Source organism: Dipteris shenzhenensis, chromosome 15 (genome assembly GCF_047967505.1).
Source record: "Dipteris shenzhenensis isolate YYH24624 ecotype China chromosome 15, Dip_SZ_1.0, whole genome shotgun sequence".
Lineage (NCBI taxonomy): Eukaryota > Viridiplantae > Streptophyta > Polypodiopsida > Gleicheniales > Dipteridaceae > Dipteris > Dipteris shenzhenensis.
The window spans coordinates 47562902-47707080 of NC_141610.1; the positions used below are offsets into that span (position 1 = coordinate 47562902).

The 144179-nt window shown below is 43.4% G+C and overlaps 1 protein-coding gene and 1 pseudogene across 1 annotated transcript; one reads left to right on the top strand and one right to left on the bottom strand.

Moving 5' to 3' along the window:
• Positions 1 to 5410: 5410 nt before the first annotated feature.
• CJD1 (Chloroplast J-like domain 1) lies at positions 5411 to 116423 on the bottom strand. The gene is made up of 10 exons (XM_087386264.1): positions 116184 to 116423; positions 102111 to 102207; positions 101726 to 101830; positions 90278 to 90355; positions 70085 to 70140; positions 64893 to 64950; positions 25164 to 25289; positions 6652 to 6744; positions 6209 to 6280; positions 5411 to 5935 (listed from the first exon to the last, which is right to left on the bottom strand). The coding sequence occupies exons 1-10, from the start codon at positions 116339 to 116341 to the stop codon at positions 5873 to 5875; spliced, it is 906 nt and encodes a 301-aa protein (XP_087242390.1). The 5' UTR covers positions 116342 to 116423; the 3' UTR covers positions 5411 to 5872.
• Positions 19763 to 21941, top strand: LOC147893912 (uncharacterized; annotated as a pseudogene).
• Positions 116424 to 144179: the final 27756 nt, after the last annotated feature.

Here is a 144179-nt window from a genome sequence, read left to right on the forward strand (position 1 = left end):
AGCTCTGATACCATGACAAAATATGAAGAGAGGAGAGGAGAAGAGTGGAGATGAGGAGAGAGGGCATAGCTAGAGAGCACATGACAAATGACTAAGTGTATACTAGATTTAGTTAAAAATGTAGAATATATACAAATCCATTTAGGTTTAGAGTTAGGGCATCTAACCCTTTCCTTTATAGCACTCTATTGGGTTAGTGCTATGCACATATGATCACATGATGTTGCTATACAGATATGATCGCATGATGTTGAGCGTGAACTCTCAACAGATGTTTAGCTCCTCGGGAATCCATATCTCATATCTTTTGGAATTGCTCAGAGACACATAATTTCTTGAGTATTCTTCGCGACAGATTGAGATTGCAATTCTCTCGGGCTTTTTTTGGAAAGCAATTTTGGTTATTTGGGATATATCCCAAACAGCCAGATTTTGCTTTGTTCTTTAACTAGGTTCGCTACTGGGGAGTTTGGACTCTCTAAAAAGCTAGAAATCATAGTGTCTTTGGTGATCCGATATTTTCTACTTTTATATTTTTTTGTCGTTCTTTGCAGCAATCGCTCTTCGATTGTTTGCAAACTCACCACATAAATTAGGATGTATATTTGTCCTACATGGACATCTTTGCTTGATGTACTATTTTCTCTTACCAGTTTTTTTCTGGCTCGTTATATTGTAATATAAAGCAATCAAATATTTCACCCAAAAAAATGTGTGTGTGTGTGTTTAGATTAAAAAGTCCCATCAATAATTGAGCCATACAATTGATTCCATCGATTGGATAAAAGGTTAAAAAAGAGAAACATATAAGGAAAAAAAGTTTGAGACATCTAAGTTGAAAAATGCAACAACTAGAGTTTGCAAATATTTCGATCAAAATTAAGAAATTTTAATAATATTGAGTTTGATAAACATAATCTTGAAAAAAGAGGTCGAATCCTCAAGTAGTCCAGGTTCCAAGGTCGGGGTCCGCTTACCTACCACCATCCAAACAAACTAGGTGTTAGAACATCATAGTTACATTTGGGTAGATAGGCAATGCATGTTTTCCCCGGCTTATTATTGCTTTACCTAGGAATATAGACAACTATCTGGATTCTTAGATAATTAAAAAAAAATTAAGCCACAAGTAAAGTTTAAGTCACAAGTTGAGAATGAGTGAATGGGTGCATGGGTTGAGATGGGATTAGAGGAGATATGGGAGGATTAGTGGGCTTGGTGTGTGGGGTGGTTAAAAAGAGTGTAAAGGGGAGATTTCACGGGGATCAATGAAAGAATAATTCATAGTTAGGGAAGTGTGTGTATGTATGTGTGTGTGTGTGTGTGTAAAGAAATAAGTGTTTGTGTGTGTGAGATACATCTACTAATCAAAAAAAAAAATTTTGTGTGTGTGCGTGTGCACGCGTGTCATCCAATTCTTTCTCAAGCTCAGGCTTTGGAGCTGGAACTTCCCTTCAGTAAAAGAGAACTGTCAGATGCAGTTAAATCCTATGGTAAATGAAAATCTCCAGGACGGAATGAACTCACTATTGAATTATTTCTTGCTTTCTGGGATAGCCTCAAATCCCCTCTACTGAAAATGGCTAATTCATCTTGGAAAAATAAGCAAATGCCCCTGTCATGGAAAAAGGGTCTAGTAAAGCTCCTTCCTAAGAAGCATATTTCTGATTTTATTACTAATTGGAGACCAATCATGCTCATGCCAGTCAGTTACAAGATCATAGCTAAAATGCTTGTTGACCGTATCAAAGCGTATCTGCATAATGATGGGCTGCATCCTTCTCAATATGGCTTTGTTCCTCATAGGCATATCCTTGAGAATAGGGAGAGAGCAAAGTGTGAGTGCAAGAGCAGGAGTGTGAGAGAGCTGAAAACGATAGTTGCAATTAGATGAGTGTGTTGCAACTGAATAGAGTGATAGGTTTTGTGTAAGTGACAAAACCTTATCCTTCACTAACTGTAGTTAGTGAACTAACTATGGTTAGGGAAAAAAACCTCTAAGTGAGGGAAAAGTGCCCCTAACCTACTTATTACATTACATTGGTCACTGCTAAATTATAGCAATAATTCTAACAATATCATGGACAATATTACCAATGCTTATGTTGGGATTGAATATGCCAAGTACACACAGTAGAATGTTTTTCTCATATAGATTGACATTGCCAAAGCTTTTGACACAGTTCAATGGGAGTTCATCTCGCAAACAATAAGAGCCTTGGGCTTTGGAATAAAAATGCAGCACGTTATTTATTGGGTCTTCATGGATAGCAATACTGCTTGTATCCTTTCTGGAGAGATCTCTGAAGAATAGACTCTTAGTAGTTCGGTTTGTTAGAACTATCCCCTTAGTGCCTTATTGTATGCTATTGCTACTCATCCTATGCTGCAATACACTGATCATCTAGTGGCTACAAATTCTCTCCATGGTTTGGAACTATATGAAAATCGCAGCATGGTTGCTCAGGCCTATGCCGATGATTCTTTCCTTACTCCAAGGAATACTTCGCTTGATCTTTCGGCTTTGATGCAAGCCCTTTCAGTTTAAGGTTTGACAGCTAGCCTTCATGTTTGACAGCTAGCCTTCATGTTAACTTTCAAAAGTCTAAGCTACTCCCATTGCATCTTACAGACTGGCACAGTCTCTTATGACCAAGGGAGATCATCCCACCCACTCAGTTAGTTAGACACCTTGGTTATCTTTTGGGCTGGGGGGACTTACTCGTCGATAACAAATTGATTGGGTTCTAATCAAGCTCCAAAAAAAGCTTGAATATTGAAAATTGGCAACCTGGCTTTACATGTTTGCCTCTGAATAGTGCAGAATAGTGTAATCCATACTTGTGGCGTATCTTATTTACCTTTGATCATGTTCACTAAGGCAAATCTTGATTCCTTAATGTCTGTCATTAAGGAGGTCTTTTCGCGTTCCAAACATGGCAAAAAAAGTCTCAGACTGCTTTCGGTGCATCAAATTCGTTCCCCTAAGATGCAAGGAGGTTTGAATATCACTAATATCCAGGTGCACATCCTTACTCACAGGGAAAAAATGTTACTGCAATTTCTTAAAAATGATCAACCCTAGGCTCTCATGATTCAATCTCTGGTCACATATATCAGTACTCTTGCTTTGGGTCATTGGCAATCCACTGAGTGGGATCTCTTATTTGGATGCATTGATGACACTTTGCATGGCTGTCCTATGGTCTCCAACTTGCTTGTTAACTGAAAGCATATTTTGTCTCACCTGGAATGGCATGGTCAACAATCTTTGATAGGTTATTCTTTACGAGTTGAAAGCATTCACTGGTCTAAAGTTTTTAAACCTCCGCTTGCTTTACAAGAACCTCGTCGTTCTTACTTGATTTCTTTTAAAGGGATCAATATTATTACTGATGTTATTCATGATGATGGCTCTATGCTTCCCTTTTCTCTAACAACCACACAATATGGTTTGGGTTCTCATTATCGTACTTTGTAGTAGCAAATCACTTGTATGCTTTCGCCTTTGGTTTCGATTCACCCTTTAGAACTCCATCAGTAATTAGAGGATTGGACATTGACTTCCCTTGAGTCCTCCTCTCGTCCTTTGACGCTATCTCAGATTACTATGCCTGCATAATATAAAATCCTTTTGCCTTAACCCTAGGTTTCAAAAAGAGGTATTTCTCTTTGATGAATGCATCAGCCAACTAAGTGGTGGAGCAAAAGATTGCAGCAACTCTTGACATACAAGGTTTCACTTCGACAACATATTTTTTTATAGTGAGTGCTTCTGGGAATTTTCCCATTTGGACAGTTGCTGGCTCATAGACACATTTCTCCTTTATGCATCAGTGTCTAATTTCTCAAGAGACTGTGCCTCATTTATTCTAGCCTTGCCCGTCTTCTCGACAGTTTTTGGATTCTCTTCGACCGAGACTATGAGCATGATTCCCGATTGTTCTCTTTGGAAAATTTTCATGGCTCTTTGGTTTTCATCCACAATGATTGAAGTTTCATCTTTTCATTGTGTGGACTCGCTATTAGGCACTTCGGACTTCATGGATAGACCGCAATTGTAAAGCCTTTAGTGATCCCAATTTTTCTTTGTTTGCTTTCTTTAGGTGTTCTTTGCAGCAATCTTTGTTTGATTGCTTGCTAACTCGCCAAATAGATCAAGATGTATATTTGGCTTATACTGATATCTTCAGTTGATGTATTTTCTAGCATCTCTTTTTTGAGGTGACTATTCTTGTAATATAATCAATCAAAGCTTTCATTATTTAAAAAAAAGGGCATGTGTGTGTGATATATCTTGACATCTTCTCTTGATGTACTTAACCACATCCTGCTTTGTGATTGTGACTTTGTAATATAAAAGAAAAATCTTTTCACCCAAAAAGATATGTATGTGTGTGTGTGTGTGAGAGAGAGAGAGAGAGAGTTGGATACGCTACTCGACACTTTGGACTCTATGGATGAACAAAAATCATAGAGTCTTTGGTGATCCTACTTTTCCATCTTTCGTTTTTTTCAAATGATCTCTACAACAATCGTTTTATGATTGCTTTCATACTCATTTGATTGATCACGATGTATATATGGCTTATACTGAGATTTTCAGTTGAGTAGTAGTTACTCCGCTTTTGGAGTACCTATGAATGTAATTATTTCACAGCAATAAAATATTTCTTCTCACACAAAAAAAAGTGTGTGTGTGTGTGTGTGTGTGTGAGAGAGAGAGAGAGAGAGAGAGAATCTTTTGGCCTTGAGCCATCAAGACAATAGCATCGTGGTAATGAAGCCCATGTGTTGCAAATGGGTCATAGCTTCCGTTCTCCTCAGCCATCCTTCAGCATACATTGAAAGGTTCACCCAATCCATGGAAAATTTGGATATCTTCAATCCCATACTTGTGTGCAGGTGGTTATTTGTCTGAAGGTCAAAGAATCTCTCTCTCTCTCTCTCTCTCTCTCTCTCTCTCTCTCTCAAAATAAAGAAGAGTGTAACACCCGATGATGGTGGTTTTAGACTGGAGGAAGCTGAAGACCTTAATATTTTAGAGCTTTCTCCAACTAAAGGCTGCTGGAAGAACCTTGGGACATTCCTTTGATCCCGACAGCTCAGATTCCATAAGGCACGTAGTTGTTGTTCCATTGTCAGAGCCTTGGGTAATCCATCCGGACCTGGATTCAATTCTATAGTAGGCTGCAATGTATGAGCTATTATGATTGTCACCTCCCGTTGGTGACAGAGCTGTACAGTAACACACATGCACCCTACTGTGTGGACCCCTCAAAGGTCTAATCACTGGCAAAATGGAAAAAATACTACAGAATAATATAGTCTGTTAGTGTGGTTCCAATTCAATCATTGGATACTGCGGAGAAGCAACCAAGGCATGTGCATTCATCAAGTCCATGTCGTATTTATGACGTAACCAAAAACACATGCAAGTATTAAATTAGTCGAGTTCTCCGACATCTCTGATATTCACATAAACCAACCTTACACTTTTGAAGATTTGAAGAGCCTCAGCAGCCTTTTGTTTACAAGTTAACTTCTTACACACACTTTTGGACCCCATTCAAATTCATTTATGCAAGAATGAAATATTCGAATGTTTTCTGTCGTGTAAACAATAAAGCCTCAACTGATTCGGAAGGTCAAAACCAAATCATGGCTTTCTCAATCAAATCTCACAATATTCTTCCTCAGCTCAGCTACAAGCCAGTCCAGAACTGCAGAATAGTCTCTCCGAAACAGCTGCGCAGCAAGTAACTCTGCATGCCGCTTTCATCAATATGGAAACTCGCCTAGCTACAAGAAAACTTTTGGTAGTGGTAAATCTTGCCTCTGATCCAATCCCTCCGTTGTGGCAGGATAAACCCTATCGATAATATGATCCCATTAAGAACAGCAACACTGAAGACACAACAGTTATAACGAGTTCCTGCAGGCACATAGAAGAACACAGCAATTTTTACTTAAATCAGTGCTACTCACAACTAAAAATGCTGCCATAGTGCAGAATGTATTCAGCCTTGCAGCAGGTTCCCTTGAACACACGGGTATCACCCAACTGAATATGACAAACTTGACTATGTGAGCTGTTTAAGCCACATGATACATAGATTTTGTCTCCTCAAGCTTGTTCCTTAAAACAAAAACGTAAAATAAAAAGAAATAAAAATGTCAGGCAAGTGTACATTTGGAAGGCACTCACTTGGCTATTTATAAGGATTCGAGGGATCAGGAAACCTAAAAATTCAATTGCATTCAGAGCTCCAGTATATGCCTGCACAGTACAGCCATTCATGCCCAGATATCAGAAACAGACATACAACACCTCGACACACATGCCTGTGAAAATAATGGATATATACAACAATGAACCACACACCCCCAAAAGATACTGCACCATCTTGGTTTCAAAATACTGTGTCCACAAGTTCTTAAATAGGCTGATGATGAGGCTTCAATGTGTTCGGAACCAATCTCAGGACTTCTTGTTAAATTTAAGTATATGCCAAGAGCATAATGGACATGACACAAGCCTTGCCTTTCAAAATTCATCAGCTCAGACTGTCAAGCTTCATGATTGTTGAGACTTTAACAGTTACACAAATGCTAAGAAATAAATCTATTTGGCTGTAGGCGGCGGCTTACCAATGAAGCAACACCAACACAGCTGAATACCAGGCCCAGTGTTCGTAACAAACGTTTCCCACTTTTGTTTCTTTTTCCTGGGTTCTCTTCATCCTGGAACAAATGATATTCATTTCTTAAAAAAGTATGAAACTGCCTCTGTAAGGTGGGAAAGTCCAATCCACTTGAAACAACTCTTTTATAAAAACACCATCAGGTTTGCATTGTGGAACATTTAAAGAACCAAACTAAGTTAACTGATGCAAGGTCTCCAACTAAATACTTCTACAAACTTCAGCTCCAAGAATAGTACAGAGAATAAAATAAACAGTTTCAGGGTTATATCATGGAAAGCATAACTCTCTCCCCCCCCCTCTCTCTCTCTCTCTTTATCTTGATCTCAAACTCGATTTGACAGTGCCCCAACCCCATACAAGACGACACACCCACCTCATCCACATACTACCAGTACAGCTTTGATCATTCCCTTTCCCATGCAGTACGGATCACCATGGACCAGCTCAGGACCTCATCCCACAGATCCCAGGTTGAGGCAAAATGCAAAATTGCAGCCACACAACACCACAGGCTATGTAGATACTATCAGATCCAGGAGAGCTCTCTTCACCCATGGAACACAAATATGGAAGAGCCATTGATAACTCTAACCAAAGATACGCAAAACCCTACATACATGACTTTTGCCAACTCAGAGCACACTTGTGAGATCCACCATGGGATCTGGCCCCAAGCACCATGAGCTCATAGACGACTTCTTCACAAAAGATGGTCATTGGGTGGCATCATGACCGTGACCTTGATTTCCAAACATGCCACGTCAACAAGCCTCAAGCCCCACTAGCACTTGCCTCATTCGGGATACCATCATTACCACATCGTGATGTCACGCCGCCTCATGCCACCCACATCCACAGAGGAGTCAACCATGCCAAAAATAGATTTTGAATTTGTTCCAACAATAGTGAAACTCTCAATGGAGCTACTAATCGAGCATCCACACCCATACAAAAGCCAAAAACTGTATCCTACATAGTCATATAAAAAAGTAGTCATCTACAACATCACCATCATCAGCAAAGTGAACTGTCATCATAATGCAAAGTGAAATGTGCTCCAAGGTCAATGTGGTCCCCTCCCTCATCAAGAGCAAGGGAGGGATCGATAGCATGAAATCAGATATGGAATGCTGCCAGTTCCCTGTGGATGAAATCCTGTACTATCTCTTGGTCACGGCTCTACGCCTAACAAGGGCGACAATCACCCCTGCCGGTCCACTTTGAACATGGAGGGAATATCATGAAGTGTGATTTGTGCATCAACTCTCTGCCTGCACTGCCATGTCACTGGTGTCTGGGTCCCGATCACGCCTAGTGTAGGGGGGTTGGGGGGGGGGGGGTCTATATGGTCCAGCTGGAAGAACTCCATGATCATGCTCTGAGAAGAGTCCACCAGGGTATGCTCCTCCTGTCTCTAAGATTGGAGTAGGCGCTCACGATGCCTAACTAGCTCATAAATGAATGCGGCCAGGCACCTTTGATCTAGAAAAGAGAGAAATCGGAATAACAGCCCGGAGCTATCTAAATAGGCTATAACAATGTCCTTTGATCTCATAGTAAACAAGGCGTCTGAAGATGAAATGCTTCTCCGACTCAACCTCCTGTAGGTTGCACAAAGTGCATATACGCCTCTCCCTCGGTATACCCTCTCCCCGACCACTCTCAATGCGGAGTCTATGTGAAGAGACCCAACAAAACCGTCCCATGGAGATCCTTCGTGAATGGGGCAAGTGAATCCGTGTATACCCTTGTGGGTCAATAAATCCCTCATCCAAGATATGTAGGCAATGCTCTTGCTGAGCTTCATTGGGAGCTCATTCGGTTCCAACCATGTCCGGAATGTGTGTAGCTGTAGAAGATCCTCACGTATGACCTAGTTGACCTCATGATACCGGCGTGGGGAAAATGGCGCATCAATACTGTATTGGAAGGGAGGAAGTCTATCCATATGTAACCCTAGTCGCTCAAACCATCTCACTGTGCACACAAACCAGCATTTCTAGTCCCCTACCTCCAATAACGCCATGGAGGAGGAAAATGCTAACCACGCTAATCTGTTGTGTCCAAAGGTGTGATCTCTGTATGCCCTGACTCGATAGAAGTAGGTAATGACCTGAAATGTTGCATCGAATTGCAGTGGTGAAGATCCAAACTCAGCCTGAATGATCTGGTGTTGATGGCTTACGGTGAATCACCCATGATAGCATAAGAACCTGTAGCCGCTTCATACGAGCACACTCAGTATCAGACAAGTCCGGCCCCCAACAAGGGCACTACTAATAACTCCAAGAAAGTAAAATAACTCCAAGGGTGAGGAGCAATTCCATCTACATCATGTGTCATCTGTTAGTCATGAATAGCCTAAGCTCCTTCGGGGGTGTGAGGAGAGTGGCTTTAGGAGCCCTAGTGTCTCTAATCGAGATTTGTTTCTGGGGTCCTTGGCTCCTCGATGAGGGAGATACACCTATGGACGACATGTGGCAGCTTAGCGTTGGAATACAATAATAATGGTACCACAAATAGGGAGGGTGTGTGCAAGGCCTATGTTATGTCTCCTAATGTCTTAAACTGAAGGTCACATCTTGACGTCTCCAGTCACATCTTCTCTTGTGAAGAAGTTAGTAATTCAAGCTATTTGAGGACTGTGTCCTATGGGTGGCCTCATGATTGTGGATCTAAATAGGGTGACCTCATGTATCGGTAATTCTAGCGCATCTAACCAAGATAGTCAATGAATTTGTTCATTTCCTCATAGCTGTGAGTGAAAAGATAGTGATATCTTCCCCGTATCTTATAATATACAGCATCTCACATCAAGACACACTCCTTTGTCTCTATCCCTTGTGTATCATAGAAAGTGCACACTCTCATGTCTCTACAATGTTGTGTGGCTGCAGTTTTGCATTTGGCCTTGATTTGCGGTCTATGGGATGCGAACCTGAGCTAGACCATGTATTGTGTGGGATATTATGGATTGCGTGGAGGCAATGCAGGAGAAAAAACGAAGCAAGGGAGCAAAACCGAGATGTATACTATGAATGCAGCAACACACAAGTGCAAGAGAGTACAACTGAAGTGATGGGACATCACTATGAAGGCTAGGCCTAAAGGCCTAGCCAGGTCAACCAATGGAGCAAATTTCTTATAAGGAGGGCCATCATCGATATTGAAGATTCATTACCTTGGTTTTACCTAGGCTGGCGACCTTCATATCGGTACTCTCATAAAAAGTTAGAAGAGCTATCAAATGCATTTGAAGTCCCTCCGTTGTGTCCACCATGTCACTACTACAGAGCAAGATGGATATGAGAGTTTGGGTTAGGGTCGACCTACAGCCACCCCATGTGTCCACAAAAGAAGCTAGCTCAACAATGTACATGCCGAAGAGAATATGAGATAAAGAGCACTTGTATTTCATCCCAATGTGTGTGGCTCACCTCATACCAATGTATTTCATCCCAACGTGTGTATTTCCTCTAATTTCATAGTCCCTATGTGTTGCGCACTCTGCCTCTAACTCTCTCATGCAAAGCCATGACCGCCCAACTAACGTAATGTGCAGTCGACCATAAATCTTGTCCAACAAGTGGTCAACCATAATAATCTGACAATTGCTTGCATCCATGGGGTTTTTGAATGGATATGATAGTGTTTGTAGAAAACATTTGTATAAGGTTTCATTGAAGAGCTTGGCGAGGATTGTAGCAAGGACTCTCAACCAATGGGTCATGAGGTTCTACTTGATGGTCCTTTTTATCCTTAGCCTTTGTTTTCTACAATTTCGATAGGGCCCACCAAATACAAAGATCAGGGAGACCACACGCAACAAGCTAGCTAATGGGAAGGCTCCAAGCACACAAGGGCTAGTGGCAGAAATGCTAACATTTGGAGGAGGAAAGACAAAGAAAATGCTTATCAAGCTTATGAATATGGCTCTAGCGGATGGGTTCCCCTCAAAATGGCAGTTTAGTAGGATTGTACTGATGATCCACAAAGGGGGGTGATAGCAATTTGGCAAAGAATTATTGGACCAACATGGTGAGCAACCTAATGGAAAAGCTATATGGCACTATCTTGGAGCCAAAAATCAGTAAATGGGCTCAGGATAGGGAGTTAGGGCACCATCCCAAGCACGGTTTCTCCCAAACACTCGACAGTTGATCATTTGGCTGCCATAAGGGCTGCAACAAAAGAAGCGAAGCATAAGAAAGAAGCTATCTATTGTTGCTTTCTAGATTTCAAGAAAGCCTTTGATACAGTTCCACATAAGAAGCTATGGGAAAGACTAGAAAAGCTTCAAGTCCTCAACAACTCAGAGAGACTACATACCGACTTTATGATAAAGTTCTAGCAGAGTTAGCACAACCACTAGAGATGGTTCCTGCTCCAAGGGGAAAGCTATAACATAGGGGTTAAGTAGTAACATAGGGGTTAAGCAAGGCTAGCGCTCTCATCAACTCTTTTTGGCCTCTTTATCGATGACTTGGAAGAGTGGATGAGAATACACAGCGAGAATGTTCAGATAGCAAAACATGCTCTGCTAATGCTTATCTATGCAGATGATCTGGTATTCTTTGCAAAGACCAAGGACAACTTGCAAGCACACTTGGATGCACTGAGGGAGTTCTGCAGACACTCCGGAATGCAGGTCAATATAGATAAGACAAAAGTAATAGTGATTGGGACTCCTAATAAATAGGTTGATGTCACCTTTGAAGGAGAGCCCCTGGAAACAATGAACACATACAAATATTTAGGACTGGAATTCACAGACAACTACAAATGGAATGCATGGGTAGAGAGGAGGATTTTGGGAGGATTGAAATCTTTATATAGCTTCCAAAATAAATGTAGGAAGGCACACCTATGGAATTTGGAAATGAGAAAGTTTATATAACTATGTTTGTGCAAATAGTAATCCTTTATGGATGCCTAGCTCAAGCACATGGACTCTCTAGGATCTACAAGGAAAGAAAAGAAACTTTACATAAACGTTTCCTAATAGGGGAGTCGGGGGTTAAGGCATAGACACCATATACTATCCTACTGGCTGAAACATGTATGATAGCTCTAGAAGGGGAAGCATTATTTCAATTCATGGCATAACTTCAACAAAGTTGAGAAGATGTACGCCACTAGGATACCACAAAAGGCGATGGAAGCCATGCAAATCACGGGTTGGCACAGAGAGGAAATGAAGTGGATGGAATCATGGGGTATAACAGCAACTGATATACCAGAAGTTGCATGTGAAATTAGGCAGATAGTGACAACAAAAATGCTACAAAAACCATGACAAAACTTGGGGCCAAAAATGTAGTTCCACCAACAGGAAATTAACTCAATGGACAGCTATGGAATGTAGAAATACCTCACGGAAGACATATCATTATTTAAAAGGCGTTCCTTGATTGGTTTTGGTGACTGGGGTAGAGCCATTTCTCTTTCTTGTAGTTCTTTTTTGATGATTATAGCCAATAAGTGTGGAATTTTACATTTTTGGCCTAAAGAACCATCTAGTTTCTTTGTAAAGAAGATGACTAAGTGCTGGACCTAGTCTTGTTTTAGCTTCTTACTCAACAAAACAAATATGCAGAGTGGAAGGGATTGATTCTTGCCACACTTAACCCCCAGGATTGTGGATGGGAATTGTGCTGCTTCCTTGAGGCGATGGTCAAGGATTGTGCGAAGCAATATGCCATCTCTATGGATCAGTGTGCCCTTGGTGAAGAGAGAATATACTTCGATATGCCCTATGGAGGTACTCGTAAGATGTAGAGCGCCTACGCACACATCAAAGAAGGTTATGGAGCAAAAAAACTAATAAGGTACTTGAAAGAGGTATTGGGACACCGTAACAAGGTCTTGGGACTAGCACACAAGCTAGCCCAACAAGTACTCACTACCTAGCAAGTTTGTTGATAGCGATCGCCAATGCCATAGATCCTGAAGGGTCTCATTAATACAATTATATCATATCATCTAGATGACTAGGAGAGAGTAGAGCAGACACATGGTATGCACGGATATCCACATGGCTTACCAGGAACGGTATCCAAATGGACAAGCTCCCTCTTTTCAGGTGAGCCTGAATGCACCCCCTGAGTCGATCATGCAAGATGAGATCAACTGTATCATACGGTTAGATCTCCTTCATCTTCATATGTCTCAGACGTGGGGACCAGGGAGGGAGGGGGAGGCACGCCAAGTCCCAGTTCTACCGGGACCACTTCCTAAGAGTATCGAAGGAGAGTTTCATGATCAAACCCTAGCATGTTGAGGACAGAGGAGTCTCACGTGCACTAAGGATTGCCATTGGACACATGCACATTTCATCCCATGAGTTGAGGATTGAGACGAGAAGAGCAAGGAGAGCAGCAGGCATAGCCAGAGAGCAGCGGATATGTATACTTTGCACACTAGGAGTGACTGAGACAGAGGAGTGTAGGCCATCTTCTCCCGATTGTATTGATGCCCTCTGGGCCCTAGTATGTGCCATGTAGCTTTAGTTATTGGCACTTAGGTCACCTAGTACTTTTAGTGTCTTATGACACCTAGTATTAGTGGTACCACTAGGACACTAGGTCCTAGGGTTCTCTTTTATAGCACTTTGTACTTTCATTTTCATTCTACTAGTTGATGTGATGGCTTCCATTTTTTGCTCCACTCTTGTGCATCCTTTTGCTTCGATGAGCCTACAGTGGTATCAGAGCACTTCCTTCTCGGACCTGCTCCCTACTCCTAGCTTCCTGCTTCCAGCTCCAACTCCTCCACTTCAGCTCCATCATCAAGCTCAGCTACCTAACGTCCCGCACAGCTCCGACGCAACCCCCTGGCCTGTTGTCCGTATGATTCCGTACAGCACGTCAACTGCCCCCTCCCCAAAAAAAATCATGTTCGTATGATTCCGTACGGCCGTCCGTGCAATTTTTTGGTGACATTTCGGGCTTTTGCATTCGGGCTACGATTATGCTGGTAGATTGCAGATTTGCAGACAATTTGGGGCTTTCCTGAATTTGCCCCTTTTTTGGCTCAGTTTTGCTCTACAAATTGGGGCTTTTGGGTCTATTGCAGGCAGATTGCACAAAACTTTGAGATTTGCAGCGAATTTGGCAAGAAATTGCAAGCCATTTGATCACATTTGCAAATTACAGCTTATTTTGGGGCTTTTTCAGATTTGGACAGCTAGTCCTATTTTTTGCAGTTGCAAGCCTTGAGGCCATCTTTTGCGTCACTTTGTTAGTGTTTTTTGACTTGTCCCCATTTGCAATGGCTGGCAACAATCATGATTTATTTGGCATTCTTCGTGAAGATGATAAGTTGGATGGCACCAACTATCCGATGTGGTCTTACCACTTCTTGCAGATAGTTGTTTCATTCCTTAGCTAATGCACCTCGAGGAGGGACTGTCACATGTGCTAATAATGCTTCCTATGCTGTAAAAGGAATTGGAGATGTGCAGCTCATATCCATTTCAAGCCATCCTATCACTTTGACAAATGTTCTTTTTGTGCTTGGAATTTAAGTCAACTTGATTACAATTTCAGCAATTGCCACTTCAAGTTTCAAAGTGATATTTGATGGATACAGATGCTTAGTATATGATCTTCGTGATGACAATGCCATAGTTCTCACTGGCACTTTGCAAAAGGGGCTTTATCACCTTGATCATCACTCAGCTGCACTTTCTATTGAAGCATTTGCTATTTCAGATTCACAGCTTGCTGAAACTCATCTTTGGCATGACAGAATGGGTCATCTCAATTTCTCACTGGCACTTTGCAAAAGGGGCTTTATCACCTTGATCATCACTCAGCTGCACTTTCTATTGAAGCATTTGCTATTTCAGATTCACAGCTTGCTGAAACTCATCTTTGGCATGAGAGAATGGGTCATCTCAATTATAGAGCTCTTGCCAAGTTACATTCACAGGGCATGGCAAATGATGTACCTCAAACTCACACAGTTTCCAAACATGTGTGTAAGGGTTATCTTTTGGGTAAGATGCATCAGTTTCCTTTTCAAAAGAATTGTCCAAAATTCTCACAAAGAAAATTGCAGCTAGTGCATAGTGATGTATGTGACCCAATGAGGTTAACTGCCATTGGGGGGTACAAATAATTGTCGATTCTTTGTCATTCCCAAACTTCGGAGTTTCTACTCCACAAGTTTCTCAACGTCATTGGATGTTAGCCTTATTGGACTTTGACTTTTCATTCTTTGCTTTGCACTTTTCCCTTTTGGTTTTCTTCTCCGTTTTCTTCTTTTTCTTTCACTTGTTTTTCTTGTTTTCATCATCTGAATCACTATCGGAATTATCGTCAATTGAATCGAAATCTACCTTTCTATGTCGTCCATACTGATATTTTGCTCAGGCTATTGAGCTCTGTAGAGTTATCAGTTTATCAGCTTATCAGTTTAGCAGGTATAAATTTAGCAGTCTTAGCAATCAGCAAGGGCCTTAGTGCACCCTTTGCTCCAGCCCACTGTGGCTTGTATGAGATCATACTTTTCGTGTACGTTGTACCTTGTCCCATAGGCCCGTGAGGTCTTCCAAGGACGTTAATACATCTCTCTCTCTCTCTCTCTCTCTCTCTCTCTCACCGAGTTCAGAGATCCAGGTGACCACGTCCCCCTCCACCACCACAGCATGAGACCACCAAACAGACGCAGATCAAGACATTTTTACCGCTCATAGGCGTGCCATCACGGTGCCAGGGTTCGGATTCTGATCCCCAGCCCCAATCTCAGCCTACCTCAGATAGCACGTGATATATCTTACACTTGATTTTGCTTGAGCTACTAGGCTATTGAGCTCCTTTAAATTTATTTTCTGCATAGTACTCAGCAAGGGCCTCAGTGCGCCCTTTGCTCCAGCCCTTTGTGGTTTCTATGAGTTTTTTCCCTTTTTAGTGTGTTTTGCACATTGTCCCATAGGCCCACGAGGCTTTTTGCGGGCATTAATCTCTCTCTCTCTCTCTCTCTCTCTCTCTCTCTCTCTCTCTGTGGATTGCCATTGGCCAATTCCGTGTTTCATCGCATCGACTCCGTATCGAGAGTGGATGAGCACAGGGGATCCCAAAGAGAGTCGTATCTGCACACTATGTGATCAGCATGAGGTCGATTCACAGAAGCACTTCGTCTTCCATTCCATTCTACTATGAGATTCATGGAGAATACCACTGGGTCTTCAAAGACAGCTTCGGGCCCCTTTCCAGACTTCTCTCATACCCAGACCAGAGGTGCCTCGCTGCTTTCATTTATGAGGTCGTCCAACATAGAGAGTGTCTCATCAGATCACAGAGACAGGGATGGGAGGCCTTATCAAACCCATCTCAGAGTGTGATCACGGAGTTCTTCCAGCCACAGCACACTATCCCCCTGATCAGAGATAGCAAGCGAGACAGAGAACGCGAGATCGAGATGCAACACACTCAACAAAGGACATATACATATATCACGCTCGCTGACATCTCATCTATGTTTAGACCTGGGATACAGTCGACCGGGGTTACTGTGGCGCTAGTCAGGCGTAGAGCTGCTACCAAGAGATCACCACGACCGACTACACTTCCAGACAGTAGACAACGATCTATCACGGGTTTTTTGCCTGCACAACCTACTCCGTCACCGGGCCTACTTTGACATTTCATGCCACGTGTGTGAGGTATAGATTTGATTATGGTGACAATGATGATCATGACATTGACTATGTCCTACATAGTTCTCTAGCATGGGTTAGGATGCTCATTTAGTAGCTCCACCCTTTTGCTCATTATATCAGGTTTTCTATCAATCTCATAGACCCATCGGTCCTTAGTAGACTTTAATATACTCTCTCTTTCTATATGTGTGTGTGTGTGTGTGTGTGTGTGTGTGTGTGTGTCTGTGTGGGGGGGGGACCAATGAGATGAAGCCACATAATGAACTCAAGATGGTAGTGTGGAACTGTAATGGCACACTCTGGTCTGACCCAAGAGGATTCTCGGAGACATACACTGGGAGAGACATGATCTTTTACACCGAGACACATGAGAGCCCAGCGAGAGGACTGCCCACTGTGGCAGGATATACATGGGAGTCAGCCCACCGGAAGGAAATCAAGGGAAACAGTGGAGTGCATGGCTCCGGAGGAGGGGCCATCCTCTTCAGATCACATTTGAGACACCTCATTTCAGTGGTTCGGAGAGAGGAAAACGCGCGACATATGTGGGTCTGTGTCCAGACACCTAATGCCCAACCAATCTACATGGTAGTGTGCTACTTTCCACCAGACACATCACCTTATGCACACGCAGTCACTACGAAGGGACACAGCCCATATGAGACGATACATGATGATCTCATTGAGTCCTCCAAACTAGGAGACAACCTCCTTCTTGGTGACTTCAATGCATGCACAGGTGACAGGCAAGTGGGCCTACTTGCCTTCTCGTCAAACTCTGTCATAGTACCAGAACTAGACTCTGCAAAGCTTTAGACAGTGAGACACTCAGCAGATGCATCACACGTGACGGGATACGTCCGACATCTAGTTGACCTAGGGGCTATCTATGACCTGATCATATATAATGGCCTACAGAGATGGCCATTATCTGGTGGGTTCACTTGTTTCCCACATGGCGGAGGTACTAGTACAGTGGATTACATACTCGGTCCCCTATCCTTCACCTCACGGGTACACGACTTCGTTGTGCCTCATCCCCCGCTAGGTGCTGACCACTCATACCTATCCTTCAGTATCTCCACCACTACGCCACTCACATGGAGAGCCCCCCCCACTCCCACTTGTGTACAGGTCCACTTTGACCAGACCCTTGACCCTGTTTACGTGAGCCATTTGGCACAGGAGCTCCCAGGTTTACTACTTGGGGACGAGGTAGACCTCACCCATGCATCAAACACCCTTGCCACAGTGGTCATGGACGCAGCTATCAGATCTTTCCCTACGACTCGGGCCTGGGCGCATTTCAATGGGAAAGATGCCTCAAAACCCCTGGTATGATGATGAGTGCAGAGAGATGAGAGCTCACCTCACACGTGAGCAAGCCCTTGGCCACTTGACACAACCTGAGGCACAAAGGATCTCACAAAGCGGCGGACTCTCCTCACCCATAGGATGGACGAGGTGATTAGTTCATTCAGAGGAGGGGATCCTATCATTGGATGGGGGTTCCTATTGGAGAGGAAGCCGTCTATCCCCATCACAGCCCCGGCTGTTTGGCACACATATACATGCTCTCTCTATGATGTTCTGACGCAGGCACCACCTGATATGTCTGCTATGCCCAGAGCCGCCATTTGTCACTTGTTCACTGCACAGAATGTGCAGGCAGCACTCCGTCGGCTACATAAACGGAGAGCACAGGATCATGAGGGGCTAGGGACGGAGCATTTCGCACACGGGCATGAGGTTTTGGCCCCAATCCTAGCACAGATGTTCAACCGCGCCATATGCCACGGCTTTCCACCCTCTTGGAGCACTACCACCATCGTCCCAATACACAAGGCAGGTGACCCCATGGACACTAGTAATTATCGCACTCTCATGATTGGCCACACTCTGGCCAAGATCTATGGATCTGTGCTAGAGAGAGAGAGATCAACAATCACACAGAGGCACATGGGCAGCGTGCCCAAGGACCGGAAGGATTTCGGAGACAGCATTCCACCCTGGACCACATCTTCACACTAAGGGCTATCATTGAGGAGGCGAGGTCGAGGCATCAGAAAGCCTATGCCTGCTTTGTAGACTTTCGGAAGGCTTTCGATATTGTCGCATGATCCCGCATGATGAGCAAACTCTAGGAGATGCAGATCCCAGAGGTTCTAATTTGGGGGGTGATGAGCCTATATGAGTCGATCAGAGGATGAACTCGCACCCCAGGACGCCTATCAGGCTGGGTGGAGAGCATGATTTGGGTGAAACAGGGATGCCCACTCTCACCGACTCTCTTCAGCCTCTACATTGATGAGATCACATCCTTCATAGACCGCCTGGGAGGCGAGGGGTCACCACTGGCTGATTTGTTGGTACCGATACTACTATATGCGGATGACATAGTCCTCTTGTCGTCCTTAGGAGAGGGTTTACAGAGACATCTGGAGGCCCTCGAGGAGTTCTGCACAGAGAGAGATCTAACAATTAACCTTGGGAAGACCAAGGTTATGATCTTCAACACCTCATACCCAATGCTCCATCGACATAGCTTCACTTACCGAGGTCAACCAATAGAGATTGTGCAGTCCTACCACAGTTACGCTGAAACGCGTTTCAGAGCCTAGCCACGCCTGAAACGCCGTTTCAGAGACGAGGCGCGTTTCAGCAACCTGAAACGCCGCGTTTCAGACAACAGATGCTGCCAGGTCTCCAACGTCCTGCGAGATGCGCCGCCAGCCCCGTTTTCTGCCTTTCTGCCTCCGATTTTTGCCTCCTTCCACTCCTTCAACCTCATAGTTCATACTCTCTCCAGAGTCCATCCATCCTCAAGGTTTAGGGGCCCTCCTTCAGCCCCATTCACTCCTTTCCTCTCCTTTCTCTCTTGCAGCCTGCTTCAGCCCTCCATCATCATCTTCTCCCCTCCAGCCCTCCTTCAGCCCTCCTTCAGCCCCCTCTTTCAGCCCTCTCTTTCAGCCTTCTGTTCCCTCCTCTTTCAGGCCCCACTTTCAAGTTTCAGGCTTCAGCCCTCTCTTTCAAGTTTCAACCCTTGGCTCTCTTTGCAGTTTCAGCCCCCCTTTCAAGCAACAAGCTTCCAAAGTTCCATGGCTTCAAGACACCCTACCCCTGAGTCTCATTTGGAGGTAGAATTCACCCAATCAGATTTTTGGTGGTGTCAAGTCGATCTCCTGGGTGGCTACGACTCCAAGAAAGGAGGCACTCGCAAGTTCATGTGCAAGCGTTGTGGATTGAAAAGAGGTGGGATTCCTGATAGGGTGAAGGCCCATCTTCTTGGCATCAAGGGAGAGGGGATTACAATATGCACTGAAATATCCGAGGAAGAGAAAGCAAGGTTGGCACGAGAGGTCGAGGCTAGGACTATTGCATCCACTGGTGGAGGAGCTACTTCAGGTGCTCATATGGCTACTGCAAAAAGGAGTCCTCTTCCCTCTGCTGCTGCTACTACAATTTCATCTTCTGGGAGTGCACATGTTCTTGGAGCTACAGGTTCTACTCCTATTGCATCTCCTTCACCTCTCCCACCTACACGAAGGCAAAGCACTCTTTATACTGCATGGCATCCACAAAGGAAGGCACAGGTAGATGCAGCCGTGGCCCGTTTCTTTTACTCGAATGGGATTAGTTTCAATGTGGCACGGTCTGCTTATTTCAAGGAGATGGTGACTGAAATTACAGCCTTTGGGCCCACATACACCCCTTCCAGTTTTGATGCATTGAGGGGAAAGCTTCTAGAGGATGAGGTGAAGGCAGTTAACGAGGCCATTCAGCCTGTTAAGGAGAAATGGCATAAGTATGGGGTCACTTTGGTAGCAGATGGCTGGAGTGATGTACGTAGTCGATCACTAGAGGGTATTTTGGCATATTGCAGAGGATCTTCTTTGTACATACACTCCATAGAGTGCGGAGTACAACAAAAAACAGCAAATGTTTTGATGCAGATGTGGGCAGATGCAGTGGAGTATGTGGGCCCGTCTAATGTTGTGCAGTTGGTTTCAGATGGTGAAAATACCAATAGGGCTGCAGGTGCATTATTGGAACAAAGGTACCCCATATTCAATGGAGTTCTTGTGTTGCCCATTGTTTGAATAATTTGTTGAAAGACATTGGCAAATTACCTTGGGTAGAAATTATAATTGATAATGCAAGAGAGATAGTTGGGTTCATTACACGCCATCATTTTTCTCTCTCTTTGTATCGCACCTATGCAAGGAAGGAGCTTTTGAAGTATGCAGAGACAAGGTTTGCATACAATTATGTGATGCTTCGCAGACTCATTGAAATGAGACCTGCTCTTAAGCAGGTTGTGGCAAGCCCACAGTGGGATGCATGGCCCACTTCAAAGCAGGCTCTTGGGATATTGGTGTACGATTTGTGCATAGGCAGCGATGACTTTTGGGCTGATGCATCACACTTGTATGACTTGTGTAAGCCGATTGTCTTGTTGCTAAAAAAGGTTGATGGAGACATGCCTTTTATTGGCAAGGTATATGAGGGGATGGATCGCATGATAGAAAATATCAGAGTGTTAGAGAAAGATCCCCACAGGTTGAAAGAGCTGGAGGAGTTGGCTGTGACTAGGTGGAATCAGTACTACTCTCCCATTCATGCGGTTGCATTTGTGTTGGACCCAGAGTTTCAACACAAGGCAACTGCACAACAAAGTGATGCAGAGGTGGTCCGTGGTTGGAACCTCACTCTTCAGAAGATGGTGCAAATGCCAGAGGCTCGCCGGACAGTGAAGGACCAGCTCGCCAATTACCGCAATAAGGAGGGCATATTTGGATGGCCAGATGCCCAGCATGACAGGTAATCCTAACTCATTTAAATTCTTAAATTTTACTATTTAATGATTCATAATTTTCAGATTTCATGAGCTTTGCCATATATCTGAATTTTATGATCTTTCAAATTTCAGATTTCGAGTTGGGTCTGTTACATGGTGGGAGGATTATGGAGCTGATTCCCCACAGCTGCAAGCGCTTGCCATTCGGATTCTCAGCCAGGGTTGTAGCTCCTCCTCTTGTGAGCGCATGTGGAGCAGCTTTGCCCACATCCATACAAAGAAGAGGAACCGTCTCAAAGCACACAAGGCGAACGATCTTGTCTTTGTTAATGCAAACTTGCGTTTGCTTAACGGGATGAGACAAGAGTACACTCATGACAAGTTCATTGGTTTTCATAAGCCTGATGACACCCTCACTGATGATGATGAGGAGGGGGAGGATGATGACGACGACGACGACGACGATGAGGAGATGGCAGTGGAGGAGGAGGAGGAGGAGGAGGACTCTTGAGCAGCTGAGCTATCTAGATTCGAAAATCTACATTATGGATTTTGATCATATCATCAGTGATGTAGCGGTTGGCCTTAAGGCTTAGAGCCTAGGCTTTTGGGAATCTGAATTTTGTACTTTTGACTCTTGAGTCTTGAGTCTTGACTCTTGACAATGAGACATAATAATATATGAATCATATATTATATTGCCTTTGGCATTTTGTAACTTGTCAATCTTCAGCTTTTCTCATTGATTCAGATTTGTCATTTATATTTGTAATATGTATTATGTATTGCTCACTGCTAAGTTAACTTCTAAGCTCCAAGTTCTAAGTTATAATTTGTAACTTGTTCTAACTTCTAACTTCTAAGTTCTAACTTCTAAGTGACATTGTGCCATGTGGTAAGTATTATGCACTATATTTTAACTTTTAAGTTACAGGTAGGCTGTAGGCTGTAGCATTCTAAATGTGTGTGTTCTCATCTCCAAACTCCCTTTTCTAAACCTCCCTTGCTGACGTGGCGTTTCCCCGTTTCAGCCCTCCCAGAAATCCCGAAACGTTTCCGTTTCCGTTTCCGTTCCCCGTTTCCCCGTTTCCGTTTCCCCTAACTATGAGTCCTACACATACTTGGGTACAATTTTCACTGGGCCAGCTTTCACGATGATCCATGCAGCTTGAGCGCGCCTCACACGAGGATATGGTGCTCTAGCCCGACTACAGTGACAGTGTTTCCAGGCGCACTTCTAGGACCCACCAACGAAGTGCTGGCTTTTCGACCAACTGCCATGTATGTAACACCGTTCTGGGGGTGTCTACCTCATGAGGGGCTACCGAGACTGGCATTGGAATCCTCTATCCGACTAGCAGAGAGTGGGTTTGATACAGCATGGTATGCACGCGTCTTTGCTTGGTTCGCCAGTCATGGCATTCAAATGGACAAGCTCCCTCCTTTTCAGCATAGGATGGATCACCCCCTGAGCTGATTCTGCGAGATGAGATTAACCGCATCATATTGTTAGACCTCCTCCAGCTTCACACACTTCGGACTTAGGGAGGGGGGACCATGAGTTCCCCACCAAGACCCAACTCTACTATGACCATTTCTTGAGAGTATCGGAGGATGGCCTCATCATCAAACCCTAGTATCTTGAGCACATAGGAGTCTCACATGCACTGAGGAATGCCATTGGAGAGATTCGAGTCTCCTTTCATCAGCTGAGGATTGAGGCAAGGAGAGCAGTAGGCATACCCAGAGAGCAGCAAACTTGTATGCTATGCACGATGGGTCATGTCGAGACCGAGGAGCACTTTCTTTGTATGTGTCCCGCCTGCTACGAGATTCGAGGCTGCTACCATTGCCTTTTTTAGGAGGGACATGGGTTTGGCCCACTCTCATGACTGATCCACTTCCAAGATCAGATCTGTATTGGGCTCTACTTGATCAAGATGTGGACACAAAGAGACACTACTACGACGGATCAGAGAGCAGCAGGATGCGACCACCACATCACAGGACACTGAGGTGGACCGAGCGCAGAGGCAGGTCACCGACTTCTATGCATTTAAGTCAGCTCCAGGGCACTCAGGAGTAGAGGAGAAGCTAGCTAACATGAGAGATAGATGGGTTAGTAGAGGGAGTCGACACGACACCACTATTGGACGAGGGTCATGGGAGTCTCACATGCGACATGAGACCAGAGCACACAATTGAGGTTCGACCTATCTCAACACTTCTAAGAGGCGACCGACAGAGACGCCGCATTACACTTGACATAGCCCATTGGATCTAGAGATGAGGACACCACGCCCCCCACCATAGCGCCAGACAGCTCGACAGATGCAGATACATGAGCTCTTTGTGTCACACCAGAGAGCTATCACGGAGCCTGGATACATGGACCCAAATCATGTTCTTGGAGCACTAGCCCTGAGCGCCTGACATGCCTCACTCATGTTACACACTATTTGGCTTTTCTGGCCTGACTTGATATGATGTACTACATTAGTATTTTAGTTTATGTGTTTTCTAGTACTGAGCGAGGACCTTAGCGAGCCCTTCACTCCAGCCGACTGTGGCTTGTATGAGTTTATTTTGTACCCGCACTTTGTCCCATAGGCCCGCGACGCCTCCCGCGGACGTTAATACATCTCTCTCTCTCTCTCTCTCTCTCTCTCTCTCTCTCTCTCTCTCTCGCTCGCTCACAGGTGTCATGTTTACTATGAGATCCGAGGGTGTTTCTACTGCCTCTTCAGAGATAGTTATGGGGTTTTGGCCCGTTTCCTCTCCTACCCAGACCAGCGGTGTTTGGCTGGTTTCATTCATGAGGTGCTTAGACACTGTGAGAGGATACTCTGAGCACGAGACGGAAGCAGACTTCTTCCTCGACTGATACCTCTCAGAGCTCTATCACAGAGTTCTTTCAGCCAGATCACATAGACCCCCACGAGACGAGACCTCGACATGACCGTGACAAGACGCCTGTGATCCGACAGCTCAGACAGAGGGTTGACACACAGCTCATACTTGGGAACATCCCCTCCTTGTTTAGGGTCAGAGCCCGACCAACGGGGGTCACAGTAGCCTTGGTTAGACGCAAACCTACGACCAAGAGACGTACCAAGACTGCACCCTTGAGGAGCCGACAACGCTCTATTGCTAACCTCATGCCTCCACTGCCTCATCCATCCTGAAGTCTTGCTACTGATGATTATGATGATGATGATTATGGTGACGTTGATGATGATGATGATGATGCTGAGATTGATACATAGTCGACTATCGACATGACTATGTTGTATTATGTTGTACCTAGGGCTTAGTACTACCATTTTGCATTTTTTGCCTTCTACATTGGTGTGGATGCTCATTTAGTAGCTCAACTACCATAGCTCATTGTATCAGGTTTTTCACACTCTCATAGACCCATCAGTCTTCCGAAGGCTTTAATGAACTCTCTGTGTGTGTGTGTGTGTGTGTGTGTGTGTGAAGTGTTTGGACAGGGTTTTGATTTATTTTTTGTATGGGTGCGCTATTGGACACTATGGACTTTATGGATGGACAGAAATCATAGAGTCTTTGGTGATCCACTTTTTTCATCTTTTCTTTTTTTCAAACGATCTCTGCAACAATCTTTTTATGATTGTCTTCAGACTCGTTTGATTGATCAGGATGTATATACAGCTTATGCTGAGATCTTCAGTTGAGTAGTAGTTACTTCGTCTTTTTTGAAGTAACTATGAATGTAATTTTTCTACATCAATAAAAGATTTCTTCCCACAAAAAAAAAAAAAAAAAAAGTGTGTGTGTGTGTGTGTCCGCGCGCGCGCACGCGTGAGCACACATGCATGCACAAGTGTGCGAGAATTGAAAAGATTGGGGGGGTGGGGAGGAGATGCTGGGAATATATCTAGAGACAAGTACTCCATGCCAATTTTGATGTCTCGCTTGAAACAAAAGCGTATAACAACTAGCAACCAAAGCTTTGAAGAGGAAAAAATACGCTTGATACTGAAGGCTCAGGTGGTTCAAAGGCTTTCAGCTTGTCGAATATACGCCAGATGAAGCCAAATATTAGAAACTGCAAAGGCTTCCAATCAGCTGATTGTGCATATATAATCCAAGCTCCCTGTAAAGAGAGTGAGCCAAAAAGTAAATCAGGAACTCTTGGCTTTTTGTTAAAATGCCAGCAGAGAAATAGAAAATACAAATAAAACACAAATCAGTACCGCATGTGCAACTCAAAAAAGTGATTAGTATCTTGAGAGGAATACACTTTACAGTAGAAAATGAGCACCCACTCCTGGCCTTGTTAATCAAAAACTGCAATGTGAGATAGTAGAGGAAGAGGTGGATAAAATAGTCGGATGTTACTTTATCAATATATGCATAGACAAGCAAAGCGTTGTCTAAAAGCGAGCCAAAAAGAAGCCTTTTTGTTTGTGTTTTCATGGAGTAGACTTCTATTACATATGAAAGAAACAGCCAAGAACGCAGAAATACATCATACAGAGCATGAACATCGAGTATGTTTGCAGCAAGAAATGATGCCAGAGTTTCCTTTCTGAAGCGAGAGCTCTCATATGCATATGGATGAAGGAGATTCCATGAATTCACACCTCACAAAGCTTCAGGAATTGAGGGAGCAACTGCTAAATATTGATGAAGTCATTCCGGATTCAGAGATGATTACCCATCTTGGTTTCCACACCTCGCTGAATTTATCATTGAGGGGGGGAAGCAATCCTCTCTCCTTTCATGAGTTGGTAGGACTTTTGTTGCAGGAGGAGCAGACACGAAGAAAAATGGCAACCCAAGCTGGCGAGCATGCCATGCTTTCCAAGTTTAAGCCCAAGGGAAAAGGGCATCAAAAGCAACATGCCAATCAGCCCGCACATCAGCATAAAGCTGATGGCACAGATTTCAAAATTTCAGATGTTCTCTATGTGCCAGGCATAAAGAAGAATTTGCTTTCAGTGTCCTCTCTTGATAGAGAAGGATTTCAGCTTGTATTCGATGATGCTATGTGCAGTCAAAGACAAAGAGAATGACTATGCTTTGATGTTGTCTGGCACTTTGTATCGGGGTATTTTCCAGCTTGATTTATATGAAAAAAGATCCAATCTTGCATTACCAATGAGCACTCCCACTGCTGCTGTGATGCAGAATGCGGAGTTATGGCATGCCAAGTATGGGCACATGTCTTACGTATATACACTGTTAACGCCTAACTTTCTCTGTAAATCACGGGCATAGGCACACACACTTTCCTCCCAGCAAACTCATCAGAGTCTAAAAATTTACGTGAAAGCTCCTGCTTGCAAAGTTCCACCGAGCCCCAATTCCCTAGATGGATCTAGTATGCCACATGTCTTCATTCCAGGATACCTCCTAAATGCATCATTTAGCCCTCTCTTGGGATATCATTGAAATCATCTGCCCCTTGGCACATTTAATGCATTTAGATCCCTTAGCCTTAGATCCATCTAGTCTTGTGCCATGTCACCCTCACCAAAGACCTTGACCTTGGTTCCTTTTTGATCATTTACATGAAACTCAAACAAATATAATACAAACATTGATCCTTTTTAAAAAAATGTCGACTGGCCCTTCCGAGGTCATGTTGCCTCAACTTAAGCATAACATTCCTTCCCTCTTCAGGCATCAGCATCCTCGATGATAAAGTTTGGGAACACTCTCTGTAACTGGTATATGAATTCCCAGGTAGCTTCTGATAGAGGTAAACCATGCCATGCAACCAACACCGTGCGTATCTTCCGATTGCGTACTTGCATTGTTCCTCGGTCCAAGATTCTTGTTGATTTACGTCTTGCATTATCCTCTATCTCCTGAAATAAAACAACACCCTCAATTAGTGAGTCACCTGTATGCAAGAATTTCTTTAAACAAGAAACATGAAACACTAGGTACACCTTACAACTCTGTGGTAATTCTAATTTATAGGCTACCTTGCCTATTCTTTTTAGAATTAGCCACAGTCCACAATATCAAGGTGATAACTTAGCACACTCTGTTGTAGTCAAAGACTTAGAGTGTGAAGAAACTAATACCGTGAAACTCATATTGCATAATGCGTGACAACGCATCAGCAACTTTATTATCCTTCCCCCTTCGGTACCGAATCGTCAAGTTAAACTCCTGCATGAGTTCTGCCCACCTAGCTTGGTGGCCTCTCAAGTCAGGTTGCTTACAAAAATGTTTCAGAGTATCATGATCAACATCAACATAAAACTCTGACCCATATAAAGAATGTCTCCATGTTTTCAGAGCATGGACAACAGCATACAACTCTAATTCATGAGTTGGCCAATTTCATTGAGAGGGAGAAAGCTTCTTGCTTTCAAAGCCTACTGGCCTTTCCTCTTGGAGGAGAACCGCTCCTACCGCAATGCCACTTGCATCGGTTTCAAGGAAAAACGATTTTTGGGAATCAACTATTTTTAACACCGGACCTGAGACCACAGCTTATTTATGGTGTTAAAACTCTCCTGTTGATTCTGTCCCCATATAAAAGATACTTTATCTGAGGTCAGATCAATCAATGGCAAAATACTATTTCGGAATATCCTTTAATATGCCTTCGATAAAATTGGGCAAATCCCAAGAATGATCGCAAAGCAGTCAAACTCTAAGGAATAGGCCAAGTCAGTATCGCAGCCACTTTCTTTGGATCCATTTTTACCCCCTCAGGAGTAATAATGAATCCTAAATATTCAAGTCTTACCATACACAGTACAGTTTTCTTTTTATTTACATAAAGACTGGCTTTCCTTAAAGTCTTAAACACTAGTGTTCGTGATGCTCAGCAATACTTTTGTTGAACACAAGAATATCGTCAATAAAATGTACTACAAACTTTCGGATATACAGACGTAGTAAATCGTTCATAAGCATCACCAATGTAGCTGGAGCATTGGTAAGTCCAAACGGCATTACCAAAAACTCATAATGTCTAAACCTGCTTCTAAAAGCGGTTTTATGCACATCCTCGGCTCTAATACAGATCTGATGGTAGCCACATTTAAGATCTATCTTACTGAAAATTACGGCCCCATATAACGCATCTAGCAAATCATCGATCCGAGCCATCGGATACTTGTGCTTAATAGTGATATTATTCAATGCTTTGTAATCTATACAGAGGCAAAAAGTATCATCTTTCTTTTTTTTTAATATCACCGGCGAAGCAAAAGGTGAGAAACTGGGAGGTCTATTTATAGGTTCTGCCCCCGAGATTAGTTCAATCTCATGCTGAACATTCCGCTCTGGAGGTAACTCATCCCTAAAACAATCAGATAACTCCTTTGCTATTTAATCAGCCAACTTGACCATCTCTCCATTTTGAATAACATTAGTGCTAACCGAAGGACCATCAATCGACTCTACCGATGCTGTATAAAGAAATAAAAACTCTTCTTGCGCTTTTCGAACTTCCATTACAGAAACCAACGGTCCTTAAGGTATATCTTTTTCACCTCGTAAGACATACAGCACATCATTCATCTTCAATTGATAAATGTGCTTTTTCCAATCTATGGCTGGATTCTTCCTAGAATGCCAAGCCTTACCCAGGGCTCTGTCTGCGTGAGCAAGCTTTGTTATTTCAAAATCAAGCTTCTCAGCATAGTCCTGAATTCGAAGTTCCAACTAGGTAACCCTTTGGTCCCATACTTCAGTTGAACTTCCGTCTGCCATTCTAACTATATATGCATAGTCAGATGGGCTAGTCTTTAATTTCAGCCTCTTTACAAGCTTGGAGTTAATTACATTGTGCGTTGACGCAAAGTCAAGCAACACAATGAAGTCATGATTAGCTACTTGCCCCTTCATCTTAATTAACTCCGTATCGTTAAAGGCTGTATACTCCGTTGCTGCGGGCTTTGATAGGACATTATCAGGTGCACTAGTTACTAGCTTAGCAACAGACACACATAACAAAACAGGTACTGACCTTTGAGAAGATCCCGCTAGCTGAATCTGCGTCTATTCTGCTCTGGGACTTCCTCCATTCCCACGTCGCATTCTGAGATCACCATCTTAGCCATCCGACGATCCTTGTTTCGTGGACAATCTTTCCACTAATGAGGCTGAAGGCATCCAAAACACAAGCCTTCTCTCCTCGCTTTTTCTCTTTGCTCGGGGTTCAAAGAAGACTTCGACCAAGCCCGAGCTGCCATTGGTGTTACTTTTCTTTTCATTCCAATGGTGGTACTTGGTTTAGGAGTCTCAACTAGCTTCGCCTGCTTGGCTTGACCACTAGGCTGTGAGGCACTCCCTTTGCTAATCCACTTCTTCTTAAACCCAGTTTTCTTAGGGTACTCATACCGAGTCCCAACCTGCACAAACTCACTTGGTCTATTCCCTTTGGCATCTTCATAGTTCAAGGCTATGGCAATTGCTTCATCTAGCGTGTTTGCATACTTAGCCTGAACTTCCATCTTGATCCGATCATTCAATCCGAAGATAAAATCTTTTACCTGGATTGACTGAGATAGGGGTTCATAAACTTTCATTACACTTTCTCTGAACTTATCAATGTATTCCGCCACTAATAAATTTCTCTGACGAAGGTTTTGATACTGATCCCAAGCTCGGGATGCTTCGTCAGGAGGTATTCTAAATTCTTTTTTAAAACCCTCTCAACTAGTGGATGCCACTCCATCGCCAATCCACCTTTCTGCTGTTTTATCCACCACCTATCCGCTGCCTCATTAAAGATATGGGTGGCCTCGCAGATTTTCTTCATATCATTCTTGATTTCACAAATGGCAAAGGCCTCATCCCATTTGTGTAACCAGGTCTCTATGATATCGGAACTATAATTAGACATTCGACCAGAATACTTTTCTGGCCTATAATTGGCAATATTAGGCACCTTAGCCCTCCTAGGCTCGATCCTATGAACACTAGATTCAGGCTCCATTGGGCTTTACCTTTCTCTTCACGAGATGGTCTGGTAGACATACTATGAACCATTTTCCTGAGCTTAGATTGCCCTACATTTGCTTGTAACTGTTGCGCTAAAATCTGTTGCAAGGCATCTTCCAATAATGCAATTCTACTAGATAGTGTATGGCTTGCTGGACACGACACTTGCGGGGTTGGCCGGACACCCGATTCTACGGGATCCACCCTAGAAGCTTCTTCTTCTATTTCTATTTAGGTCAATGGAATTATTGTTGTTCTTTTTTTGTTTAAAATAAATAAAACACCGCCTAAAATTATATTTACAAACTGCATTTTTTTCCCCTAAAAAAGAGACTTCTATTAAGAAAGAAAGACACTCCCTAGAGCAAGCTCTGAGTGAAAATACAACATCATGAAATCATGAGGATAAATAAAACCCCCTCAAAGTGAGGTGGAAAACAACCAAGGCTGAGGCTGAAAGTGCCACCTCAACCCTGTACGAGTCTCAGAGAAGAAACAAGAATCCTTCCATTCGCTGAAGAAAGAAGCCCTGCTAACTGAGGCTGCACGGGAGTCTCCCTGTATTATGATCCATACGGCCATCAAAGTATGTAGGGTGTCTGTCCAGATACTAGCCAAAGTGTGCGAGGGATGAACCTGAGCACCCTTCATAGCCTCTGTGCATCTGGCTCTCCAGATATGCCAGGATGCTATGCTCGCTAAAATCTCCCAAGAAGTATCCACAAAGGCATGTACATCTATAAAAGGAAGGTGTGGTACCACATCCAACGAACAGGACACAATCTGATGACGTCGAACCAAAATGGCCCGAGAGGAGTCAAGTCTCTCATAGAATACCTGAGGCCCTGTAAGAGAGAGCCAAGCCACTGAGCCCCATGTCATAAAGAATGGGGAGTGGGCAAAGTGACCGAAAATCCTGGCTACCCCCATCCAAATCATTCTCGCTTGTCTGCAATCCCATAAACAATGCTGAATAGTTTCCGAAGCAGAGAGGCAACGAGGGCAAGTAGGGTCGGCTCTGAACCTGGATCTCCAAAGGTTCACTGCAATCCCACCATGGATAGAAAGCCAAAAGAAGAGAGTGATCTTTCTATTCCTGTGGGATTTCCAGAGTCTCCTCCAGAAGCACCTCTGCAGATCCGCAGTGATATCAAATGTCTCCCAATGAGGAACTCTGGAAGGTCTCCAATCTCTACTGCTGAGCTGAAATCTCCTGCAATTATAAACCGTGTAACAAAAGAAGGGGATGCTCTTCTCTCGATGCCCTGCGTCAATCCACTCCCACTCTCCACGGTCCCACTGCAAATACCTGATGGAAACTCCCCCGTAGAGCCAAAGCCTCCATGACCCGATGGAGAGTAGCCGGGGGTCTGGGTTCGAGGAACCACTCTAAATCTGATCCCTGCATCAAAAGACCTACAACCCTGATAGGCTGAAAAGCAGACTCAAGCAAGATGTCCCCTGTGGATCTGAGCAATCTGCCACCATCCTGCATAGTAAAAACTAATGCATCCTCTTCTGCATCTCGAAAGGCCAAAACCTGAAGCGGAACACCGCCTCTCGTAAAAGTACTTTCCCAAGTAGAGCAAGTGAGTGGCATATCATCAGTCTATCCCCTCCTCTGGAAGGGCTACCTCAATCTGCAAGATCCTCCCTGCACTCCCTCTGAGATGTCCTGTCAACTGAGACTTGGTCTCCTCTGGAAGCCTGCAGAAAGCTTTCCAAGACCCCAAAGACGATGCAGGTCCCCTCTCCCACCTGGACCACTGCATGTAGAGTGAGGCACCAAGTGGTCTGCCATGATCATCTAAAATACTGTCATTCCACATGATGGGTTGCCTATCAATCTCTTCATGAGAGGAAGGAGGAATCCTCCGAAGAGTGCTCCTAAAACTGGCCCATGCTTGCAGAATGGCAACCATGAGAGGGGACGAAGGTGATCTGAGGTGTGCTGTGTTGAAGATCCACCTAATACTACTCATCCAGTCTCCTTCGGAAGAAAGTGTGCACCTCTGTATGTTGCTAATAAGGAAGGCCTTCCACAGTTCCTACCCTGGCATAAGTCCCCGTACTACCATCTTGCATAGTAAAGCTCTGCACTGTAAATCTGGATCAATAATATTGAGACCCCCTTCCTATGTAGGGAGAATGAGGGTCTCCCAAGCCACCCTGGCTAAGGTATCTGCTGTGCCATGAAGTCCACTCTAAAGAAAATTTCTAATCGGTCTCCTGAGTTGAGTGATGCAGTCCCTAGAATAGCACCAGCAAGAACAAACAAACCAAGCCGTGGCCAAGAGGGCCTAGTTGACCACAACTCTAGAGGCAAGATCCAGTTGCGCTGAGCTCCAAAAAGGGAGCTTTCTCTTGATGCTCTCCAACACGGAAGCAAATTGCTACGTGGAAGAGAGATCCAAGCTGACCTGGCAGCCCAAATACCTGACAAGCACACCCCTCTGAACCCAAGTGAATCCTATGTCAAGCCCCCAAACTGGAGTGTCCTCATCACTGATCCAAAAGCCATTGGATTTATGCCAATTTATCTATGCCCCTACCGCCAAGCAAAATAAATCCAATAAGTGCCGGAATACTTCAAGAATTATACAAGTGACAGTGCACCAATAGCAATGCCAAGACCACTTAGAGAATCTCAAGTTTAAGAAATTAATAGCATTGGAGAAACTCCAATCTATGAGGGACCGGCAAAAACACACACAATAAACCTCGCCCTTAAAGGGGAGGAAGAAAAACTGGTTTTCATTGAGAAACAGCTTCGTCAAGAAGATAAAACCAAACTCAAAGCACTCCTAATGGAATACCGTGATTGCCTAGCATGGTCATAAAAAGAGATGAAAGGAATTTCACCAGAAGTGGCAGTACACACGATACCTATAAAGGAAGGTGCTCACCCTAAGGTATGTGGACCTTATCGCACAAATCCTAAATATGGCACCATGGTTTATAACGAGCTGGAAAAACTCCTAGATGCCGGATTCATCTACGAGATAGAGCACACTGATTGGGTTTCACCCATCGTCATTGTGCCTAAACGCAACAAGAAGCTTAGAATATGCATAAACTTAAAAAATGTGAATGCCGCCACAATTAGGAATCACTATCCCCTACCCTTAACAAAAACAGTGTTGGAAAAAGTGACAGTTTCAGAAATATAAAGCTTCTTGGATGGTTTCAATGGCTATAACCAAGTACAAATTGCTCCTAAAGACCAAGCAAAAACAAACAAGACCACTTCAAATATCTTGAAGAAGTACTAATCAGATGCATGGAGTATGGCATCTCCCTAAATCCAACAAAATGTCAGTTCATGGTCACCCACGGAGTTGTTTTGGGACACATAGTCTCTCAACATGGGATTGCAACTGACATGGACAAAATCAAAAACATCATGGAATTGCCTACAAATTCCGGTCTTTATGGGAAATGCTGGCTATTATAGAAGATTTATATTACGGTATGCCATGATAGCTAGACCACGTTACAAATTATTAGTAGGGTTCTTATGGACCGAAGAGTGCAACCAAGCCTTTGAGCTTTTAAAGTGGCGCCTAATCACAGCACCCATCCTTAATCTCCCAATTGGGATATTAATTTTCATGTATATACTGATGGATCCAAGTATGCAATTGGGAGTGTGCTTTGTCAACCTGGTGAACATAAGAAAGACTACCTCTTCTACTTCGCCAGTCAACAACTCAATGATGCAGAGATCAACTATATAACCACAAAAAGAGAAGCCCTAGCAATGGTGTATAGTATAAAGAAATTTTGACACTATCTACTGGCAAATGATTTTGTCTTCTACACCGACCATCAAGCATTGCTTTATCTTGTGAACCATCCGTATACCACAGGAAGAATAACCAGATGGCTCCTCTTGCTTCAAGAATTCAACTTCAAAATAGTGGTCCGCAAAGGTGCCCAACACTACATTGCTGATCACATGTCTCGAGTCAAGTCGAGAGAAGAAGCCACTAGAGTAGAAGACGAGTCACCAGATGACACTATTTCAAATCGATGTTGTTCCAGAATGGTGTGGAGATATCATTGAGTACTTGATGGCAAGAAGACCACCCCCTGAAATGAAAGCAATAGATGCCATAAAATTAATTCTAAAGACTGCACCCTATCAACTCATTGCAAGACAACTGTGTAAGATGGGCAAGGATCAGATATTCAGACGATGTGTAATGCCTCATGAGATCATGCCAATCTTGAGTGAAGTCCATGAAGGCATTGCAGGAGGACACTTCCAAGGGGAAGCCACAGCAAGAAAAGTTCTCCTCGTAAGCTATTGTTAGCCAATATTATGAGCAGATGCCTATGAATATGTAAAAGGCTGTGATGTATGTAAACAGACTACTAAACCACAACACAAAGACTTCAATCCCCTAACAATAGTTGTTGCACAAAAACCATTTTAAAAATGGAGGATTGACTATGTAGGTCCCATACATCCAGTAGCAAAAGGAACATAGGCACGCTAAATCATTGTGGCCATTGATTACTTTACAAAATGGGACTGAAGCTAAAGCAGTCAAAAAGACAGATGCTAGAAGCACAGCAAGATTCTTATACAAAAATGTGATTACCTGATTCAGATGCCCCATTGAAATTGTGTCAGATAGAGGCACATATTTTGTCAATGAGGTAATCCAAGAACTCTTGTCTGGCTTCATGATAATCCATAGAAAAAGCACACCCTACTATCCCCAAGGGAATGAACAGGCCGAATCCACCAATAAAATAATATGCATTATTCTCACCAAGGTAGTAGAACCACAACATTCTGATTGGGCAGAGAAACTGAATGCAGCTTTAGGGGCATACAAAACCACATTCAAGGTTAGTACAGGGAACACACCTTTTCAATTAGTGTACAGCCTTGAAGCTGTGGTCCCACTCGAATTTATAATACAAAGTCTACGTATAGCAGTACAGGAACGCATGGGAGACTATGAATCCTTGAAAGACAGGCTCTATCAGTTGGAGAAACATATAGAGACAAGACTAGTCGCCTATCATGCCATGACAACATAAAAACGCAGAAGAAAGGCATGGTTTGACACAAATCTGACAGCTAAAGACATCAAGAAAGGCAACTTAGTCCTGTTATACAATGCCAAGGGAAAACTGAAGTATCTAGGTCAAGGATCCTACCGAGTACGAAAGATGAATCCCATCGGAGCTGTGCTACTAGAAACATTAGACGGAGTCCAATTCAACACAACAATAAACGAGAGCCAACTGAAGCGCTACTACATCAACACGCAAGCCATCCCCGACAAAAACAAAGATTTAAAAAACCAAGTCTTCCTTAGTTAGAATTAGATTATATCACGAGCACTCACTTGCATATGTACATCTTCACACATATAGGTAGCATCAATCGATTTTACCTAGGGCTCAGAAGTTATGAGTGAGTTCTAGCTGCCCTATGAAAATCCCAGCAAAAAAATAAAAAGCATATAGTTAGTCCCTACCTAACTACTAGGTCACGTGCACTCATACGCTTTTGCTTAGACACATAGATGATTGCATGAATAATTGTACCACACACTTTCATTCCACACTCTCAAAGCATGTATGAAAATAAGATCTCTCTCTCTCTCTCACACTCACAGAAAGGTCATACCGGCATGTCAATCAATCTAATGATTAATGGTACACTACATGTACATGGATGCAGGTTCAGAAAAGATGCCGCCACTAAAGAGAATGTGCAGAAAGAGTTGTTGGAGATAAGTGCACACTAAGTGTACTATTTCCTAGTCTACATTTGTCTAAGTCTAAGTCTAAGTCTAGTCTTTATGTCTTGAGTGTGTGCCATGTGGCACTTCTACAATTATCCCATAAGCACTCTTGCTTTATGTCTTGTACTTTGGCCCATATATTCAATGGGTCACATCATTCTAATCTATCAGTCTAGCTTGTGTCTTGTCTACACTCTTCTCAAGGTATTTCTTGTCTTTTAGTCTTGTCATTTCATTTCCATTTCCAGTTTCTAGTTCTAGTTCTTTTTCCATATTCCAACATGGTATCAGAGCTAGATTGATCCCTCTTCTCTCCCCTCAGTCTGCTGTAGCCATAGCTGCCTCTTCTCAGATTTCTCCCCCGCTCAGCTGGTCGCCATCTTCATCTTCTGCCCGTCTTCTCCACGCTGCTGCCGCTGTAGATCTGCCCGCCATCTCTCTTCCAGATCTGCGCGCCAGATCTGCACGCCATTGCGCTGCCAGATCTGCTGCGCAGTTCCACTCTCTACCAGATCTGCACGTCAGATCTGCGCAGATCTGGCGCTGCTGTAGCTCCCGCTCCTACTGTCGCTCCTGCACCTGCATCAACAAACGAACATTTCGAGTACAGTCAAGACTGTCCGTACAGTCCGTACGACTGTACGGAATCCGCACCTCTCCAGCTGCTGTTCGCGATCTGCGCCATCTGTTCGTGACTGCCTTGGAGCTCGCGCTGCCTGCACCTCCTGGACCGCGCTTCTTTTTGCGCCTCTACCTCTGCCTTGGGATTAAGGTACTGTGCATTTCCTCTTTCAGTTTGCTCAGCATCAGTTTGCTCAGCAGTTCCTTTTTTGCTGGTTCCTCCTGCTTCGATGGGCTGTCATATGCTATGGCCTTGACAAAGTGGTGAGAGAACCGGCTTCTTGCATCTCTCCTTTCATTTATTTTTGCAATATTGTAAGGGAATAGACACTGCCCTTGCATCTTAGCAAGAGGTAAGACCTTCCCACATGGCATCTTCCTCTCATTCTCTCATCTCTATCGACAAATTCAATGGGTCCAACTTTCATATTTGGCAAATCAAAATTAAGTGCCATCTTATGAAAGAAGGTCTTTGGGACATTGTTCACCGTGCTGCTCCCGAAGAGTCCGACATTGAGCAAGTCGTCACTTATGTTCCCAATGCCAAAAACGACAAAGCCTATGCTATCATCTTGCTCGGTCTTGGAGATGATTACATTCATCACATCTCCGACATACAGTCTGCTCCTCAAGCATGGATCACTCTGGATACTCTTTTTGGAGCCTGATCTAAAAACTCTAAAATTGCACTTATGATCTCATTCTTTGATCTACATATGCAGGAAGGAGCTACTATAGCCTCTCATGTTAATTATCTTCGCAGTCTTATGGTTCAGCTTGCGTCAGTTAAGTCTCCCATCTCCGAAGATATTGCTATTGCTGTGCTTCTCAAAAGCTTACCTGACTCCTATGATACTCTTGTCACTACCTTCAAGTATCATAATAATCCTTCTCTTGAGGGTATCATCAATGCTCTCCAAGAGGAAGAAAGAGCTCAACAACGAAAGATAACTGACACTGCATTTTTAGCAAAGAAAGGAAGTTCTAAGGTAAGAAAGCCTTGCACCCATTGTGGCAAAACTAATCATGTGGAGAAGGACTGTTTCAAGGCTCATCCATGCACCATTTGTGGCCGTGATAATCACCGAGAGAGGGACTGCTACTCAAAACCCTCTACATCAGCCCCTGCATCTACCTCAGCCCATATTGCTGCAACATCTCCATCAGCAGATCCTGCTGTTCCTTCCTCATATGATGAGAAGTGGGCTTTCTGATTACTTCTATTTCTTGTCTACCACCTTGACCACCGATGATGTAGGTCAAGGGGTTCTAGTGTCTTGGTCTTTCTGTTTGACTACAGTCAGTCTTCTGTCTATCTAGTCTTGTCTATCTGTCTATTTGTCTATCAATCTAACTGTGTTTTAGATCCATCTTGTCCCTACCCTTGTGGACCCATATGAGGATATCACTTGAGGAGGGGTGTCTCAAGATCTTTTGTCTGTCATGTTTTCTATCTTGTCTCTCAGTCTATCACTCTTTATGTTTGTCTTCTAGTCTTGTCTTTCTGTCTTACTCCTAGTGTCCACTTAAGGAGGGTGTTGGAGATAAGTGCACACTAAGTGTACTATTTCCTAGTCTACATTTGTCTAAGTCTAAGTCTAAGTCTAGTCTTTATGTCTTGAGTGTGTGCCATGTGGCACTTCTACAATTATCCCATAAGCACTCTTGCTTTATGTCTTGTACTTTGGCCCATATATTCAATGGGTCACATCATTCTAATCTATCAGTCTAGCTTGTGTCTTGTCTACACTCTTCTCAAGGTATTTCTTGTCTTTTAGTCTTGTCATTTCATTTCCATTTCCAGTTTCTAGTTCTAGTTCTTTTTTCATATTCCAACAAGAGTCCACTACCTCAACCACGAGACCCCCTCCAGAGTTCGCAACCATCTACATCCTCTTAACCACAGAGACCACAGGCATTTGTGGCCAAAGCTCCGAAGAAAATTCAGTGCATGACCAAGCAGAACAAATGTCACTCCAGTCACAATCGGCCTACACAGCCATTGACAGGGCCCAATCATTAGAACTTGTCTCGCCACCCACATCGACTTATGCTCTTTCTCAGGAAGCAACATCTTACTTAGAGCAACGAGGTCTAGGCAGTTTGCATGAGAGCCTCAAATCCTTGGAGGACAGTCCTACCCTGACCACATACATCAAGGACTTTCTCCATTCTTACTACTCCAGCAATGCAAAGGTTGGCAAGTACGGTAATCACTGTACAGCAGAGCCCACTCAACATTATCCTCGACACTACAGTCATTCAAAGGGCTTTCTCACTGCCAAAACAAGATGGCAAATACCCTAAACAGCCCGTTGATGCAAAGTTTATCAAAGTACAGTCTCTTCTCACCAAGGGCACACTGATCCATAGAGACGGCATATTGCTTCGCACAATCCTTGACCATCGCCTCAAGGAAGCAGCACAATTTCTATCCACAATCCTGGGAGTTAACTGCCGCAAAAATCGCTCCTTTCCACTCCGCACATTTGTTTTGCTGAGTAGGAAGCTAAAACAAGACTGAGTCCCGTACTTCATCCGGTTCCAGAGTTTAGAACGAGGATCCAAGGTTCAAGATAGAGTACATGGTGGAGAACTCGTCTCCCTCATAGATCATGGACGTTAAGGGTTGAGGAACTAAGGGTTTAGTGGGAGCAGAGGGGTGGGAGAGGAAGAAGGTATAAGAGCATGGGAGAAAGAAGAGAGAGGAGGAGGAGGAGGAGGAGGAGAAGGAGGAGAAGAAAGGAGGAGGAGAAGGAGGAGAAGGAGGAGGAGGAGGAGGAGAAGGAGGAGAGGGAGAGGATGGGTTGCAAGCTTGAAGGAGAAGGGAGAAGGGAGAAGGAGTTGCAAGGTTAGGACATGCTTTTGGATGTGGAGTGCAAGGAAGCATGGACACTTGAGACAATTGCTTGGAATACCAAAGTAGAACTCAACACAATGTCCCGAAGGGTACGAGCTTCGTTCCATTATGGGATATTTATACAAGTTGGAGAGCTTCTCTCTCTGCATGTAGGGGTTGTAACACATTTTCTTTCTACATGTAGAAGTTGTAACACATTCTCTTTCTACATGTAGAAGTTGTATATAGAAGTTGTAACACATTCTATTTCTATATGTAGAACTCGCACATAGAAGTTGTAACACATTCTCTTTCTACATGTAGAACTCGCATATAGAACTTGTATGTAAAAGTCGTATGTAGAACTCGCATGTACAAGTCGTATGTAGAACTTGCATGTAGGAGTTATATATAAAACTTGCATGAAAAACATGCAAATTGGATTTCTAAGAGGGATTATTTCTAGCCTTATGCAAGTACAAGCGGAGCTTTGCCGCTACTCTACACACACATTCTGTTCTACCTAAGTCAATGTTGGCACAGCATCAACATACTCCCGAATCCATTTTATTACCCATCCTCGGGTTATGGTTGATTGCGAGCACGTACCTGGGTTGCCATGCTTTTAGTCTAGTGGCTATGGAACATTTGTGTGGTTTCCAAGTAGATCTTGCTATAAAGCCTTAGCACCATACAATTTTTGTGTGATTTCCAAGTAGCCTGTATCCACCATTTGCTCGAACAGAGATATGTGGCATGCTTCTAAGAAGATCACTCTTTGATAGAGTCGGCTTGTAATCTGAGCATCGACCGTTTCATTGGGATTAAAGCTGAGTGGAGGCAAATGGGAATCAAGGTAACATGGGACCTCCAAAATGAATTCCAATGTTTTATAGAATATAGCACTTTGGCGAAGGAAGCGATCAATGTTGTCGTGCATTATTTGCTCATGCTGCTGAAGTGCTCGGACCATTGTGCCTTGGATATTCCATTCTACACCAGAGTATGGTTCGATCATTGGCCAATTAATGGTTCGATCTTCAACCAAAGTGTATATGTTGCCTTCCCATCTTTTACGCCATGAAACTGCATAGAACTTGGGATGGGTTCTGAGACATGGAGGTGCTCGTAAGTACTCCTTTAAGAAGATTACATCAAAGAGCTTGGGACGGCGCCAATCAGGTTGTGGATCCAACTTGCTAATCCAACCTTCACTAATTTGACGCTGACAAAGGTTGGTGGGAAAGTTGTCCATGTTAGATATCAATGCTCCACTCTCGTGTAACTATGTGGGAACCGGCTAACTCTACTTGTAAGCCCCCCATATAAGGAGAAGGCATTTGAGTAGCTCGGTTATCCAGTAGGTCCTAGTTTGGACACCAGATGGGGACCATGTGTGGCCTGATGGCTGGACGACTTCAGATAGAGTTGGCACACCGCCAACTAAGCTACATGCAAGTGCGGGAAGGCATCCCTTGACTAACCGCACTGAGGGTAGATAGAGCATTTTTCGGGGCAGCCCACTCTCGGGTTGCGGGACACGTTTGGAGCCTCAGATGATCCAGGATGGCTCTGGACCGAACGGAGTCCGTAGGTTAGTTGCTCTATTTTGTGCACCAGTTCTATCGTATGGTCAGTGGCCTATTTCGAGACCAACCCCTAGTCGACCGTTTTGGGCGGACTAGGTCGGTCACCCAATTGAGCCTAACCGACTACGACTGGTGGCTATATAAGAGCAAGCCCGTGAAGCCCATTTCATCACTGGCTACAGCAACCCTGATTCCTTAGCATCCAGCCTCCGTCTTCTATTGTTTCCAGCACGCCATCGAAGCTTCTTTCACAGGAGCGCACGGTTGGAAGGCAGCGCCATCTATTGTATCAGTTCTACAGTAATCAAATTTTTGATTCTCCGTACTATCTTGTTTTCTCTCTTGCGTTCCAGATCCTGTTATCTATTGAGCACAGACGTTGTATTATTTTCTTACATGGTATCAGAGCCTGAACTCTAGCAACAAGATTTGGTAGAGTGTTTCTATTTGCGAGCAGATTGTGAGAGATGGCCCAGCGCGCAAGACTGCGAATCCCACCGTTGGGCGACAGCGAAAAGTTGGATGGCTCTAACTACCCACTCTGGAAGTTCAAGATGAAGACCATCCTAAGCGCATATGAGCTTTGGGACACTGCTACTGGGGTGGACATGAGGCCAGTTGCGAGACCGGATCCAGCCAATGCAAGACAACAGATAGTACCAACTGCGGATGAGATTCTCGCGTGAACAAGAAGAAATGCAGATGCGATGTGTTCTATTGTCTACAGTGTAAGTGATTCCGTCATGGCGTTAATTCAACATGTCACCACAGCGGAGGAGGCATGGACGGTCTTGAAAAATCAGTATGAGACCACGAATCAGACGCGAATTCAGAATCTGGAGACTCAACTCGCGAATGAGAAGTTGTCTGAGTTTGAAGCGGCAAAGAAGTTCATCACCAGGGTGAACAATCTGTGCGATTAGATGATTGCGATTGGCATCACCATCACCAGCGAGAATCTAGCACGAAAATGCATACGGATTCTCCCACCAAAGTACGACGGTCTTGTTACGGCGTTGAATACGCAGAACAAAAATCCACCCCTCAACTTTGAGGATTTCAACGCGATGCTTCTGGAGAAGGAGATGTGTCGAAAGACGAGGACTGGAGAAGATTCGGCTTTCTGGACTGGATCAAAGAAAGGTAAGGGTAAGGACTCTGGTAACCCATCTTCTTCTGATGATAAAAAGAGAAAGAAGAAGATCAAGTGCTTCTATTGCAACAAGGCAGGGCACAAGCAGAATGAGTGCCACAAGAAGATTGCAAATAAGAAGAACGGAGTGAAGAAAGAGTCTAGCAACAGCACGCAAGCAGTACCAATAGAGCTGTTCGTAGCAATTGAGGAGATTTGCACGGAGGCACTTCATGTACATGTGGATGAACCTTGGATCATTAACAGTGGTGCATCCCGCCACATGACCAGTCGAAAGGATTGGTATACCTCCCTACAGCCGGTAGGAAATGACATCATGGTAGCAGTTGGCAATGATGCAAAATGTCCAGCAAAAGAAAAAGGTACGATTGCTCTCAAGTCAGATGGAGTTGTAAAACAGTTGTCCAATGTTCTTTATGTGTCAGATATCAAGAGGAACTTGTTGTCCGTTTCTGCGATCACGGATTGGGACCTCAAAGTTCAATTCGATAAGAATGGTGCACAGATCCTGGATCTTCAAGGAAAGGTCGTTAGTAAAGGTACATGATGCAACAACATTTACGAACTCTCAGCTTTCAATGCTCGAGCGAATGTGAAGAACACTAAGTTGTGGCATGAGAGGTTTGGTCATCTAAACCTAAACCTTAGTTCTTTGAAGGAGATGCATAAAATTGGAATGATTGCAGACCTACCAGAAATTTCAGATCTACCCAATGTATGTGAAGCTTGCATGATGGGCAAGCAGCATCAGCAGCCCTTTCCTAAAGAGACCAGCAAGGCAAAGGCTCCTCTAGAGCTCGTTCACACGAACCTCTGCGGAAAGATGGAGACGGAAGCTTTGGGTGGTCCCTACTACTTCATGATGCTGATCGACGACCATAGTAGAAAGATATGGATATACTTCCTGAAGACGAAAGACGAGGCTTTCAGTAGGTTCAAGGAATGGCATGTAATGGTCGAGAAAGAATCGGGAAGGAAGGTGAAGAAGTTGAGATCAGACAGAGGTGGAGAGTTCACATCGACTGAATTCGAAAGTTACTGCAAAAGTCACGGGATCAAGAGGCAGAAACCCCCGCCACATACATCACAACAAAATGGAGTAGCAGAACGCAAGATGCGCGTCATCTGCGAAATGGACCGGATTATGATGAAAGGGAAAGATTTGCCAAAGACTTTCTGGGCTGAAGCATGTAACACTGCAGTTTACATCCTCAATCGTAGCTACATGAAGGCTGTGAACGGGATGACTCCACTGCAAGCCTTTTCTGGTAAGAAACCTTCAACTGCACATTTCAAAGTTTTTGGATGTGACTGTTTTGTACATGTCATTGATGCTACTAGGACCAAATGGGAATCGAAGAGCCGGAAGTATATTTTCTTGGGCTATAGCGAAGAGGCGAAGGGTTACCATCTCTATAATCCTGTTACCAAGAAGGTAATTGTAAGTCACGATGTGGTCTTCTCAGAACAGCTGCATCAACTAGAGGATGATGCTTCCTTCCCAGACAACCAAGACCAGGATATCCATCCAGTACCGCCACCAACAACGGACCGAACTCCCCCAATGGTACTTGGGAGGATTCAAGACAAAGAAGATGAAGAAGAGCTTGCAGAACCACAACGACAACGGCCATTCCCAAAGTGGGTAAAGCAGCTTTTGGACGGCAGAGAACCTCCAACCATTGAGGAGGAACCATCCGAACACCGCCGGTCCAAGAGATTAGAGAAGCAAAGAAGGACACAAGAACACTTGGTCAACTATGCTTTGATGATAGAAGTGATCCGTGCTGATGAACCCAAGTGTCTTGAAGAGGCACATGGCGATGATAGATGGATGGAGGCTATGCAATCGGAGTATGACTCCATAATGAAGAACAACAATTGGGACCTTGTCGATCGACCACGAAAATGCAAGGTAATCGAAACTAAGTGGGTGTACAAGACTAAGTACAAGTCCAACGGCACGTTGGATAAGCACAAGGCTCGGCTCGTGGCAAAAGGATTTTCACAGGTACATGGTTTTGATTATCAAGATACTTTTGCTCCCAAAGCTCGACTAACCACAATTCGCAGTGTTTCGGCTTTAGCTACCCAGGGAAGTTGGCCCGTATTTCAGATGGATGTGAAATCTGCCTTTCTGAATGGAGATCTCAAGGAGGAGGTATACGTGGAACAACCACCAAGTTTTGAGATCCCCGGTTCAGAAGGTAAAGTCTGCAAACTGAAGAAGGCACTTTACGGGCTGAAACAGGCCCCACGAGCGTGGTACCAGCGAATTGATGCCTACTTTCTGCAAAATGGGTTCAGGAGGAGCCCATCTGATGCAAATTTGTATATCTTCAGAGAAGGCGGCAGGTGTATGATTGTGGTCCTTTATGTGGACGACCCTGTCATAACACCAAACCATGAAGAGAAGATCTCGCAGACGAAGCATTTGCTAGGAAGAGAGTTTGAAATGACAGACCTCCGACTGATGCATTTCTGTTTAGGGATTGAAGTTTGACAGGAGCCAAAATACATCTTCATTTCACAACTGAAGTATGCTGGAGAGATACTGAAGACATTTAGCAAGGTTGAGTGCAAGACAGTTGGTACCCCTATGGAGGTTGACGCGAAGCTCTCAAACGAGGATTCATCACCATTGGTGGACGAAGCGAAGTACAGAAGGCTTATGGGCAGCTTGATCTACCTGTGCAACACACGGCCGGACATCAGTTTTGCGACTCGTGTACTAAGCAGGTTTTCCAATAAGCCCCGGGAGAATCATTGGAGGACAGGGATGCGGGTGCTGAAATACATCAAAGGCACACTTGATTATGGCATCACCTATACCAAGGGCAACATCTTGACCGGATTCTGTGACTCGGATTGGGCAGGAGACGTGGACAACAGGAGATCAGTGACAGGGTACTGTTTCTCACTTGGATCTGGAGTTGTGTCATGGGTCAGCAAGAAGCAACCCACAGTTGCTCTTTCTTCTACCGAGGCCGAGTACAAATCTACATGCTTTGCTTCTTGCGAGGCAGTGTGGTTGAGGAGGATTTAGAGGGACATGGGTGCAGTGCAGAACATGTGACAATTAGAGTTGCATGGCGATTGCAAAGAACCCGGTGTTCCACGCTCGCACCAAACACATTGAGATCCAATATCACTTTGTACGCGAGCTCATCATGGATGGAGAGATCGACTTCGTGTACTGTCCGACTACAGAGAATGCTGCGAACATCTTCATGAAGGCTCCAAGAAGAGACTTGCTGGAGAGGCATCTTCATCGACTTAGCATTGGGCCGAAAAAGTAAGTTCACTTGCGGGTGGACATTGAGGGGGGTTGTTAGATATCAATGCTCCACTCTCGTGTAACTACGCGAGAACCAGCTAACTCTACTTGTAAGCCCCCCATATGAGGAGAAGACATTTGAGTAGCTCGGTTATCCGGTAGGTCCTGGTTTGGACACCAGATGGGGGCCATGTGTGGCCTGATGGCTGGACGGCTTCAGATAGAGTTGGCACACCGCCAACTAGGCTACATGCAAGTGCGGGAAGGCATCCCTTGACTGACCGCACTGAGGGTAGACAGAGCATTTCTCGGGGCAGCCCACTCTCGGGTTGCGAGGCCCGTTTGGAGCCTCAGATGATCCCGGATGACTGTAGGTCGAACAGAGTCCGTAGGTTAGATACTCTATTTTGCGCACCGGTTCTATCGTATGATCGGTAGCCTATTTCGAGACCGACCCCCAGTCGACCGTTTTGGGTGGCCTGGATTGGTCACCCAATGGAGCCTAACCGACTACGACTGGTGGCTATATAAGAGCAAGCCCGTAAAGCCCATTTCATCACTGGCTACAGCAACCCTAATTCCTTAGCATCCAACCTTCGTCTTCTACTGTTTCCAGCACACCATCGAAGCTTCTTTCACAGGAGCGCACGGTTGGGAGGCAGCGCCATCTATTGTATCAGTTCTACAGTAATCAAATTTTAGATTCTCCGTACTAACTTGTTTTCACTCTTGCGTACGAGATCCTGTTATCTGTTGAGCACAGACGTTATATTATTTTCTTACAGTCTAGGGTCCATCCACCTCGAGTTTTCGTATCAGGATATTTGCTCCAAAATTCCGTGATGGGGTTACTGGGAAGTGCTATCTCATCAAAATCATACCCATCATTGGAACTTGGCATGGGCGTACGAATTGATATTCAAAATCAAATACTATGTCATTTTCTGCTCATGAAAGCACCAGAAGTATCAAGGTGATGACGGACAGGAAGAGAATCGGGAGACATTGGGGAGAAATATGGCAGAGTGATAGTTTCGAAACGGGGAGCAGAGGGGAGGCGGGAAAGAATTGGGCAAATGGTTTGAGCAGCTTGGTAATCCTCAAGGGAGGGAAAAAGGCTAGGTGTGAGGGGGTCGTAAGTTTATGACTATTAGGTTAGTTGAAAATGGTGAGAGCCATGAGCAAAGAGACGATGGAGGGAATAGATGTTAGGATGGAGCTCGGGGAAGGTTAAGAGGGTGGTAGCAGCAAGGCTAAGTGAGCTTATGATGTTGGCAAAAAGAGTGGTTAGATATGCAAAGTTGGATGTGAGATAGGCCTTCTCATCTTCCGACACTTCTTTTTGCTGGTGCGATGGGATGATCAGTTGCATGGGTGGGATGTCGGTTATGTCGTGCCTTGCAAATAATAGGGATGGCCTTTGTAGCAATGGCAACAAACCTGCAATAACCCTGATGGGAGGACTACCCATGAGGCAGACGTATGCAATGAAAGCATTCGTCCTGAGTGTTATAAACCTGGCATGTGTAGACAGGCAGAAGATCTCATCTTCAGACAAGTCTTGGCAAATTATGCGCAGGGTTTTAGTCCCGATGGAACGTTCCCAGTTGACTGTTGGATGAGCAGATATGATCCTAATTTGGAGTTGCTTCCATTGCATAAGCATGCGTGCGTTAAGGTGATCTTCCACTTGTAGAGCAGCCACAAGCTCTTGGTATACCACTGTTGTGCATTGTAGTAAGGTGTCATTGGTGTTGTCTTCCAATGCCTCATTGTTGTGCACTAGCAATTGGAGTTCAAGCTTGGAGATGATAATTTTTTGGGAGTGCATCTCATTCATTTTTTCTTTGTATTCATGGTAGATGGTTGTGTATGCCTCCTTAAGCTTTCTCATTTGCAAGGTGACCTTTACCTGTTGAGGAATGTCTTCAGTGGTATTGGACCACTGGTCCAAGACTTGTGTTTGTGAAGTGCTGGCCTCTTGAACAGTAGCAAGTTGGTCTTTTAAGATTCCGTATTCCCTTGTAAGCTCGTCAATGTCGAAGGCACGTACTGCCAAAGATTGTTTCATGTCTTCAAGCTTGTCTTTGCAATCTTGGAGCTCTTCTTCTTTGTGAATTAGAGTGAGTCGAGCTTATGCCACTACCTCCGTCTGTTGCACATATCCGGATGTCAAGGAGTTATAGTAGGTTTGTAGGATTGCCATTGCTTCTACTGCCGTAGTCAACTGTGTTTGACTTTGGTGAAGGTTGGATGTCACATCCCTTACGGCCTTCTCTTGAGCTAGGAGAGATTGGTTCATGCGCACTTCTACCACCTCCTCTTCATCTATCTGTGCCCGAAGTGCCTTAAACCTATCCAAACTGCTTTTCAATCTGATAATCACAAAAAGTGCCTAAACAGGCGTCACCATCAATTGAAAATAGCTAAGAACCAAGATTAATATATTTTCCCTATACTAGGGACATATCTGCAATCTCAAATAGCTCAAACACCGAGGACAAATAACTAGCATATACCACAACAAAACTTAAAAGGCATAGAAAGCTCCCTGGTCATATTTATACTGCATGAAGAGATCCACTTATCCCTACACGCCACTCCCAATCAGTATTTATCACCTGTCTTGTGACCACAAACATGCGGGACCACCTACCCTTTCCTCAAGCTCGCGCACCAAAAAGATCACCTGTGGGAGAACTTAGACGCCTAGACATTTCTTGACAATGAGTCTTTTTTTATCCAAAGAGTTTTATTGAGCTTGGGTAAAAGGCGACACAAAGTTTTCAGCGCATTTATAATTTCAACCTCAGCGCTACACACGCGAGGTAAGAGTTCCGAGCACCATTACTCGCATAACTACAACTCGGAGGAAATAAGTTCCCTGCTGACGACCAATGAGCAAAGCAGGATCGACGTCTACAAAGCTCCTTTCCACTAAACAAATGGACCTTGGTATCGAACTCCAAGCACCCTTTAAGTAGCACATGCAAGTCCCATGACGACACAATAGCCCTCTGCTAGCAGTCGTGAACTCCTGCTACCTCGCCTTCAAATCGTCAACAACTCATTAGATTCCCATCACAAAGCCCACGCACAGCCTTCGTCTTTGACTCCAATCCCATATGACTTTATGTGCATTTCTTCCTACCAAACCACAAGCTCATACCATTCGTTGACGATCTACACCCGCATGACAGACCAAGGCAAGCCCAACACAACACCTCAACCGTACTTTGCATTCTGAGCGAAGCGTCGCTCCAAACTCCCACAGCCTGATGCAATCCTGTGACCAACGCTCTGATACCAAAATCTTACGTATATAAACACGCCTAACTTTCTCTGTAAATCACGGGCATAGACACACACACTTTCCTCCCAACCAACCTCGGTGGTAGCAAACTCATCACAGTCTAAAAATTTACGTAAAAGCTCCTGCTTGCAAAGTTTCACTAAGCCCCAATTCCCTAGATGGATCTAGTATGCCACATGTCTTCATTGTAGGGTACCTCCTAAATGCATCATTTATCCCTCTCTTGGGATATCATTGAAATCATTTTCCCCTTGGCACATTTAATGCATTTAGACCCCTTAGCCTTAGATCCACCTAGTCTTGTGCCATGTCACCCTCACCAAAGACCTTGACCTTGATTCCTTTTTTATCATTTACATGAAGCTCAAACAAATATAATACAAACATTGATCCTTTAAAGAAAAATGTCGATTGACCCTTCAAAGGTCATGTTGCCTCAACTTGAGCGTAACAACATGAGCTATGGCAGCTTAATGACAATTCAGAAGCATGATATGGTTGATGCACTGCCTCCTTTAGAGTCACCTCCTCCTCATGCATGTGAGGCTTGCATCCTTGGCAAGATAAATAGATTTTCTTTCAAGAAGGATGGTGCAGTGAAAGCTACACGTAAATTACATCTTATTCATAGTGATGTCTGCGGTCCCATGAGGACACCTGCGTTTGGGGGTTATCTTTATTATGTTACATTCATAGATGACTTCACCAACTACACTTGGGTCTATGGTCTTAAAGCAAAATCAGATGTGTTTATGCATTTCAAACACTTTGTAGCTATGGTTGAGAATGAGACAGGACTCACGATGCAGACACTTCGCACAGATAGAGGGGGGGAGTATAGGTCTCATGAGTTTGAAATATTTTTGAAGGTGAAAGGCATCACGCATCAACTTACAATGAGGCTTACACCTCAACAAAATGACAAAGCTGAGCGCAAGAATCGCACTCTTATGGAAATGGATAAATGCATGCTTACCAGTAAAACGTTGCCTCAAGGGTTTTGGCTTGAAGGCCTCATGTGTGCCACCAATGTTTTGAATCAGGCTCCCACAAAGGCTTTGAAGACAATCACTCCCTATGAGGCATCGCATGGGAGAAAGCCTTCAGTGGATCACTCCAGAGTTTTTGGTTGTGTTGCATATGCCCACACGTGCCTATGGAGTTTCGACACAAGTTGCCAAATAAGGCACTTAAATGCATTTTTGTGGGGTATAGCTCACAAAGCAAAGGCTATCATCTCTACAATCCTGTTTCATGCAAGATTTTTGTGAGTAGAGATGTTATATTCTCTGAAAATTCAGCACATACACATGCTGAATTTCAGATTCCAACTACTTCAGATGATGTTTTTGAGGGGATGCTTCCTATAGCATTTGGTTCCCCCGCTGAGGTTCATGCTGAGAATCAGAATTTACAGCAACCTCCTACTGATCCACATGCTCCAATTCAGCCACAGGTTAAATTTGTACCTCCACAGGGTATGCATGAAGTTGTTATGCAAGAGATTCAAGAGATACACGCAGCCAAAACAGTCCCAAATTGGTTGCTACAGACTCTCAGGGAGAGCAAGCTTGAGGCCCCATTAACTGGTAGGACTCATAGTGCAGTAAGGCACGCAGGGGGGGCTCTTTCAGTTGAGACAGCTTATGCAGGGACTCTTCTTGAGGAAGAGGAGCCTGACTCTTTTGAAGAAGCAAAGGCTAATGTGCATTAAATGCATGCCATGCACAATGAGTTGCGGTCCATTAAGCAAAATCAGACTTGGGATGTTGTGGATTTACCACCAGGTAAGCATGCCATTGGTACCAAGTGGGTTTTCAAGGTGAAAAGGAAGCCAGATGGGTCTATTGACGGGTACAAGATAAGGCTGGTTGCCAAAGGCTATGCATAGAAGAAGGGCATAGATTATGAGGAGACTTTTGCTCCCACATTCCGGATGAATACCATACAGTCAGTTATTGCAATGGATGCAAATTTTGTTTGAATGTCCATCAATTGATTTCCTTAAAGGGAACTTGCAAGAAGAGGTTTATGTCAAACAACCTCCTGGATTTGAACTTTCTAGCAATGCACTTTAGGTTTGCAAGCTTAACAAAGCTTTATATGGGCTGAAACAAGCCCCACGTGCATGGTATGCCAAGATTGATGCATTCCTTTCAAGTAAGGGGTTACATAATAGTCTTACGGAAAGCACCCTCTACATCAAGAAGGATGGGGGGGATATTTTGTTCATCATTCTTTATGTAGATGACAAGCTGCTCATAGGGTTAAATGAGGATATAATTGCAAATTTTAAGGCTGAGTTGAAGGCTGAATTTGACATGACAGATTTGGGCATGTTAAATTTTTATTACAAGACAAGCATGGCATGGTTATGTCTCAATCCAAGTATGTGCAGAAGCTCTTGGATAGGTTCAACATGCTGTAGGAGAAATGGGGGAGAGACAAAGCTAAAACTGAAACTGGAATGAGAGCAAGACTAGAAGGAGACACAAAGCATAGAGATACCTTGAGATGAGTGTAGACAAGACACAAGATTGATACATTCATTGATGTGACACCCACAATATATAGGTGAGAAGTACAAGATAGAGTAGACTCACTGACTTATGGGACAATAATAGAGGTGCCACATGGCACTAGACTAGACTAGGAGAAGTACACCTAGTGTGCACTTATCTCCAACACCCTCCTTAAGTGGACACTAGAAGGAAGACAGAAAGATAAGACTATGACATGACAAAAGATAAGACCAAGACAGATAGACTAGACAAGGACTGAGAGACAAGCCAGAAGACAAGATAGACAAGATCCTGAGACACCCCTCCTCAAGTGATATCCTCATATGGGTCCACAAAGGTAGGGACAAGAGTGGATCATAGACAAAGAGAGAAAGAAAGACAATTAGCCAATAGAGAGGTCCCACAGAGAGAGAGACTATCAGATAGACATGAGAGAGTCTGACATATAGAAGATAGATGGGGACATAGACAGAGCATGCCAAGAGAATGTGGGTAGCTAATCCACAAAAGATAGGCATATAGACAAAAGACAGAGTGTCAGAGACATGTGACTATAAGATCACACAAGACACATGAGAGTGAAGAGAAGACTGACTGATAGTAGACAGACTCTACCTTGCAGACAATCCCTCCTCAAGGTCAACCCTCTTGCTAGAATGTGTGATGCAGGGGTGCCTCTTGGATAGGGACAAATGGAGGTCCTGAGAGTGACTGACTGAGATAGACAGAAGATGAGATGGGAAGGTCTTACCATTCCTGGCAATGTCTAATCCCGTACATGAGAGACAGATAGATGAAGGGAAGGTCTTACCACTTGCTGAAATGCAAGGGCAGTGTCTAATCCCATGAAAACTGAAAATTAAATTTTTATATTTTGAGTTTTTCGAAAGTAGAAGACTGAAAATTACATCTCGATATCCTGATTTGATTACTCCAGCTTGAGCAGGTCTTCCCTCCTTCAAAACCATATCTTTGACAGTCTATCCAGAGGGGTAAACCATGAATGCTGAAAGTAATCATGAAGCATGAAGAACTTGCTAGTCGTGAAAGTAAGTGGGCATTAGGGCCAGGCTGAGGATTGTTAAACGAAGAGCATCCATACCTTGAAATTTGCAGAACCAGGAGCAGCCTGATAAACTAAAGATGAAGGGGCTGTCCCATGTGAGAAAACAACAGCATAACATGATCCAATGAGGATTCAGAACCGTAGCAAAGTGTCAAGCTGATTCTGACCATAGGTGAGGTATATCCATGGAGTTGTGCAGCCATGAAGTGAGTGGACAAGTTGCTGGAATTGAGGCAACAAAAATCTGAATGTATGCGGGCTGCTTCATGAAGAAAGGGAGCAGCAAATGAAGGCGATGACAGGCTGACTGAAATCGCCCTGAGGATGCCATGAGATGAGGCCCAAAACTGACGACAAGCTGATGTAGAATGACGTGGAGCTGAAGCTTGAAAGCCATGAGCTAAAGATGAGATGTCATGAGGAATTGCGCCACACTTTGAAGCTGAATATGAGCTGCCATGAACTGAAGATAGTTGTCGCGGTGAAGTAGAGTAACCACGAGCTAAGAAACGTTGAGGAATGAGGTGAAGAGAGCTGAAGTAGAAGCAGAGAGCTGAGGCGAGTTGAAGCGGGTTGAAGTGAGCTGAAGCTTGAGGCAAGGATGAGGGGAGCCAAGATAAACCTGCTCTGATACCATGTAGGAGAAATGGGGGAGAGACAAAGCTAAAACTGAAACTGAAATGAGAGCAAGACTAGAAGGAGACACAAAGCATAGAGATACCTTGAGATGAGTGTAGACAACACACAAGATTGATACATTCATTGATGTGACACCCATAATATATAGGTGAGAAGTACAAGATAGAGTAGACTCACTGACTTATGGGACAATTATAGAGGTGCCACATGGCACTAGACTAGACTAGGAGGAGTACACCTAGTGTGCACTTATCTCCAACACATGCATGATTGTAAGCCTATTGCCACTCCCATGGAGCCAGGGCTGAAGCTTACTATGTATGATGTAGGTGAATCAATGGATGTCACACTTTACAGCCAGGCTGTTGGATGCCTCATCTACTTGTGCAATACACGACCCGATATTCAGTACGCAGTATCTCAGGTGAGCAAATATATGCACAGCCCAAAGGCAACACATTGGCAGGCTGTAAAACGCATCTTCCGATATTTGGCTTGATGTTTCCCCGGGGGGGTGACTTGCAGATGCATGCTTACAGTGATTCAGATTGGGCTAGAGACTATGATACCAGGCAGTCCACTAGTGGTAATTGTTTCTTTTTAGGCAAAGCTTGCATTTCTTGGCTGAGCAAGAAGCAATCTACAGTGGCTACTTCCTCATGTGAAGCTGAGTCCAGAGCAACTTTCACAACAACAATTGAGTGTGTTTGTAGGGTCCACCCTAGGTTTTTGTCTCTATGATGACAACTCTAGCTTTGTAGTTCATTCTTGTTGCTGCAAGGTCAATTCAGCTTCCTTCAGCTCCATTCAATTCCCTGTGGAGCTTCATGTTAAAGAATTTTTTGGTTGCAAAGATTCTATGGGGTTTTGTTACAAGTGAAGATGCCCGTTCAAGAGATGCAGCCATTGCTTTAGGTACAACTTGCTTCTGGTAATCATATTGATAGATAGTAGGCACAAGTGAGGCATTTTGTAGCATTTGCACCTGTTGCCCCTACTCACGATCAGAGAAGGTGGGATGCCAGAGATGCCCAGGCCTTGTTCATTGCCTTGTCTGTTAGAGTTTCCTCATCCCTCATAACCACTCCTCCAACCCTTCCAAGCAAGCTTGGGATACCTTGGAGAATATGTACCAAGCCAGGAATGAAAAGAGATTGACACAAAGGGAAGGCCTCTCTAAGCTGCTCCTCTCCCTGTGAGCTGCTGCCCCCCCCCCTCTCCCTCTCTCAACCTGCCCCCTCCCCCTAACTCTCCCTCCCCCTCACCCTCGCTGCCCGCCCTCTCCCTCCCCTTGCTTCTCCTCCTCTCCCTCTCCTTCGCCAGCCCCCTCTCCCTCCTCCCTCCCTTCCTCCTCCCCGCTCTCCCTCTCCCCCCCTGCCAGCCCTCCCGCCCCCTCCCTCTCCCTCCTCGCCCTCCCTCTCCCCACCCACTGCCCTCCCTCCCCCGCCCCCGCCCCCGCCCCCTCTCCCCCACCCGCTGCCCCCCTGCCCCCTCCCTCCCCCACCCTCCCTCTCCCGCTGCCCCCCCGCCCCCTCCTCCTTCCCCACCGCTTCCATCCCCTCCCCCCTCCCCCGCCCTCCCTCTCCCCCCCACTGCCCCCCCACCCCCTTCTCCTCCCCTGCCCCCTCTTTCCCCCCCCCTCCTTCCTCCCCTACCCCGCCCCCTCCATCCCCCGCCCCTTCCCCCACCCTTCCTCTACCCCCCCTGCCCCCTCCCTTCCTATCCTGCCCCCTCCCTCCCTCTCCCCCGCCCACCTTCTCCCTCCCCGCCTTCAGCCCCCGTCCTCCCTCCTAACCCGGCCCCTCCCTCCCTCCTAACCCCCCCCCTCCTTTCCTCCCCCTCCGCTTCTCCTCTCCATCCCTCCCCCTCTCTCCTACCCTCTCCTTTGCTCCTCCTTCCTACGCCCGTTTCAAGGCATCCTGGGCAGTAGTTTCACGGACCGAAGCTTTAATAGTGTTGGAATCGGCCTTTTCACTTCGATTGGCGAATGGATCCCCATTCAGACAATCTCTGTCCACTTCCACCGACCGCGAGAACCATCATTTTTTCAGAAGACGGGTTGCAACAGCTTAAGAAAGATGTGGAATTAGAGGGCTCCACATCACTTTTAACCCAAATCTTTCGGTCACATCCTTCCAAATCACAGGCTAGAGACTGGATGCTGGCAGCGTTACCAAGAGATCTCGCCCCACACCTCAGGGATATTCGACTTCTAGGACGTGGATTCTTCCAAGTGATTTTCGACTCCCACGAGTCCACAGCCCTTGTTCTCAAAGCTAATCCCTTGGCTTTGGGTTCGAGTAGGATTTTTATTTTTCTTTTGCCCTACACCTTGGGCTTCGATCCGGTCGAGGAGGACAGTCAGGTCACATCACTGTTCATCAGGTTTCCTGGTCTTTCTCAGGTTTACTATCGACTTCTTGCCACTATCGGAGCCACTTTCGGAGTCGTCACTGAGATTCCCCCCCTTTCTAGCATGCCTTCTTCCTCGCCAGAGGCAATCAGAGCGGACAGCGTGCCTCGAGTTAGGGTCATTGTCTCTAACCCTAACATCTCAGATGACCCATCATGATTCAGCGTCCAGATGGCTCTCTCTTTCGACAAAGAATCGAGATTGCAGGTAGACACGATCAGTGCAGGATTTGCAGGACCCTTGGGCACTTTGCTAGAGATTGCCCAAAGAAGAGAAAAAGACCCAAGAGGTCTTTTGGTGCGGCTCCTTCACGTACTACCCCGTCTGCACCTCCCCTGTGGCCTGCCCTGCTTCGCGCACCCCAGGTCCACCAGGGGCAGCAGGGTGCCCAAAGCCTGCAGCACTCCCAGTACCACGCTAGAGAGCGGTCAAAGTGACTCCTTTACCTCAGGAGGAGACCCTTGATCCGGTTCAGACAGATGCCATCCAGACTCCAGAGGTGGATATTGTTGCAGCCCCAGATACTACAATTCCACATCAGGAGGGGACTTTAGATGCACCAGTCCCAATCATTTTCGTTTCTGATCACGAGGGGGCTACCGATACTTCTCCCCCTCAAATTATTCATGCCACAGCTGAGGGAGTGTTTGCATAGATGAGGACTACAGATCCTTTTTCAGCCCAGCCACAGGCCTCCTCAGCTCCCAACTCCAGATCTGCTCATAGAGGCCTGGCAGGTCCTTCTCCTCCTTCCTCCACGAGTGTAGGTCTCCTTCACACCCCTCAACCAGACTTGCTTCTCAGAAACTGTTTCTCGATACTCGCTGATTCGGCAACTTTCATGGATGATGAGGATTTTGTGCCCTCCACCTTAGGGGTCCCGGTCATTGGCATTCCTTTTGACAGGACCTCCCCCTCAGCAAGTGTAGGGATCCTTTCACCTGTTGAGTTTCCTACCCTCAACAGGAGTGTTTCGACCCAGGGGAAGCTGGTCTCCTCTACTAAATCGCGTAAGCCTTTCCATCCAGCATCCTCCTGTCGATAAGGATAGTTAGTTGGATCATACAGGGCCTAGGCGAAGTTCCACACCGTCGCCGTAGGCAGCTGATCCAGAATCAACTTCATCCAGGTGTCATTGGAGGTGCTATTGATATCCTTTTTATCCAAGAACACAAGTTGGATGCCAGTGATTGCTCTAAGTCTGGCAAACTGCTTTCTGGTCATACTTTTTGGTCGCCTGTCTTGGGCACCAGGGGAGGCACTTGTATTTCAGTTTCGCAGTCGGTTCTCCCCTTGGTTGTTGGACACGGAGTCATTATTCCCTCTAGAGCTCAATGGATTATTCTCTTGATTAGAGAGTGTAACATTGGTTTCCTTAACCTGTATGCCTCCAACATTAGAGGGGAACGTGTCTTTATGTGGAAGGATCTGCTCTCCTTGGCCCTCATTGCAGATTCATGGGTTATTGGAGGTGACTTTAACATGGTTGAGTTACTGTCAGACAAAAAAGGGGATAGAGAAGGAGGACTTTACTCTTCGGAGAGAGCAGCTTCGGATGCCTTCCTTTTTCACTACTGTGGCAGAGATACTTTGTTGCACGATGCCCTGCAGGGTATTTGGCGGGGGAGTTCCCATTAAGTATTTGCAGTGGGACCCTGGAGAGTGGGAGTGGATTGATGCAGGGCATCCAGAGAAGAGCATTCCCTTCTTTCATTACACGGTCAGTAATGCCAAGAGATTTCAGCTCAGTAGTAGAGGTTGGAGACCTTCCAGAGTTCCTCATTGGGAGACATTTGATATCACTGCGGATCTGCAGAGGTGCTTTTGGAGGAGACTCTAGAAATCCCACAGGAATAGAAAGATCACTCTCTTCTTTTCGCTTTCTATCCATGGTGGGATTGCAGTGAACCTTTGGAGATCCAAGTTCAAAGCCGACCCTACTTGCCCTCATTGCCTCTCTGCTTCGGAGACTATTCAGCATTGTTTATGGGATTGCATACAGGCGAGGATGATTTGGACGGGGGTAGCCAGGATTTTCAATCACTTTGCCCACTCCCCATTCTTTATGACATGGGGCTCAGTGGCTTGGCTTTCTCTTACAGGGCCTCATGTATTCTATGAGAGACTCGACTCCTCTCGGGCCATTTTGGTTCGACATCATCAGATTGAGTCCTGTTCGTTGGATGTGGTACCACACCTTCCTTTTACAGATGTACATGCCTCTGTGGATACTTCTTGGGAGATTTTAGCGAGCATAGCATCCTGGCATATCTGGAGAGCCAGATGCACAGAGGCTATGAAGGGTACTCAGGTTCATCTCTCGCACACTTTGGCTAGTATCTGGACAAACACCGTACATACTTTGACGGACGTATGGATGAGTATACAGGGAGACTCCCATGCAGCCTCAGCTAGGAGGGCTTCTTTCTTCAGGGAATGGAAGGATTCTTCTTTTTCCTCTGAGACTCGTACAGGGTTGAGGTGGCACTTTCAGCCTCAGCCTTGGTTGTTTTCCACCTCACCTTGAGGGGGTTTTATTTATCCTCATGATTTCATGATGTTGTATTTCCGCTCAGAGCTTGCTCTAGGGAGTGTCTTTCTTACTTAATAGAAGTCTCTTTTTTGCAAAAAAAAAAGAAAAGAGCTTGACACGGCCAAGATGATCAAGGGTCAATTACTATCAGATCATTTGACTAGGATCACGGATCTTAGAGAATGAATGTTGAACATTGATGAAGTTACACCTAACAATCAGCTTCTATCTATAACTCTGAATTCTTGGCCAGAGACTTACTGACTTTTCATACTCCTCTGAATTTGTCCATGAGGGATAGTACAGTTCCACTTTTCAAGAACTTGTGTAGTTGTTATTGCAAGAAGAATAAACAAGGAAAAATATGTCTATTAATGTGCATGATGGCTATCATTTGTCTCACTTTCGTGGCTCGAGTTCCAAGAATACTTCGGCTTTTAAAAATAAAAAAAATGCAGGTCAGCCCAAGAAAAGGGTAAATGCCATTACTGCAAGAAGCATGGACACCACATCAATGAATGCAAAATAAGGTTGGAGAAAGAAAGGGAAAATAGGAAAGGTACAATGACAGTTTCAACTCAAATGCATCAAATGCAAACGAAGGTAGTGCTTCAGCAAACCTTGTCAGATTGTTGCTTTTGGTTTGTAATTATCACGCAAATACTTCCAAGAAGAATGTATTTGCAGATTTGCAGCCTGCTCTCGATGGCAAAAGATTGTCTTGTGCCAACAACTCTTCATATTTCATGAAAGGAGTTGGTAGGATTTTGTTGTCATCAGTTGATGGGACTGACTTACTTTCTATGTCTTGTATGTGCTACGGGTAAAGAAGAATTTTCTTTCTTTGTCCTGTATGTGCTAGAGATAAAGAAGAATTTACTTTTGGGAAAAGAGGTTTGGCTGTCATTTTTGAAGATGATGAGTGCAATGTCAGGGATAGAGAAAAGGCAACTATCAACTAGTCACTATAGGCACTTTGAATCAAGGTTTATACCAGCTAGACAAACAGACAGCAATCTGTCTAATGCATGTGGGCAATAGTGACTGCCAAAATGAAAAATGCAAAATTATGGTATGCAAGACTTGGCCATGTGAACTATGGCAGTTTGGAGTTGTTGCAAAGACATGGGAGGTACATAATATGCCTTCTTTTGAGACGACTCCTAGACATGTCTTCGAAGGTTACAAGTTGGAAAAAGTACATAAGAATGCCTTTCCTAGAGATGGATCCGTAAGAACTCAGAAAAAATTGCAGCTCATAACACAGTAATACGTGTCTTCCTATGGGACAAATTCGTTGGCACAACATCTATATTTTGTTACCCTCATAGATTATTTTTGCAGATTTTCATGGGTATATCCTTTATTGCTATGGCTGAGAATGAGCCTAGGGGCAAATACAGAAGGGGGAATACATGTCAGATGTCTTCACAAAAGTCTTGAAGGGAAGAGGGATTATGCAACAGTGTACAACCCCTTCTACACCTCAGCAAAATGGAGTTGCTAAGAGGAATAATAGGTCTCTGATGGAGATGGCCACATGCATGATCAAAGGAAAGAGGTTGCCACATAGATTTTGGTTGGAGGCAATAATATGCATAGCGCATGTTTTGAACGCCCCACCAAGGCCTTGAAAATTGTGACTCCCTTTGAGGCCTGGTATAGCAAAAGACCTAAGGCGAACTACCTGAAGGTGTTTGGCTATGTGGCCTATGCACATATGCCCAGTCAGTTCAGAAGCAAGCTAGATGATAAGGCAATTAAACACATTTTTGTTGGCTACAGCAATAAGAGCAAGGCTTATTGCTTGTACAATCCTCAGACAACAAGAATTTCTGTCAAAAGAGACGTGATTTTTGCAAAAAACCTCATATCAATTCATGACTGAATTTAATAAGCAGCTGCATACTGGCACTTATAATGTGTTTGAAGGGTTGCTTCCACTGGCAGTTGAAGGCTCTTCAAAGCATCAAAATATTCAGCCTGCACATGCTGATGCACAGCAGCCTTTGGATGCTCCAGATTAGGTCCAAGACCAGCCTACCACACATGAGGATGTGCAAGAGGGTGTCAGAGAAGACATGGCTGCTTCACAGGAAGCTAGAACGGTCCCTAGATGGCTATTACAAACTCTGCAGGACAGCAGACTTTCAGCTCCTCTCTCCAATAGAACAAGGGCTGGCTCAAGAGGGACAAGTGAAGGAAACTTTGTTGATTCGGCTTAAGTGAGTTCCTTGTGTGATACAGATGAACCGAGTAGTTTTGAGGATATTCAAGACAATGAGCATTGAATGAGGGCCATCCAATTAGATTCTAGAATTGGATTCTATTATGAAGAACAAAACATAAGAACTGTTGGATTTTCCCATAGGGAAGAAAGCTATTGGGACAAAGTGGGTATACAAGATCAAAAGAATATTTTATCATACCATTGATAGGGACAAGGCAAGGTTGCTTGCCAAGGGCTATTCTCGGCAAAAGGAGATAGATTATGATGAAACCTTTGCCCCCCTTCTACGATGGCCATCATCAGGTCTGGTGTTTCGTTGGCTGCTCATTTTTCTTGGAAGTACATCAGTTGAGCAGCCTTTCTTGATGGGAACTTGCAGGAAGAAGCCTATTGGTTTTCAGATGCCTAGTAAGGTACATAAAGTATGCAGACTCTAATGTAATTAGATAAAGGCATTCAGCTAATGCAATTAGATAAAGCCATTGTGTACAAACAGTCAAAATACATTCAAGGACTGTTACAAAGGTTCAATTTTCAGGACTGCAAGCCTATTTCAACTCACATAGAGCCAAGGTTGAGATTCTCCATGCATGATGCAGATGAACTTTTTGAGGCTGTTGTACATAGTCAAGTTGTTAGATGCCTAAGTTATCTCTGCAATACCCGTCCAGATATTCAGTTTAGTGTATCCCAGTTGAACTGGTATATGCACAGCCAAAGACACAGCATTGGTGTGCTGTAAAGTATGTTTTCAGATATTTGTAAGGAACTCAATCTCGTAGTTTGTTCTATGCCAGGGGGTGACTTTGACTTGTATGATTTCACTATTCAGATTGGGCTGGGGATTATGATACCAAGCATTCCACAAGTGAATAATGTTTATTGGAAGTTCAAGCATTTCTTAATTGAGCAAGAAACAATCCACTGTGGCAACATTATCTTGTGAAGCTGAGCATAGGGCAGCCTTCACAACTATAGTTGAATATGTCTGGCTCACTGATGGCAGATCTTCGTGGTAGTTTGCAGCCATCTTCTCCCATACTCACTGACAGTCAGAGAGCTATTGTAGTGGCACAAAATGTTGTGTTTCATGAGATCAATTATCATTGTGTTAGAGAAGGGTGCATGCAGTAGCAATCAGTTTGATCTACTTTCCTACACATCAGAACATTACAGATCTTTTCACCAAGGCCCTATCCAAAGAAAAGTTTGAAGCTTTCCGCACAAGTTTTGAGCTTAGTTCCATTTGGCGATTGAGATCACTCCTTTGTACACCAGTACATTGTCATTGTAGGTGTGTTGGAAATATTGTAATATTTAAGGCATTGTCCAATGTATTAGTTACTTAGGAGGGTTAGGGGCACTTTTTTTTTTTTAAACCAAAAAAAAAGTTTTTGTTATATTAGAATATCATCATCATCATGATAAATATTTACATGTATTAGTTAGTTAGGAGGGTTAGGGGCACTTTTTCCTTCTAAGGTTTTCTTCCTAACCCCCTTGGGGATTCAACTCTCGCTTCATATATAGTAGATAGCGGTAGAGATAGTAGTTAAGTAAGTTCTAACTCACCCTAGGGTATGGGATTCAACTCACCACTCAGATATAGTAGTTACTGGTGGAGTTAGTAGTTGAGCAAGTTTTACATGCCAAGTACGGGGGGAACCCGCTTGGGGATTCGACTCACCGCTTCAGATATAGTAGTTAGTGGTCGAGTTAGTAGTTGAGTGAGTTTTAACTCACCCTAGGCTCACCCTATGGTTTTAAGGGCTTTATCATGTTGATAGCCCGCTTGTATCTTGCAACTTCGATTCAGCTCAGCTCCACGTTTTACTTTCTCCATCTCCAAACCTCACAACACCCTACAAGAAGATCCAATCATGGTCTATCCTCTTAGAGATGCCAAGGCTAGTCCCGAAGTACACCCACAAGTTGAGCTTAACTACCAAGGAGAATTCTCATCCATCACCAAGATTGACCGAGATTTGATCCCCAAGTACTCAACGCAAGTCCAACAATTATTTGAAGATTACCAAACATCTCTGTGTGTGACTACACGAAGCTACAAGATGTCCCACCTAGCTCCCAAACACCATAGACTTCTTGTAGTGCTATGGGCCTACTACACATGCTACAAAGTCATCATGGACCATACGTTGTTTCAACTCATCTATGAATTAGAGGCAATTGCACCACCCAAGTTCATAGTACCGCGTTTGGAGGATGCAAGTGAGAATCACTTCGACAAGTCCGAGACGGATTCGACGCCCATTTGATCGGCTGTTGCAACACGACGAGCTTTGAGCTTGAGCAGCTTGATCCTAACAAATAATCCAATGCAGAAAAAAGGCATGCACAATGCCATATTGATTTGTTATTTGTGAATTAGAGGATTATATTGTGGATTTCTTCACCGATGAGTTTCAAACTATGCTGGGGATGGTTCCATTCCAATTAAGGATTGAGGGGGAGTGTCCGAATACAATGCTTTACAGGTGTGGTTATGTATAATGTAACCTATGTTGTGTGTATGCATATGGGTTGATACATGATACTGACTAATGCTAGTTATAGTTTTATATCCTTGATGGGGTTTATATATAAGCATCAAACATCGTGGATATATACATACATACATACATACACGAGAGAGCGAGAGAGATTTTATTCCTGTTTTTTGGAACATTTTGTGTCTTGATTTGCTTGTTTATTTTTGCTGAGTCACTTTCTTCAGTTCTTCTTTATTTATTGTTTTCTTTCTCTTTTGTTTATGTGACGTATTTTAGTAAGCACTGGGTTTCCTAAGAGCCTCCACGGGTCTTTAGAAACCCAGGATAGCTGCTTATGCTTGGGCACTGATGACAATATAAGTGTTTCTTTGCTTACTAAGTATGTCTTTTGTTTTTCAACAAAAATTTGTTACCTCTTTTTTCTTCTCTTTCCTTTTCTCTTTTATTTTCTGTGTAGATTTTTGGACTTTAGAACAACAAGAAATCTAAATTTGTAAAATTGGATATATTATAGTCTTACAAAGGTATGTATATATATATGTGTGTGTGTGTGTGTGTACATACATACATACATACATACAGATATACATACATATATATATGCATGTGTGTGTGTGTGTGTTGTTGTTTATGCAATGGGATTTTATTATGGGTTCAGTTGAAGGCAAGGTTGTTGGCTGCCCTCTAGTTTCCCATTTGTTGATGGATTGGAAACATATCCTCTCTCTCACTTGGAGTGGCATGGCAGGGATTCTTTACAAGGAAATTCTCTTCGGGCTGAGAGTATACATTGGTCCAAAGTTTTTGCTTCCCCTTTGGCTTTGCAGAAGCCTCAACGCTCATATTTTCTAACTTTTAAGGGAATCCAATTCTTTTCCCTTGGCTGCTGCAAAATTTGGTTTGGGCATGCATTATCGTTCCGTTTGGCACCTCATAACTTGTATGCTTCAGCCTTTTCAGCCCATCCCACCTTTTGAACTTCATGATCGTCTTCATGATTGGACTCTTTTATCTTCAGGGTTGTCATGCCGCCCTTTGAGGTTATCTCACATTACTGTCCCTTCTCTTTACAAAGTATTGTTGCCTCCGCCTTGGGCTTCTCACAAGGTGACTCAGATCGGCATATTGAAAGATTTCCCAAGTGGTGCAGGAAGAGATTGAGACAAATTTGGCGCTCTGAAGTTCCTCTCCATCAGCAGGTTTTCTTTTAGAGAATTTTATTTGGAGTTTTTCCCTCTAGGCAGCTTTTGGCTCATCGACGTATTGCTCCTCTCCATCAGCAGGTTTTCTTTTAGAGAATTTTATTTGGAGTTTTTCCCTCTGGACAGCTTTTGGCTCATCAACATATTGCTCCAACTACTTGCCGTCGTTGTTTGGCCTCACGAGAGACTATATCTCACATCTTCTAGCATTGTCCTCATTCCAGTGATTTCTTAAACTTCCTAGGGCAGCGTTTGCGAGCTTGTTTTCCTCGCGCTACTTTTGGAAGTTCTTTGGGATTTTTGGGATACACCCGCCTTAATAGGAGTTTGATCTGTTTTTTCTTTGGGTTCGCAACCGGACACTATGGACTCTATGGAAGGATCGTAATCATAAAGTCTTTGGTGATCCAGCTTTCTCCAAGTTTTCTTTTTTCTGGCACTCTTTGCAGCAATCCTTGTTTGATTTCTTGCACTAGCAATATATTGACTATGAGGTGTACTTATCATATAGTGAGATTTTCTCATGATGTAATTGTGCTGCCCTTTTTCGGGTTAGCTTCTCTATAATATAATCACTCATAGTTTTCACCCCCCAAGAAAAAGGTGTGTGTGTTGCTGTAATTGCATGCTTCCAGTTACCCCTTGACAACAAGCATGGTCGGGGAGACGCTCTCCATGAATCTTTTTCTTATGAGCTAATTGCATCCATGTATAATATTCATCCATATTTAGGTCCCTCTTACACATGCCCTTTTCTGAGGGGAGATTGTCTTGGCTCCACTACAGTAAATGTCATGATGAGACATCCGCATTACTATCATTCAACCAATTGTGGAGGGGATTAAATCTAAAAATTATCCTACAAGGAAGGAAGAAGACAATAAAAACAATGATATTATTAGAAATTCACAATCTTTAAGAACTCATTAAAATGATCAGAACATCTCACAAGATCAATTGGATTCATCAAGTATGAAGAAGAGTTTCTAGAGCTTGCCTTGTTTCAAAGTGCTCAAGTGCTACTATGAAAGGAAAGAAACGATAGGTAGAGCTAATAGTAGCAGCTCCTTTTGCATTCTAAACAAGTTTTACATGGTAAGAGACTCACAAATAAAGCCGAAATGGCGAGGTTGATAAGAATGTCGTTTTTACTCAAGGGTGCATACCTGCAAAACAATTTGCACATAAGACATCGAAGCATTAAAAAACCCTATCAAAAACCACATAGTGATACTTAAATTGTAGGTGCAAGTGTATATGCATACATGACATCATAGAAACAACCTCATAACACAAATTCAAAAACGAACCACCTTGCACAATGTGATTCACACATGCCAAGCTCCAACCTCATGATATCCACATCTTCCATGGACTCACTTCTCCACGTGATCTTGTAGTACGGATTAACCTAGCAAGTTCCTTCTTCCTCAAATAAGCCATAGACTACTAAACACTCACAGAGGCACACGACGTCAGGCTTTGGGACTGGTTGGGTTCTGAAGGCAGCATTCTACTCTTGCTCACAACTTCACTCTACGGGCTGTCATCGAGGAGGCGAGATCGAGATTATAGAAAGTTTATGCTTGCTTTGTAGATTTTTGGAAGGCCTTTGGCATAGACTTTACGAGATGCAAATTTTCGAAAGGCCTTTGGCACAGACTTTACGAAATGCAAACTCCAAGAGACATCATTTGATGGGTGATGAGTCTATATGAGTCAATTCAAAGGGAGAATGCGTGCCCCTCGAAGCCTGTCAGATTGGATTGAGTGCACGATCAAAGTGAAACAAGGATACCCCTTCTCACCAACACTCTTTGGGCTCTACATTGATGAGATCGCGACCTTCATTGATCACCTAGTAGGCGAGGTATTGTCGCTTGCTGATTTGACGATACATATACCATTGTACACGGATGACATAGTCTTCATATCCTCTTCAGCAATAGGACTACACATACATCTAGAGGCCCTAAAGGTGTTTTGCAAGGAGAGAGACTTATCAATCAAGACCAAGGTTATGATTTTTAACACCTCACACGAGTTCTTCGTGAACACAGCTTCACTTACCAATGGGAGCCGATGTAGATTGTGCGATCATACACTTATCTATGGGCAATCTTCACAGGACCCGTTTTCACGATGACTCATACAGCCAGGGCATAGCTTACACGGGGGCACAGAGCTATGGCCCTACTAGAGCGCCGATGCTTTCAAGTACACTTCCAAGACCACCCAACAAAGGGATGATTGTTTGATACACCAGTGAGGCCGAGATCCATATATACAGCACCCTTCTAGGGGAGTTCTCTCTCAACAACTGATTTGTGGAGATTTGAGAGGCTACAAGTGATTATGGGACCCAGGACGATTTGGAGTAAAGCCTCAGCTCCTCATCAAATAGAACTGGCAGAGTTCGTTGTGACACCACTCGAGATTGATGCCAACTTTCAGATAGTGACATATCTTCACCGGGTTCAAACTTTGCCAGTCTAGACAATTTGCCAGTCAGCACATTCAGATGGACCAACTCGCTTCCTTTCAACACAGCTTTGATGCCCCACCCCCGGGCTCCTACAAGATGAGATCAACTGTATGATATGATTGAATATACTCTTGCTCTATAGTCACAACTTAAGGAAGAAGATCCAATTCTACCGAGACCACTTTTTGAGGGTATTTAAGAATGGAGCAATCATTAGATCCCAATATCTAGAGGACAGGCGAGTCTCACATGCACTAAGGATTGCCATTGGACAGATGGGGGTCTCCTCCCATCCCATGTAACTCATAGGCTAAAGTATGAGCATGTTCAGAGGTTGATCCAAGCACTCTCATGGCTTGAGACTCAATATGACTCAAAGGCTCATGTCTTAGCATGGCTCCATAACCAGCTCATAGGTCTACGAATACACCAACATCCTGGAACTCGGCATGGAACTCACCAATATAGCCAATACATGGCTCCCACAATACATTCCCCTCCTGGCTCCAAAATAGGGTGATACGGAGCCACACACCATAGATAACAAAACATCATTTTAGGAGGACTATCCAAGGCTGAGAACCTTTATTGACTCCATAAATAAAATACTTCATTCATTTTATGCATAGCAAGGGTAGAGAACCCATAAAAGTTCCCCAAGTAGCTGTCTGCACAAATGTGCACATCTCCTAGTCGATGAAGTTCATGGCGAGAATGCTCCTCAAGATATGTCAATGTCGGCCATGGAAGCACCTACCAAGGGCTATTACTCCATGACTCTCAAAATGGTGGGTGGAGAGTCACCAAAGTCGGAATAGACCCTCAAATGTGAGAATTATGCTTTAGGAAGGTCTTAACACTGATATAGATCATTGTTAGTGTCTAAGTCCTTACACTAAGCTAGTAGACGTAAAATTAGAGTTTATTCACTTTTAGGGTTTCTCACAAAATTAGGGATTTCAAACATTTAGGGCTTTTCAGAATTTGTTGCAGGAAAGTGTCCTAGCAACACTCAGAAGCCCTCTAATTATGAAAGTCCCAAAACATACTGAGTATCCAAGCTGAAATTTCAAAACTCGACCTTTAGGTCAAAAAACACAGTGCTGACTGTTTTTCTTAGATTTCATCACTAGATTTGTTGTTCAAAGTGTCGTCCAGCAATAATAGAGGTGGGCGACTATAGAGATTAAGGCGACAGCTGAAAAACAACCTCGAACAAACCCTAAATCGTCATTAGCAGTGTGGCTGGTAGAGAGGCCACGAACTACAGATTCATCTATACAATAGTCGCCCAGTCTGTAGGAGTTACAATGAGCTGATTTCCAGTAATGAAGTGCCTCCAAACTTCCTCGAAATGCAACAACAGCCCACCAACTTGCCAAAAAAGGGATCTAGAGCAGTCGCCCTAGCTGGAACAGCAATTCAGAGTGAAGTTTTCACGATGAAGAGCTCCAAGACCAGCAGCTTCACCAATGGCTGCAGCTCCAAGATTGAATTTGTTGAAGAAGAGTAGCTCATGGAGAGGCTAAGGGTGAGAAGGGGATTGCCTTCCAAGAGGAAAGAGGGAGAGTACCTCCTCTTTCTTGGCCTCCCTCACCTCAATCCCTTGGAAGAGCAAGAGGGTAAAGGAAGGAGGGAAGAAGAAGAAAGAGAGGGAGGAGGAAGGATGGCTTGATTAGATTGAATGATTTCACAAGTGACAAGTACAAGCCTTTATAGGATAGGCATACACACTAGAGTGCACAAATGTATATGGGATGGCTCCCAATGGCACTCACATAAGACTCTACTAGAACTCCTAGTATAACACACTAGAACACACTCCACTTCATGTTCTAACAGACCAATCCCCAAACAACTTTTCCCATGAGAAAATTTTCCATTCTATAAGACCACGCGCTATAATTATCCTTGGTCTATTTTTCCCCCACTACTTGGGGTACTTGAGTGATCTCACCCATGCTTGATTAGCAATACTTGCTTCTAAATGCAACTTAGGAAGTCTCAAATCAACAGTGCTTTTCTGCTTTTTCTGAGCACACTCACTTTCAGTGAGATAAATGGCATCCAAATCTGAGAATTCGCCCTCTTTTCAAGTGCTTACAATTGCTTATATTTTAGGCATCAAAGCACATCAAATTTGTGCACTAAACAGTCCACTTTTGGGCATCAATTCAAGCATGTGTCAATGCACTTATGGCATTTCCCACTTTCTGTAATTGAGCGTATTTTGGCATCAAACGGCCACCAAATGCCTTCCACACTTGCTCTTGGAATGATTTGCCAAACTGAAATTTATCCCTCTCTGTTTGGCATCAAACACATCCAATTTCAAGCATACACACCCTCATCTGCATGCGGAGCATGGTCTCATCATCAAGCCCCAGTACCTCAAGGATAGGAGAGTCTCACATGCCTTGCGGATTGCTATCGGACAGATACGACTATTGTCCCACTAGTTGCGGGTTGAGGCACGAAGAGCAGCCGGCATACCTAGAGAGCAGCGGGTCTATAGAGTATGCACACTAGGGGAGGTCAAGACACAGGAGGATTTTCTATGTGTCTGTCCAGCCTACTATGAGATTCGAGGGCAATACCACTGTCTCTTTCAGGAGGGGCCCGGCTTCGGACCACTCACACAACCAATACATTTCCCAGCCCAAGTTTGCATTGGGCTCTACCTGATTGAGATGCGGAGACACAGAGATTCCCTTCTGTGGTAGGCCAAAGATTAGCTACAGTTGATGCCTTAGGACACCGAGCTAGACAAAGCGCAGACACGCATCACTGATTTTTATGCATCCGAGCTAGTACCAGATGAGATGGAGGGGGAGGAGCTCGAGGAGACGAGAGCACTATGGATCAGCAATGAGACCCGTCACCAAGATGTGGCTGGACAAGAGACATGAAGACCACACACGCCACGTGGGGTGACCATAGCACACACAATTAAGGTCCGGCCTATCTCGGATACATCGAGATCTAGGAGAACATGCCCCTCGCCACTGCAGGAGACAGCCTGGCAGAAATAGATACGTGAGCTCTTTGCATCACATCAGAGGGCCATCAGGGAGCCGGGTTATATACAACATGCACATATACTTGGAGCTCTGGTTCTGAGCAATACTTGATTGCTCTTTTCCTACTCTTTTTTACTAGTTTTTTGCATTTTTGGCACTGCCCACGTTGGCTTGTATGGGTTACATATATTTTGTACCTGGTCTCCATAGTAGGCGAGGAGTTTCGAAATGCCAAGTTTCGAAACGCGTTTCGGGGTTTCAGAAACGTTTCGAGGCAAACCCGAAATGTCTATAAAAACGTTTCGTGCATAATAGGGTATGCCAACCCAAACCCAATCAGGTTGGGTCGGTCAGTCTGCGGCCTACCCCATCTATATAGGGCACTTTGCCCTTGTATTGTATCATTAGGTGGTCCAGTTCTGCCATTGTTTGGAGTCCATTCTGAGGTGCAGTTCTACTTCAAATTGCAGTCATTCACGCCGATTTCAGCTTGTGTTTGGAGCCTTCCAGCATGTAGTTCCTACCTTGGGATTGTATCTTCAGGTTGTGGTTTTCCTCAGCAGTAAAGAGCATATTTTTTCCAGCACTTGTTCCTTGCAGTCCATTGCAGTTTGCTGTTTAGAACTTTCTCTCTCTAAACACAGTTTTCTCCCTCTAAACGCAGTCAAGCTTTTGGCTTTTACATAAATCATTAAAAGTAACTTAACCGCAAGCTGTATGAAGGGATAAACATTGCAAAGCTAATGTAAATGTGAGCAATAAATATTCTTGCTTCTTTAAGGTGAGTCCAACAACCTTGGTCCCCATGGGAAAAATGGTTGTTTATCAGCATACTTTATGTCTTTGGATACCTGGAAGAACAAAAATAACATGTGCACAATGCCACTAGTTAATAAAATATACAGAAAGAGCACAGACACATTGCTACTGACACCAGTATAAAACCAAACAAAATCATACTTAAACCAATATCATACAACATCATAAAAACTCAAGTGCAATGTTCTGCAGCTAAGCTCAACTCCCCCACGGTAGGTTCAGTACCTTCCCAAAGCTATCATGACAAACAGACCAAGTCAAAAAACATCTAATTCACTCTGATTTACCGGCTATGCCTCCCTCTTAAAAATCATGTTTGGCATTTACCCGATGAGTCACATTGCGCTTGCTGAATATATGATCCTCCACCTATAGAAAACATTTGTGTTGCTGAATTTCTTGCAAATTTCTAGGAATCTTGTAATTTTTCCCCAAATTTTGAGATCTCCACATTAATCATAGATCCTATCTTTCAAGATCGTTGACCCCAACCATAAGAATATGATGCAATGTCAGCTATCTAGGAGGCGCTAAAAAATGAAAGCTAGCTGCACACCCCCCCCTTCCCATATTTATTTATTTATTTATTTATTATTATTATTATAAATAATATTTCCTTCCCCAAGAAGGCTGCAGCATGCTACCCTATATGTTCCAATCCAAGATGCTGGCAACCGTCTCCCAAGCACTATCCTCCATGAAGTTCAAAGATTGTGGCTACTCATCACTCACCACGTCAACAAGAGAAACCATCTCTATGTGGGATGTGTGCCACCCCTCTAAGAGCTAGGCTACCATCCCACAAGTGAACACCTGCCTGATACTCCTCAAACATGCTATGATCTTGAGTCCCCTATGCCATTGAGCAGCTCCATAAGCAATGAGAGATTGCCTCTGATAACTTTTTTGAGCAACCGGCAATGCCTTTGAACTCTCTGAAGTCGGCTCACTGAACTAATAAATGTGAGGTTTCAAGGAATGTAATGATGTGAAACCGTATGTGAGTGTATGGACTGACTTCGAGTACATACTACTATGGAATTTCAAGCATGGCTTAGATTGACACCTTGGAGAGATTCAAAGCGTCCCCTCTATGGCAATCTCGTCTACTCTGATCAAGATCTATACCAACCATCGAGCGATGAAAGAACAACAAATAATTCCTTTTCTTTTGTTCTTTTTAAGTGCTGAGTCAGATGGGTCGATGAGGCTAAAAAGTGAGTGTAACCTGCATCTAAATGTGCACATGATGTGATGAGCATGTAGAGCATAAAAAATCAAGTGACTTTCCTTTTTGGAACGCCCTCAAATTCTTCCTAGATGAAGAGATACGCCTTGATCTAGGTGGAGGGACAAAAGGAGTGCAATGGTGCTCAATGATGATGCCCCAATCAACGTCAGTGTATCCACGCAACTGTATCTGAACCCTAGTCTCAAAAAATAGTCCATACTGCAATGTAAACTTTGCATACCTCAGTATGCATCTAGCTGCATCTAAATGCAGTTTTCTTGGAACCTGCATAAACTGACTTACCAAACCAATGAAGCTCAAATCTAACTTGGTAATAGTCATATAAATCAAACTTCCTACTATGTGTCTGTACATAGTAGGATCTTCCAGAAGCTCACATGCATCTGCGCTCAACTTCACATTCTACTCCAAAGGAACTGAAATAGGCTTACAGCCTGTCATCCCATATTTGGACAGCATGTCCAATCCATACTACCTCTGCAAGAGCCATATCCCACTTGTGGATCTAATCATCTCAATACCCAAGAAGTAACGCAACTCTCCCAAATCTTTCATCTCAAACTTCTGCCTCAATAGCATTTTCACATGAAAGATATCTTCATCACTATCACATGTGATGATCAAATCATCAACATAAATGACAAGCAACATAATATCTTTCTCTGTTTTTCTCACATAAAGTGAGAAATGTGCCTTGAAAATCTGAGAGCCAATAGTGACAAGATACTATCCTATCTTTTCAGACCATGCTCTGGGTGCTTGCTTCAAGCCATACAAGGCTTTCTTCAATCTACAAACAAACTCACGATGAACAGCATGAACATAACTTGATGGCTGCTCCATAAAGACCTCTTCTTGCAAATCACCATGCAAGAAAGCATTCTTTACATCCATCTGATGTAAAGGTCATCCCTTTGATGCAATCATAGCAATGACTGTTCTTACGGTTGCCATCCTTGCAACTAGACTGAATGTTTCTTCATAATCAATGCCATATATCTGTGCATACCCCTTCATAACTAATCTTGCCTTGTATCTGTTCACAGAACCATCTGTAACATTTGCTTCCAAGGCATCCATTTCTTCATCCATGACTTTCTCCCATTTTTCTTTTCCCATGGCTTGCTCAAAAGAAGTGGGTTTTGGTTCATGTATCACTTTGACCTGGTCTGCCTCTGCCAACATTTGAGTAGAAGACAGCTTCTTTTGAAGTTCCTCCTGAAGAAGATGCACCATCATTTTTCTGCTCTTCAGAAATACCTCTGCCTCTGCCTCTGCCAACATTTAAGTAGAAGACAACTTCTTTAAAAGTTCCTCTTGAAGAAGATGCACCATCATTTCTCTGCTCTTCAGAAATTAGAAGAGCAATCAACTCCTCAAAATCAAAAAAATTCTCACGGACGGCAATGGATGTCCGGAATTATGCATAATCCTTTCCTAGACCATTCAAGGTCACAGAAACTAAATCATAATCTTTCACTAGCGACCCAATAGAAGCAGGTGCATCTGCAATCTTCTTCATCTTCATGTGGTAGTCATTGATGCTCATATTTTCTCTCTGCACATTAATGCAACTCTTGCTGGAGCTGCATTTTTCTGGCTTGCGTATTTGTGCTATACATTTTTTTCAAAGTATCCCACGCCTCCTTCGGCGTGCTTGCATCCTGAACATACACAATCATAGAATCTGAAATACTAATAGACAGCCAGTACATAACTTTTCTAGCTCTCTCATGCCAACCTTTAAATGCCTACAACTCTTGTTGATTGAGAACATTAGGAATAACTGCTTCTTGTTCAGCTCTAGTAATGAACTCCCAATAGCCTTTTTCCTTAAAGAAATTCGTCATTCTAAACTTCCATGCTTGGAAGTTTTTCTTATCAAGCTTTTCAGTGACAATCTGTGAAAGAGCATCAGACGCCATTACAGAACACTGCAAAATATTCTGTCACTACAAAAAAACACAACTTCTGCCTCACAAGGGTAAATCTACAAAACTGACGAGACTAGTATTTGACCACACAGTCACTTCCTAGTGACGCTTATGCATCAACAGGCAATAAGAATGATTCTATCACTGTCAATATCTCTGCACACAGGCATATGATGTAATTTCTGCGATAACTTTTCACCGATCTGCAGAATAGTCGTCGCATAGCAAAAACATGACACTTTCCTAAGTGCCTACGAAAAACTTCCATGACTAAAACGGACCCCGAAATGGCCTCGAATCAAAAAATAATTTCACCAAGAGCTTCGCCCTTACCTGTAGCATATACTGTCATTTCGTCACATCGCAAAAGACGTCCCAATCTAAGACAGTGCACTCTTGCACTTTCCGACTGTGCTACCTACAGAGATTTGCTCCCAAACTCGAGAAAAGAAAAGCAACACTGATCCTCTTACTAGGACACCACGAAATTAGTTTGCTTTGTTGAGCTCCTTACCATGAACCGAGCTGTGATACCATGTGAAGAGAGTGGGAGAGAAGGAAGGAGTCTCACTTGCAGCTTTCTCACATACACAATGGGAGAATATACACAAAGGTGGAGGCTGAAAACAATTTTCCTCTTCTTAGTTGTGAAAGCAAAAGAACTCTAAGTATAAAAGAATAGGTGAACCCTATATGTGGATCTCAAACCAAACTCACCTAACTAAGGTGGCATACTAACTGAGCTACTAACTAGAGTACATAAAGATAGCTGTCATCCAACTATTATTCATGGGCGGTGTACCAACCGCATCTGCAGCTAACAAGTCGGTGACATAAATGCACAACGGTCACCCTAGCATATCACGAGTGGAGCTCAATATCTTAACATGGACATGGCTCAGGATACCTAAATATCTAGTGTCATGGTTGCACATGTTCGTCCCGTAGGATAGAGCAACCTAAGACTATAGAGTACAACAGATCCAGTTACAAAAGGTACTAAGTTTAAAGCTTGCCGAAAAGCCTCAAACTTAGGTCCAGGTAGAGCCTTCGTAAAAAGATCTACCAAGTTGTCTTCAATGGGAACATAAGACAACTCAATATCACCTACTCATAATCGCTCTCTAACATAGTAATAGTGAACCTCAATGTGCTTTGTGCGATTCTGCGAGCATGGAAAACTGGATTCCGTGCGACAACCAAAGCACTCTGACTATCAGTGAAGATGACGGTAAGAGCAGTATGACATGCACAAAGATCTGCAAGTAGCTTCCGAAGCCAAACACACTCCACTGTAGCTGTAAAAGCCGCTCTGTACTCAGCTTCACAACTAGAAGTAGCAATTGTACTCTGCTTCTTGTTAAACCAAGAAACACATGAAGTATCAAGCATAAAACAGTTGCCACTATGTGACACACCAATATCAAAACAACCAGCCCAATCACTATCAGTTAACCCATGCATGACAAGTGAAGTATCAGCCCCATAAAGAAGACCTAAATGCTGAGTGCCTTTAAGATATCTGAAAACACGCTTCACGGCATGCCAATGCTGCATAGATGGACTGTGCATATATCTGCTCAACTATGAGACAGCATACTGTAGAGCAGGTCTCGTATGGCACAGCTAAAACAAACAACCAACTGCCTACTGATAGAGAGATACATCACATGTACCGCTGCCATCCTCAGAGGAGAAAAGAAAAACAGTCTCTAATGGTGTGGATACTGGCTTGCAATCCTCAAACTGAAAACGCTGCAAAAGCTGTCCAATGTACTTGGATTGTGACATCAAAATGCCCCCCTCACTGCTAGCAAATTGAATGCCCACATAGTTGTGCAGGAGACCAAGATCAGACATAGCAAATGTCTGCTGCAAATCAACTTTAAAATCTGCAATTTGTTGAGCATGTGTCCCAGTTACAAGCATGTCATCCACACAAAGGACAAAAATAAGCAAATCTGTCCCGCGCTTGCGGATGTAAAGGGTAGCCTCTATAGGCCTGTTCTGAAAGCCCAGTGTGAGCAAATGAGAATGAATTCTCGAATACCAAGCCCAAGGTGCCTGCTTCAATCATAGAGGGCCTTTTTCCAACGGCATACCTTGCTTTTAGAACCTTCAACCTCAAAGCCAAGAGGTTTGGAAACATAGACCTTTTCCAGCAAATTCCCATGAAGGAAAGCTGTCTTAATATCAAGCTGATGTATCTGCCAATGAAAGTGGGCAGCAAAGGCAATAACAATGCGAATGGTAGTGATCATGGAAGTAGGAACAAAAGTCTCCTCAAAGTCAATGTCATGCTACTGAGCAAAGCCCTTAGCAACAAGACGCGCTTTCCGTTTGATCTTGTAAACCCACTTAGTTCCAATGGCATTCTTGCCATAAGGCAAATCACACAACTCCCAAGTGGCATTCTGATGGATGAATCAAATTCAGCTTGCATGGCCTTCATCCAACGATCATTCTGAAAGGCATCTTGATGACATAATGGCTCTTCATTGCATGCTGTAGCAACCAAAGCATAAGCAACAAAAGTAGCATGCTCTTTCCGGACAGCTGCTCTCATACGGGCTGGCGGAGGAGTGTCTTGTTTGCTATCTTTTAATGTGTCAAGGAACCAACAGGGTACCTTTTTAGGCTCCTGAATTTCTGCTCTTCCTAGTCAAGAGCCCGGTGAAAATGATCCTGATCAATGCTAGGCATATCAGGCTGAATTTCTGCATGCACATGGGGCTCTTTTGCACTAGAAGAACCAGATACTGCAAGACCAGACTCTTTCTTTTTCTTTTCAGATGCTATGCGCTTCCTGCATTCAGAAATATCATGCCCAGGTTTTCTGCAATAGTTACATCTCTTCTTCTTTTTGTTGTCCCCTGAAGAAGAGGCACCATGTGAATCATCAGCATGGGAATGAGAGGGCTTTCCAGCTGAAACCTTGCCTTTATCTTTGTGTTTATGATGGGCAGCAAATGCTTGATCACTAGCCATAGTAGCATTGCGATTCACACGACTTTGCTCCTCCTGAAGAAGAAGAGGCATCACCCCCTACAACCGATCTCAATGTAGTAGCAAAGCCTTGATATGAATCGGGCAACCCATCAAGGATCTTAGAAACCAGCTGAGAATCAAGCATCATCTCATCAATGTTGGCCAACTGCTCTTTCAAATCCTTCACATTAGTGAGATAGGCATCCATGTTATCACCCTCATCAAGCTTTAAATCTTTCAACTGCCTGTGGAGATAGGCAACCCTCGCCTCATTCCGCACCTGATAAAAAGATCCAAGCTCATCCCATGCTTGCTTAGCTGTCTTGCAAGACCGAATATGAGGGATAATAACCCGTTTCACTGAAAGAGCAATCAAGGCATGTGCTTTGGCATCACAACCATCCCACTAAATTTGCTCCTATGAAGGAGGCAAAGCACCTGGAGCAGGAGGTGCAGGAATCCTGGCTGTAGCAGTAGAACCATCACCTGAAGAAGCAGAGGCTGTAGGCGTAGCACCAGTAACAGTGCGTGTAGGCCTGGCCTCAGAACCTGAAACAATATGCCATAGATTCTTGGCAACCAAAACATGTCCCATCATGTATGACCACATGGGATAATTGGTGCCATCAAGCTTGTCATCGGTCCTAATCAGCCCAAACAAATCATCTTTGCTACCAGACATGGTGCTAAAATACAAGACAAATGCACCAACTGGCAAAGCAAATGAGAAAAAGGTACTGAAATTCTGACAAACCAAACAAAAGTATGGAATTTTTTGACAGATGTACGGATTTCCATACAATTTGTGACGTGTGTACGGATTTCCGTACAATTTCTAACACATGAACGGTTCTTTTTAATAGGTTCAAAATTCTGTACAAATGCTGTAAATGCTCGCATGTGGTTGTTTTGTGCTGCAACAAGCTGGAAAATGCACCGAAAAACAATTCTCTTCACAAGAGTTGCTCCAAAGTGCGGTCTTCTCACGACAAAATGAGGTTTTTCACGACAAAACTGCTTGGAAAGGTCTCAAACACTCGTGGGAGTGTGAAAGCCAGCAAGACCAGCAAGAATGAGAGCTCTAGAGGCTGCCAAACAGCTTGGGAAAGCTGTCAACGGCTGAGGGAATGGATTCTCGACCTGCTCTGATACCACTGTTGGGTGTTGGAAGCAATGGAAGCTCAAAAATGGAAGCACAATGGAGAAAAACGAGATGCTGTAATAGATTGCTGCAAAACTGAAGTGTGGAGGCTCAAGGGAGAGAAAACATAACAAAACCCTAGGGTTAACTGTCCTAACTGGACTAAGTGTCCTAACTGACCTAGATGGTACATAAACTAACTATACCAATAGTCCTAACTGACTATAACTAGGCCTACAAGGCTCATACCAAGGTATCAGTGGCATCTATGGATAGCTCATGAGATAGCCTACAAAAACCGTGGTACTAGGGAATGAAGAAGACCAAATGTGAACACAGATAGGTCAACTTCATCTATAATTCCAAACTCGCGTAGACCTAATCTCAAACCTGTTGTTGAGTGCCAATGAGACCCATAATGCAGCAAACCATTGTCCTATCTAAGAGTGTTCCTAGACCACGTGCTCGACTCGCTTTCTATCTTCTAGGGAAAGGGAGATTCATAAGGTAATGGGATTCAAGGAAGTTGTCATGTGAGCTGCTCTAGCCAAACCCAAAGGTCACTATCAAAATCCTCTTTCCTTACAAAACAAAGCTCACAACCTACTTGTAGGGGAAAGAGGAGGGGAGAAGGGGAGTAAAGAAAATACAATTAAAAAAAGAATAGAAAACAAGGTGGAATCACAACATGTGTGTACTTCATAACCAATCATGTGTGTGCAGACTAGCAAATAGACTATGCTCAAAAACAATATAGAAGCAACTCTTATATATTTCCGTCCGCGCACAAACTGGACAAGATACAATACCAAAAGGTCTCCTACTATATGCCTGGCACCTATAGATCTCTAACCCGCGTGCTCCACTAAGCGTATGTAGATTCTCTGTCCAAAGGGATCCCTTCCAATTTGCTGTCCTGAAACTCAGTCTAGGTGGGCAGCTCCTTCAGCTAAGTCAACAGCCCTTGAAGGTCTCCTTCACCTCGTAAGTATAGGCCCAAGGATGGCCCTATTGATGCTCCAACCTGCAGCAGCCAACCTGGTTGGCTGGCTCCAACAAGGGCCTATAAAAGGACAAGGGACCTTCCCCCTTCAGCCCTTTCACCTGCCTCTCCAACCCCCTTTGGCGTTGTCACAGTCTTTTCCTCGCTTTTTCAACCAGTGGCTCCTGCTCCGCCAACTCCAGTTCCACTTTCGAACACCAATCTGGTACACAAGTCCATCTTTGGTAGCGCCTAATGCCACCACCACCTTCAATCACGAACCTACCTCTGAACTTGAGCTCTTCAAGTACCAACATCCTCCAACTGTCTCCCTCATGATAGGTGAACAGCCTGAAGTCCTGGAGGCACCAAGCTCTCAAGGTCTGTTTTAACCCATCCTCCGTCTGGCTCAGTCTGCAACCAAACAACATATCCCAGACATCATATCCCAAGCACAAATCCAAATTACCTAGAACGTCAAGCTCCAACTGTGGTTCTATATTGTTGTCCCCCTCTAGGTCACAGCCATTGTCTAACCCTGACTCTTCAAATCCTGTCAAAGGATCCTCCTTTGCTTCAGTAACACCAGCCAAGCACCCAAATAACTCCAAGCACTCATCACTATCCATCATCTTCACAAAGGTTCCTGACTCCTCTTCTGACCAATCCTCAATGTCTAATATTCTGACAGTCAAACCGGGGTCCACATATATAATCTCAGCAATACTCGGCGTTGCCACCAAGAAAAGTTCTCCCACCGCCACTTGGGTTGTCTCTTGTGACTCTAAGCTAGCACCCTTCTTCTCCCGATCAGCCTTCTTCTTTTTGCAATCTTTCACAAAATGTCCTAGCTGATCGTAGTAGAAGCACTTCCTCTCTTTCTTTCTCTTCTTCTTGTTGTCTTCATCTTAAAAGTCCGCTCCATCGTTAGAATTGGGCTTGCCTTTGCCAGGCTTACCCTACCCTTGCCTTTGCTCCTGTCCTGAGCTATCAGGGCCTTGTCATCCTTATCTATACCGTAGTACAAGCTTCTTGCTACAATAGTAATGGAACTAGCTCCTCGAAAGTCACCGACCCTGCCCTATGCCCTGCAGTCATTGTAGTTACAAAACTACTATAGCTCTGGGGGAGCATTCCTAGCAACAGCCTTGCCAACCTAGTCATGCTTGTCCTTTGACCAACTGTTGCTAACTGATCCCGCACCACCACCTTCAGCTTGGTGATGTGTTCCTGTACCAATTCCCCTTCATCCATCCTCATGCCGTACAGCCCTACCCCAAGGTCCAAGATTCTCCCCTCACTGTCTAGCTCATACATATCCCTCAATGTCATCCAGGCCTCGAAAAAAGTATTCACCATCTGAATATGATGGCAGCACCATATTCGCTATCGTTCCCACAATCGCATTCCAGCTCTGCCATGCTCTCACTAAAATAGCATCCACTGGCATTATCACCACCATCGAGCATGATGTGGCTGCTAACTCAAGCATGAGAGACACAAGAGATTTACCTAACTATAGTACACTGCTTTATTTATACATTGTTGCCAAATCGGCATACAAAACTGTGCTGAGACCACTCCCCTAATTACGACATGTGGGAGATTGAACTATGCTGCAGAAATAGGAAACCAAACCTCGCACCTATGGTGGCTAGAAGCACTGCTGTAGGCTGGGAGCTGAGTCCTGAACTGAGGAAGCTGAGTGAGTGAAAAGTGGGGCTGAAGGCCCCTTATATAGGCTGAGAACCAGCCAACCTTGGGCCAGCACACCGACTAGCTGGTTGGTTTTGGCCGACCAGGCTGCTGGCCTATAAAACCAGGCCCTTTTGGGCCATTTCAGGCAGGCTAGACAGCCAGTTGTTACTGCCACCTGGGCTTGTAGGCCAGTTAGAATTTTTAGTCCACTTAAAACACCTAGCACATCTAGGTAGGACAATTGGTCCACCTAGGACCCAGGTGCACTTGGGCCATAATAGGTCCCTATCTTGTACACTCTCATTATCCACTTGCGAGTACACTCCACTGCTTTCAGTTTGGTGTCTACTCCCTTGCATTTCATCTTTCTTCCATTGTTCCCTGCATCCAACATTGGTATCAGAGCAGGATTTCCTGCTCCTACTTGCCTCCCCGAGCTCATTGCAGCTCAGTTTTAGTTCGTCTCCATCTGCAGCTGGTTCATCTGCTCAACCAACAACCCCGAATCGGTGCAGACTCGCGATAGTTCAGCGAATCTACTTGGTGCATACCCACCGCCATTGAATGAGCAGTTTTGCTGCTCCTATAGCTGGAAACAGCCACGACAAACAGTCAGGGCTGGTAAGTGCTTCCAAGCAGCCTTCCCAAGCAACCATTCAGCTGCATTTGCCGCAGCCAATTTTGTGGCCACTGCTACTGCTGTGCCAACATTTGCCACAACCTAGAGACAACTTGTGGGAACCTTTTCACTCAGTCCAACTACACTCTCGCGAATTTGACTCACTTGGAGAGCTCTTCTGCAATCGAACAGCTGCAAAAAGACACTCGCAATCTATTCCAGGCTCCTTTCGAGCAATTTTAAAACACTTCTAAACCTGTCCATACAGCCATACCAACTGTACGTATTTTTTCCAGCTCTTGCCTGTTGTACCACCCACACAGCTGTACAAATTACCTGATTACAACATACAACTGATTTACAGCTCTTTCTGCCAGTTTCAGCAGCAGCTAGCTTGGCATTGGGTTCACATATGCAGTTTGCAGTGACATTCGCAGTCTGGATTGGAACATTGTACAGACATTGGCTTATACAGCTGCATTTGAGGATTTTCTTGGATTTGCCCTCTTTTTCATTCAACTTCACTTCACAGATTTGGAGCTTTTGCTCAATTTGTTACTTGGACAAAGTTTTCCCTCATTTCCGCCAATTTTTGGGTCACATATAGGGCATTTGGCACTCCTGTTGTGCATTGGCCATTGTAAATTGGGCATTTCATTTACCGATACATTCGAGCAGATTTAAGCAAACATTTGCCTTTGGATTTGAGATTGTCTGAAATTTTGGTAGACAGACATTTGCAGATTTTTGCAGTCAGTCTATTTGCAAGCAGAGTTTGCAGGGCAGATTTGTGCATTTGGCTCAATGTTGAGCAGCCACATTCACACTTGCAAAAACTTTCCTGTCAATTTTTGGCCAGACATTTGCAGATTTGAAATCAATTTTTGAGCAGCAAGCTAATAGCTGTGATAATCTTGAGGCCTCGACATTTGCAAAGCAATTTTCTTTTTGGGGGATTTTTACAATGGCAAGCAATGATTTGCTTGGAATGCTTTCAGCAAAGGACAAGCTTGATGGCACCAACTATCACATATGGTCATCTGGTGCGCCACTTGGAATTTGGGGTATAGTTGCAGGAACACAGGTCAGACCTGCTTCTCAGGCACCTGTTGCTGTGTCTTGTAAGAGGTTCATAAGACCTGCAACGACAGCAAAGCCTGCATGGAATACTTTGGCTCATCTTACCAGATTCAGAATGAGGCTAGGGTTACCTTTTTGGCAGGCAGTTGGATAGTGTAAAGATTGGAAGAAGGGGACAAATGGATACCTATCTCACAAAAGTCAAGGACTTCAGAGAGTAGCTCATCAATGTTGATGACATTGTGCCTGATTCTCAATTGGTTCCCACAACATTGGATGGACTACCTGATTCTTATCAGAGCTTTGCTATACGACGTTGAGATTAGTGACCATGGGTAACCCCAACCACTACACCTTCGATCAACTTGTAGTTCTTGCAGAATGAGCGCAGCATCGCTAAGATAGGGCTGCCTCCATCAACACAGCCCAAGCCTTTGCCATGGATCACAAAGGCAAAAGAAAGGCGGGCAAGAATTTCAGCAAGCCCAAACCTCCTTCTGGTAATTCATCTTATTCTACCCCAACTGTTGGGCAAAAATAAAAAAGCATTACAACCACTGCAAGAAACCAGACATGACATCTCCAAGTGTCGAAAGCGCGTTGCTTAGGAGGAAAAGAAGCACCAGCAAAGCCTTGCAATGAAAAATGCCCCTACGTCCCATGGGCACAGCCATGAAGCAGCAGATGTGGCTCATCATGAGTGGGCATTTGTTGTCACTTGCCACTACCATCCGTCGGAGCATCATGCAGCTTTGTCAGTTTCAGATTTTGTGTCCAACTTGTATTTTGATAGTGGGGCTTCCAAGCACATTACATTGTTCAAAGAGTTATTTCAGTCCTTTGATGATGCACCCAAGAGGGGATTGTCATTTATCCCCAACAACGCATCTTATCTCGTGAGAGGGATTGGTCAAGTGCTAGTCAACTCAATTTCACAAGATACAGTTGCTCTTTTGGAAGTGCGATATGTTCCATGTATCAAAAAGAATCTCAGCTATTTCTACAAATGGCTTTAGAGTTATTTTTAGACGATTATCATGGTGCTGTGTATGAGAACTGGCATGATAACTGCATAGTACTTACTAGCACACTTCTCTAGAAGGCCGGATCACCTTGATGCCTATGAAAAAGGGGCTGTTATGGAAGCAAATTCAGTAGCTAAATCTGTAATTTAAGACACGTTTATGACATGATAGTTTGGGACATCTCAACTAGGGTAGTCTGATGAAAATGCATTCTAAGAACATGGTAGTGGACCTTCCACAAATGTTGCAATCTCCAAACATGTCTATGAGGGCTGCTTGTTGGGCAAAATGCATAGGTTCTCATTTCCAAAAGATGGGACTGTTGGTACATTCGGGAAGTTGCACTTAGTACATAGGGATGTATGAAGGCAGCATCGCTTGGGGGATACTCGTACTTTGTCACCTTTGTGGATGACTTTACCAGACACACTTGGGTTTGAGATCCAAGTCCGATGTCTGCTTCTTTCAAGCGTGTCCTTGCCATGGCGGAAAATGAGAGTGGAAATAAGCTCTGGATCCTCCACTGACAAGGGGGTTAAGTACATGTCATGTGCATTTCCTGATTTTTTAGCAGCACGGCCATTATAATTAGTGCATAGTACCATACACTACATAGCAAATGGAGTTGCAGACAAAAGAATCGGCATTGATAAGATGGCCACATGCATGCTTACGGGGAAGTCTTTGCCCAACAAGTTTAGCTTGGATGCAATTATGTGAGAGCATAGGGCATTGAAGACCATCACTCCTTGTGAAGCATGGACAGGTCCACCGTTATATGATGATAAGTCTTCATTGGTTAAGCATCCATTTATGGACAAGGATGGGGCTGGTTGTTGACATGCGGGTGTCTCATAGTGGCAACCGTTTCATGCTTGGATCTTCTTCATGCATTTCTTGGTTCAGCAAGAAGCAGTCTACAGATGCTACTTCTCGTAGTGAAGCTGAGTACAGGACAGCCTTCATATCTACTATAGAGTGTGTTTGGCTATGCAAGTTACTTACAGATCTTGATGTCAACCACGCATCTTCTACCATAATCTACACAAACAGCTAGAGTGCTTTGGCCGTTGCGTGTAATCTTGCCTTTCATGCATGTACCAAGCACATTGAGATACATGGCCACTATGTTCAAGAGCAACTGGAAGCTGGAGATATAGTTGTCCTACTTTCCCACGGAAGATAACTTAGTAGATATTTTCATGAAGGCTCTCCTGCAACCCAAGTTTGAGGCTTTTCGGCAAAAGCTTTACACTTGGTACCATTTGCCACATGGCTCTACTCTCCCGGTACTATCATAGGTTGCTATATCCATCACGAATCAACATGTGCAAACATGATTTACAAATACTTCAGTCATACCATGGAGGGGGGTTCATTGCCACTTTAGCTCTGGTAGGCCTTGTAGGCTAGTTAGGAATTTTAGTCCACTTAGGACACCTAGCATATCTAGCGAGGACACCTAGTCCACCTAGGATACCACGGTGCACTTGGGGTATATAGTCCCCTATCTTGTACTTTCTCATTCTCTAGTACACTCCATTGCTCTCAACTTCTTGTTTTCTTTCATTGTTCCCCGCATCCAACATATGTTGTCTGTGGACCCAACTTCAACGGACGACTAAGGAGAGACACGATGAGAATCGTCTAGCAGTGGCTCTAGATCTAGCGATGGTTGGTGTCAAGGAAGAAAATAAGTGATAGATCATCCAAGTCCCTCCTCCTTCCTCACCCTCTGACAAGTGCCACCCTTACTTCAGTGGTAAGGGTGGGGCAAGGTAAGGATGAAGGCAAAAGGATTCGCCAAGTAGGGAGCCAAGCAAAAAGCATAAGCTCTATAGTCTCCGTGATGTACCCCGCCATCTGACAAGTGCCATGTTCACTCCAGCGGTAAAGGTAGGGCAAGGCAAGGGTAAGGGTGGAAGGAGCGGTCAAGAACGAAGCCAAGTAGAAAGCATAAGCTCTTTTTTAGGGCACACTAACTTCGACCCTACTTGAGAATCATATACAACCATTGGCCCACCTATCACATTATCTCTTTTCCATATATCTAGATGAATCCAAGAACATGCCCAAAGTCAACCTCTAAAATCACAACAAATAGTGTGGTTTCAATCTCATGACAATCAAGGTGAAAACCAAAATCATGCATAGCAACAGAGACGAACTACTTTAACGTCCCTGGTCCCATTTATGGATTGACATGCCCTATGGGTGAAATGAATTTACATGGAATGTAGGACTTGCTGGATTTATCTAGCACATTATCTGTGCACCAATTTTTGTCCACACACATTGACACACGCTTCTTTTTTGTGAAAAGCAGTATGTCATTTATAAAAAATGTACATTCATAGTTGCCTGAGAATGGAGCAGCTACTACTCAACACTTACAACACTAATAAAACACTTCTAGCTGGGCCAGAGGAGCAACTCCAAGAGAATGCGCATTCAAGGAGTAACAAAAGAAATGATAAACATCCACCGAAGAGTGCCCATACAGTCGAATGTTACAGGCATGATATGAAGACCACAAAGCCCAAAAGCGACACCATCAAAAAAACTGAACATAGTCCGCGGCAAAGGAATACCTACCAATTAACCAAAATTGTCAGCCAAGAGAAAGGCTAGGAAACAAGCATGAGTATAAGCCCCCAATCCAAGAAGAAGGTCCCGAGCAGTAGGGCACGTCCAGAGAAGATGCATAACAATCCTTTGGGATGCGAATAGTTAGGGCAAGCTAAAGAGGCGATACCTTGGTAGCCAACAAGAACCTACTCGTACTACACCTAACTAAACAGCGCCACAAGAAAACCCTCTGCCTGAGAGGAAGCTTACAGCTCCAGAAACTGCCAAAAACCGTCTACCAAGCAAGAAACTTGTCAAGACGACAAAACTAATTTCCATGCTTTCCGATTGAATCTCCACTTCAATAGAGAAAGAGTAGTAAACAAGCGAGGGCAAGCTGAATAGGTTGCAACATAGTAGTGAGAATGCGCCAAATAGACCTATGATGCAAACCCAAACAAAACTCTCTCTTGACCTAAGGAAAAGACAATGTCGAGCCTCGATCATCCACTATAGAAATGCCCAAACGATGCACGAAATATGCCGTTCTAGGCTGAAGATGTGCTAAAACGGGAGCAGACATTTTCCAATAATCAATCTTGTGAAAGAGCTTTTGCAGAACCCAAAATCGTTGTTATGGCAAAGAGATGCCAACCAATGGGGTAGCCTAGATGACTCAAGAGGCAGTAAGAGGTCAAGCCATAAAGGCAATGCCAATCACACTGATGCAAGAGCAAGAGTTTGGATCACTTTGAGCCCAACTGCAAGACCGAACTAGTCAAGTGCCTGCATAAGTTACCGAATATCTGATTTTGAGTTTTTGAGGAAAAAGATGCATAAGCTTGGCTGACAAAAGGAACGCCTCCAAGAAACTCAATGCCATTCAAATGCTGCTGCGAAACCAAGGCACCTATATGCAGCAACAACAGATGAGTGGCGATGGCAAAAAGCAAAGCACCGGGAGGGCAAGCTTGATGAACAAAGCAGCCCAAGGTCCACAACGAAGAGAGGGCATCAAATAAAAGGCAACATGCCATGCCATCCTGCAATATCCACTTGCATTATCAAAACATCTTAATGCATATATTTGACATATTCAATGCCAATGTAAGCATTGGCAATGTTATCCATGATTTGTTCATGGGACACAAAACCATACTGCACATGGTGCAAGCCCATATACAAGAGATGGGAAATACGCAACACCAACATTTTAGAAATCAGCTTGTATACCACACCCATTAGTGTGATTGGCCACCAATCTGACAAACATTTGCATGTGGTTTTTTAAGGATCAATCGCAGCAAACCCTTTTTCCATAGTGAAGAACTCAATAGTGAGGCCATCCCAGCCCAGAGATTTGGACCGTCCCAATCTAGACAATGCTTCTTTATGCATGCACCTCATCCTAGGAAAGAATGGGATGAACATGGCAAAGATCTCTCTCTCAAGCATCAACCTGTGCTAGTAAGGAGGAGGGGCTGAAAATAATTTAGCATAGTAATGTTGGACCACACGATCAACCTGCTGCTTATTTGTTATCCACAAGTCATCGTGACATAGCATACGATGCAAGGAATGCATCCGCAGGGAAGTATGCAAGCTTTTGAAAAAAGCCTTCAACGAGCAACATCTATCCTACATGACTTTTTGACGGGACCGAAGATGCCATCTTCTCAACTTGCGTTCATCATTCTCAGCCAAACAACAAAGGGCAGCCTGAAAAGCAGATTGCTCACCAATAGACAAATGACAATGCTGTGCAGCAATTGTAAAATGCTGGCATGCCCAAAGAAAAATGGTCCCATGCCCAGTCCACATTGATCGAAGCATGCAATATAAGTCTATGAATGAGAACCTTGACCATAACTTTGAAGGCATGGTGCTTCAGATAAGAATTGTTGACCAATAAAAGCCTTTGTAGGGCAGCTGCACATCATGCATTGGAAGGCCGAAATACAAGGTCATATGTACCAGAAAGTGATATGACAGGCGCAAAAGTATAATAGAGAGCCATCTCACAAGTAAAATCATCAAATTGTGCCGCATGAAACATGTACCATCGATCCAATTGAGCCCAATACTAGGTGAATGTGCATTATGATGGAAAGTGTACCCAACAATAGCAGGCATGAGATGTTGCAATAAATCACAAGCATGCAAAGTATCAGACATATGTGTCCAAGCATCTTGTTCTCTTCGCAGCATCTGAGTTCGACATGAGTACTTCTATCCTCTCAAAGCTCAACCTAAATGGCCGTGCCATGCTGTGGCAGGCCATTATGCTCCTGATAGGCAGGAATAAGGCTGGGGGAAGAGGCAGGACTATCTGAATTCATGGTGGCTACCGTACGTGGTAGACATAGTAGATCAGCACAAACCAACACAGACCAAAGTCGACCACCCCCCAACCATCAACCGCTAAAGTGCCCTTTGGAGGAGGATGCATTCTCTGTCCAATTTCTATTGGCTATTGTCCTTGGCTTGAATACTTTTACAGGCGTCTGCCAATACGATGAAGAGGCTTTCTCCCCAACTGGCATTTTGTCCCCTGTCTTGGAAGGTGTCACAAGCACTTTGGCCTTGCCTTTTTCAGCAGTTGATGGAGCAGATGCATTCCCCAAGTCATGAGTATGTGGCCCAACCACAGGCCTTGCCATAGAAGCATGATTTGGGCATGAAGCTGCCACAGGAGGTTTCAATAAAGTTGTGGACACTCAGACTGCATGTGTCCAAATTTTCCGCATTCAAAACAAGAACCTATAAATTTACCATTCCAATCTGAAAAAAAAAACTATGGGGTGGCATTCCTGGCATATCAACCTGAAGAGCAACATGTAGAGAAGTGGGTATATGAGTGTCCCACAGCAGACAAAAGCAATTCACATTTCCAGGAGAGCGAGGTGGACAAACCATTTTCCCCAATGCTTCAGCCAGATAAGACAATGCAAGCCTGCAATAAGGAGGTAGGCCTACCACCTCAACCCATACAGCACATCTGTGACGAATAAGACTTTGATAGTCCTTAATGATCCATGGATAGACATACACCAACCAATTCTCAAAAAAGAGGGGGACTCTTACAATAGCTGTTGCTTATATTGAGCATCCGTGAAAATGAACTTATAGCATCCTCTATTTGCCTTATAACAGCCCTCAACAAAACATCCCTTAGGCAAGGATTTCAACCATTGTGCTACATCTCCTGCATCAGGCATACGTCCCGGAAAGAACAATACCACTGCTCTCTGAGCCGGGTGCAGACAAAACCTGACCCGGAACAAAGACCCATAACTCTGGTACAGGTTCATCTCCTCCAGCTTGATTTATTTCAGAAAACCTTTCTTGCAAAGTATCAGCAGATTGGCACCTTGTTTTGAGCTTTCTGCAACCAAAACCTGGTGGCACTTGGGGTTGCCCCTATTGTACTCAACAGCATCCATTTGAGGCAGGAAAAGACCCAACACACAGCCAAAGAAACCAGGGTTTTATGGACAGAGAGGCTTAAGAAAGAGCGTTTATGGACAGGTAAAACACAGGAGAAAACTAAGCTTATGGACAGGCCAAACAGCTAGGAAAACTAAGAGGAAAAAGGCGAACCAGCAGAGAGAGAGATTAGTTTAAAGCAGGAATACCCGAGGCTTCTGGACAGGAGAAAAGTGCAAGGGAGCTGCAAGTGGATAAAGCTAAGAGAGTAGTACCCAAACAGCAGGAAAGCCCACACACACACCCCCTCACTCACACACGAGTGGGCAGCAGGTAGGACATAGAAAAAGGCAGCAGAAGAGGTAGAGAGGGACTCGCAGCATGGGCAGCTTGCAGTAGAGACGGTCGCAACAGAACCCAGACCCCAAAAAAGGCTGGGGACAGTGAAACGAAGCACCAGCAAAGGGCGACTAGCAGACGCGACAAAAGAAGGTGATTCCAGGAGGAATGTAGACACACTCCCAAACTCTTCCTCTAAATGCAAAACGGATATTGTACTTCTAACATCATACTATCACCCAAAAGATTTAAAACAGAATACTTCATCGTGCATAGCATGGACTACCTACTCTGACATCCCTGCCGATATCATCAGTGCCAAATGGTGGGTGCAGTCTGTAGTATAAACATACTCTCCTATCCACAACTGCACACACACGAGTGTCCATTAATACAATAGTCTTATCCTCCAGAGGTGCAGGGCTGACTTGGTTGTGACAAAAGCTAGCATTAAAGGAGAAGGCCAAATAAAACTACTGCATATTCTCCTCATCCAAGCAACAACTGCCCAAAAAGACAAGTATTTCATTTTAGTGTCTCCCAAGTGGACATGTCTGATCTTCAAAAACTTAGAAAGATAGCTTGTAAAACAATGCACCACTAAATAGAAAACATTATAGCAATATCAGCAAGGTGCAACTTGGACTAAACTTAGGATGTGAAATTTGCAGTCCATGCTCATACTATCAGGGTACTCGTGACTAGGCCCACTCCAATACTTCTGCCTCTAGGAGACTCAGTGTATCTCCTACTCTCAGGTACTCTGGGACACTAAGGACGGCTGGTACCATGGCAGACAAAGTAAGCCCGAGAACCAATAAAAAATCTAGCACAGCATTAGCTCCTTAACTACACCAACTAATTGGCCAGCCTGGTCTTGACCATATCAGTGAGTGAAGTAAAGTTTAGATGTCTACGTATTCTTGTGACATGAATAGTGTATTAAAAAGAACCCATTTCAATTCAAAGAAAGGGATAAAAACTTCATACAGCATTAACAAGCCCTCCCTCTAAGAATCATTCATCCATTCACATGTTTTCATTCAACAAAAAAAACATAACATCGTCATTGCCTCACGCAAACCTATAGAAGAGACTTACTAAGCATGGCAATTACCTCAACAGAGCCAAAAGTGAGACCTTGCTTTCGATTAGCAAGCTGCACCATCATAATTTTGTCGTATGCTTTGTCAATCTATCACAAGCAACAAAATGCTTATCTCTCTATCTCTCTCTCTCTCTCTCCCCCCACACACACTTTTTTCTTTTTTAAGTGAAAACTTTGAATGCTTTATATTACAAGATAGCTATCCAGAAAAAAACTGGCAAGCCGAAATAATACATCAAGCGAAAATGTCCATGTAGGACAAATATACATCCTGATCTATGCACACAAACAAGCATAAGGTCATGCAGATGAGTCAACAATTTAAAGAATTTTAATGCTGTTCTCCTATATTGAAGAAGGGAAAGTTTGGTCAACTAAAAAAGATTCAACAAACAGAAGTGAATCAAAGAATAAAGTTCTATGAAGGTCACAAAAAAATGTGAATGTTGTTCCAAAGATGGTGTCCTCATAGGGGGTCACACATCACTGCGTATGATCTGCAATTTTCTTTCAGCTCTAGCAGATGCATCTCTCCAAAAATCCATCTCTTAAAAAAGCATTCATGTGCATCTTCCCAAAATGCACCTTCACAAACAAGTCTAGGAGGAGAATAATGGCAAGAGGTGTACAAGACGTGACATAAGAGGCGCGTAAGGTACAAGACTGTAAGACCCTTAAATATTAGAGGCATAAGAGGCGTTATATTTCTTATATTTTCATGAAGAGGGGGAGTAGACCTAACAATTATCATAGATTCACAAGACTAGTACATGTACTCATAGGAAGGGAAACAATGATTTAAAAAAGTAAAAAAGTAAAAATCAAATACTCAAATTATTTTATTTACATAAATTGGACCCTTCCTACACGTAAGAGGCATTGCCAAATGCCTCGTAACACCTCTAATGGTAAGGGCACATGCATCATATCCTTCTATGAGGAGAAGTCTCCAAAGAAGGCACATTATGTACCATCCCATGTCTCTGCAATAACTACAAACTTCCAAAGTGCACATGGCAATATCTTCAATGCCATAATTCTGCATTTTTCATTGCTGAAGTAACTGATGCCAGACATGCATTTGACATGCTGCTCTCATGTTTGTCCAGCTGGTACAAAGTGCCTGTAATAAATATCAAATAGTCCTATTCCTTGACAATACACTTATCATCCTCAAAAATGACAGCATAACCTCTTCTCCCAAAAGAGGAAACTGATAGCAAATTCTTCTTAATCCCTGGAGTGTAAAGGACATCTAGAAGGCATAAACCAGTGCCATCAACTGATGACAGCCAAAAGTTTCCAACTCCCTTCACAGGATACGAAGAATTGTTGGCATAGACACTCTTTTGCCAGCAGGAGCAGGTTGTGTGCATCTGATGCATTGAAATCTGAAACTGTCATTCCAGTTTATTTCTTTTTCTTTCTTTCTTCAACCTCTTCCTGCATTCATTGATATGGTGTCCTGCCTTCTTATAGTACTGATACCTATCCTTCTTTTTCGTCAACCTGCATTATCTGATTTTTCCTTTGACGGCTGAGCTGAATCAGTCCCTGACTGATGGCCACCAAAATGAGGCTTGTTCTTGTCTCTTGCCAATAAGGCTCGATCCCTATCATGTACATCAACAGAAATGTTCTTTCTCCTACAGTAGTAGTCCCTGAGTTCCTGGAAAGTAGTGGAAATGAGGCTTGCTCTTGTCTTTTTCCAATAAGACTTGATCCCCATCATGCACAGCAACAGGCATGTTGTTTCTTGTCTGTTCTTCCTACAGTAACAATCCCCCAAGTTCCTCGAAAGTAAGTGAACTGTATATATAGATAGATTTAGAGAAGTATGAAAAGACAAATGACACTCTAGCAATGAGTTCAGAGTAGTGGACACAAACGGCTTAGCAAGTATCACATCATCAATTTTCAGTAGGGTGGGACGCTTGGTGTGAGGTTCAGTTTCCAAAGACCTTGCAGAGCCTACAGTATCCCTTCAACCAGCACCACTATGATGGGCTCTTCGAGATACTAGACACGTTCTATATTGGTGATTGGCCTTGCACAAGGGAGAGTCCATTGGGATTTTGGCAAGTACAATGATGTCACATCACTCCCCCATTGCCTTATATTTGGAGCAGCCACCACAAGGGCTCTCTCTGAGGGTAGCGATGATTCCGAACACCACCTATTATTAGAAGAGGTTGTTCAACAAACCATAGCACAGATCTGGATATTTGAGAATATCCGTCCACTAGATAGTTGGGCTCTTTGGATCAGCAAATACCACTCAAAGGAACAATGTATAGTTATACCCAGGCATTGAGAATGCCCGCCCACAAGTTGAGAGGGCTCTTTGGACAACAAATACCATTCAAAGGAGCAGTGCAGAGTTGCAAACCTAGGCATTGAGACTAGGAAGGACCTACATGAGAGAGAGCAGGACCTTAGCCATGAGTTGGCCTCCATCGAGAGGCCGACGGTTAGCTGTGGTTAGTAGACAAATATGAGTGGGCCCGCCTAACTATGCAGGACATGGAGGCTAGAAAGGCTGAGTACTCATATCATTCCTCATGGGCTCCATCAAAAAGGGGACAACGTGATGTAATAATTCTTCCAAACCATAGGACTACACTCAATCAAGACACAACTTTAGAGATTAAAATGAGGCGAGACAGCTCCACTATGACCTGCACGAGATTTTGGAGACAACCACGTCCTTCTACATACAACCCCTCCGTGTAGAAATGAAGGATCAAGTGAGGGCAGCCGAGGAGGAGATATGGCTCATATTCCCACAGTGGAGTCCTGGAAGATAATCAGCTAGTTGGCAAGAGGATCCGAGGTGACATCTTTGGTTGTCGAGAGATGCAATGGGATCGCGAGAGCAATTCTGGCTTGCACGAGTGCGCACTCAAAGAGGGTGGAGGAGCTGTCCTTCTCAATATATGACATGCATTGACCGTTGCCTTCAGTTAGAGGTAGCAGCCTGTAATCCCTCGAGAAAGTGGCACTACGTTGAGTAGTAGGCTCCTCAAGAGGTGATCTCCCAATTTTGGCCATGCTTATGGACAAGCAGGAAAGCCAAAAAGATTTCATACTTCTTCTAGATGGTGGCCCAAAGAGGTCTGCCCATTGGCCCATGGCTGGAGCAAATGCGCGTCGATGGTAGAAGCCACCGATGCGCGGATACAGATATGGAGACAATTGCACATTGTCTTTGGAGTTGCCTCGCACACACAAGATTTGGATGGGTGCCCTCCGGATTGTTGATAGGACACACAGGATGCAGCGGGACTTTACTTGGGGGATGGTTGCTTGGTTGGCGGAGGGGGGTCATATATATAGATGGATCCAGGAACATCCCCAAACTGATCCTCTAAAAACACAACACACGACAGAGTTTGAATCTCATGATAGTAAATCATAAGGTTGAAAGCCATAAACTCCACATAGTAGGGACTAGCTACTATGACCATTAGTGCCCCACGGTGGGTGTAGACCATAGTATGAATATATGCTCTCACACATATAAATCCACACACCCACACACATATTTGAGCATCCATTTATCCAAAGGTCTTCGTATTGAGTTTCTAACGGCACTGTGAAGATTACACGATTCAACAAGCATGGCTTCTCCATTGATTCAACCTCTCCAGCTTACAGGATCCTGTCAAAGTCATGGCATCTCATAGTGAGAGAGGGCTTATTTATGGGTGTGCCCGCTTGGCGTGAGGAGTAAGAATAGGAAATTTTTTGCCTAGTTTAGGTTGCGTCATGTGCATGGACCATATCTGAAGTGTGCTTAGGCACATAGGACTAGCTCAGATAGCCTAGGGGGGCTAGGGCTAGGCAGGCGATTTGCAAGTTGAGTTGCAAGGGCAACGAACGAGTTAGTGTTTCTGCTACTTTTAGCAACATTCGGCTCAATCGTATATACGAAGCCCAAGGGTTCAGTTTTCAGTCACAGCAAGCTTGACTCTTCCTTGCAGGTTTAGATCCTGGATCGTGTTGCGGACGTGCACTTGCTTTCTAGCGTAGCCCAAGACCCAACAATAGATCCAAGGGGCCCTCTGGGCGCCACCTGGTGGTATGGGACGTCAGGCTAATTGCGATCTAGTTGGGATAAGTGCCAGTGCCAGCAGCTCAGCTGTGTCCGACACCTAGATATCCTGGTCGGGTGGTAAGCATGCTAGCGATTTCCAACGTTGTTCTATGGTTGCTTTCCTATGTTTGTTTGCAGGTACGGGTTCTCAAGAGCGTTGGGGTCGTGTCAGTTGATATCAGAGCCAACTCTTGACGTATGAATCTATGTAGAGAAAGAAAGAAAGAAAGTCTATTAACGTCCACTGGAGACCAAAAGATCTATGGGACAGCAAGAAACCCTCTAGTACGTTTGCTTTAAGGAGGGCAAATGGCAGCTCCCAAGGAGTGCAAAAAGCAACCCCAATTATTTAGAGTACCTACATGATATTCTCGAAGAAAGAAAGAAAGTTTATTAAAGTCTTCGGAAGACCGACGGAGACTATGAAAATCCTGATACAACAAGCTGTGGTAGTGGAGCCAAAATGCAGAATGGTAGTACTACGTCCTAAGTACAACATAGTCATGTCGATGGTTGACTAGATATCAATCTCAGCATCGTCATCAATATCATCATCATCGGCAGCAGCAAGAGGCAGTGGAGGCATGAAATCGGCAATAAAGTGTTGTAAGCCACTCAGAGGTGCGGTCCTGGCACATCTCCTAGTCGTAGCTCTATGTATGACCAGGGCTACTGTGACCCCCGTCGGTCGGGCTCCGACTCTAAACAAGGAGGAGATGTCCCCAAGTGTGATCTGTGTGTCGACCCTCTGTCTAAGCTGTCGGGTCACAGGCTCCAGGTCACGGTCATGTTGAGGCCTCGTCTCATGGGAATCCATGTGATCTAGGTGAAAGAACTCTGTGATAGAGCTCTGAGAGGGATCAGCCGAGGAAGAAGTCTGCTCCTATCTCCGTGCTCGGAGTATCCTCTCACGGTGTCTAAGTGCCTCATGAATGAAACTTGCCAAACACCACTGGACTGGGTAGGAGAGGAAACAGGCCAAAATCCCAGAACTATCCCTGAAGAGGCAGTGGAAACGCCCTTGGATGTCATAGTACACAGAACACCTGAAGATGAAACGCTCCTCTGTCTCAACCTCCTACATGTCACACAGAGTGCATATGCGCCTCTCCCTGGGTAGTCGCTCTGCTCTGCCGCTCTCCATGCGAAGTCTATGTGAAGAGATCCGGAACTGCCCAAGAGATCCTCAGCGAGTGAGGCAAGTAAATCTGTGTGTATCCTGGTGGGTCAATGAAACCCTCTGCTGTGATATGTAAAAAGTGATCTCTGTAGAAGCTAAGCTTCACTGGGAGTTCACTCGGTCCCAACCAGGTCCCAAATGTGTGTAGATGTACTAGATCCTCATGGATAACCTGGTTGACCTCGTGTGATAAGAGGGGAGAAAATGGAGCATCCATGCTGTACTGGGAGGGAGGTAGTCTATCCATCAGGAGCCCCAATCGCTCAAAACCATCTCTCTGTACATGCATACCAGCACCTCTAGTCTCCTCCTGCTACAAGTGCCATAGAAGAGGATAGAGCTATCCATGGTAGCCTGCTACACCCCGAGGTATAATCCCCATATTCCCTAACTCGGTACAGATGCGTGACGACCTGAAATGCAGCATCTAGCTGTAAAGGGGGTGACCCAAACTCAACCCGAATTATCTGGTGAGGAACGCATGACTTACCACGAATCATCCGTGATAACATTAGAACCTGTAGCCGCTCCACACGGGTCCACTTTGTATCCAACAAGTATGGCCCCCAACAAGGGCTGCCGTACATCCCCACTAGACGAACCAAGGAGTCAAAAAGCAACCCCTTGGTACGTGGATCTCAAAAGTGCGAACGGAAGCACTGCCTCTCTAGTCTGGCCAATGAAGCATACCCTCTACTCAAGCGTGCCTGCATCGTGGGTCTCATAGTCAAGCTGGGTCTGGAGAACATAACCCCAAGATAAGTGTATGATGAAACTATCTCAACAGATGACCCCGCAAATGTGAACTGCTCCTAACGTATGATGGCTCGAGATGTATTGAAGATCATGACCATGGTTTTAACCAGGTTAACCTTCAAATCATAAGACTCACAAAAGGACTGTAGTGCGTCTAGGTGTCTCTGAAGCCCCTCTACTGAGGAAAACAAGAGAGTCACGTCATCTACATAGAGCAAAATCTGGATCAACATGCCCACAAGAGAGCAACCTACAACCCCTAGTGTCTGCATCACTGTCTCAAGCCTGTCAATGTAGAGGCCAAACAAGGTAGGCGACAAAGGTTTTGGAGCAATCATCAGGGGCTTTCCCTCTCTGCCCCACACTCCATCTGGCCTTCTCTCTCTTTTCCTCTGGTAGGCTGGTTTTTGCCAGGACCAGCAGCAATGTGCGAGGATTGGATTAGTTCCATGGGACCGAGGTGCACGAGTAAGGAGCACAAGCTCGATGGCATGAACTATGCCCACTCGAAGTTGAATATGAAGATATGGTTGTGGTTTATACACGAAGGCTTATGGAAGATAGTTCAGGGCTACGAAAGGAAGCCTGAACAGTCCAAGAGCAATATCTATTGGGATGTTAGCCAAGAGGATGCCTTCCAGGAGGAGCTTAAGGAATGGGAAGAGAATGACTCCAAGGCATATTCAAGATCAGTATGCACGATCACGAAGGAGGACTCTCCGCCGGTCCGGACGTTGACTAGTACATACGAGGTATGGTCTAAACTAGAAAATCTCTATGCGAGGGATTCGGCGATGTGAGCTGCTACTTTGGAGGGACAGCTTTACAATATTGAGTTCCCCACGCAGAGTATGATGCAGGCTTAGGTCATTTATGACCAGCACTTGGCTATGGGAGCTGCCCTAACATCTCTCTAGTTGGCAGCCCTCATCCTAACCAAGCTTCCCCCAAATTACGACATGGTTTCTCGAGCATGAGGTGCCAAGTCATGACCAGCCAGTTAGACTTCGACGACCTATGCTCCCTTCTCCTAGAGGACGAACCGGTTCTTGTATTCCGAGGTAAACTGCGGATCACTCCAGGTGATGAAGCAATTTCGATAGTGCTCAAGAAAAGAAGGCCTAAGTGCTATGCTTGCGAAGAGAGAGGGCATCTAACCAAGATTATTGGCCCAAGAATGAATCTATGGACCAGGAAACAGCATAAGATTCATCTTCAAACCAATCTGGTGGATCCAAGGCAATAGCCATTGTCCAAGTTGCACTACCTTTCAAGCACTAGTTACGAGTCCCCCCACATGTCACAGCCTGAGAGGGCTTGTGGAGTGCAAGCTGATTACAGCTTCTATCATCTGAAAGTCTATCAGGAGGCAAGACTATGGAGCTGTGGACAGATATGTTAAAAGTTGATTGCTTGATGTCGCAGAGACTCTGGACACGGTGTGTTCCAGCATTCATTGTTCAAGGTTCATGTATGTAATGTGTTCACCTCAGGATATCTGTCATGGTGTGTCCCAAAATCATCATACCCCATTGGGAACTCAATGCAGACTAGCTCAGGAAATCAAAGCCGAGGAAATCTCATTTGCTGTTCGAGGTGGCATTTTTGTTTTGAAGATTCAAGCCTACCTAGTGCTCTCTCCAAGGTGAATCCAGTAAGCACAATGCTGGAGGGTCCATGGCTGCATCCTCATCGGTTTGCTTCTTCAAATCATTGTGCTCACCATGAGCTACAGAGAAGGTGTTAAAGTTACGGCATCTCATAGTGAGAGAGGGCTTATTTGTAGGTGTGCCCACCCAACATAAGGAGTAGGAATAGGGAACTTTTGGCCTAGTTTAGGTTGGCTGGTGGAGGCTACCCTGACCCCTGGTTAGGGCTAAGTTGGGGCCCGATTGGGCACTCAACTAGGTCGGGTCAAATTGACCTAAACCGACGTCGAGTCAAGCCGACCAGGTTGGGCCGACCTGCTGGTCGATCTATCAGCCAGCCTTTGCTGGCCAACCATGCTAGAGGGGGGGCCTATAAAAGGTCGCTCTCTACATTCCCTTAAGTGTCTCTCACATTGGAAGTTCCATAAGGCATTTCTCCTCTCTAGCCCCCTTGTCTATAATTGTATTCCTGGATCTATATACAGTTGCTATTGCCCATCTCTTGTGTCTATTTCTCTCTCTTTCTTGCATGATTCCACACACATCTCTAACAAATCCAAGGTCAACAGGTCTTCCGGATAGAGGCTCATGACACGACGCTTCCTGACAGTGTCCTGTGCCATTGCGAGAGGATAGTTTACGGATACCGTGTCCAACATCGGTGCTTGGAAAATTTGGGTTGCCCACCTACAATTTTGTGATGGATGGCCACAAAGTTCCCCCGGCACCACCCTACTTGCCCTCTGACAGGACATCATCTAAACCCTGTGTGCTGTCTAGGAGCACGCGACATCAGCATCTTAGACGGCCGCTGAGAGGCAAGCGCGTTTCTACAAGGCTAGGTCTGCAGGTGTCTTTAATCTGTTTACAGAGTGAGGCATTCGCTAGATGTATAGTCTTTCTATCAGATGCACCCCTACACTTGGGTGCAAGGTAACTGGCTACATCGACAAATGCAAGTAGAACCCTAATGTAGGTAATTTCGTCGTATGACATGACCCCATTGTAAGCCCTTGTGACTTGTCCAAGGTCAATCAGGCATGAGCTATGTAGGTCAGCCTCTCAACCTTAGGTCAAGGGTTGGACTAAGTAATGGGGACAGGAGCAGCCAAGGTAAGAGCCCCAGAAGGGCCCCTTGAGGCAGCTCCAAGCAAAAGGAGAAAGGTCCGGGCAGGGCACCTTTTATAGACTTCCCTTCTCTCCTCCCTAGGCAGCCTTAGGGCTGGATTTATGGCCCAACCAGCCAGCCAACCAGCCAACCGGCTGGTTGGGCTGGTTGGGGCCAGCCAACCAGGCCTTCCAGCCCCCTATATAAAGGGGGGCTTGCTGCCCTCATTTCCCATCCAGTTCCCCTCAGAATTCAGCCTCCTACACTAGCCAGAGCAGCCTCTATCCCTTCCCAAAACCCCCCTGCAGGACAGCAGCAAACTCAGCAGCCCTTTGGTGATTCCAGGAGGGTGCCTACACAGCACCATAGCCTGGGCTCGGAGTAGAGGTTTGGGGTTCTGTTTCAGCATGTTTCTTTTCCAGTGTTCAGCTCTTTTCTCAGCTCTCTTTAGCTCCACATCTCTCAGCTTTCACACACTTTTCTCAAGCTCCATAGCTCTCAGATTTCCGTCCTCCCCTCACCTCTCTCACTCACACAGCTCCGCTGCATGCCCGGGGCATAGTGCCCAGAAACGGCCGGCACCCGAAACGGTTCGCTGTTTCTTTTGGCATGGGAGAAAGCCTTCAGTGGAACATTTTTGTGTCTTTGGATGTGTTGCATATGCCCATGTGCCTGTTGAGTTTTACCATAGCCATTCAAACAAAGCACTTAAATGCATATTTGTTGAGTCAACACATGACAATGATCTGTATGATCTATGTGTCAACACATGACAATGTTGCAGACATCTTCACCAAAGCACTTCCATGAGAAAAGTTTGAGGCATTTCACAGTGCCCTGAACTTATTATCTCCTTTTGGTGATTGATCATTCCTTGTACATCATCACATTCGCACTGCAAGGGGGTGTTAGAATTATTGCCTAGAATGGTGTTAGAATTATTGCCATATTCTAGGCAGTGACCAATGTAATGTAATAAGTAGGTTAGGGGCATTTTTCCCTCATTTGAGGTTTCACCCCCTAACCACAATTAGGATCCCTAACTACAGTTAGTGATTAGGATAAGGTTTTGTCACTTAGACAAAACCTTCTCCCCTTGTAGTTTCCAACACTCTCTCAATTCAGCTTCGCTTCCTAGGTTTCTTCCCTTCAGGGAGCTCTTTTTACAAATGAGACACTAGAGGCTCTTAAGGCCCTTCCAGTGCAAAGATGCTCAAGGACATTCCTTGTCCCTTTTGTTCTTCCACACCTGTTAGACACACATTTGTATCCTATATAGCATAAGGTCTTTTAACAGGATTTTGACTCAGGGAAAATGCCCCAAACTCTTTTACGTAGGTGGATTTGCCTAATCTTGAAAGGGAGGGACTGAACAAATATTACGATCACTCTTTTGGATACCGCATACAAGATCTTTGTTAAGGTCTAGAGCTTGCGGTTTTGACATCTCCTCCTAAATATCATCCACGACATGTAAACTGGTTTTGTTTGAGAGAGGACCATCTTGGTCAACATCTTACCTTCTGAGAAGCCATAGACTAGGCACGCCACGTTCCTTAGCCTCTCATCATCCTCTTTTTGGATTTTGAGAAGGCCTATGACAAGGTGGATTGGCCCTTCTTGAAGGGCACTATGGAGTGGGATGCGGGCTTGTATGCTAGCACCTCCAACCACATTTTGATCTCCAATCACACTAGGGAGGCCGCCTTCTTTCATGTTTGATGGGACAAAGTTGCCCACTTGCCCCCTTCCTCGCTTTTGTGGCAAAGGTCTTGGGTTAATTTTCTTCAATCACAAGCAATTGGCCTAGCCGAACGTGTCTCCCAAACCAAACAAGAGGAAGAGCTTTTGGATTCTAAGGTCACAAATGATACAACTTAACTTTTTTTCTTTCTTAAACTTTTTCCCGCCTTTCTTTTCTATTTTTTCATTTCTTTTTCTTCTTTTTTACTTTGGTCTTTTTCACCAACAAGAGTATACCCTTGGCAACAAGACCAGCTTAACACCTCTCCATTGTCTCATATGAATGATAATCATATAGACCCACTAATGTCTGTGAGAAAAAAGGCATCGAGGATGGCTATGAAAGGGTCGTCTTGGGCTCATGCATTGACTCCATCAAACACTAATCTAGCCAGCGACAGTTATGAGAATTGCACTCAAATGCAAAATTTTTTAAAATATTTGCCTTTCATACATAGTTTAGAGAAATGGAGAGCAGACAAATCTGTTGGCGATCCATCCCATAACAGGTCAATTGGTTTCCAATAAGTTTCCAATAAGATCAAGGAGCTTGAGTGTTGAATTTAAATTTCAGTACGATGTGGACTAGTGACACAACAAAACAAAGAAAAGAAATTAAGCTAAGTAATGCAAAATGAACGCTTGCTGGTCGGGTGGACAGAAAAAGTCAAGACAGACCTTACTTTGTGGTATTGATGAAATGATGACAGATAAAAATTAATTGCGAATCAAGATGCTTTAAAAGATAGAAAATTGAATTGAGGATAGAAAATGTCTGATTGCAGTGATGATCTAACAAAATCTTATCACACTAAAACAAGGTCTTTCAAACTACTCCAAGTCGATATGTTGTATTATTATCCCTTCTATCATGACTATTTTCAACTCAGCAAACCTGAGCAAAGGAGAAACACAATATACCTACACGAGACAATGTAACCTCGTCGCCTTTCTTTTCTGCATCTTTCTGTCTCTTGGTATAAGCAGCCTTTATCCTGTCAAAGCTTTCAAAAGGACTAACGCCAAGTACCTGCTCAAACAAAGACCACCATTATATTTGCCTTCTTTCTAGCTCCTGGCATGTTTGAATGGCAGAACCAGAAAGACAAAACAAAAAAGAATATTGACAATATCCATGATATCGCAACAGATCGGAAGAATGAGAAAACAAAATTGTCAGCTCGAAGCTTCAATAATTCAGACTTTTGCAGTAGCTATCTACACTGTGTATAAAACGCTTGATTTTGAATCTCAGCAATCTGTAACATGGACACTGCATGACATTGAGGCTTGATGACATGCACGTCCACCTGATATGGATTGTCATCTCCATCTGCAGTTTGGCCTCCAGCAGGACTAGATGCACTGCATGCCACCCGGAAATATCTACTCGAAATTCTGTTTTGCCTGTATAAAAACAATAGCAAAGTCAAAATGCATGTTCTGCATATATGCATAGCTGGAAATAGAACAAACTTCTCTTCTCATACTTGCAAGAAATAAGAGCCAATTGCATTAGGACAAGGCCTTTCTGATTACACAGCAGTTGATCTGTAAAAAGGTTTAGCAACTTGATTGAGACGTCTATGCTGCTTAGAAGGCCCCTTGGCGTTGGTCTCTGTACAAAATGACTGAGACATTAAAGTGTTTTACAAGGATCATAGGCCTCAATGTTCTCTCCTGTTGATTGCACCCATCATATTGCAAAAAGCTTAATGCACTGTGAGCATGTGATGCAAAAGGACTGGTTGAAAGACTACCACCACTACAACTGCAATTTGGAAGCATATGTATACGTCAAAACACACATACATACATATGTATATAAGCATATTGGCCATTGGCCATACGTATATGTGTGTATGCATACGCATATGCAATGTATATGTTAACATATATGTGTGAGTATGCGTGCGTGACATGTGTGTCTATATACATGATTGTGCCCACAAGAGGAAGTGGGTGTGCATGGACACGTGTGTGTGTGTGTGTGTGTGTGTGTGTGTGTGTGTGTGTGTGAGAGAGAGAGAGCGCCACGGTCTCTAGAGTGCTCCCTTATGCAAACTCCCTCTAGAGTTCCTAGCCTCTTGCATGATGGAGCTCTCTCTCCATAATCAGGAAAAACTAGCCTGCATGTCCTCAGCCAGACCTAGAACTACTACGCAAGTGTCCCAAGCTGCTAGGCGACCTGAATTACAACTATTATCCACCCCATGTGTCGATTTAGCCTGCAGTGGAGCAGCACATCAATCAGCAAATCGTCTGACCCAGGGAGTTGCCCACAGGTCCAAAAAATCCCTTTCTCTAGCTGCAATTTGTCTCTCTTAGCCCGTAGCCCGTAGCCCATAGCCTGTAGGTCGTCGTAGAAGCCCGTTGCTCAGCTCTCAGCCCTCCATCGCTCAGCTCAGCCCATTCGTCGCTTGTCGTCATTGCCGCTCAGCCCGTCAGCTCAGCCCGTCCGTCGTTTGTCTCAACTGCCACCTAACCTATCTAATCCTATCTAATCTAATCTAATCTAACCTATCTATCTACCTAGCTAACCTAGCTAACCAGCTACCAGAGGAGCCGCCGCCACCGCCAAGAGCCAACAGCCCCCAACAACCAACAACCGCCACCGACCGCTAGCTCCCCCTAGCCCGTCGTCACCAACAAACCCTCTAGTCCTGTCGTCAACAACAACCCCCCCGCCCCCTCCAACCCTAACCTAACCCTAATCCCGAGTTAGGCTAAACCATAACCTCGAGTTGGGCTAAACCCCCAACCCAACCCAAGGGTTAGGTTTAGCTAGGGGGTTCCCCAGACAGCCAATTATGGCCTATCCTCTCCTCCAAGTCCCCCTCAACTCCTTCAACCTCCATTATACTCAGTACTCTACAGTTGCAGCAATGACACCCTCTCCGTATGCACGCAATTATCAACAAGAAGGCTCCAAACGACCCATCCTTGGGCTACAGGATCAGATTTTTTATATACAACAAGCACTGAGAGAGCTACGATTGGAACTAGCAGAAGTAAAAGCTCGACTTCACATACTAGAAGGGCCTGGTAAGCAGGTAATAATTGATGAGGCTGTAAAATCTTGTAAGGACTCCTCCCCTACCCCACAGCTAGTCTCTACAGTCAATCATCTTATTCACATTGAAGTACAAATGGCTAAGAAGGAAGTGATTGTGGAAGTGGATACCAAAGCAAGTAAGTCTGATATTCAAGCAGAGATTAAAGAACACAAAGCTAGATGTGATAATGCGCTGAAGATTAGAATAGGCGGACTTCCAAAAGATTGGTACAAAGAAGAGGACACTTGTAGTGAAATATTCGCAAAGATCAAAGCAGGCTTGCCCAACATTAAATGGACAGATGATGATGAGCAGGATGATGACAACTCTAGGCCCGCTTCTATTATGTACTACAAAGGTCAGGCAATCCTTACACTGAAGTCAAAAGATATGCGAATCAAGCTTCTTCGACAATCTTACAAGCTGAAGGGTACCAAAGTATAAAAAGCTGAGGAGCTTACACAAGCTCAACTCAAAAATAAGGCAACTAAATTAGCTAAAGTCAGGGCTGCCAGAAAGGATGGAAAATGGGGCAGTTTATCATGAAGGCGTAGCCCTAATCAGAGAGTTTAAATCAAAACCAAAAGACTCTCAATCTTAAACTGATGTATGGCTGATTACTCTTTCAGACTATTATGTAGGTACTCGGAGCTGCCATGCGCCCTCCCTAAAGCAGTTGTACTAGAGGGTTTCTTGCTGTCCGATAGACCTTTTGGTCTCCAGTGGACGTTAATAGACTTTCTTTCTTTCTTTCTTTCTCTCTTTCTTTCTCTAGAAACCTCCCCTGAACCCAGCACTTGTCAAGTGGCTTCCTCTCTTGGTGGCATGTGTTCCATTAGGTACCTTACCATAAAAGTCCTCTCATGATCTCCCCTTTGCACCTCTTCATCAACACCTAGGCTGAGGAATAAACCTAGACTTAAACCCTCGAAGCCCCACTAAATCAAGTGTCGTTGAGCCCTCTAATTTCCCGACCGTCTGCGGTGGTTGTGTCGCCCCTTTGGCTGATTGATTTCCGCCTCTGTAATCCTTACACAATTGCATTAGGCTAGAATAATTGACTTTAATCATAGGTTAGGTTAGCAATCACGGTTAGTTAGCAGGTTTTAGTTAGTTAGGCCTAGTTTAGGTCTGGTGAGTCAAGTTAGATCACAGTAACTAGGGTTAGATTCAATCATGGTTAGGTGAGGTTAGACATTACAATTGTCATAGTGGTATTAGTTAGTGCTGCCTTGACGGTCCTAAGAGACCTGGGACCCCCCTCACCCCCCCCCAAAAAAAAAAAAAAACCTCAAAACTCACAAGTCTTTACAGCCCCATTTTTAAGGCCTTTAAAAGCCCTTACAAGGCTGTTTTCAGTCTCATTTGGGAAGCATTCCGAAACTTCTCCATCCCCTCACCATAACCAAGCGGCATGGTTATGGTCTATGTATCATTCCCTTCCCTCGAGAATGGTTTATGTCCTCGAAAAAAAAATTGGGATACCTCCTCTAGAGATTGCTCACCTTTCTCAAGTTGACCTCTCTTCAGGTCCATCTTTCCACTTAACCGATATATTGTATGTCTTGTTCTTTTCTCTTGTCTATCTAAAATTTTCATTGGTTCATGTGGTCAAGCACCGTGTTCAATGAGTTCAACTGGGACTTCATTTCCAATGAGATTGTCATCATCTCCTAACTTCCTTTTTAGCCTACCTACATGAAGAACTAGATGTACTCTACATCCTTCTGGTAAGGCTAATTTGTAAGCAAGATCTCCAATTCTCTTAAATATTTGAAATGGTCCACCATACCTAGGAGACAACTTTACACATTTTTCTATCTTTAGGGATTCAGAAGATTTGGGCATGCTATGATAGACTTTCTCATTTTCTTCAAACTCCAACTTTTTATGGTGTGGGTTTGTACAACTTCTTGCTCTACCTTCAACATTTCTAATGCTATCTTTAGCTCATTTAACCATTTGATTCATATCCTCAAGAAGATCTTTGGCTGCTTGAACCTTCTCTTTTTCAAGCCCCAGCTCAATGAGGGCTCTAGTTCGAAATCTACATATCATCATGAATGGGCTAAAACCTATAGTTGAGTGCTTGGCACTATTATATGCAAATTCTAATACGTGCAAATGTTGTTCCCAATTAGTTTGCCTTTGACTTACATATGCTCAAAGCATATCCTCAATGATCTGATTGACCCTTTCAACTTGACCATCACTCTGTGAATGGACCCCCCGCAATGCTCATATTCAAAGTAGTTCCCAACCTCATAAACATAGCCCTCCCAAAATGCAGTTCTTAAACTTGATGTCCTAGTCATTAACAATACCAGTTGGTAGCCCATACAATCTATAGATATGCTTCATAAATAGCTTTGTGTGTGTGTGTGTGTAGAATTCACACATGTACACACATACGTACACATATACATTTACCTTCATGAGACTATTATATCCCATCTTACAACTTGAGAATCTATTGCGAAACGGAAGGAAGAGACAAGACAATAATGAGAGAGAGAGAGAGAGAGAGAGAGAGAGAGAGAGAAGTTGAAGTAGAAGTAGAATTTTATTGTCGTCCTCCGGGGGCCAAAAATGAAACCAAAAGGTAATTCTTTTCACACAAATTCACCACTTAATCAATTGGAGGAGAAGAACACAATCACACCATGAAAGCGACATCAGAATGGCTACAATCTCCCCCCCTTAGATGAGTCGCTCACGCTTCCTCATCTAAAGTATTTATGATATTTCATAAAAGCACCAAGGAGCCAAAATTATCCCTCTCATCCAAAAATTAGGGATTTGCTTTACATAGCCATCTTAGGGCCCAAAATGAATTATGTCCTCCATAAAATATACTGCTCAAACTTGCAATAATAAAACAAATACAAAATTGGCCCATGGCCATTTATAATGCGTTGTGCGACACCTCGATCGGTACCCTCGCACTAACTCCAATCCTCGCTATGAGTTCCATCACCTGTACTCAAGCCGCCAATTACATTAGTTATTAACAATCGATTGAACGAATCACCAAATCAACCGATCCCAACATAACCGCGCTCAAAGCACAATAATCAAGCACAACACCAATAACACTAGTGACATCAGTATTAACATGGAATCACCCACCATACTAACCATCTAGCAAAGCACAAGCTAGTCAGGCGTCCCCAACTAACCACACAAAGTATCCACTAGGACCCCCGTCGCGTCCGGTGCGCTCCTATGGAGTACTTTGCCATAGTCACACTTGACTAAAATAATAATGTCCAAAGCAAGATATATATCAGAAATATATTTTCTGTAACATCCCTCTTGCTTGGATTGCAACTGACCTCAGTTGCGTATTTGATTATAGGAACTAAGGAGGTCTGGAAAAGTTCGAAAGAACCGCTCAGGCATCCACTGAGCATCATCTCTCGGATGATTCTTAAATTTGAGCAAGTATTTAGTATAGACATTTTCTTTTCGGGTCAAGGTTTGTTGATGATCAATAATGCATTCAGGTTCTAAAATTTATTCTTCATTAACAATCAATGGAGCCTCTTCATAGACATGATGAATAGGTAATGGTCCCTTGAAGGGCTTTGATATGGAAAGCATTATGTATTTTTCAGTTATCAGGTAATTCAAGCCTACAAGCTAGATCATTGATTTTCTGAATCACCTTGAATGGTCCATAAAAACATGGGGACATCTTGATTACTGGGCATTTCTCAACACTCTTCAACCTTCTTTTCTCAATCCGAAGAAGTACATAATCGCCTTCTTTAAAAAGCATGTGTTTCCGTTTCTTATTAGCTTGTTTTATGTACTTCTCTTGAGCGATTGCAATGGCTTCTCGAACCTCTTTGAGAATATTTTGATAGTCATGGGTAAATGCATCTGCTGCCTCCACTCTATGGGTCAATCGTATAATAGAAATAGGTAAGACTTTTCCATAGATAATCTCAAAGGGTGCTCTTCCATTTGCAGAATGAGAAGTATTATTATAAGCAAATTGTAAGAGATGAATGTATTTGTCCCAAGTCTTTGGTTGACTTCCCGCATAAGCTCTTATCATATCCAGAATAGTACTGTTGGTAACTTCAGTTTGTCCATTCGATTCTGAATGAAAAGCTGATGAGAAATCTAACTTAGTGCCTAGATTATGAAATAATGCAGTCCAGAAAATTACTGCAAAACTTCGAATCTCGATCAGACGGTATAATCTTTGGCAAGCCATGATGAACAAAGATATGCTTGATGAATAAACGTGCAGCTTCCTGAGCTGTTAAAGTCTTCTTACATGGGATGAAATAAGCTTGCTTACTAAAGCGATCTACTATCGTCCAAATCATATCATTTTGATTCGCTGTAGTGGGAAAACCTGTTATGAAATCCATGGATATTTGTTCCCAAGGCTGTGTAGAAATAGGCAAAGGCATTAGCAATCCTGGAGTCTTGTCTTTGTAACTCTTGATCTTCTGACAAGTGATGCATTCGGCTACAAATTTAGCCACATCTTTTCTTATAGTAGGCCAATGAAATTCCCTTGCTATCACTTGTAAAGTGGCAGTCACTTCACTATGTCCCATATATGGTGGTTGGTGCATTTTCTCCATAACAATTTGTCTAAAGGGTCGAGTGATGCATAATTTCTTTTAGCAACTCAACTCCCATCAAATAATGTTTTCACATTTGTAAAGCATGCACAACAGCGGTTAATTCTTTATCATATGTACTATAATTGCATTCTGCTGGTTTTAATTTTCGGCTCTCATATGCTATTGGATGTCCATCTTGCATAAGTACGGCTCCAATTCCATATCCACTAGCATCGGTTACAACTATAAAGAATGGTCTAAAGAAATCGGGTAGTTGTAACACAGAAGCTTGTGTACGAGCTTCTTTCAAAGCTGTAAAAGATTTATCTTGACGCTCAGTCCATAAGAAATGCTTAGCTTTTCTAGGAAGGTCTATCAAAGAATGTGTAATGTATGCGGAATTCTTGATAAACTTTCTATAAAAGCTACACAATCCCAAGAATGATCTTCATTCATGTATATCTCAAGGTTTAGGCTATGTGATTATGCACTCAATCTTCTTTGGATCTGACAGATACAATGTGACCCAGATACTCTATATGATCTTGAAAGAAACTGCTCTTTTCAGGGTTTATGTACAATTGATTTTCTCTCAAGAGTGAAAAGACTAGCTTCCAATGTTCCTTATGCTCCTCAACGTCTCTACTAAACACCAGAATATCATTGAAAAATACTACTACACAATCTTGGTGTTTAAGAAAGATTCGGTTCATCATTCTACTAAAAGTAGTTGGGCATTAGTTAGCCCAAAAGGCATAACTAAGAACTCATAATGTCCCGTTTGAGTTCTAAAAGCAGTCTTGTATATATCCTCTTCTACCATACGAGCTTGATGATAGCCGGATTTGAGATCTATTTTACTGAAGACCTTGGCCCCTTTCAATTTATCTAAAAGATCATCAATCCTAGGGATTGGATATTTGTTCTTCACTATGATTTTGTTCAGTGCACGATAGTCTATGCACATTCGGTAGGTTCCATTTTTCTTTTTGACTAGTAAGACAGGTGCTCCATAAACAGAACTACTCGGTCTTATCAATCCTCTCTATCAATTCCTCCACTTGCTTTTGAATTTTCTTTTGTTCTAGTTTATTGACTCTACAAGGAGCTTTGCAAGGTGGAGTATTGCCTGATAGGATTTCTATCCTACGATCTTCAGGCCAAGAACATGGTAGTCTAGGCGGTAAATCCTCTAAGAAACAATCAAAAATTTGAGAAAGAAATTTTTGGTACATAGGCTTTGTTTGGCTGAGTAGCCGTTACCGTATTCACCAAAATCAGATATGTCTTCTCACATTTTATAATTGCTCTTTTGGCTTGTGTGTGGTTGAGTAAAGCACTGATCTCAGGTTTCATTGAGCTTTTTAGACATATTTCTTATCTGCCCTTCTCAATCCACATCTAATGTAAATCGTAATCTATCTAAGGATTGTATTGATGCCTCCATGGCATTCCTAAGATGATGTCCACTCACTGTAGGGGTGCCACTAGAAAGTCTCGTGTATCCTTGTAAGGTTTGATTGAGATTTCAAGATTCCTGACTTCTCTAGTACAATTGTACTTTGTTTTGGTAAAAGCAGCTTTGATCTTATAGTTAGATGGGAAAGACTCTAGGTTTAGCTTTGCTAAGGTTCTTTCCAAAATCAAATCATGTGTACTACCATCATCATGCAAAATAACAACCTCTTTCCCATTAATGAAACCTTTGATCTTTAGAAGAGCATGACAATTATACTTACCTCCCTCTTGCTTAGCTGCTTCGTCGTCAATCATGTGCACTTTCGCCGTCGGGGTCTTCTTTCTTTCGGGACACTCAGTGGCTATGTGTCTCACCTTGTTGCATTTGAAACACCTTATTTCTTTCTTTGGAAAATTCCCACCGTTCGGCTTCGAAGAAGAATCTGTCTTCTATGGAGCAAAACCATTTTTAGATTTAAAGAAGGACTTTCTATCAAATCTCTTTTTCTTATGGAAGGGTACGTGCCGTTACCGGATCTTTTCCTTCTTTTGGGATCCCATCCTTTCTTTCACAGTTCATTCACCAGGGTTTGTACAATGGGACACGGTTGATATGCAAAGAGTTTCACACGAAAGTGTTAGAAGCTGAAATCATTACTTTCTGCGTTGATCTCGCTCATGAACTTTCTCTAAGGATTGTAATTGGATCAACGTTTGCCAAAATCTATCAGTGCATGTGGAGATCGTTTCCTTATCAAATTGCCTGAAAGTATCCCACTGTTGTCTAGCTTTTGCTTTGAAGTATGAGGGAAGAAAATCTTTCTTGATGAGCTTTTTAAAAGACTTCCAAGATTTTGGTCACCTTTTACTGTGCTTAGTGATGTTCCACCAAAGTGCAGCACTCTCTACTAAATGATTTGCAACACATTTAATCTTGTCTTTTTCAAAGAATTTCTCCCTTGAAAAATAATCATCTAGCTAACTGATCCATGACAAGATAGTGCATGCTTCTTTCTTTCCATCGAAATTTTGAAATAAGAAAGCTTTTCTACTTATCTTACTCTCCTTCCTCGAATTTTGTGCTCTTAATGTGACTTTGACTATCCTGATAATAGTATCATCGTCGGAATCATCGTCAGATGAATGTCTCTTCCTTTTATTACCATTGATTTTCTTTTGCAATCTCTCCCTATGCTCACGCTCATCGGCCAACTGTGCCTGAAGTGCATCTAACTGCTCTTGGAGCGTGGGTGATTGTGGCTGATGTGCCATGATATTGCGATAAGTACAAATAAAGCGGAGCAGAGAAAGATAAGGATACTAAGTGTATGAGATTTAAACGGATGGAAAAGTGTGTTTCGAGTATATGGTAAGACAACAGATGGTGGAAAATACTAAGTGTATGAGATATAAAGCAAAAGAAATCACTTATCTCGCTCTTTGATCGGAGGTAAGAAGAACTAGAGTGGGAGATATGTGACCAATGATGTTGCTCGTAGTCGTTTATGCGCTCCACCAATCTCCAATTAATTGCTCGGTGATTCGTGGTTCCAATCGCCTTCTTGATTCAAGCTTCTCAGATTTGGCAATGGTCTTCACCTTGTTGAGCTCCGATCGCTAATAGGAGCCTCGTAGCTTGCTGAATTTTCATCTTCTTCTTTTATACGGCCTCGCTGGTCGGTGGAGTGGCTTAGCACTTGAGTTGTAGGTCGCCAAATGGAAGAGTCTTCTTGAGTTGGCCTTTAGAACGCTTTCTCTTTTCTTTATTTCTTTTTTTTTTGTTAAATTATAAAATAAATAAATGAAGCCTTTGAACCTTTGATGCAAGGTTAGGAAGAGAAATGACGATGCGGGCGGTGGCTACACAGAGGTCTCCCCAAGGGCAGTGGCGCGAAATCTATCGCTGCCTGCGTCCACACAACTCCACAGAGGTCCAAGGCTTGGAGGCGATCCGGCTGCTGGTCTCGCCCAGAGGGTACTCAAAACTTCGGAGTCCGTGACGACATGGTGGGCGCGCTGACAGAGAAAAGACTCCCAAGTCCCAAAATTTTTCCAGAGGCGGCTACTGACTGCACGATCCCTGGCTAGTGCTAATGCGAATACAAACGGATGGGCCACGAGCAACCTGCTGCGGCTACTGTCCCTGCACTCTGCAAATATACGCGCAAACCGAGAAGAGCCTTCCAAAGTCTAGACAACTGGCCTTCGCTACTACTGCTGCGCAGTCTAACCAAAGAGGCTACAGATTGCTGCTAAGAGGACGCTAAGATAACACCGTTGTGCGTAGAGTCTATGGCCCAAGGCTACCAAAAGTGGCTGCTGCGCGGGCGTTGATTTTGACTAGAGCATGAAACGAGATGCACAATCAGAGGTGCAGCTTCAAGTATTCCTCCACAAGGCTTCTCTTTCCAAAGTGTCCTTTTTGAGTATTAAACTCAGCCTTAATGTCGCAAACTTTGAGGCAAGCTCCTTCAACACTCATCTGATTCGACCACTCTCCTTCCCCTCCAAGGTAGACATCTGAGCGGCTGCTGTCACACAAATTTTCTTTTCTATCCTCCACAAAAGCCTGACCAAAGCTCTGATACCACTGAAACCAAAAGGTAATTCTTTTCACACAAATTCACCACTTAATCAATTGGAGAAGAAGAACACAATCACATCATGAAAGCGACAGCAAAATGGGTACCATCTCCCCCCCTTAGATGAGTCGCTCACGCTTCCTCATCTAGAGTACTTATGATATGAGTCGCTCACGCTTCCTCATCTAGAGTATTTATGATATGAGTCGCTCACGCTTCCTCATCTAGAGTATTTATGATATTTCATAAAAGCACCAAGGAGCCAAATTATCCCTCTCATCCAAAAATGAGGGATTTGCTTTACATAGCCATCTTAGGGCCCAAAATAAAAATTGTCCTCCATAAAATATGCTGCTCAAACTTGCAATAATAAAACAAATACAAATTTGGTCCATGGCCATTTATAATGCGCTGTGTGACACCTCGATCGGTACCCTCGCACTAACTCCAATTCTCGCTATGAGTTCCATCACCTGTACTCAAGCCGCCAATTACATTAGTTATTAACAATTGATTGAATGAATCACCGAATCAACTGATCCCAACATAACCGTACTCAAAGCACAATAATCAAGCACAACACCAATAACACTAGTGACATCAGTATTAACATGGAATCACCCACAATACCGACCATCTAGTAAAACACAAGCTAGTCAAGTGTCCCCAACTAACCACACAAAGTATCCACTAGGACCCCCGCCGTGTCCGGTGCGCTCCTATGGAGTACTTTGCCATAGTCACACTTGACTAAAATAATAATGTCCAAAGCAAGATATATATCAGAAATATATTTTCTGTAACAAAAAATGACCCATGGGACCTAATCCTCAGTACAAAAATCTCCTCCACTGTGGAGGGATCAAGAATTTTCAAGTTCTTGACGGTACAAAAAAAGACGAGTGACAAAAGATCCCAACGCTGCCGGAGAGGCAGTGGAGAGAACTGACGAGATCTGAGTGGTGTCTGCCAGTATCTGCTGATAGTCGTCTCTGATGTGTGCATACCGGGGGCAGTGTAGGGCTATATGTGCCTCTGTCTCTACTGTCTGCGAATCACAGAATCTGCAAACTCTGACATGTCGCGGCAGATTTAGCCAAGCTCCTGTCTCTATTGCCAAGGTATGTGACCGTGTGCGGAATCTGGCAATATTCCTGCGATAGAGAAGAGGTATGGGAGTACTGATGTATGGCTGAGCACGGGCCTCTGGTGTCATGAAAGATGACCAACATAAAGGATTTATTTAATCTTGATAGTATTCTAGCTTGGTCCTCTTCTCTGCTGTCAACCATTGGGTTTGAAGAGTGCATACTAGGGACAACTAGAATTCTTGCATTTGGCATAGTCAGGTATGATTCCACTTTCCATCTACTGAACCATTTCCTTATATATGTCCCCCATCCTGTACAGATGATCTTGCTTTTATGATTCTTCTGAAGTTTCATACTAGCAGTCCATGCACTATGTGGCAATCTTTCTTTTATATGTCCCCCATCCTGTACAGATGATCTTGCTTTTATGATTCTTCTGAAGTTTCATAGATGGAGAGGATTACCCGCTGAGGATTTCACATGGCCAGCATATAGGCTGGCATGTGGACAGCATGAAAAAATGCTGCATGTGAAGTCACAACATGGAGCAGCAGCAGGGCAGCCACATGAGTAGCAAATCAAGCTTGAAGATGGAGGAGCAAGGCTGGCAGATCTGCAGACAATGGGTGGGGATCTGATGGGAGAAAATTAGCTCATGGAGGTTGTGGATGCAGGCCAGCAGCAGTGGCAATGGAGGGGCAAGGCTGGGGCAGATTGGAGCCCAGCCAAAGGCCCAAGCACATGGGGGTTAGGGGGCATATATAGCCCCTGACAAGGTGGGCCCACCAGTCTCCTGGTTTACTTCCTACAGATTGCCAGTTGGCAGTCCTACAGACTTTCAGCCTGTGGGATCATCAGTCAGCCAGATCTGGAAAGAGGTAGACCAGCCCCTGACCTATATAAGGGCACATTTGGGGCCTTGCCAGGACGCTTAGGCAGGCCACTGAAGCTTACAGGAGCACACAGCCATGAGGAGTGCATCCAGGGCAGCACTTTGCTGTAGGTAGACAGATCTCTGCGGGAGCTGGTTTTGGGCACATTTTGGCACAATATATGTGGAAATATTTCAGCTGTTCTACTGCTGTCTGACTGCTCTATATCTGAGTGTTTGTGAGTTGATTATTGTGCACACATATTCTTTGAAATTGGATCTACATCTGGATTCTGTGTACCCATTTGGTTTTAAATTCTCCAATTATTTATGCATTCTTCTGCTGCGTGAGAGGTCTAGCTAGTTATCAAGATGTTAGGGTAACGCCTTGAGCATTCGCAACCATCTCATCTTTCCCAATCTGAGAAAGCTCCAATTGGAGGGCTTGTCAATACCACCATCCCGCGTGAGAGATCTCGAAGGTATGATTTCTGAGTTCAAAGTTGTAGCACCCCAGTTGACTTTGGATACCTCCTGCCTTGGAAACACTTTGCCTTGCCGAGATCTGTCTCTTCACGAATCATCAGTTTTTGAACCTTATTGAGACATTCCTGGCAAAATGGCCATCTTCTTTGAACAAACAGCAAGTATCTAGAAATGGCCCAGATCTCACGATCCACCAAGCCTGGCTTTTCTGGAACCCTATCCCAAGTATCCATGCTCTCTTCATTCCTTTCGCTGTCCTGGCAGACGGCAGGAAAAGGACCACCTTACAGCAAGCCAACGTGTCAAGTGCCCATGCAAGCATCTCAAATCTGGGGTAAAGGGATATGTCGATACTAAAGGAGAGACTCCTTGGGAACACTGACACAGATGGACCGCAAAAGCTGAACGATCTACCAAAAAAGAATTACAGATTTCCCAGCGTTGGCATCTTCTGGCAATTACATTTGTATTCAAGCCACGATCTAATATTCCTTCAGTTGAGAACAAGAGTCTGTTCAATTCATCGTATGAGATCACTTTTCTCACACTTTGGCGAACCAAAGCCATCCCCTCATCCCATGAAGGTGAGGAGGAAACAAGGAACCAACTAAAGCCACCACCTTGCTTCCCCAGCTTAGTCAAGTCATCTTGAAGCTTGTGTCCTCGCTCATCCTGAGCATAATGGAGCCTTTGAAGAGCATATTGAAGCCTTTCGTATATGCAGATTTGTGTCTTGCTTTTTGTTTTTTCAAAGAAGATTTGTGTCTTGCTTTAGGACTTCAGATTTATGTTTGTGTCTTGAAGCTTTGCAACGAGAACACGCATGTTAAGCTTTGATGATTAGATGCTATTGGAGAATCCCCACTTAAATTGAGGGGGGAATGTGGCATAGCTGCATAATACCTTTGCCATCTCTAGTGATCGATTTCCAGGTCCGTTATCTGAACATCTAGCTTATCAGTGAATCAATACTAGAACCTTGATTCCATCTGAGTGCTGGCTCTGGATTGATCTTGTTCACATACAATCACATTGGGATGTATTCTATTGCCTTTTGTAACGACCAATAAATGGCACTGCGATTTTCCACAATAACAAGTCTATAAAGGCAGCAATCCATGACTATTTCCGTTGAAAACGCATTGCAAACATCCATGCCATTCATGAATGAAACGCCCCTTACTCCCGCTGATAAAGCAAGAGACGCAAGGTCATGACAATTCGTGAAATGCAGCTTCGGTAAAGGAAGGCACCTGAAGGGCATTGAAAATGCAGGTAAAGATGGCGAAGCGACAATTATAAGAGCTGATGAAGGCGCCCGAAATTGAATCGTCGTCTGATGAAACGGGACACATAGATAAGTGGAGCTAGAGGGAATAAGGGAGTCGAGGGACCAGCAGGAAGCAGCCATGCCCAGCTATCCGCAGCGGTGTAACTATGAGAACCTTCTTAGTTGGAGTTTATAAGTACTTGCAATATAGGTTGATTTTGAAATGAAGATGTTGCAGGCAAAAGGGCTATAGCCCAAACCTTACGCCCCAATTAAACCGCCTTGGTCGACCTTAGTGGGATTTCTTTCAAGGCAATTTTTACAGTCTCGTGTTTTTTCACAACCCAATAAATTTAACAAGTGAGTACAAGTACTAGTGAGCTTTGCCTTAGGTTCTGTGAAACTCAAACGCAAACGATTGTCAAGATGAATGGATGATGCAACCGCTTGCAAATGCAAAGAGATTTACAAATTCTATGTGTGTGTGTGTGTGTGTGAGAGAGAGAGAGAGCTTAAAAAAGGATGTGTGTGTGTGTGTATGTGTGTGTGTGTGAGAGAGAGAACCAACATAGAAGGGGGCCACTTGGCAAGAAAGTATGTGGGACACTTTTTAACAAAAGTGTTAGTATAGCGCTGGTTGGAAGGCAATGCTAACAAACCCAAACACTCACCATCGTGGTTTAGGGTGGTTTGAGACGTCAAGGGCACTTCGTTCAAAGGTTCAATTTAGCCCCTTCCTAAATGCCTACTATCTATGCAAATGCCTTGGTCGTTTTGCGAAGAATGTCCACTTAAGCCGACTAATAGGGCATTGGCCCTAGGTGAGAAGACACCTCCCACAAAGGTGGTGGTCTTGGATGATGTGGAAGTTGGCGAGGATAAGAGTCGACTCGTACTGGAGTTGAATCAAACTCTTATCAGAGAAAAGGATCCGAATGAAGGTATGCCCCCTCGAGCATTTGGATTCACAAAGTCCAGAGCAATGGAGAGTTGTGGGAGAGAAAGGGAGGTCCAGAATTGATCTTCATGATGGGGCAAATCCCAGACGCGACGAAATATTAGAGAATGGTACAAGTTCACCTTAGATGAGTGTTCCGGATAAGAAGAATAGCTTTGAGAGTTTGGTGGATGGGTCTAGTTCTAGTGATGTTCGGGATCCTAAGCCTCCCCCGAATGGCGAAACGAGAGCGGAAGAAATGCTGGAGGCTTACCACCAAAAGAGAATGCTCAAAGAAAAGGCGCTTTAGATTTCTAAGACAAAGGGATCTAATCAATTTAGTTTAGTACCGCACACCAAGAGCCTCTCCAAACGCATTAAGGAGGTGGCAAGGAGTTTGAGTTCAAATCAAGAGAATCGGTTTAACTTCTTCAAGGATGCCTACAAAGCTCTCACACACACTAGGGTGGGCATTGGGTCGCTTGAATTGGTAGTGAATTTGAGTGTTAAGATTCTACTGAGGCTGTATCTTGGTGGTCAAAAGGGCGAGGCCATCAATACTTCTCCTATAGGAAGTAAAGTGTGGTTGTGACAATAGTTGGTGGTATGCCTTTGAGAAAATGGGGTATACACCCTTTGCGAATTGCCTGTAGAGAGGAAGATGGGGTTTAGCTATTGTAGCTTATAGGTCTCTAAATCCCAGAGAGAAGTTTAGGAGTGAGGAGGGCTGGCTCATTAGGATTGTTCTATCATGGGAGGGGTTTCAGTTTAGGGTGGTGAGTGTGTATGCACCTAACAATACATGGGATAGGACAGAACATTGGCGTGCACTTAATTCGGCAGTAGTTGATGAGATCATTGGGTTTTGAGAGGAGATTGGAACTATACCGAAGGCCTGCATGATAGATTTCATGTAGGAGCAGTTATTTCAAGTAGTGAAAGGGATTCTTGGGATGAGTTTGGCATCGGACACGATCCAATAGAAGTAGGGGAGCTGGATTCGAAGGGTCTTTCTAAATTTACATGGAACAATCATAGGAGAGGTGGAGAATTCAAGGTTGGCAGACTCGATCACTTTTACATTTTTGAGGAAGCATGGTGGATGAGGAGGCCTTTTTAGGGCAACATCGTGGCATTAACTACGCTCTCATATCACCTTCCAATTGTCTAGAAGTTATGTGTACCATTCAAAGTGGATAGATCCAGGGATGTACCATTTAAATTTAATAAAATACTACTCAAATCTAAATCTTTTTGCAGGAAGATAAGGTAAAGTTGGCAGTAGTCAATGGCGAGTGTGGAAGATCCAAGAAGACGATGGGATGGCATAGTCCATAGTGTGTTGTAGGTTGCAAAGAATGAAGAGATACAGGGTAGGAAGGCATTGGGAATCTCTAACTACCATTAGAGAGTCTTCAAGTGTAGCAGTCCAAGAGTCGCCAAAGGACCCTTTCTTGGTAGTGTTCTTGGTCGAAGCTGATCTAGCAATCTTGGAGTTGGGAGCCAAGGTCAAAAGTAGGCAGTTGTGGTTAGCTCAAGGAGACTATCCTTCTAAGGTGTTTTTCCAATCGATTAAAAGAAATTATCAAAGAGAACTCATTGAGCAGGTGAAGGATGCACAAGGAAGGATCATTGACCAGTTTTGGCACATGGCTACAATCTTTCAGAATGAGTTGAGTGTGATTATGGGAAAGAAAGCAATGTGCAATTGTGAATGTAGACAGGCTCTTTGGCAGGAAAGAATTGGAAGAAGCTCTCAAGGATTTGGCCGAGGACAAATCACCAAGTACAGACGAATTGACTGCCGAGTTCTTCAAGGAGTTTTGGCATGTTTTGGGACAGGACTTGGTTGACATGGCTAACACTATTGTGGATGCCAGATCACTAACTGAAGATGTTAATGCAGGGCTGATGACATTGTTTCCAAAGAGGCAAAGCTAGCTAAAAGTAGGTGATTGGAGGCTAATAACAATGTTAAATACCTCCTACAGGATAATTGCAAAGGTATGTGGTGATGTTGTAGATGCTGAGCAAATGGGTTTGTGAAGGAAAGAGATATCTATGAAAGCATCCTCAACGTTGCACTCACATTGGATTAGGCGAATTTCACTTGTTAAAGAATCCTAGTATTTGGTCTGGACCTGGACAAGGCCTATGATAGGGTGAGGTGGGACTTCATCCTCGCCATCTTGGCTAAGTTGGGGTCATTTTATTTATAAGGTGGAGGATCTGCTCGGTAATGCATCAACTATTATGTGTTTAAATGGTGGAGCAGTTGGAAGCTTTGGACTAAAGAGATCTGTTTGACAAGGGTGTTTATTGGTACCCTTGCTATTTGCCATTAGCACAACGCCCTTCATTAATGTTCTAGGGAAAAAGGTGGAGCGTGGTGAGGTGAAAGGCATGCATCTCCCATCAGGCAATCAACTCTATAGTAGCGTCACACATCTGATGGAGGTAATTGACAGATTTTGCACAGCATCAAGGTCAAAGTGCAACTGATTTAAGACATTTTTGCTGAGGACTAGTAATGAACCGATTTCATAATGGATTAGTAACTTGGGGGTGATGATAGTGCCTAGGGGCGAGATAGTCTTGTATCTTGGGGCACGGCTCACAGTCAGAGTCACTCTTAGGCAAAGATTTGAATAGTTCAAGTCAAAAATAAAGGCAAAGTTGAGAGTATGGAACGAAGTTTACCTTGGGATGGAATGCTCATTCTTTGGTGGTGCAACATATCCTTGCAGCCTCGGGTACTTATGTAGCCTCAATCTAGCAATTCAAGAAAACACATTGGCTTGAAATTGAGGCCTTGTTCCGAGGATTCTTATTGGCTGAGGAGCTGGGCGTAGGAGGAAGATGTATTATATGTCGTGGGAGCAGATGAAGGTTCCCAAGCTTCAAGACAGGGTGGGACTACTACATGTAAGGAACTCAACCTTGATAGGTAAGTGGCTTTCTAGGTTGTTCTTAAGCGTAGCCCTTGGGTGGATATAGTGAAGGAGTCCTGGAGCCAGGTTAGCCCCGCCGAAGTCGTGTGCTCCTTGTTGCCTGCATTGAGACGATGTCATAGGAGAGGCTTTGTTGCAGAAGCGCTGGCGGTGCGTGTTGTACGTGACCAGAGAAGCAAGGAGGCGTGCCCATGACGTGCTGCAATCAATGATGTAGGTGTTGGCACCGTTCTTGTAGAAGGCTTTGTTCTTTGATGGCGGCTCACTCGTCCGTGGCACTATAGGCTCTAGCAGAGCATCAGTCTCAGGAGGGTTGTAGTAGAGGGCGTCTTTGGAGCATTGAACTTAGGCGATGCTTCGCAGCCTAGTCGACTGTTGGAGGCATCGTTTTGTGAGCAGTGCGGCTATTGTTGAAGACTATGGCGCTATGGGCTACTTTGGAGCCTTTGCTTGCGATGGAGTATGTGTTGCACGGCTTAGGGCGTGGAGCTGTAGCAGTCGTTGATGACCTGTGGGGCAGAAGTCGATGCAGGAGCCGTCAACCTGCGGATGGTAGCAGTTGAGAGGCTGTTGGCTGGCGTCTGGACAGCAGAAGTGTTGTGTAGATGGGCAAAGAAGACGTAGGAGGAGTTGGTTGCTTGTTGAGGTTGGAGGGAGCTGAGACTATTGGTAGCTTGTTGCTGAAAGGCATTGCTGAGCGTTGATAGGGCGTCTGCACACGGAGATAGATGATGTTGTTGTATGGAGACTAGTAGAGTCACCTTGGATGTTCTGTGTTGGAGTCACCTCTCGAAAAATGAGGCTATAGATAAAGGGCCTTAGTTGGAAGAGCCAGTCGTTCCTTGACTCCAGAGCTGTCTTCGCTGGCTGTTGGGTAGTAGAGCTTGGGTTCTTTGTGGAAGGAGTTGGAGCACGGGCTCTACAGGTTCTTTGAAGAGTCCAGAGCTATGGAGAACTAAGGAGCCCTTAATTTACCTCGCTATTTCTATGAGCACACAAGCAATTTCTCTCTATCTCTTTCTCACAAACTCTCATACAAAGAAAATCTCTCAATGAACGAAGATGTATGGAAATACTTCTCTTGCTGGAAGAGAACGGAAGGAAGAACTCTCACTCTCAATGAACGGAAATGCTCTATAGAAGTGAACTCTCACAAGAACACTCAAGAAGCTCTCAATCTCTCAATCACTCTCACGCTCTCAAAGATCGCAATGCCTCAGCTCTTGCTTCACGGGCTTCTCCTCGACGGAATGCCTTGACACAGTGATGGAATCTTTTAGATTCCATTGGAATCCATAAAGATTCTGATAACCCTTATCTCCATCCTAATGCGACACATTGCACCCTAATCTAAGGGCCACGTCAGCATGGACTTTGCTCCTCCCATATAGGCATATCCTCCACGTGGAGGATTGCCACCATGTAGGCTTATTTGCCACATCATCGGGTCCACATCACCACTTCCACCTCAACTGACATGTAAGCAATCCATGTCATCATTGACTAGGTTGACTAGTCAGCAGTCCACGTTAGCATCCACATTATCTGCCACATCAGCAGACACGTCACTTGTGCCACATCATCATTGCTTAATCACTCATTAGTGCCATGTGGCACTCTAACCTCCTTGTTGACATCACCAGACCCTGGGGTTATTCAACCAGACCATGGCTAGGTGAACTTAACCTTGGGTTAGGTCAACCAATGCCACCTCAGCTGTCCAATCAGCACTGACCCCTGCAGGCACACTTACCTCTTCATAGGCTGACCACTCTTGCAACCTCAGCATAGGGCTCCACAAGCACAATACTTGCTAGGCACTGTCATTGCATGTGACCCCCTGACTGCCACATCATCATTGAGCACATTTGCACTCCTTTTGCCCCTCCACCTAGATCAAGTCATATCTCTTGATCCAGGAAGAATTTGACGGCGCTCCAAAAAGGAAAATCACTCGATTTTTTATGCTCTATGTGCTTGTCATATCACGTGCACATTTCGGTACAAGTATCACTCACTTTTAAGCTTCGTCTTGATAAATCCACTTCCTACATGCACATCAGCCGCTACATTGACGCATCTAAACAAAATAAATTATTTGATGTTCTTTTATTGATCGACAGTTGGTATAGATCTAGATCAAAGTAGACTAGATCACCATAGAGAGGACACTTTGAATCTCCTCAAGTTGCCAATCTAAGCCATGCTCGAAATTCCCGACTGGTATCTACTCGGAGTTAGTCCATATGTTCACATATGGTTTCACATCATCACATTACCTGAAACCTGACATTCATGAGTTTAGTCAACAGACTTCAAAGTGTTCATAGGCATTGCCGATTGTTCAGTGGGTAGATAGTACATGATTTGATTTCACACACACATGCCATCATTGTAAATCCTATTCGGCTATTTCATGGCATTGTGCACATCATTTCAGCCATGTAAAGCCTCTTGGCTATTCCTGACATCTTTTGCCACAAGCCTTGTAATTTAGATCGGATTACATATTGCAGTTTTATCTTCACCGACACTTCAGATTTCTCTTGCTATAGTCACCATTTTGCAATTGATTCATATAGTGATTTTCACGACACTTTGAGTACATTTCTTGCACCATGTCTACGACTAGTAACCTCAATCTGGAGGCATTTGCTAAGCTAGACAACTCCCAATTACGACACATGGAAATACCAAATGGAGACCATTCTTGTACTTCAGGACAAATGGGAGTATGTCAATGGATCTACACTTAGACCATTGGACAATCCAGTCAATAGTAGCTCTACTCAACCTATTGTCACAACACCAGCAGTGGGATCTACACTAGGATCTCTAGCTACACAAACAGTTTTCCCACTTGTAGCAGATCTTGGCATTGTTACCCCAAATCAAGCAGAATGGGATAAGAAAGATAAGTACGCATATCATCTGATAAAGTATAATGTGCAAGATGTCATGCTAGGACAACTCAACACAGTTAAGACATTGAAAGAAGCATGGGATATGTTCGTAGCTCTCTACGAGTCTAAGAACACTTCCAGGATTCTCACACTAAGAAACTAAATCAATCAGAGTTTCCGCAACAACATTGAAACCGGTCATGCTTATGTACTCCGCATCAAAGACTACCACAATCAACTCGTAGTAGCAGGAGAGACTATGAACCCAGCAGAAATGGTTCAAGTCATCCTGAATGGACTAGGAGAGGAATACGAGAATCTAGTCCAGAGTATTGCCATCCAATAGCAAATTCCAACACTATAAGAACTTAAGTCAGTGTTACTTGGTGTGAAGAACTCATAACGCAAGCCATTCATGCACACAAAGGTTATTCTAATGATCAGGCATTCATAGCTTTAGACAGAAGCAGAGGCAGAGGTTGATCATTGCGCAGAGAAGTGGTCATCATCAGCAAAGTCAGAATCAGCATCATCAGCATCAGCAAAGAGGAAATCATTCCAATCGAGGAAGATTCCAAGGACGAGGGAATGCATCCCTTAATGTGTCAAACATCCAGTGCAACTACTGTCATAAGTTTGGACACTATGAAAGAGATTGGTGCAAGAAGTAGTACAACCAAGGCGGTCAATCTAGCAACAATTGAGGAAATTTTTGCAGTAGAGGAAATCATCATCATGGACATTCCAGCCACAGTCATTTTGCCATTAAACATGGGAATATGTTTCTTGCAAACGAGGAAATGCAGCAGATCTCACATGAAAAATCATCAGGAATGGTTCACAGATATGAAACCATTAGAGGGTCAAAAGAATTTCATCTACACAGTAGACAATACATCGAATCAAGTTCAAGGGACAGGTGTTATCCCTATAAACAATTTCACTGGTACGAAAGTGTACTCTACATTCTGAAGCTCAGCAAGAACCTTTTGTCAGTAGGTTAAATGACAGAACACAACTAGAGAGTCATCTTCAACAGAGGTGATTGCACTTTTCAGCTAGTAGCAAAAGGTGTCAAGGAAGGATGCTTATATAGAATGCTAGCTATAGTACCAGACAAGCATGCCATGTTAGTTCAACCACAACAAATGCCACTATCTTCAAAATGGCACAAGAGATATGCTCATGTCAACTTCAAGAGCTTGTTAGATCTCAGGAATAAAAATATGGCAATTGGGATTCCTAAGCTATAGTTTCTTAGAAAAGATTGCGAAGCATGTTGCTTCAACAAACAAAAGCGAACCAACTTCGGCAAAAGTACCTCTCGTGCACGAGGTATTCTTGATTTGATACATATAGATGTATGGGGTTATGCCTAGACCTGCAGCATCAATGGTTCACTTTACTGCTTGACTTTCATCGACGACTACAACATATATTGTTGGGTCTATTTTCAGAAAGAGAAATCTGAAGTGTTTTCCAGATTTCACAAATTCAAAGCCATGGTAGTAAACCAAACAAGCAGAAAGATCAAAGTCATGAGATCAGAAAGAGGAGGTGAATACATGTCTTCAACATTCATGAACTTTTGCAGAAGTCACGACATTTGAAGGCAATTCACTTATGCAGATACTCCTCAGCAGAATGCAAGAGCTAAAAGGAAGAATAGAACTTTAATAGATAGTGCGAGAGCAATGCTTAGTGAGAGGCATCTTCCAAATCAATACGAGGCAGAAGCAATAGCCACTGCAAACTACTTGTTTAATCGGCTTTCTACCGAACCGATTCAGGGGGTATGATACCTTATGAAGCATTAACTAGACATAAACCATAGATTGGGAATCTCCACATATTTGGTTGCATAGCATATGCCTACATACTTGATGATAATTTGCAAAAAAGTGGATGTGAAGTCACGCAAATACATCATGGTTGGATATAGTGAAGAAAGCAAAGCATACAAGTTGTATGATCCCATCAACTAAAAGGTCATTATCTTTAGAGATGTAATCTTTGATGAGGAATTAGAACATCTCACATGACAAATCATCAAGAATGGTTCATAGATATGAAACCATTAGAAGGTCAAAAGAATGTCATTTCCATAGTAGATAATACACCAAAACCAGTTCAAGGGACAGGTGTTATCCCTATGAACAATTTCACTGGTACGAAAGGATTGGTAAATGATATGCTCTATGTTTCGAAGCTTAGCAAGAACCTCTTGTTAGTAGGTCAAATGAACAATATGGTCAAGACTATGATGAGACTTATGCTCGAGTAGCAAAGATGGATTCCATATGGTTCTTGATATCACTAGCGACACTCAGCAAATGGAATGTGTATCAGCTTGATGTCAAGAATGCATTTCTCAATGGTTACCTAGACGAGGAAGTCTACAAGCAACAACCATCAGGTTATGTTGAATCAGGAAAGGAGAATAAGGTTTGCCATCTCAAGAAAAGTCTCTATGGCCTAAAGCAAGCACCCAAAAGTTGGTATGCAAAATCGACAAGTATTTTGCTGATTTAGGATACATGAAGTCCAATGCAGATCATAATCTCTACTAAAAAGTTCAAGGGGAAGACATTACTATTGCACTTTTGTACGTAAATGATCTGATTGTGATAGGAAGCAAGGATAGCTTCATCAAAAAACTAAAACAAGACTTATCCGCAGAGTTTGACATGAAAGATCTTGGACTTTTGCACTATTGTCTTGGAATTGAGTTCTGGAGAGATTCAGATCGCACATTCATGAGCCAGTTCAAATATGTTAACAGTCTCCTAAAGAAGTTTCATATGGCAGATTGCAAGATTGCAGCCACTCCCATGGAACAAAGTTTGAAACTTTCTAAAGATTTAGAAAAGCCTAGAGTCAATGATAGATACTATAGGCAGCTCATCGGATCTCTTATATGTTTGACTTTGACACGGCCAGATGTCTGTTATGTAGTAAGCTCACGTGCATAGTTTATGGCAAATCCAAAAGAGTCTCACTTGAATGTAGCCAAAAGAGTTTTGAGATACATCAGAGGTACGAGACAGTTTGGGATAGAGTACAGAGGAAGTCATCCATGGTTGCATGGGATACTATGAGAGTGACTATGCCAGAGATCATGAGACCATGAGATCGACACAGGGATATGCATTCTTCCTTGGTCAAGGTACTATATCATGGTTGTCCAACAAACAACCAACTATTTCTTTGTCTTTGACTGAAGCAGAATATAGAGCACTCACTATAGGTGCATGTGAGGCTATATGCTCAAAAGACTATTGTTAAAAATAGATTACTTTGATGAGTGAAAGACACAATAATATACTATGATAATCAATCGGCTCAAGCATTGGCCAAGAATCCACTCCAGGACAAAGCACATTGATGTAAGAGAGCACTTCATCAGAGAAAGAGTGTTACTTGGTGACATCACACTGTAGCATTGTAATAGCAAAGAGAATGTTGTAGACATCTTTACCAAACCACTCGGTAAAGAGCTTTTTGAGAAACATCGATTAGCTCTTGGTTTGATGTAGAGGAAGGACATTCCCATTAAAGGGGTGTGGTGGAATGTAATGTTCAGTCCTTCTTCGATTCCCCAGAATCATCATCGTGAGGAAAGACCTACTTTATGATCTTGATCTTGAGGGAAGGTGTTGAGAGTTCACGCTCAACATCATGTGATTATATGTGCATAGCGCTAACCCAATAGAGTGCTATAAAGGAAAGGGTTAGATGCCCTAACCCTAACCCTAAATGGTTTTGTATATATTTTACATTTTTAAACTAAATCTAATGTACAGCTAGTCATTTGTGGTGTGCTCTCTAGATGTGCCCTCTCTCCTCATCTCTACTCTTCTCCTCTCCCCTCTTCATATTTTGTCATTGAGTTGGTATGACAAACTCATTTCTCAGTTACCGGTGTTGATAGTGGGCTTAGACTTGGCCTCTGGTTTGGTATAGTAATGGAAAGTTTGTGTCAAACACCTAAGGTGGAGAGGTAGAAGGGGGATGAGGGTAGCCTGCAAGAGTCTATCTAGTGGAGCAAGGCATTGGGAAGGGAGGGTGAGGCCTTCACCTGGCATGACATAATCAGGGCAAGAAATTTGTTCAAGAAAGGCACCCATTCATGGATGGATCTTTGGGATCAAAAGAAAGCAACTTTTAAAGACGTTGATGAGCTGCATGTGCAACTAGGGAGGGGGAAACAAATTAGCTGAGGGTAGTGCTAGAGAGGATTTGAAGTGATTGGTCCTAGAATTGTATCTAGTCTGAGGAGGGTATAGATTCTCATTAGGTGCTATAGCTAGGACCCAATGAAGAAACTATTGGCCAAAGTGATTTATTGGAGGCTAGTGGAGTCACAGGGAATTGCAGTGATGCTTAATATGATATGGGATCTCAAACATAGTGGGTCATGGTGGAGGGCGACGCAGAAGAATATTTGGAAGGGGTGTGTTGTGGGCACAACAAAGCTCATACTCTAGAAGTTTCTGAATTGGTGGCTCTTGATGAAGTCTAAGTTGGCGAAAAGGGTGCAAGTCGTGAACTGGGGTGTGTGTTATGTGGTAAAGCCTTTGAAGACCTTCATCATTTGCTATGGGAATGGCTGGTGGTCCAAGAGATTTGGCATAAACTTGAGCTCACACTACGTCAGGTGGTTCTGATGATGAGTTTAGTATAGGCTTCCAAAGAAGAGTTCCTTTGACAACAAAGATGCCTTCCACTCTAGCAGGTAGTTGGCCTTATATGAGACAACGGTCTTGATGGCAATATGGGATCTGTGGGACAAAACCATGTTTCTCCACGAAATTCAATTGGGGTTTAGAGTTCCTACCATCTTGGCAATGGTGAAGGTCCTACTACGTGATTTTAGTAGAATTCGAGATAAAGCTGACCTTGTGGTCACTCATGCCTTGGCAATTGTGGAGTTTAACCTCCTTTTTGGATAGGGTTTATTAACCTGATGCAGTGTTAAAGGCCAATTTTGGTATATGGTCATTTCTCGCTTACATGGGCTGACCACCCTCTTAATATAATCTGCATTTCATTTTTATTTTTTATTTTTTACATGATGCAAAAAATAGCCATAACTTCATGAAATGCTTATTTTCATAAGTATAGAATTATTAAATGGTGCAAACACAATATTCATGAGGCTTGCAAATGAACGATTATAAAATTGAAATCTCCCTCAAACTTTGCTAGCAATTTCCCTTTCTCTTTCTCTCATATGTCCACAGCATTTGTAGAGACTATTCTTTTTTCTTCCTTCCACTATGTTTGTCTTCTTCTCTCTCACAAAACCTCCTACAACTCCATCACAAAGCTCCAAAGAAGCATAACCATACACAATATTGAAATGATCGTACGTCCTCCACCATAGCTTGTTGAACCAAAAGCTTTGTTCTAACTCAATGACAATATCCAAGTTTACGGCTTGCAAGCTCTATAAAGCATGAAAATGGTGGTGTCGTTCTCTCCCTTCTTAATGGTTTACTTTTAAAGAATACTTTTTGTTATTTTACATACACAATCTTTTGTATTAATAATTTTCTTGTATGAACCGTATACACACACACACACTTGCACACTAATTGTCTTTTACACATGCTAAAACACACACACATGCCCACATGCGCTTACCTAATGCACCACCCTTCATAATTGTATAAATACACAAACACATGAGCTACACTCATTGGTCGTTTTCCACTGCGATTGAGTAAATACAAGGTTGACCACTGTGCATGTTATATTCATCTTCTTCTTCGTGGTTCTTATAACAAATAACCTTCCGGTTCTCTGAATGCTTAATTGCCACCACTAACACGTCGCCTTTTCGTAATGCCTTAACCTTATATATATTCTCAGTACCTTGCTTCACGGTCTTTCTTTATATTCGTAGCCACTCAGTTCCACTCAAGTGCTCTTACTATTTGGTCAACGACCAGTGACCAGCTTGAGTGTTTTTGAACCCACGATTACTGGCAGGTTTGTGCCTGACTCCGCTTGCCACCTTCTTACCTCTATGATTTGCCTTGCTTCATCTCCAGCTGATCACTCTTCTGCAAGCTCGATCCCTTAAGCTATGTAGCTTTCCCCTAAGGTTCAATGAGTTTCGTTATTTTTCAGCTAGTCTCTACACCTGCGCTTCTTGATCATGCTTTTCCATGGTTGCCTTACAGTCTTCCTCCCGGTTAAGCTTTTTCGATTATTGTTTGTTGCTCAATATTTGTCTAGTGGCTCTCACCTCTTGCTTTTCCATGGTCACCTTACATTATGTCTTTCAGGTTTGCTTGTTCTAGTACCACTTGTTGCTCATTGTGTTTCCGGTCGCTCTCAGTTATGCATGATGTTTTGATAATAATAAGTTCCTGCATGCAAACACTTGTGGTTAGTTATTCTGTTATTAAGTGTTGTACACGAAGCTCTAAGCTTTGATAGTGACCATTTCTACTACGTAATATGGTTTTTGCTCTAGTTGTCTCCTCCTAGATCTCAACCCTGTCTCCTCGGTGATTGTTAGAAGTTGGTTTGATCCCTTATTCTAGCATTCTACACACCTACATGCTACCTTTTTCAAGTGCACACACACTTATCTATATATAAATAGTTATATTTTCTTGTAGTTACATTTTAATTTTAATAATTACGTATATAGTTCTATTAGTTGGTGATTTATTTTTAATCACTTTTACTCTACTAATATTATAATTCATTTTCAAGCCTTTCTCCCTCCATTGTTTTATTCATTTTCCTTCATTTGCTTGTTATACTGTTTATTAATAATGAGATCTCTCTTTAGGTATTTTCCTTAATTCTTTCAAGTATTGTATTAAAAAAGACTATGTTATACTGGGGCCTAGACTAATGCTTTTAGTAGTATCTTTTATTGATATGCCGCTAAGCATAATTACTCCTTATGATTGGTTTTAAGGGATTACTTTTTTCAAGCTCTTGGTAAACTTTATGGTGAATTATGCTTTGGTTCGGAATTTTTTACCCTAATTCCCTGTAACCTTAATTCTTTTTGCGAAACACTAAGATGAGATTAATTAAACTAAGGGAGTGGATTACCCCCTACTTCAAGTTTTCTTTTAAGGGTGAGGAATGATGTACATAACATATCCACATATAAGAGTCAAATCATTTGAGCCATAATTCTCCAAGGATCAATAAGGTTGTAATCTGCACATCTTATGACCATAAAAATGACCTATTAATTTGGTATGATTAGTCATCACACCCTAAAGTTTGTACAAATATGACAAACAGATTTGGAGAAACTCTTCAAATAACCAAACCATTGTTTTAAGTCAAAACTACTTAGTCATAGCTTAGAGATTAAGATTGGAAAAAAACGAGTGTGAAATCCATGGCTTCCTCTAGCAATGGCTGCCCTAGCAATGGTGGCCCTAGCACGATGGCGGTCTAGATAAGGTTTCTTTATCTTCTTCTCCTAAATCCCTCATGGCCTCTCCCCCCCAGCCTCGTCCCATCAATCTTGTTCCTATCAATCTGGAGTCTAATCAGATAGACATCAGCAGTGCTTCGGATACCATTGTGCAAGATCTAGCTCATGATAAGCGTGATACCCCTCTCCCCCCCTTCACCCTTCACCTGGATGAAAGCAACATTCTACAACTCAAACAAGGTGGCAGAGAGACGGACGCTCTATGTAAACTTCTCTCCGAGTTCAAACCCTCTCTGACCAGCAACTTTTTCAGTAATAGCTAGAGCAAAGACAAGCCTCTTTTTGTCTCCTTTGCTTGCAAAGGATCATCGTCCCAATGGAGCCCCCAAGTCTACAGTGCACCAGGTCTCGAAAGGGAACTCCATGCCGAAGCTGCCAAAGAGCACCTATGCTGGTGCTGTTAGTGGAGAAGACAGAAGCCTTTTCAAGGCTTTGATGATGCTAAGATAGTCAGCCCAGGAGCAGCTTTCACTACGAGCTAGGAGAAATTTCAGTGGCACCATGCCCTCCTCCGATGCAGAACCCGCGAAGCTCTCTCCCGCCTTTGATCCAAATTTATATCATAGATGCTAAGTTCCTAAGTGTGTGTGTGTGTTTCCTAAATAATTACCGTTATTGAAGTGACAATAGTCATTACCATTCGAGTCTTATTCAGGCATGACATGTCAAATCCTCATTTTTAAAAGGCATTATAGGAGGAATTAATTCATATACATCAATAAATAGAACTGAATAAAAATGATGATTCGTCTAGATATAAAATACCTCCACTAAATTTTGAGTTAGTAAAGTGATAATTAGGGTGTCTAAGTGAAACATTCAAATAAAATTATACGTACTTCCACATAATATTGCATGTCAGGGGTATAGACATGTTGCATTTGCTAGCAAAAACAAAATTTGAAGGAATTGATAACAATAATGGTCCCATTTGTGATATCAATCAGAATAGGTGTATTGCCCTCTATTCGCATCACGTAGGTAGATTTGAGAAAGGATGCGAGGAGGGAGTAGTGCTCTGCTGCCATGCATGTGGGATTGGCACACCTGGTGCAACTTGCACAAGATGCATCATACACTTTGATTGTACCATTAGCTTTTGATGATGGACCATCGCCACGAGATGTAAAGTCTTGATGATGTCTTATTATTCCTTAGCTAGAGGCAACCCTATGTTGATTAATAAAGCTCTCAAATTTATTAATAAATCCAACATATGACTTGAATCCATGATAGTCCACACAGAGATAAATAAAGAGGGTAAAGAGAGAAAAAGGAGGTCAAGAGGCTAGGGATTAGAGGGCTGTTGAGAGTTCACACTCAACATTATGTGATAGAGTGCTATAAAGGAAAGGGTTAGATCCCCTATTCCTAACCCTAAATGGATTTGTATATATTCTACATTTTCAACTAAATTTAGTATACAATTAGTCATTTGTGGTGTGCTCTCTAGCTGTGCCCCCTCTCCTCATCTCCACTCTTCTCCTCTGCCCTCCATATTTTGTCATGGTATCTTGAGCTCCCTTGCCTTCCACTGAGGCATTGAGATCCTTGAGAGTATGAGAGAGATTGTGAGATTGAGAGTTCTCTGTGAGAGTCCACTTGTGAGAGTCCACTTCGGGTGAGAGATCTTCATCCATCCTTTGTGAGAAAATTTCCATCCATTCAACTCCATTTTGAGAGTTCTATCATCGAGAGATTGTGAGAGAGAGAGAGAGAGAGAGAGAGAGTTAGTTTTGTGAGGAAGAGACTTAAGAATGTGTGAGAGAAAAAGATAGGAGAGCTCATCAAACTCAGACTACTGCGCCTTCTACGTCTCCATCTAAGGCTTCATTTGAGAGAGAGGGACTTCGGACCTTGGGCTCCCGGCTCCTTCAACAACCCCAACTACAACACCCCCGCTCCTTCTCCACATGCTACTGACAGTAAGCAAGGTTGTCTCCATACACAAAGTGCAGATGGCTAATGTGTAGCCTGACCTCTACAAATGCTTGAGCTTCAGGCCTGCTACCTACCTTTAGCTCTTTATCTCTTCTACTACGATGGTGGCTTACCTCTCCAACAACCACGAATGCTGAAGCTCTAGCCTCCCCATCGCAGCTCCCGGCTCTCTTCAACAACAGGCTCCTTCCATCTACCAACTAAGCAAGCGTCGACTCGATGGAACCTAATCGAGCACGTCCATGTGATAGCGAGCCAATAGGCTGCTCTCCAAAGTCTCCTACAATCAGGTTGCCTCATCCGCAATGCTCCTAGCCGCCTCCTACTACAGCCAGTTCCAGTTGCTTCTTGTTCTCATACCCTGCTCCAGCACGGCCCATTAAAGACCTCTTCTAAGCAGTGGCGCCACCTCCACGGATAGTAGCGCAGCGCCAATGCACCAGCAGCTCACAGCCTGGCCATAGCTAGCCTTCTAAGTCTCAATGATTCCTCCCAATGGCCTAGCCTCGTTGCAGATGACTCTTCTTCAGCAACCATAGCGCATGGACTGACTAGAACCTATCCGGCTCATCTACATCCAAGCCAAGCTTTAGCGCTGCTCACACACTCAGCACCCGCAACAAAAGCCTAGCATCTTCAACGCAGTCCACCAATTCTCATGGCCCAGCCTTGACAGACCGACGCAGTGGCTCCTGCTTTGCAGACCACCTCACTAGAGCTCACGGGCTCTAGGATCCAGATCTCGTGCCTCCATGAGCTACTCCACATGCTCAGCTCAGATCGATGGAAATACGATGATGGAATCTCAAAAAATTCCGTCAGCATCAACAAAGGATTTTGGCACCCACGTGGAACATTCCGTTGAGCTAGTCAAGAGACACGTGGCCATTAGCCAACCCATTACAAGGTTTGGTCACCAAGCTGCCATGTGGCAACCTTATCATGCCACGTCATCCTCTGGCACATCTGTGTCACATCACCCTATCGTGACACGTTAACAGCCTCGTGAGGCTACCATATCATTAAGATATCTGCTCGTGAGGCTACCACATCATTAGCTGTCACCACTAATACATCACCCTCCCGCGTCATCATTGATAGCCATGTCAGCAATGCCATGTCATCTCTGACACATCATCTAGCCACGTTAGCTTGCCAACTCATTAGGCCACATCACCATCGACTGCCACATTAGCAGTCCAGTCGCAAGAGCCACATCATCACTGACTTCCACATCTAATCAACTACCACATCAGCACATTGACTAGTTAATGCTTGCCATGTCACATGTGCCACCTCAGCTACCACATCATCATTGCCACATCAGCATAGCCACATCATTTGCTAACCCTTTGCAGGCACACACAGTGCTCCACAGGCAAATCATTTCAAAAAAGTGGACATCACCAGCAATAGTGACTACAATCCAAAATAGGATTTCACCTATCAAGGCGACCAAGTGGAATATGATCCTTGGTATATCCACAGCGGTGCATCATCTCACATGACAAATCATCAGGAATGGTTTACAGATATGAAACCATTAGAAGGTCAAAAAAATGTCATCTACACAGTAGATAATACATCAGATCCAGTTCAAGGGACAGGTGTTATCCCTATGAACAATTTCACTAGTACAAAAGGATTGGTGAAAGATGTGCTCTATGTTCCGAAGCTCAACAAGAACCTCTCCTCATAGTAGGTCAAATGACGGAACACAACTATAGAGTCATCTTCAACCGAGATGAATGCACTATCAAAGACAAATCCAAAAGATGTCAGCTAAGTAGCAAAAGGTGTCAAGGAAGGACGCTTGTACATAATGTTAGCTATAGTACTAGAGAAGCATGCCATGTCAGCTCAACCGCAACAGATGCCACTATCTGCAAAATGGCACAAAAGATATGGTCATGCCAATTTCAAGTACTTGTTAGATCTCAGGAATCAAAATATGGCGATTGGGATTCCTAAGCTACAGTTTCTTGGAAAAGTTTGTGAAGCTTGGTGCTTCGGCAAACAAAAGCGAACCAATTTTAGTAGAAGTACCTCTCGTGCATGAGGTATTCTTGATTGATACATACAAATGTATGGGGTTACGCCCTAACCCGTAGCATCAATGGTTCACTTTGCTACTTGACTTTCATCGACGACTATAGCAGATATTGTTGGGTCTACTTTCTGAAAGAGAAATCTAAAGTGTTTTCTAGATTTCAAGAATTCAAAGCCATGGTAGAAAACCAAACAGGCAGAAAGATCAAAGTCATGAGATCAAATAGAGGAGGTGAATACATGTCTTCAGCATTCATGAACTTTTGTAGAAATCATGGCACTCGAAGACAATTCACTTGTGCAGATACTCCTCAACAGAATGCAAGAGTTGAAAAGAATGGGACTTTAGCAGACAGTGCTAGAGCAATGCTTAGTGAGAAGCATCTTTCGAATTAGTATTGGGTAGAAGCAATAGCCATTGCCAACTACTTGCTTAATCAGCTTTCGACCGAACCAATATAGGGTATGACTCTTTATGAAGCATTCACTGGACACAAGCCACACATCGAGCATCTCCGCATATTTGGTTTGCATAGCATATGCCCACATACATGATGATCATCACAGGAAATTGGACGTGAAGTCATGCAAATGCATCATGGTTGGCTACATTGAAGAAAGAAAAGCATACAAATTGTATGATCCCATCAACTGCATGGTCGTTATCTCCAGAGATGTAATCTTTGATGAGGAATTAGAATGGAAACCTCAAATACACAGGAGATGGAAGCATTGACTTCAGAGTCCTCTACAGAAAAGGTTGATGAAGAAGAGCAATAATTGCCAGAAACACCCCAAGCAGAGCCACATCAACTTAGACGGTCTAGTAGGGAGAGCACGACTCTAGCCAGATTGACATATGCTCAGAAAGGCAAAGCAATTCAGGTTGAAACCACCAACGATGCTCTTATGACTACCATCATGGGTACAGAAGAGCTAGTGTACTTCGAAGACACCAGTAGACAATCCAGAATGGCAAATTGCTATGAATGGAGAAATGGATGCTTTGTATAAGAATAATACTTGGGAATTATGCGACCTTTCATCAAGAAAGAAGGCCATAGCAAACAAATGGGTATACAAAGTGAAGGACAAACCAGATGGTAGCATTCAAAGATACAAAACCAAACTAGTTGTTGCAAAAGGATTTGATAGCACTATGGTCAAGACTGTGATGTGACTTATGCTTAAGTAGCAAAGATGGATTCGATATGGTTCTTGATATCACTAGCGACAGTTAGCAAATGGAATGTGTATTAGCTCGATGTCAAGAATGCATTTCTCAATGGTTACCTAGACGAGCAAGTCTACATGCAACAGCCATCAGGTTATGTTGAATCAGGAAAGGAGAATAAGGTTTGCCATCTCAAGAAAAGTTTCTATGGCTTAAATTTAGCAAGCAACTAGAAGTTGGTATAGCAGAATCGACAAGTATTTTGCTGATTTAGGATACATGAAGTCCAATGCAGATCATACTCTCTACTACAAAGTTCAATGATCAAGATATGGGTATATAAATTAGGACACATTTAAGCATGAAGAAGCAAATTGATTTGGGCATAGTGTAGTCGGGCTATCATTTAATTCGATTTCCTTAATAGTTTTTTCTTCTATCCCTCTCGACCGTTTCGTTCTCCCTTGAAATCAGACTACAAACTCAAGCCTCCACTATTCCATTTCCTTCACTGTTCATCTTCTATCCCTCTCAACCATTTCTATCTCCCTTGCACTCTTCCTGCAACTTCATAATGGACCTTGCCCAGTCCGAGATCTCCTCACACAATCTTTCCTCCCCCTCTGTAGCATAGTGCGAGAGCCCCTCCTCCCCTGATCTTGAAATCGTGACATATGGGAGCTTCTCTCTCGCTCTTCAAAGGCCCAATTTGGATGCTCTCCAAAACTTCACCAGGTTGGTACAGGAGGTGAACGTGAAGGTGGGGCAACTAGTCTGTCATGGTCAGAAGATTACCATCAATGAAAGCATGATTGAAAATGCATTAGGGGAAGACATTACTATTGCACTTTTGTACATAGATGATCTGATTGTGACAAGAAGCAAGGATAGCTTCATCAAAAAACTAAAACAAGACTTATCTACAGAGTTTGACATGAAAGATCTTGGACTTATGCACTATTGTCTTGGAATTAAGTTTTGGAGAGATTCAGATAGCACATTCATGAGTCAACTTAAGTATGTTGACAGTCTCCTGAAGAAGTTTCATATGGCAGATTGCAAGATTGCAGCCACTCCCATGGAACAGAGTTTGAAACTTACTAGAGTTTCATAAAAGCCTACAATCAATGGTAGATACTACAGGCAGCTCATCGGATCTCTTATATATCTAACTATCACTTGGCCAAATATTTGTTATGCAGTAAGCTCACTATCATAGTTTATGGCAAATCAAAAACAATCTCACTGGAATGCAGCCAAAAGAGTCTTGAGATACATCAGAGGTACAAGACAGTTTGGGATAGAATACAGAGGAAGTCATCCACGGTTGCAAGGATACTAGTGACTATGCGGGAGATCATGAGATCGACATAGGGATATGCATTTTTCCTTGGTCAAGGTGCTATATCATGGTTGTCAAACAAACAACCAACTGTTTCTTTGTCTTCAACTAAAGCAAAATATAGAGCACTCACTATAGGTGCATGTGAGGCTATATGGCTTAAAAGACTATTGTCAGAAACGGATTACTTTGATGAGTCAAAGCCAACAACAATATACTGTGATAATCAATCGGCTCAAGCATTGGCCAAGAATCCAGTATATCACTCCAGGACAAAGCAAATTGATGTAAGAGAGCACTTCATTAGAGAAAGAGTGTTACTTGGTTACATCATACTACAGCATTGTGATAGCAAAGAGAATGTCACAGACATCTTTACCAAACCACTTGGTAAAGAGCTTTTCAAGAAACACCGATTAGCTCTTGGTTTGACATAGAGGAAGGACATTCCCATGAAAGGGGTGTGATGGAATGTAATGTTCAGTCCTTCTTCGATTCCCCAGAATCATCATCTTGAGGGAAGGCCTACTTCATGATGTTGATCTTGAGGGAAGGTGTTGAGAGTTCATGCTCAACATCATGTGATCATGTGTGCATAGCACCATCATGTGATCATATGTGTGTAGCACTAACGTTATAGAGTGCTATAAAGAAAAGGGTTAGATCCCATAACCCGAACCCTAAATGGGTTTGTATATATTCTGCATTTTCAACTAAATATAGTGTACAATTAGTCATTTGTGGTGTGCTCTCTAGCTGTGCCCTCTCTCCTCATCTCCACTCTTCTCCTCTCTCCTCTTCATATTTTGTCAAGGGCACGATAGTAATATGAGGACTAATGAGGAACCTTGGCCTAGTATAGAGAAGCAAGTGATTAAACCTTGAAATACAAATTCTCCTTGTAACTAGGATCATGTTTTGTGTTGTAGTTCATATGATTCTATGAGTGATGCTCCTAGAATTCATTTTTATATGGCATCATTAAATGGGACACCAAGGTCATTTAATAAATAACATTGTTATCCTCCATAGTTTTGACTGTAATCTGGAATTGTGCAAGTGGTTGATAGCCATAGTCCAATTTTGTGAAGAATGCACATAAAGCCTTGAGTTAATTTTCTTATGTAGGTTTGGACAAAAGCATAAAAAGCCTTTGACCATTTTGAGCTCATAGAGCTATGATTGGGAATCCACCAATTGTGAAGAAGTGACATATTTTATAGTACCTTTCAAGAGCATGGGTTATTACTTTTGAGAGGATATAAAGTCTATGGAATATATATAATAGAGGGTTTCTAGTAAACCAAGAAACTAATATCCCACATTTGATCAATTTATTGTAGGAGTGAATCAACAAGCTAGTTGTAATTGCTTCATTGTAGGCTTACTATGAATAATTATAGTTTTTTCATTCTTTTGACCACCAACATGTGTAAGATGAGAGACTTTACAACACGATGAGAAAGTCTATGGCAACAAGGTTTTCTTCTTTGGTCCATGCAATAACTGCATTGATATTTGGCAGATTAGTAATCAATAATCTATTATATTTCATTATACCTAATTTGAATCAATAATTTGGTGTCTACTATTATTGAAAGGTATGATCTCTTCCAAGCGATTGAGTTTGCTCCATCATATAAATCTATATTGCTTGTAGAAGAGACCCTACAATGTTGGAGGTTACTTTTGATAGCATTGGGACCTTGAAATCATCGCCATGGTGAATATTGGACCTATGAGACATTCTAGGAAGAGCACATTTGTGATTAAGAAACAACATGAGAGGGAGTTAGTATATAGACTAGAATTGAAGTTAGTATATAAACCAAAATTATGTATATGGAAGTTAAAAGTATTAACATTGACTCTATACAGAAGCTAAAAAGTATATAGACTAGAATTTGACATGAGATGAAGCTAGTATATGGACCAAAATTGTTTGTATGGAAGCTAAAAACTAGTATAGATTGACTCTATATGTCATGATAAAGGAGGTTAAGGAGACATAATTCAAGTTATTCTATCCTTGAACAAATAACAAGCCCTTACTACCCACAATTTGTACAGTAGAGCCAATTATTGTGCTAAGTTGTTGTGAGTTGGGGGGTGGTTTATTTTATGAATGTTAGTTTTTATGTGATGAAGTCTTGGAAATTATTCTCTATTTTTATCATGATGTGTCTAGGTTGGACAAGATACCTTGGCTTATAGAAAGAAACATTTCCATGGGACTTTCAATATTTGATGCCTCAATGAGCAAAAGGGATTTCACTCATCTAGGTGGAGATATCAAAGTTACATGTCTCTAACTATAAGAGAGCATTGGAACACATGCACATAAACTTTGTCTACCAAGTTACTACATCAAGTGTAAGTGGGTAATCAAGTGTAGAATATGGTAGGCAAAGTAGGGGAAAAATTCTATGAGAATCGGAGACCTCAAGTGCAAGAGATACTTTTGAGTTTGAAGATTTAGGTCATGTATTCTACATCCAAGCAAAAGTTTTGTGAGAATTATGGGATGGGCAAATGAATATGATAATAGTAATAATACACCCAAGGGAAGGATTGATAATCATATCCCATGCTTATGATTCAGTATGCCTAAATTTTGAAAGTAATTTGGATGATAAACTTGATTTAAAAAATTTTAATGTTGTAATGGAAAAAAGTATAATGGTGTTTCCAATACTGAATTAAAGTTAGAGTCATCAATTCATCTACACCATGGCCATGGATGCAAGCATTTTCATAATCTGCATGCTTTCATAATTAAAGACAATCAAATCTTAACATGTTATAAAATGTATCAACATCCATAAAAAGGTTAAATGACATATTTACAATTGGTGGATTTTGAAGCCCACTTATTTTCTAAGCGCAAATCACAACTAAGATTAATTGCAACCAAAGCAAAGGGATACTGGAACCACACCAAACAGGAGGAGGTCCTAGAGGATGAATTTTGTGAGGTTTACTTGGGGGGTCTCATTAAACCTTTGCTTTTCCATGCTAGCTTACTTGTTGATTTATGGCCAATATCAATACTTCTTGGTGATTTCTAGCCTTACTTGGCGATTTCTAGGCAATATCAATACTACCATTGTGGTTGGTGCATTGAGCAATTGTGTGTATGACCAATTTCTTTCTTACTTGGTACTCGATTACAAATAATGAGTTTTTGAAGTTTCTATGCCATGTATTTTGTTGGGATTAGTTGATTTGTAATTCATTTAATTAAGTATGACAAATATGGCTCTACAGCTTGACTTAAAGGATACATTGGATGATGAGGAAAGGAAAGATGATTAAGATGTTACTGATTGAAGTGAATATCAATTGATTGAAAGGCCATGGACCAATTTTGTAAAGAATAGTATGATTGTGATTGCCTCTAATTGTGGACAAGTGATATCTTTGAATGTAGTATTTTGGGCTCTTTTAATTTTCAATACAATTTCTCTAGATGGGAAGCTACACCATCATCGCAAAGGGCAACAGTGGACCCAATCTCATGTTTTGTGTTTTATTTCTCTCATCTCTAATTGCTTTGTTCATGGTTTAAATAAAGTGAATCCTTTGGTGTTATAAATGCCATTTCCATTTCAGTACCCCATGTTCTTTGTTCATAAAATGCAAGAAGACATGCAGTCCTCTTACCTTTGTCCCAAGTTTAAACACCATGTACTTTTTAAATATAGTATGAGAAAGTTCTCTTGAATTGAGAGTACTAATAGTTAAGGCCTAGCAAATGTATCAAAAGATAAATTCATCTAGCATCCAACAAACCTACAAAATTACCTGACTAGCAAGTCTTTGTTGATGGAAGTGTGATTACACTACATAAAATGGTATGCAAATGGTATTAAGCATGTCACATACTAGAAAGTTAAAGATGGTATCCATCACATCATGTGCTAGATTTTCCACTTAGATACCTAGTTAAAGTTAAACTCAATATGAGAATTAATTAGACCTAGCTCACAAAATGAAAATGACTACTAACATCCCAATCAAGGGCAAACCATGATTTGAAGGAATGCAACTACAAGACTTGTTTTTTGGGTTTGACAGTACATTGGAAAACCTTCCAACAAACTCCTAAAAAGGAGTTGATGATATGACTACTCATTTTCAAAAAGCAAGGCAGATTGTCTAGCAAAGAGGACAATTGAGGCAACCTATGTAAGGTATGAAAAATAAGGTACTTTCACAATTCAAGGGGAATTATCGACTTGTGTAAAAGAAAAAGACCAATGTGACCAACTTTCACAATGAGCTTCAACAAATCCAATGATACATAATCAAAGGTGTAACAAGTCTACATGATCTTAGAGTATAACAAAAGTTCAAACATGTTCCGTGTGATTATGTATAGAACTTTTCCATTTCTCCTTGATTAAAGGTGTTGAAAACAGATGCAAGAGATGTGAAGTTGTGAACTTCTGAACGAGCTACTTACAAATGCACATGGTCCAAAAGGGAGTGTGAAAATATAGCATTATTTGGATAGTTCAGGTTCTAAAGGAGACTTGCAACATTCACATGTAGCTTCAAACAAAAGGCAGATCTTGTAGGTTGAATACTTGGAACATTGCACATGCAAAAGGAATGTACTTACACAACCATTTTGTACATGTTCTACCCATTGTCTATAGTAGTTAAGATTCCCATGGAACAAGACCATCACAGTTTGTGTATGTACACATTCACATCATCATGCATTCAAAACACACCTATGCATATACATATAGCACCCACACTCATGCACACATACCTCATGGAGACATAACGCACATATACATATTCTACTTTCAAATGATGTCCATGTGTGGCCAATAGAATCTTGTCCTTTTTTAAGATTCCAATGACATGGAACTAGTTATAATGTGCTACTTACCATGAGTGCATACATTTTATACACAACCATATTTTTTTTATAGGTCCAATAATCAACATTAGAGGATCCTTATAATGCAATCAAATCACCTAGGATTTGCACACATGCATACAACATACATGTATACAAGGACATAGTCACATATATAGACTCTCTCTCCCACTCTTCATCTCTCTCTCTCTCTCTCTCTCTCTCTCTCTCTCTCTCTCTCTCTCTCTCTCATGTGCATCATGCGTATGCATGTGTGTGTCTGTGACGGATGTGCGCACATGCATGCACACATGTGTGTGTCTATGCACACGTGCATGTGCATGGACACAATGCACACATGCATACATGCATGGCTTGGGCACACTTCACCTCTTTGGGTCCGACACTTTGATTAGATCCTTCTTTTACCCATGCACACATGAATATCCCCCTCCCCTTACCTTTGCCCAATACATGCATGCACCCACATGCACACTTATACTTGGCATAGATCACCTTTAGGTGTAGTAGTTTGATTGAAGCCTCATTGTCACTCACCATAAAAATTCCAATGCACACATTAATACCCTCTCCCTCAGAGGTGGGTTTCCCATTCAGGCATGTGTGTGTATGCTCACGCATACGCATGCATGGGTGTGCACACATGTGCATGAATGTGTGTGAGTGTGCATATGCGCCTTTCTTGCTTTTTCTACACAAATATAGAGATAGACTTATAAATAGGGATGCACTTACCCACATGCACACATGCATGCGCGTGCATAGACACGCATGCATGCACGTGCGTGCGTGCACACACCCCCCCCCCTTGAGGGAGAAGATAAATAATTTTTGTGTTCTCAATAGCATCAACATGCACTAGTGGATTCAGAGATATGAAGAGACCACAGACACACACACACACATGCATGTGTGCGCGTGCGCATGTATGCATGCTTACACATTATGCACCCCTGCAGGTGGTGCTGAGCTTCCATTGTACACACATATCCAATATGAAATTTAGTTACATCCTCCCATTACAGAATCTATGTACTTTATTACATTGCCACTCAAGATATCGACTCTTACTCAATACTAATTACACAAGTAGCTAGCCATCACTCTAGATTACATATACCCTACTAACGTTCAGAGAGCTAATGAAGCACACACAATAAAGAGTAATAGATTTATGGAGAGCTTCCTTTTCACTTTGAACCTCCTATTGGCAAAGTCTTTTCTTCTTCCATTATGGTTCATAGCCTTGATTGATCCCTAACCATGAGCAACCTTTCCTATTCTTTCTATTTGTTCCTGCCTTCTTCCCAGAAATTTATGGTTAGTAGCATGCATGCGTGTACACGCACATGTGCGTGCACATGCACACACACACACATACGTACGCACACACGCATGTGCATGTATGCATGCACATAGACACACATGCATAGATACATATATAAAGACATAGACATAGGCCACATGCACATGTACAAATATAGAGAGACACATAGATGCATGCATGCATGCCAATACACAAACATATAGAGAAACATTGACATAAACACAAACACAGAGACAAACAAGTACACAACACAAACATAAACATAGGCACAAACACATGGATAGATGCATGCATGCAAGTGCGGGGTTGCATGCGTATGTGCACACACATGCGTGTGCATCTCCGTGCACGTACACCTAATATGATGCATGCATGTACACATGTACACGCACACGCACACGCACATGCACACCGCAAGTAGTGCATACACACACACACATGCATCCACACATGTGAGTGCATACATGCAAAACTGTATTCATGTAGTAAGTGCTACACATAGATATGTACGCACGTAGGACCACACTCGTACTCGCTTCCACACTCATACCCACCGACATAAGACTACATTCATACCCACCTGCACATGACCACACTTACAATTGTAGTCGCATGCCACACTCAATGTCATATTGAAAACTATAGCCAACATCAGTGTGACATTCATAGTCACCATGGGCATGAACACGAGTACGAGCACATACACATGCTCGTGCACTTATGCACACCTGCGCGCGCACACATAGACATGAAATGCACATGCACATCCACGTGCGTGTGCACACACACACTCTCACTCACTCTCTCTCTCTCTCACACACACACACACACACACACTCTCTCTCTCTCTCTCTTTCACACACACACACACACACACACACACACGCGCGCGCACACACACACACACACACACACACACACACACACGCGCATGCACGCATGCATAGGCATGCATACATGCATGTTTGCATGCGCATGTGCGCA

What these genes read in the sequence shown, in the direction of transcription:
- CJD1 (XM_087386264.1), bottom strand. Translation starts at nt 116,341, where the DNA reads ATGGCTGCTTCCTGCTGGTCCCTCGACTCCCTTATTCCCTCTAGCTCC. An exon ending in ACGAGGTTACATTGTCTCGT is followed by an intron (nt 90,356 to 101,725) that starts GTAGGTATATTG and finishes TGCTTGTGATAG; the next exon opens with ATTGACAAAGCATACGACAA. An exon ending in TCGCCATTTCGGCTTTATTT is followed by an intron (nt 25,290 to 64,892) that starts GTGAGTCTCTTA and finishes CTCTCTTTACAG; the next exon opens with GGAGCTTGGATTATATATGC.